Consider the following 144,179-nt stretch of genomic DNA (forward strand, 5'->3'; position numbering starts at 1 on the left):
AATTAAAATCAAAAAGAATGGATCGTAATTTAATTTTGAGCGGTGATGTCAGACTTTTGCCTAACCAATTGGGGAAACGCATCAAAGGCACGAGGTTTAAACTCCCAATTAGCGCTCAGCTCCGCCTGTCAGCAAGACGTTTCCCATCAGACATTTCGCTCCCGCAGCCCGTGGGGAGCAACTGCAGCGACTTGCTCCAGTGTCTGTGTCCGTCTTGATACCGCGGGACTTCAAAGTCTCAAGCAGCCGAGCCGCAGCCAGCCACGGGTGCAAGTGGGACAAAAAGTCTAACCATAATGCAGTGCGCTCAGCAAGACGAGCGTCATAATTGCGCAGGTCTTAGCAAGACGGCGACAGGTCGAACGAGCCTATTGTGCTGAAGTCAAACCGAGCATCAGAATGGGGAAGAAAGGGGGTTTAAGTGACTTTGAACATGGCATGGTTGATGGTGCACGGCAGGATGGATCCATACTTTCATGTTGTTTTCGCCAAATTCTGACCAACCATCTGACTTTCGCAACTGAAATCGAGACTCATCAGACCAGACATGATTTTTCTTCAATAATCTTTTGTCCAATTTTGGTGATCCTGTGTGAATTTTAGCCTCAGTTTCAGTGGCGGCTCGCCCATAGAGGGCGATAGGGCGCCGCCCTCCTTGAGCCATATCAGCAAAAAACGAAAATATAATAACGAATAATAATGATGTTTTTTTTTTTTTTTGTATTAATAATCATAATTTATGATTTCAATACAGTTTTTACCTGCATCTAAGTCTGAATATCATTGTACAATCAGCGTCTGTGCTCTGTACCGTCACTCTGGGGCGATGTCGGGCTGGTTGAAAATCGCCCCCAGCGCTCTCATAGACATCAATGTAAAACTTTTTTTTTTTCAAACTGCAAGCCTCGCAATGCAATCTCTATGGGTTCCGGGGGTGCTCGCCCTAACGTGTTGTCGTCATACGTACAGTAAACAATAAACCAATTACAGTGACTGATACAGTCACATGTCCAGTATGCAGCCCAGAGCGGTCATATTCAAGACCAACACAACTTTATATCAACTCAGGCTAGGCTGGCAAGCTACTTACTTGATCGGACTCGGACTAGGTCTTTCCCAGACAAAATGTAACCATCAAGCAAGTATCTACCAAGATGGATTGGGGGATCTTATAAACGCGGATTTTCACGGGGCTCGTTTGAACGGCTAACGAGGCTAGCAGGATGCTAATGCGCTAACGCTCTGTCCTGCTGCCGCTGCATGATGATATGGACTGTATACTGGCTTTTTATCCATCCTGATGGCAGCACAGAGACCGCATGGATAACTTTGGGTGTCACCCCTATGCATCATCTCTCAGAAAAGGTAAAACAAACATTAAACATCAATCTGCATATACGAGCCAGCGCCGTTCAACAGCTGATCGGCTATTGAACGGCGATCAGCTGTTGATCGTCGTTTAGCTGACAGCTGCTTTCACCGTCCGACATAAACCCGCCTACCAAGTGCTGTAGACAGTAGTAACCCAAACCAATGTGATGATTAGCACTGTTAATGTTGCACATGCTATGCCAGCATCCATTTTTGTCTCCTAACTTTTAAAGGAAGCCTATCTGAGGAGCACACTGGTAGATGACAAGTTATCTGTGATGGCCACAGCCGGATAATTAAATCATTTTAGAGCTAAAATAATTTTATTCAAGAAATTAACTAACTTAATTTCCAAAAATACTGTACAGTGCAATGCTTTTCTAATGTTGCCAGAGTGGTTATGCCAGATGAACAGGAAAAACAAACAGTTAAATGCAATATGACATTGTCATATGCTATCTGATTTAGGTTAATTTTGGGTCATATTTCCCATCATGGCAACAATTGCCCCCCCTGAGATTATTGTCAGCAGGGCTGCCTTTACCTGCCACTAGGCCCCGGGGCTGAGAGGTTTCGTAGGCCCCCCCGGGCGGCGGTCTTACAATACAGATGCGTTAAAGCCACGTTTGTCTACACCACAATATCTCTATTGATGAAATACAAATACTCTTAAGGTAACATGTACTCAGGCCCCCAGGATGCTCCCTTCTCCGAGCAGCCAGCATGGACTAGTGGCCAACCCATTAGTACTGCATGCTGTGAATGGGAGCTCATTTTCATGAAAGCCCTTTAGGCAGATTTTCCCGTCCACACCAATACAAGCGGCGAACAAGATTGTGTCGCCGCAAAATTTTTCTGGATATCAATCATAGGCTCAAACTTATCTTTAGACCATATACTATTACAACTGAAGTGTTTTCATTTCAAAACGCCACATCAAGCGTTTTATTAGCCCAACGGCTTTTAACGGCTTTCAGTTTGTTTTCGAGGGAGGAGGAGCATGGTGCCAGGGCTCTCATGAAAGCAATATGGCAGCTTCCTTGTTGCTTCTCTGCGCCAATGAGAAGCTTTCATAGGAATGAATGGGCGCCATTTTTCAATACGGTGTCCATTTCTTTATATGTCCATGCATGTACTTAAACCCCTTCCTGGTCTAATGACTTTTAATAACCAGACACACATGCTTGGTTACAGTGTTTTTTCAAGTTATTGAGGAGACCACGGTGGGGACCCAGGACCTTCTAGGGGGGTCCGGGGGCATGCCCCCCCGGAAGAAAAAATGTAACCTTTTAAAGTAAAATGCATCAATCTGGTGCACTTTGAGAAGAAAACTAAGGCTAAATCAACTGTGTCCTATGTGAGCTATTTTCTGGAATCATTTGGAGACACAGAAATACCAAAAAGCAGAAACAAAAATATACAGGTTTAAAAAAATCCAGTCATTCAGCATTCCATTTTTTTTAAATAATCCCTTATCCTAAAGCTACTTCTCTCTTTGAATTCTTTGTTTTGTTTTTAATGGCTCAACTCAATATAGGCCCTTGATCTGCGTTGCCCCGAACAATGTTAATTAAACAAAAATGTACTGGTGAATGATAGGCCCCTTGATCTTCATAGGCCAAAAATAATGTGATTTTTTTTTCCTTTTTCTTTACTGGTTCATGATAGGCCCCTGATCTCCGTTAGCCCCCCCCCTACGAAGATTAGGGGCCTATCATGAGCCAGTCAATAATTTATTGTTTTAAATGACAATGTTCGTGGCCTTCTTAGATCAGGGGCCTATATTGACACAGTAAAAAAAAAAAAAAAAAAAAAAACATTTTTTTTTTTTTTTTTTTTTGGAGAGGCCCCCTGATCTTCGTAGGCCCTGGGGCTTCAGCCCAGGTAAGCCCGTGCATAAAGGCGGCCCTGATTGTCAGGAGCCGCCACTGCTCAGTTTCCTGTTCGTAGCTGCCGGGAGTGGCACCCGGTGGGGTCTTCTGCTGCTGTAGCCCACCTGCTTCAAAGTTGGACGTGATGTGCATTCAGAGATGCTATTCTGCATTCCTTTGTTGTAACGAGTGGTTATTTGAGTTACTGTTGCCTTTCTATCATCTCAAACCAGTCTGCCCATTCTCCAAGGCATTTTAGTCCACACAACTGCCTCTTTCACACCTCTGTAAACCCTAGAGATGGTTGTGCGTGAAAATCCCAGTGGATCAGCAGTTTCTGAAATACTCAGACCAGCCCTTCTGGCACCATCAACATTGCCATGTTTAAAGTCACTTAAAACCCCTCTCTTCCCCATTCTGTTGCTAGGTTTTAATTTAAACAAGTTGTCCTGTCCAGGTCTACATGCCTAAATGCATTGAGTTTCTGCCATGTGATTGGCTGATTAGTTATTTGTGTTCCCATTTGAACCAACCAAGCAAATTCTTGGCTTACAAGAAATATGGCTTCAAAGAAACATGTGAAGGGGACAGGGACCAGTGTGTGGATTTCCTGGTGTTCTGGTACAGTGCTGCTGCTGCTGCTGCTGCTGCCTTTGGCACTAACCACCTTTAACATACTGTGACGAGGTTGCTGGGGACTGATATTCATCTAAAATGCTTGTGTTTGATACGCCTCATAACTCAAATCCTGAACTGAAATGTTCTTTTATGTAGGCCTATGATGGCTATATTATGTGTTGTCATGGTAACTCTCCTCACAGCTACACCAGTGCTGCCTTGCCTCATCTGTCGGTAAAACCTTGTTGCCTTAACGATAATTGTGAACTGTCCCCAGACTAATCAAAATGCCTGTTACTGGCCATTAATGCAAGATAAAATTATTCCCCAGTCATATCATCACTGTGTGTTGAGCAACACACTCTTAAGACAGGCATTTCATCCACTATAGAGAATCACAACCATTGAAGTGCTTAGGTTGTTCAATATCCCGGAGACTTCATTTTGATGTTCTCTCACCCTCACTGCCTTCCGGTTCTATCTCTATCATTAAACTGAGCTCAGCTTTAGATGCGCGATTCTCCTGCCAAGGCTTTAATGAGGACCCAATACTCATCCCAGAATCCAATTATCCGAATTAGTTTTGATCTAGTCCAATTTCACACATTCATTTTATGGCCCATAAAGGCCTGGCTATGGGCTACATCTGAGATCTTTAAACCACTGGGGCATCTCAACACCTCACCCTGAACTTTCAAAGTTAGCTCCTGCTGTTTGGTAGGACAGGACCAGGAGATGTGGGGCGAAGACTGAATCTTGTGTTTACAAAATGCAACCGACAAATCCTACTAAGCATGCCTTTAAGTCTTTAGTTAAATAAACACTTTGCATAGCTTTTGAAGGGGAAACACAAAGTATGATTTTTCAGAAGTAGGCCTACTGGATTATGTCGTGTTATGCATCATCAAATAAAGGGGAACTCATTGTACCATTCAGATACATTAACAGGCCTCTTTTGTGCCTCCAGGTGATGTCACGAGTCTGGTATGGATGGCGACTGAAGACCAAACGTTTGAAAAATAAAAAAATAGGTAGAAGTGATCTTTATGCATTAGCTGCTACTAGAATAACACACTGTAATCTCCAACCTTCTCATGGAATTAAAAAACATTATCTCTGGTTTCGCTCCATTGATTGTGAATCAGACCATTATATATACACATACATCAGATGTTGAAATGATCACAAACCCCTGACCTAAGAAAGTGATGCTTAGAACTTATGCAGTTTAAACTATGTACAAGCCATAGTGAGTCTGATTGATTAAAAAAGTATAATACAGCATCTCAGAATACAGTAAATATACTACATCTACGTGTCTCTCACACAAAACACACAAGAAAACTAAACACACAGTACAATGGAAAGCTCTTTATTTCAACATAAACAAAGCCTCCAGCGCCCGAGACAGCAGCAAAAACAGTCCAGCATCTTTCCAGCTCGGCGCCACTTTGACACAAACTACTGATGAGAAAAAAAACACATTGCGTCACACAAATAAAAACATTCTCTTACAAAGAGCTGGGACTTTGTGAGAGAGAGAGAAGCGTGTCCTGCCCCCGGTCTCGCTCTCTCCTCTGCTGCTGATAGCTAAGAGGTGTGAGTCATGTGACACAGGCTAAAGCAGTTCCTTCCTTGCTCCACAGCTGTCAATCACTGTTGTTCCCTCAGCCAACAACACAGCCTGCAGTCTCTGTGGCCTGGGTTGGGAGGGAGGGGGTGTAGGGGGTGGGGCAGGATGTCGTCGGGGAAGGCAGCGCGGGATTGGTTGCTCGCCTTAAACTGCGTGAGATTTGATTGAGGGAAGGAAGGGAGGAGGTGTCATTTTTTGAGTGCCACAATCGCAACAAAAAAAAAAATCACAAATAAATACACATGGTTTAGGTTTAGGTCAAAATAGAATAGTTGAAATGGGTCCTACAGTTACAGTTCATCAAGATTATACTACTGGGCTGAACTTTGTCTGATGACAAAGGGCAACAGTTCAACTCACAGCTGTGAAAACAGGAATACTAGAAATGTTTGCCCGGTGTGTTTGTGAGTGTACCAGTGTATGACTAACATGCAGCTACGCTTCTGTAGGCTTTGTTGTGTGTGTGTGCGTGCTTGCATGTGTCTGTGCATGTGTGTTCAACCTTTAAATCTGTGTGTGTGTGTGTGTGTGTGTGCGTGCATGTGCAAATCCTGTGTGAGGTTACCTTTTCTGACAGTTAGCAAACCATGGCATGCAAACATATTTCTGTTTGTGTGTGTGTGCTTGGTGTGTGTGTGTTTAGTGTGTGCGCGTGTGTGTGTGTGTGTGCTTGATGTATGTGTGTGTGTGTGTGTGTGCATGCGCTCGTCGTGCGTGTGCATGTGTGCGCTTGGTGTGTGTGTGTTAGTTAGTGTCTATCTAAAGGCCCTGCCGTGCCGGGGGTACGGCAACATGATTGCGTCCACGCTACCTTCGCTGTCCGAGCTGCTTTCAGAGTCACTGCTGCCGGAGTAAACTGCGAGTCCCGGTAAGACGCCGACGCACACGGCCGCTGACGGCAGGTGTAGCACGCCTGGGCCGGAGCTCAGGGGGGCAGAGGGGCTCTTCACCATCAGGCCGGGGACAGTCTGCAGCTCTTTAGATTCCCCTGCTCCATCCTCCTGTTCTGAACAGTACAACATACAATCAGATACAAAAATCCCTGTGGTGGGCGCTGAGACAGCAATTCTGGAGAACGCTTGTTGTCAAAATCACTTTTAGTTAAAATCAATGAATATCTCTTCAGGAACTGCTAACTATCCGTACAGTGCGTGCTGAAAACACACACACACACACACACACACACACACACACACACACACACACACACGTTTGCTAGCTATGGTGCCCCCCCTTTGTTTACATACCTTATGTTTACAGGCCCATTAACAGAGCCTAGGATTTGCATTAATACCAGATTACTTTCAGCGTGCACAAAGTACAGGCAGATCGTGAGGAGACATTCACTGCTTTTAACAACAAGAATTCTCCAGGATCGCTGTTTCCACCTTCAAACCGGTTTGATGAGAATTTGGAATAAATTGCCTAAAACACCTTGGATGGTTTGCAAGGCAAACTTAGCAAAACAAATTAGCGGTAAGAAGAATGAACCAGCCATTGGTGCCAGAGCCAGTACAATTAGAACAAGGCAATCTTAGCTCTGCACCTTAGAAAGACGCACAATCAGTGTATGTTATCTATGTACAAGCAGAGAGCAGTAATGGCTTTGTGTTTTTCTGCTCTGACAGTTAATCATTTCACAATTCCAGAAACTGTCAAGGAGATGCACAACTTCATTACTGTCCACTTCAGACATATAGTCCTTAGACTGCAGCCCACCTGTGTGTCTGTCTCTGTGTCCTGCTGTCGCCGTGATTTCCACTTTCTGTTTCTTGCTGCCGTCTGAAGACTGGGAGGAGCTGGGGAAGAGAACAAAAGACACTTTGAAGAGGCTCTGATGAAAATGTTCATGTCAACACCAATGACCTGTGAGTGGGGTCATTCGCAGCGACAAAGCAACAGAGAACTACTACCCACCTGCAGTTCCCCTCAGCTCCAGTGTTTAAGAATATTTCAGCTCTATTGTGATTACTATTGTAAATTCAGGGTTTGCATAGCTTGCTAATCTTTATTGAACTATGAGATCATATGTAGTATCAATGTGCAACATTTTTTAAATCGGTTCATCCTAGCCTGAGAAAAGGCAGAAAGAGTGTGTTATGGTCTCACTGTCTAACCCTACATTTTACTAGTGTGACATCACAGTAGTAAAAATGTAGGGTTAGGATTAACAGGACAGCTGGGCCAAGGGAAGACTGAGGGAAGAAAAATCGTATTCATTATATTATAATAGCAATTTTATAATGATAGAACACCGGTTCCATATGGGTGAAGTATTCCTTTAAGGCTCTTAGCAGGTGATACTGGGATATGGCCAGAGGTTTCAAGAATTCCTATCTACCTGGATGCAGTCAACCTTATGTTTATCACAGTGCAACTACTGGTTTTTAAATGACTGTTGTAAGCAACTTGAAGCAAAGGTTAACATATTTCTATCTTGAGTTGGAGAAGATTAAAAAAAACAACACTTAAATTTGTCGGATGGACAAAAACACAACTTCAAATCAATGCTAATGTTGCCTGGGTGGCCAATAGGAAATGTCTTGCTAAAAAGTTTGCTAAATCAACTTTATAAGTCAATGTTTATTATGGTGCCCCAAACCCCCCCCCCCCTCCAAAAATAAAAGTGTATGTAGGTTTTAAGGATGCTTATCTGTGTGTACCTGCGTCTCTTGACAGCTCCAGCTAATAAATGGGCCTGAGACAGGTGGCTGGTCCTTTGCTCTGCCACTGGGTGTTTAGGTGTCACCTTCTTTTCGGGCTCTTTGCGGCTTTCGGTGGACGCTTTCTTCACTACAGCGCTGTGCAAGGACAGAGTTAAGGTGAATAACCCATAATGGAACGTTTCAGAGGGAGCAAAGAGTGGTGCTTAGTGGAGCAGGATGAAAAGAAAAACAAGACCCATTCAGCTGCAGTCAGTTCAACAGGTTACACTCTGTCCTCCCTTCACTGTGCCTGAAAGAAGTGACAAAAAAAGAGCCAAAAAAAGCACTTAGGCAGGGAGAGGTGACACAGATATAGAGCCTAAAAGAAGAGCAGGAGACGGACAGAGCTCAGGAGACATTGAATTTGGGTCAAGGAGCAGAGACAAAGGATTGAAGACAGAGTATACAAAAAGAGAAGGAACATACAATGTTAGACAGAAGGGACTGATGGACATGAATTAGCAGACACACGGTGGGGCTTTAGAATGATGTGAGCTAAAGATGAGCAGGCCTGATTTTTCACTGTATTTACTAAGGTCTGCACCTGTGTGTGTGTGTGTGTGTGTGTGTGTGTGTGTGTGTGTGTGTGTGTGTGTGTGTGTGTGTGTGTGAGCGAGCGAGCGATAGAGCAATTTGTGTTCACAGAAACTGCTTTAAATCGTCACCGTAGTTACCAGCCTATGATACAGTTTCCACGACAACCCATTCTCCTTTTCATCTGCAGACAAACCTGTCTGTCAGAAATATGTCTGTCCACAAAGACAAAGAGAGAGTGGCAGACAGGAACAAATGATAAGCACAGAGAGCGGCAACCGACAAGCAAAACTATGGGAAACATTTTCAAATGTGCACTGTGGACAAGAAAGACCTGCATATGGTGTAGCATTTACACTGTGATGTAAGGATCCGTACCGCATACCTCATAAATGAGGCGCTCTGTCCAAAATACATACCTCTGTCCCAATTGATTGTCAAATCAATAATATACGGACAAAACATTTCATTTAATTGAGGACAATTTCAAATATGAACTGTAAGACAAGCCTGATTAGTTCTCGCTAAAAAATAGACAAAATGATCTCCCTACCTAGCGTGCGTGTATAGATGTGTCCATAATGTATGCACGATGCATTCCCAGCGGGAGCTTGACTACGGCGGAGCTATGCCTGCTTCTGCCAACACACATAAAGCTGCTTAGCATAAATGCACCAAGAGACTCCACATTAGCGGCAAGCATGTCCTTCAACGCTTGAAAACACCACAGAGAGCATAAAATTACCTGAAAACAACTTCACTGCTGCTTGGCTGCTGAACTGGTGAGTGAGAGGCCCTATGTGATATACTGTATGTAGAGCGCTGCATGTAGCACACACACTCATCACTGTGGACACTTAGGTTGCGTTCCGAATCGCATACTCTTTCTTTTTTCTATTCTACATACTACATCCGACAATAAAAATAATCTAGTTAGGATGCAGTAGGCATACTATTGGGACATACTTTACTCTCTTATTTCATCATAACATTGCGCCTTGATCTTGCCTCTTGCTTTTATATCCGTCGCATCCCCGTTTGTTTTCATATGGAGGCTTCACGTGCGCACTGGATTGTGGGTCAGAATCGCCCAAATAGGATGCAGTTTTCAACACTAACAATCTTGGCCGCATGAAGTAGGACATCCGGGTACTTCTAACCATCCTAAATATGGCCACAAGAATCGGGACATCCTAAATCTTTTTTCTACATACTATATAGTAGAAAGTATGCGATTCGGAACGCAACCTTAGTTTAGGCAGGCAGTGTGCAGGACACCTGGCCACCAGGACATTTAACAAGAATATACACTGTGACAGCTTCAATATCCACCGCACACCGAGCTGATACTTTTACTAACATTACACATTAAACTTCCAAGCCGGCAGGAAATCCAACGATGAATGTTTTGGGTTATTTGTAGGATCCTGGAGATTAGCTGGTTGTACAGGGTCTGAACAAACCCCTAACGTTTGCCTGCTCTTGTCCGTTTCATTGTTACCAACATAATGAGTAACTTGATGTCTCTAGTTATTTGCCATTTTACAGACAGACTTGGATGAGAAAAAAAATAATAGAAACAACTAATAGTTGTTTAAATTACAAAAATGTAAAAACAAGTATTTAAAGAGAGAGACATGGCATCTAGTTAAAACATTACACAGTAGGTCAGTGCAGCCTATCTGCTCTTTCATTTATAAATAATGTCTCATATCAGCCCCAGTGGTATTAGAAAAGCTCAAACTGTGTGGTGGTCTGAAGCTCTGTCCTGAGGGGTATACTACGAAACAAACTCAACAGAACCCGGCTCTCTTTTTTTGATCTGGTTCAACATAACACAAACCCTCGCTCAGAGCTAACCGGTATCACGAAGGAAGTTATCAACCTCTTATGTTGAACGAGGGTTTCGGCTTCAGGCTCTGTGCGCGTCCCCATGAAAGGGGGCGTTTGACCCGTCATTTGACTCTGCTTCCCCACAGACTGGACTGATCTTGTGCCGCTAACTTTACACAAACGGACTGATTGCGAGCAGCTGAGTAAAACAAGTGTGTCGCCAACTTCATTCAAGAGGAAGAGTTTGTCAGTCTGAATTATTACAGCAGAAATCAGAGAGCCGAAAAAAATTCTTACTGCAAATAAGGAGAGTGGAATGCTGCCAGCATGGAAATTATTTATTTATCTTGCCGATCGTTCTCGCGGTGCGTAACGTGACATTATAAAACAATGAAACGTTGAACTCGGATTTAAACACTATACCATTTAGCCTAATATATATAGGCTACTTTGCTATATTTATAGCACTACGCCTATAGTCCCACACTTAAGAATGTAATTTAAGTCTGACACTGTCCCCAAATGAATAGCCTATGGAAAATCACTTTAGTTTTGTAAAATTGTATTCATCATAGTGAATACAATTTTGATTTAGACTATTAGCCTTTTATTTGAATCTTACAAATACCAATAGGCCTACATTAAAAAAACCTGTAGTCTGTATTTTTCGGACAAATATTAATCTACTGTGAGAAGCTTAACCTGCGAGTCTGCAGCGATGTCCGAACTGTGACAGCTGTCATCTGTCACGTCCCAACTGTAATCGCTACTGATGAAAAGAAAGAAGCCTACAGTGAAATAATGTTGCAAACTGTGATTTTATAGAACGCTTTATTAAGAGCCAGTGTGTGTAGATCGCCAGGTAAAACCATTTGAGGTGAGAGCATAGAGTAGCGCTGCATACAGTAGGTCTAGGCTATTTAACATGTTCTGCATCAATAACTATGCATGTGGCAAAAAGCCCCAGCGATGTGACAGTTCACTCTGCTGTAAGCCTTATGTCACGACTTCGTTTCGTTCATTAACTTACTGATCAATAAGTTTACTGATTTAACGAGTTTCCTCAGTGAGAATGTATCGCTCAGACAATATAGTCAGGTCCGCGGGATTTCCAAATGTGTAGTTTCCTTAAAAGGGCAGCGCTCTAAGAGCCGAATTTAAGCTCAAACTCTGAAACAAAAACTGCTCTGAGCAGGTTAGCCGTGCAGCCTCTGTTACCACGGTGATCTAGCCAGGTAGAAAGAGAGCCACCTTTCGTGATACTGAAAACTCTGGCTTTAGACTCAACAGACCTCGCTCAGCCCTTAATCTCGCTTCGTAGTATACCCCTCTGCTGTGTGTGATTCTGTTGCAAAATGTACAAACACTCTCCCTAAACAGCCATCTAAATGTCTGTCCGGCTTATGGCATGTGTTATGAAAATGTACGACTTCCATCAACCTCCATCGGAAATAAAGTATTAACTACATCAACACAGGCAAAGCCGATACCTTCCACCCTCACATGTACAGTAGCCTGTAAGTAGTGCCACAATACAAGAGCTAATATCAATAATATTGTTTGGTAAACTCAAGTGTGAAAGACTGTGGATGTTTGAGTGGGCAGTGAGTATTTGTTTTCAACACAGCGGACAGGCTGGAAGGCGTGTTTTGTAAATCAAATGAGCTCTTTGGTTGTCATGCTCTGCAGGCGGTTTGACTTTTGACTTTTTAGTTTGAATTAATATTTGTTTTGATCTAATGTGTCGGCATGTATCTGAGGGAAAAACATTGCTTCCTGTCACTCAGTTGCGATTTTTTTCTCGCAAATATAAGTTCAGCATTAACATGAACTGCTACTATGTTTTCATTTTGAACTGAATTAAAATATTGTACATGTCCTGGAAATGGAAATGAACAGTATATACAAACAGTATTCAGTTTTCCTGTGGGATAAATGAGCCCCTCCAATACTTATTTCATAAACAGAGAAATAAACAAGACAAATGAAGTGAGATTGCTGTGGCTTTGAATACGGCTCGCTTAACACAACAGACAACTGATTAACATATTTGGGAAAACATAAACAGTGTGATACTGGCTGATTACAATGTGTTCTTTAATAAATTAAAGATGCGATAAAAGGATATTCTGTATTCCAACAGTTCCTGCTTCTCCTCATCCCTTCGCTGCTTCTCCACCAGACACTGTTGCCGGGAGACCTCGTCCAGGAAGCTGGACTCATCCTCGTCCAATCCTCTCACCATGTTCCCTGTCACCATGGAAACAAACATGCTCTCAACACATGGCAGTGTGGACTGATCTTTTTTCAAAAACAAACCTTAACAGTCTATTTCAAATCCACATGACCTTCACGTAAAAAGAAAGGCATCTGTAGCCTTAACAGATTTAGAACATGTCCAATACTGACATTCTCAAATGTTATATTAAATATAGGTCCATGAAGGCTCACATTGAATGAGTACAGCTTATCTTTTATCAGATCTATAAAATAACCAATGAGGTTATGTATATGTCACTAAGTATGATTATTAATGGTAATATGACGATTGTAAAGCAAAGTAAACCTTGATTTAGTACCATTCAGAAACACAGGATTTTCCAGTCTGCCTGCCGTAAATTCATTTGTCTAAGTTCCAGAGATATCGGACCCGGTCAAAGGCATTAAAAATAATAACCATATCAGAATAGCATTGTTTTCCGCGGATGGTCTCGTTCGCCGTTAGGTCATTTGTGATAACCTGTGATAACATTTGAAAGTTCCTCGTAGAGGGTTTAAAAATGAGTTTTCCTCTAAATACCCATAGGAGTCCTGATGACAGATATAAGAAAGAGAGACAAAGACGCACTGAATTTGAACTGCTCTTCATAATCCTCTTGTTTCTTGTCTTGCACCTCCTTCAGTCGTTCAAAGAGGGAACGTGAGTCATGCTCCTCCTCTGGGGCCTCTGAGGAGTACACAAAGAAAACACACATGTAGATCATCTACATGCATGCAGCGCTGATGTACTGTGTGTGTTGGTGCGTTTTGGATCCATGTGTGTGTAGGTGGATGTGTGATCCTCTCACCCTCGGGGTCTTCGGGTTTCCTGACTTTCTCCCATTCCTCCTGTCTCTTCTTCCTCTTCTCATCGAGCTCACTTTCTGACACAAACTTCCTGCTGAGGTCCACGCCTGTTGCCCCTCCCGCTGCCATTACAACTCACCTACGCACAAAAACACACAGACACACCTTTCATTTATGAGTATCACCACAAACATTTGTTTTTAATAGACACTGACTGGACTTGTTTCCAATTGTTTTCCTCCGGGGAGCCACATTGAGAGTCTAGGTGTTTTTCCTCCATGAAGCCCAGCATGCGGATCAATTACGCTAATCAATTAATCCAATCAAGTGAATCTATATAAAGTACTATGAAGTTGCTATCAAGTAGCAATAACATGCTGCTATTTTCATCAATGCAACATTTATTTGCCTTTATGACACATTTATGGGGCCCCAAGTAAGGAATGAATGTGTCTGTTTGTATGCAATGTTCAACAGATCAAAACACGTCTGTGAAATGAACGAAAATATGTTTCATTCTGAGAATATCACACAACCAAATAATCTCCTTGGAATGATAGGACTATATGCACTTTTTGTTTTGTAGACTGAACTATAGATTTAATTCCATAGGCTAGTTTATGTTGGTGTTATGGCAGAGGCAGACTGTTAGGTTGTTGTTTGTCACTTTTTTTTAAATGTTGTAGTTTCGTCACTTGGCGTTTGACACTCTGCTGCAGCGACTTCATCGAGAACACAACAATAACGCCTAGATAACCACAGTGTGAGAAGGTTTAAATTGATTTTAAAATATCAATCCCTTTGTTGAAAAGCTGAACTCAACCTGAGGGGCGACCTGTGGGGCTTTGTCTCCCTCTTGTGGCCATCCTAAATCATTACATACAGTTACATTTGTAGCCTTTTCTTCAACGAACACAGCTCAAGAAAACCGTAATGATACAAGAACAGATATGCACAATAATGTGACAAACGAGTTAAACACGAATTTTAGATTGATACACCAGCTAGAGCCTTTTGTTTTTATCGGCCCTGCTGACCGCTGTCTGAGGCGACGATAACAGCGTTAGCCGCTATAGGCTAGCCTTATAAGCCAGGGAACGCTTTCAGAAAACTGAACAATTAACCAAAGCAACAAAAATATTTGCATTAAAACAGCCAGTACCATTGGCTTTTAAATGTGGTCGTTTAGACGGTCGAGCAGTGAAGCTGTGCACACGCAGATGCCTCCAAGTGCCCTGCAGCCCCCGGCTAGCGTTAGCTTCGGTAGCATTGAAGCGAGCTTTTGTCCCCGCTGTCAGAGAGTGAACAGCGTGTCATGTTGGGAAAAACTACACTAACAGATGCACAACAAAGCGCAGTCAGTTTTAGATTATTGCTGTTTAATTTCATGTTGAATAGTGTGTCTGTCACTGAAACTTACCAAGCTCAGCTAGTCGATATGAGTCCTGCTCCAAATCAATGACGTTTTGTGTCACTGTCAAAATATCCCGACAGGAATCTGAATGTGCGATTTCAGTTCTGACCTGCGACTATCTTCCTGTCCCAATCCAACCAAATGAACTGTTTCTAATTAATTGAGGCTGTTGCAACAATTTAACAATAACGCTTAAATTATTTTTATAAAGAAAAGCGCGTGGGCAGCGAGAGGGTAATTGGGCAACGATGTGATGGGAATAACGATTACATTATTTTGTTTATAAAATAGGCCTAAATAAGATACAAAATACGAGTCATTGTATTTGTCATGTTTAAAAAATAAAGGTGAAAATATCAGGTCGTTCTCTTAAAGAGTTTCTGAGGGAATCTCAAGATCCAGAATAAGTGCTCTCCCTTGATTGGATATAGGCCTTCGGTAGGCCTGTGGCAAAGCTAGTAGGGTCCTTTCATTTATTCTCCAATAGGCTATCTAACACAACAATATTACTTGTATTGCAGTTTGTTTTTATGCCAGAAAAAATACTGATTATTGATTGTTGCAGTTGAAACATTTGGCTATTTCACTGATGCTGTTGACACGGTGCGCGGCCTCGGCCCTTGAACCAAATTGTTCAAACCCAAGAGGAGCATCATCTAGTCTGTACCAGCAGCAGGTGTTATGCCGAGTTCTCACTACCAAGAAGCGCACGCTCTTCGCGGGAGCGCGCATAGTGAGACTTTCGGACATCTTACGTAATAGTGCTGGGTTCACACCCCAACCACTGGTAGGCCTACTTTTCGTGAGGACACTGTGAGACCTTGTGTGCGCTCTAGCAACTTTTACAAGCGACAAAAGGTGAGCTATGCTTTAAGAGATGGTTTTCAAACAGTAGCCTAGCTTTGTGTTTTGGTTTTTACAAAGAAGACTTCAGGGATTCAGACTAGTTGGTGTGGGACGTGTGTTCTCTCCAGCTTTTGTATTGAGCCATCCGGTGTTTTGTCTGAAATGGGGCCCCAGCTGGGGCTATACACACACACACGCACGCACGCACACACACACACACACACACACACACACACACACACACACACACAGGGGCGCAACTACCCACTTTCTGGGGGGTATGCAGACACTAAGCACTTAGCAGGCGCCCCCCTTCAGAATTACAGACTTCCATTTTAAGTGCAGGTGATCGGCTCAACCATGTCATGTCTGCCTGCACTGATTTTCCCAAAGGACACAGTGAAGAACAGGTTGGTCAGCAAAAATTGGGCATGTAGGTTTTTGTGGCCGCACTAGTGACAGGCATGGAAACTCATAAGCCATGAAAAAGGTGACATGTCCGAAAACAAACCCCTGTAGGGGGATCTGGGGGTTACCCCCCAGATTTTTTGTGATTTGAACATGTAAAATAAGCAATTTGGTGTACTATGGTGAAGAGAATTAAAGACAAAGAAAACTTTTATTTCAATTCAAATGAATAGTAAAATGAGCCAAACAAGTTTGTCAGCCAACCTTCTTGACTTTACCCATACAACGTGTGAAGGTATTTACTAAGAAAAACGGTTAAATGGGAAAAGCCAGCTTGTTGATAAAACTTTTTTTCAAGTGAGAGAGATAGAAAAGGCATTAGATAGAAAATTACTTTGAGCCTCAAATCTATCGCACCAAATCCCTTACAATAAACTATTAAGATTGTGGCAAACAGGATTTTCATTATCATTGCTACACAACCATTAGTCTCGCGAAGCCAGACCAAACTACAGCAAGTAGTATGGTCTGGAAGCACACCGTTTAGAGCCGTCTATTGGGGGGGAAACTGGGCTGGCCTGTTTTTATTTCTTTAAACCAATCACAATCATCTAGGGCGGGGCTAACCCCGGGAAACAGCAGCGGTGTCGATGCAAAATAGTGCCGGGGGGGAACTTATTCTGATGAAACATCTTCACGTCCAGAGGCTGTCAGAGAAATGGATGGCTAAATCTAACCCGCAACGCCACAAAAAAACTATTAAAGACAAAAGGAATATACATAGTGTGTTGCTTTCTAACCAGCATGTCAAGACACCATACACTTTAGCCCCCGAGGAGCTCACGGGATAACTTAACCGGAATTAACTAGCCACGTAGTCACGCAGTAACATTATCATCGGCGGCCCGTTGTCCTGTAAATCACCAAAGAAAGGGAACGGCGGATCTTAATCAAGCTGGTTATAAGGTCCGCAGGCTGCGCAGCGTCCCGGACCGCCGATATTATTATCCCAAAGTATCGCCACACTTTATTTCTGTCTACAGTAATGTGACTTCTCACACCCTGTGTGTGTGTGTGTGTGTGTGTGTGTGTGTGAGAGAGAGAGAGAGAGAGAGAGAGAGAGAGAGAGAGAGAGAGAGAGCGCTGCACAGAAGCACACAGGTTGACCGTGAGCGAATTGTTTCCTAGTTTGGGGGGGAGCTCAATACGGGAACGCCAGCAACAGGAAATGGAGGCAAAGCGTTGTTAGCCGATGCCAGAGCCAATAGACGCTGGCGGAAACGGTTCAGCCAGACTACACAACCATCAATCAAACACATACAGTATATCTCTCTGTCTCTCTCTGTCTCTCTCTGTTTGTCTCTCTCACACACACACACACACACACACAACTCAGTCGTGTGCTGGAACGGTGCAAAATATGATAATAGTGGGAAACAGGTGAGTGTGTTGTTTGGGCGCTGACCTGCTATACACTACCATTCAAAAACTGGGAAAACTACAATATTCAAAAACTTGAGGTGACACTTAAATCTGCAGTGACAATCCGCGTGTCGCGGCCGATAATCAGTGTGCATTAATCAATACAATCGGCCATATAAAACAAAGGTTGGCAAACTCTGTGTACGGTGTATTATTCATTCAACCACTTTGAAAAGCTTTTTTTAATCCACGCAATCTTTCTACTTATCAATCTTCAATCCTGTTCTGTTTTATGCCCCGCGAGGGCTTTCTTTACTGCCTATCCATCTGCAGGTCCCTGTCATCAGATGACAACACGATTCAAATGAAAGCTCTCGCGCTCCAGCGCGTGCTCGAGGGGGCGCGAGCACTATAGTGTGGGGAGGAGGAGGTGAAGGAGCGGGGGGCGCCTATCAGTGACGTGACTCTGTTATTGATCATATCCTTACACAAACGCTGTTAAATACAGAAAAATGCCCGACTCTAAATAATTTTCCCCCGATCGCTTTGGCGCCCCTATGCGCCGCATATACTGCATACCCACTTTTTGCGTGACACACACACACACACACACACACGCACACACACACACACAGTCTGACACATTAATATTATACCACTTTGAAGCCAATTTCAAATCTTGGGGTTTTATTGGGGCTCACTGACAATTTAAACTTAGGGCACCCAAAAGCTTAGCAGCGGCCCTGAGTGTTACCTTCTGTTGAATTTAATTCGTTTAGAGCGCAGGCTCGGTCCTTACACCAAATGAGTCAAACCCAGGAGCATCATGATTCAGTCCAGCAACAGGGGTTATGCTGAGTTCTGACTGCCAAGAAGCGCATCTTAACTATGCTGGGTTTATAAACACACACACACACACACACACACACACACACACACCCCACCCACTTGTAGTTGTGGAAACTTGGAGACACTGAGCCTGCACGGCTGCACCCTCGAAAAACAACTTTTCTAAGCGACAAAAAGGTGAGGACTATGCTTTAAGAGATGTTTTTTAAACAGTAGGCTATGTGTTTCGGTCTTACAAAGAAGACTTCAGGCATCCAGACTAAACGGTTGGTGTGGGATGTGTATATTAACTGAGCATTTGTATAGTTGAGCCACCTAGTGTTTATTCTCAAATGGGGCTCCATCTGGGGGAAGATAAGATTCCGTGTGGCGCTGTATGGAGGACAATGCATGCCATTGTAATAATTGGATGGATGTAGGCCTATGAATTGATACAATAATAAAATATTAAAATAATAAATAAAGAAATGCTGGAAAAAAATACATAAATAAATAAATAAATGAAATAATAAAATAACCCTGCTCTCTCTACCTACTGCTTGTATGACCTGACTGTGTAACACCATGTAGATTGCACTGTATATTCAGTAATGTTCCGTAAACATTTAGACATTTATGATTACAACATATACAGTATTTTCAGCATGGATGAATCTGATGATTTTTCCTATAAACATTCTAAAAATAGTGAGAAATGCCATCTCAATGAGCCAGGGCCAAAAGTGACTCATTCAAATAACTAAGTTAGACTTAGAAGTGCCTCAAATGTTTACAGTACATTAAATAATGACATGAACACTGACTATCTACAACTCATTAGATTTATAACACTCCACTGGAATGCCATGTTAGCTATCTAGCTTTGTTGCAAACTATTGATTAGAGACAGTACTCTATCTGAAAAGTCAGAATGTTTGCCCGTGTGTAATCTGTGTCTGTTTATTCTTCCTTTTCATACAGGTGAAGCAAAGTACACAACCCCAAGAGGCAGGGCTGATAAGAGCTGAGCCACACGTTTAAAGAAAGTCAACCAGCTAGCAGTTCAGTCTGGGCCACCATGTTTTTTTCAATCATCCTGCTATGCGTCTGTGTGGTCGTCCTCATCCTACAATTTACACCCCGGAGGCCCAAGAACTTTCCACCGGGACCCACTATCCTGCCGTTATTGGGAACTATTTTGAACCTGAGCCTAGAAAACCCCTTAAAGGACTTTGAGAAGGTGAGAGAAAGCATACTGACAGTAACAGTTTCAAGAGTTGCTGTGCCACTTTTAGACTATAGGAATTAAACCTATTGGTTGTAAGTGTAGAATAAACCCACTATCCTTGCACTGCATTAAATGCAAGGTAAGGGTCTATCACACCGGCCCCACTACTTGTTTGCATGTGATTGCATAACATGCTGTTGTAGTCTGTACAGAGTTGACTTCGGCTGTGTCCAACTGCTACTTGATAACTTGCTAAGGCAATGTTTGGTGCATATTTGGGAGATGTCGATACAATATAAGTGAAAGGGGTTAGTTCTGTGGTGCTCAATGCATTTAAAGAGTGTCCTGAAACATGATCTTCAGACCCAAGTATTTGAGTAGAGGCATCGCTTCCAATTATTTAATTCATTAATTTAATAATAATAATTTAATTTTTTAATCCTTCAAGCACTTAAGAACACACTGTTTGTTAGTGTATTTCAATCATTACTATATGCTTGATACATTGATTATTATTTTCAAATCTGTATTATTGACGGATGCCTCTGCTCTGGCATGTCTGTTTTTGACATGCTGCAAGCCAAATTTCCCTTTTGAGACAATGAACATTGCGCAGAAACAAAGCGGGCAAATGTTTTTTTTGTGTGTGATTTCAGTCAATTTAAAGAATAATATCTACCTCATGTTGTCTGATATATTTATGGAGTTCAAACTCTGAAACTGATCATGTTCTCTCCCAGCTGAGGAAGACTTATGGAAATGTCTACAGTTTGTACATCGGTCTCACACCAGCAGTAATCATCAATGGGGTGAAGGCCATAAAGGAGGCTATGGTGACCAAGTCCACTGATTTTGCAGGTCGACCCCAAGACCTGTTTGTCAATCAAACCACCCAGAAGAAAGGTAAGTTGGACCTGATCTGTCATAGGGCAGAGAATGCATGACCAAACTTATTTTATTAAAGTAACAAATCAGAGATCTTGTGTTTCTTTCTAAGCATACACTGAATGCAGAGATAACTGCATATCTTGATGAAAAGTATGGAGAGTGCAGTTTAGCTTTTTATTGCCATCATTATCTCACTGTTCAAGGCCATATGCTAATGCAGCTGGGAAATGGGTTAAAGTGAAACCTTGTGTATACATGAAGGACACCTTTTGCCTATGTCTTTATAAAGCGCTTCTCTTGACTGTTCATTGATAAAACAAATTGTACCCACAACGGTGTGGTGTTCTCTTTTGATATTGTGTGAAGATAAGTAATCTAGGTAATAGCATATATTAAGAACAATTTGGTATCGTGACTTGAATTTTATTATCAATTTCCCCAGTTTATCAAAAAACACAAAATACATTACAAATTAAAAACAACACACAACTCAAAAGGAGGGGAAATAAGAAAGGCAAGGGTTAACGTCCATGTATGAGCACTTTTGTACCAAGAACCATCTGAAGTAGGATGTGCTCCATGCTCCACACATGTATTACAAACAAACACCTACTTCACGTGAAACAATTTGACTGATTATTACTGTAAGGAGTTGCCCATGAGGTCAGATTTAGGTAAAGGGATAATAAAACAGGGATATTAAGAGGGACCTTAACTTTTATTTGCACTGTCTTGTACCCGGATACGATTTTCACACCTGATATTTTCAGCGCACATACAGTACGGACAGGTGATCGTGAAGAGATATTTACATATTTTGACAAAAAGCCTTGTCCAGAATCTCTGCCCTGCCTGCTCTGATTGGCGCTGTATCTAACTGCCTCTTTGAATCTCGTTGCCAGGGAGATTCAGGGGAATCTGGGGGTGTGCTTATCACAGATGTGGCAAGTGCTAAGTTAGGTTGATACTGAAGGGGCGGGGCCCTTATGACGTCATAAAATGAGAGCAATCAGAAAGGGGTTATTGAACAAAGGTTTTCAGAAAGGTGGAGGGTGTCTCTAGACACACAGGGGAGTGGATCAATATAAATGTTAAAAAACCATGACAGGGTAGAAAGTCTAAGAGCTCTGGAACAGAACACCAATATCACATTGGACAGTGATTCTTTGCTCATACTAAATGCTCTTTGTGTCACTACACCTGCTGTAGGAGTGATCCTGATGGATTATGGCACTAGTTGGAGGGAGCATCGTCGCTTTGCTCTGACGACCTTAAGGAACTTTGGTCTGGGGAAGAATTCCATGGAAGACAGGATTCATGGAGAGATCCAATACATCAGTAACACACTGGAAGAGAGCATTGGTATGTCCTCTGTTGGTCCACACAATCCTTAAGTAGACGTCAGGGCTAACTTTCATGAAGTTTGGAGGCCTGAAATGTGTTTCATTGCCACTGTTAGTATAATGTTATTTTATATTCTTGTTCAGTGCTGTGTTGTTCTTTGTTTGTTTTATGTTTTTTTACAGGCAACACCATAAGTCCCCAACATATGTTTCATAATGCGTCCTCCAACATCATCTGCCAGGTTCTGTTTGGCAAACGATACGACTATGGTGATGAGTTCATTACAAAGATTGTTAACTGCTTCACTGAGAATGCCAAGTTAGCCAATGGACCATGGGCTATGGTGAGTCATGTTTGTAAAGTAACAACTCTGAGACTGGCACTTTGTGCTTAGAGTTAAATGTAAACTGTAGCACGCTGACTTGCTAATGTTAGCATGATACAATGTTTACCTAGTACACAATCTTAATTTAGCGTTCTAGAATGAACGGCCGAATTGGATCTGCCTTTTCAACAATTGGTGTTTCTATTTGCTAATCAGAAAGTGCATCACCCTTAAATATTACTGTGGAAATTTTAAATAGGCTGACTGAAAACGGAGCTTTTGGTATGGCATGCAAGTAAGAAAAACACGCTTGAAATGCTTGTCGTCTTGACAGGGGGCTTAATTGTTGACAAGGCAACTTAGCTATTCTACAACATAACTACACCAAGCAGAGGAATCAATATAATCCGCACAAACATATGAAGCAGCTTTTGTTTTTGCTTTTGTAATTTCCAGTTCCGTTTTTCTCGATGTCATTTGTTTAACGGGTATTTTTTATATTTGTTGTTATGGTAATAAATGACAAATTAACATGTTGACCTGTTGGAGATGCTGGATGGAAATACAATTTCAATTGTGACCTGATGATGGTGCTAGGCAGAGGAAAGGTAAAGGGATAACCAAAGTGATAATAATTAAACTTCAACTAAAACTTGAAATTGGCAATTCTTGAAAGACTTCTTTCTTGGGCTTGATAAAACGTCCCCACTTGGCCACACAAACATTTAAGTGCCATTTCCTAACTAAAAGTGTTTGGAGAGTGTTACTAGAATTATTTACCCAAGTGTTTGAATAAAAGGATTTGAGTCAGGCTTCTTCAAAAGCAGGTGAAGTTTACTTGTTTCAGCATACAAGGGAATCAATCAATGCATCATAAATTATTACATTGTTAAGCATACATGGATTGAGACAAAGATTGAACAGAAATAGCAGAGGTTATATGGTCCAAAAAATTGTGTAGGTGTATACACTCGGTTTGTGTGTCCAGCCCTTGTTTTGCTGGCGAAAGCAGAAATGTTTTTAATGAGAGAGATATTCCCAGAAAATCATCTCAGCACAGGTGTTATTCTTCTGATAACAGAATATGGGAGTCATTTCTCCCTTGGGGCTGAGTGATACAATTGGACTGATTCGAGTGCAAGAAGTCCTTGAACATGTGCTGTGTGTTTCACATCTTGATGTGTGACGAGGACTTCTTAAGAAAAACATGTTTACCACAGTGTTTGTACAACAGAGTTCAATGTGAGGTGAATAGAATGATAGCATTAATATGTTATACAATCATAGAGAAATAGATTTTGTTAACAGTTACTTTGTATGTCTAACCTCTTTCTTGTTCACAGTAGAATTTGATGATTTACTTCTTTCCCTTTTTTCTTTTTACAGATGTATGACACTTTCCCAATGATTCGTGGCTTGCCCCTGCCCTTCACCAAGGCCTTTAAGAATGCTGAGGTATGTTATTTGTAATATGGAGATTTTACCTGAACTGTATGCACATCAATGGTACAATGGATTTTTTCCGTTGAAATTCAAAGATTTTGTCTCCACACTTTATCACTGGATAGAAAATTAAGATGAAATCAATACAAATAAGGATTGTTTAATTTGTTTTTTCAGATATGTGTGAGTCTTGCCAATGGTTTGCTGGATGAGCACAAGCAGACTAGAGTCCCTGGAGAACCACGAGACTTTGTCGACTGTTATCTGGACGAACTTGATAAGGTGCATGCATGTGTGTGTGGGTTGTTAAAAGAGACAGTTTACGTCTGCGGTAGTGAGCAGAAGGTTTCATGCCCTATAGAGTGTATTTGAAGGCATCAATACAGTATGGTATAACAAGTATAATAACATTCATTACTTGTTTGTCTTAACACAATCATCTTTTATTGTAGAGAAGTGCTGAGGAGGATTCTTCATTTTCAGAGAAACAACTGATTATCTTCGCTTTAGATCTTCACTTTGCTGGGACTGACACTACCTCCAATACTCTGCTTACTGGTTTCCTCTACCTTATGACCCACCCACACATACAAGGTATGCCTGCCCTGCACATTTAAATACGGGTTATTACTTTTCTGCCAGTGGCTCTATAGTTTTTTACTTAACTTACTCATTTCTAGGGTTCAACAGTTCCACCTCGTCCTTAAAGAGCACACCTATTATGCTTTTTAGTCTTTTCTGACCTATAAATGTTGTTATAATGTTTTATAGTCATTTTAAACTAAAGTGTCAAATAATGACACACATGCATTTAGACGTATTCCTTGCCTACTGTGTAGGATGGCTGTGCACAGCGCTCAAAGAGAGTTCTGTTTAGGCTCTAAACAGAACGTCTTCGCAGAGACTAAATTCAGCAATGTCAGTGTGAGAAATAAAAAGAGATTTTTGGACACTGCACCATGAAAACAGTTTGTAGTAGTCACAAAATAAAAATCTGAACCCGAAAAAATAGCATAACATGGGAAAAAGTGGAAAAAGCAAAGATTCATATGCAAAATTAAGAACTATACATTAACTGAACACCATTCACCAAGTCCTTGTGTAGCCTGTCCATTCAATTGATTATCATTTGTAAACATCTGCCTTCCATCTGCAATTAATCAAAAAGGACCCAGTGATCTGGCAGCTTTCTTTTACTCCATTAACACAGAGTTTACAATTCTCAATACTTGTGATTAAGAAAATCAAAAATCAAAGAACAAAAGTAAATGTAACTCCATACCTGTATCCCTGCATAGAGCTTTACCTTTCATCCACTACCAGTCACGTTGTTACCTGTGTCATCGTCCTGTCATTTGCTTATTGCGATTGTGGAACGCAATTTATGATCCCCTTTCTCTGTCGTGTGTCTTTCAGAGCGTTGTCAGCAGGAGATAGACAAAGTGTTGGGAGGAAAGCCTCTGGCCAGTTTTGAAGACAGGCACGACATGCCTTACATGCAGGTATGATGACCTGAATGGCTCAAGGTAGCAGATTCAATACAGCATCTGGAGAGAGAATCTATTAACTTCAGTGCCCTTGCTGCTTATATTGAAGGCCCTCTAGCATAGGCACCTCAGATTAGTCAGATCATAGTGTTTTTTTTCATAGGCATAATTTTATTGGACTGTTTTATTTTTAGTGGTGGGCCGTTATCGGCGTTAACGTGCTGCGTTAACGCAAAACTCTTATCGGCGATAAAAAAAATATCGCCGTTAATCTCTTATTCCACCTCCTGTTCGGCTCAGGGGAGATGGTTCCCTCCAGGGCCGATGGCTGTTCGCCGTCAGGGTGAACCCCCTTCCGTGTGTTCTCTGGTCGGGTAATAATAGCCGGGGGCCGTTGTTGACACTTGAGGAGCCTTTATTGCAGGAGCGAAGCTTCTCTCACACACCCGCCGCTCTCTCTCTCCATCACTTGCTCACGACACACACCACCTGGCTGCAGGATCGCTAATGTAACACTCAGCGCCAAACCCCCTTCACAAATCTGTCTATTCAATGTTTACTTATGAATGTATCCATGTACGTAACTCTGACATGTACATAACTTAATTTATTGTTAATAATATGGTCTGTTTATAAATTCGGCATATGATTAAAGCATCTAAACGCCCGTAATCATGTTAAACGTTTACTGTTTTACTGTTTACAGTTATTAATGCCACTCGCTCCCGCAGATACACAGCAGAGGGAGGTCTTATATTCAGCCATTGCTAAAGGGAGTGCTGTATTATGGAACGGCCGCTGTGGTACGAAATTCCAGTCTCAACAATGTTTCCTACACGAAATTATAACTCTAGCGTCTACAGCCCGTTGTTTTCATGTAGTGTAACTTGTGTAATGTGTTACATTATTCAGCTGTTGCCGTGATGTCGGCTAACGCTGATGCTAATGATAACTAGCTCTCCGTCGCACAATAGACTGTAGGTTGGTGTTGCAGCCAGCTGTTAGGTGAAGCGCTGTCCCACAGGTAAAAGCCATGGACCTATAAAGCCTGTCCAATATTCACTCTAGTTCAGCTTCTTGAAAAGTTTATAAGGACTTTATTATTTATGTAAAAATTATATTTAATGTTTCACTTGAAGCACAAAAGTAATGGCTTTATTTTCTGTTATAGCCTATAGCCTACCCAACAAATTAGTTTTTTCGTTTTTTTTAAGCACAAAAAACAGTGCAATGTTGTGATTTTTAGCCTTATATCTGATTAAATTGTTAGAATATTATTTGTTTGCAATAATTAGACACTCGTTCTGATGACGAAATGAAAGCCACCTGGCTTGAGAAACACGTTCTCAAAGACTTACTTTGAGTCATTATTTAGGAGCACACACATATTATGAATGAATTCAAATGAGCCATTTTAATCTAGATTAATCTAGATTAATTCCAAAATTAATCTAGATTAATCTAGATTAAAAAAATTAATCTATGCCCACCTCTATTTATTTTATTTATTTATTTTGTGGCTAAGCTTTCAGATGCATGAATAGTTTTTCTTCTGCCCCAAGTCAGATAAAGCATAAAACATGTTAAGAAAAAGCTTTAATTGTCAAGTATGTGTGGACATACAAGAGTGTAGACTCTTTCGTTGCTAGTTGTCTAGTCAGGCATACTGGATATCGACAACTAGCATAGCGCTCACGCTACGTATATAATAAATAAATGAAAACAGGCCAGCCCAGTTTCCCCCCTATACTCAAAACGATATAGCTTGGTTCCAGACCATACTACTAGCTGTAGTTTGGTCTGGCTGTGCAAGACTACTAGGTGTCTAACTCTCTCTTCCTCCAGGCTGTTCTCCATGAAGTGCAGAGAGTAGCAAACACTGTTCCCCTCAGCGTCTTCCATAGTACGACTAAAGACACAGAGCTCATGGGATATTCCATTCCAAAGGTAAGACCTACCTGGTGGCAGGAAAGAAACCTCCCAGTATTGCTTTAGGTGAATAGGGCAGTTTGAACCAATGACTTTATGGCAAATTCTAACTTATATTTTATTGCAATTTGCTTGATTTCCCTGATTGTTCGTAATGTGGCTCTCACTGATTTTACAGAGAGTTTACCATACTGTTTGTACTCGCTTAAAGCCCCTGTAAACCCAAATCCACAAAATCCCTGTAATTGTTTGTAATTTTCGGAGATAGTTGCATGATAGTAAGCATCTGAAAAGGCATATTTATCAATCTGAATTAAAGATTTTGTCATTTAAGTTTGATAAACTTTACATAAATGTGGTTTAGATGAGGCTGGATAATGCACTGGTAGCAATTTCGATTAATTTTCTCCCCAGGGCACAATGATCATCCCTAGCTTGACCTCAGTGCTGAAAGAAGAAGGACAATGGAAATTCCCTAACGAATTCAACCCGGAAAACTTCCTCAACAACCAGGGAGAGTTTTTCAAACCAGAGGCCTTCATGCCTTTTTCTGCAGGTATGAGAGCTTGAAAAAGAAAGTGTGGGCCGGAATTTTTTGAAACGCTCAGGTTTTAGTGTGTGGTTTCGCATGTTTGCGTGTGGACAAAAGGCCAGGTATATCAAGATGCTGATTAGACAGCATGATTATTGCACAGGTGTGCCTTAGGTTGGTCACAATAAAAGTGGGTATCAGGCTGGGCCGTCGTTAATCTACTGAGCCCTCTTAACGGGTATCACCATTCTCTAACCTCTTCCTATTGTTGCTAATAGGCAACTGCTTGATAGGCACAGGTTTTGTTGGAGATGACATTCACATACTGATTTTACTATGCTGTTTTACTGGCATTTAGCTATATGCCATACTGACAGTGCATATACAGAGGCATCACATATTATTACAATATCATGGAAAAGCTATTTTTTTATGGAATTTAATTCAAAAAGTGGAAGTTGATAAGCTCTAAACTATAATTTGCTAAATGAAACAAATAAGGGTCCTGAAATATATCACTTTATGTCTTATACATCTAGAATACAGTGGGCTTTTTATCTACTGAGTATTCCATTAAGTATAGTCGTTTATTCTATTTATGTTCTTCTATGTCCAAGGGACGAAGCCCTCTATTGGCCGTAGTAATTGGGATGGGAGCAAAGGAGGTCGTTAGGTAACATTTCATTGCATCAGACCTGCAGCGGCATGCACAGATAGGGCAGATTTAATCAAACTGTTATAGATGACGTTAAGGTATTTTTTTATAATTTTTTTTTAATCTCTCAGGGGCTCGTATGTGTCTCGGAGAGAGTCTGGCTCGTATGGAGCTCTTCCTCATCACAGTGACTCTGCTGAGGAAGTTTAAGTTCATCTGGCCTGAGGATGCAGGAGAGCCGGACTACACTCCTGTCTATGGGGTCACTCTGACTCCCAGACCTTATCGCATCAAGGTCCAACACAGGGAAACGCTGTAAGGCTATACCGCCCATATCGGTCGTGGACTTTTACTAAAGGCTCCTGCTCTTTCCTACGAGTAGTAGTCACAAAAAAACAGTACTTGCCGCATGCCCTAGGTTGTTGTCTGTGTGTTCTGGGTTTGCCTTTTATCTAATATTGCGTACTTTCCAATAACTAGGGGTTTTTGTCCATGAGTGCCTGAAATTCCTCTCAAATCAGAGATGACGCTGGCCTATGCGGCAGCCATTTTCAGGATCAAAACATACAGTCTTTTCTTGCGACACTGTGCCTGCTGTGGCAATGGACCTATTGACTGAGTTTCTTTTAAATGTGCTATTTAAGTTAACTTTGACTGACTTGACTTGACTTGATTTGAAAAGGCTTCAGTGTCAGTAAACTGTAAACCTTCCTAACCGACAGCGTCGCAAAAAAAAAGACTTGAAGTTTTGACCCTGAACATGGTCAGCACTTGTGACTACTATGACAGATATGGGCGGTATAGCTCTGAGACTCTGCTGTGTAACGCAAGCTGAGTCTTAGCTAAATCTCCATACACACAACAACGCAAAAAAAGAATTGAAAACACTGACGTAATCATGGCAGGCCAGTAAGTGGCGATAATGTGTCACATCAAACACCATAGAAGAACATCGTGAGCATGCACATTGATCGCCATTTGAGCGAGGGTGGCCCATGCTCAGAAGATGTTAACAACAACTTACATGTGCAAATTGAATTTATAATACCAACATTTCCCCCAAACCTCTGGTTTCCCTGTCCCAAATAATTGAGAAATAAGAGGTTTTCAAAAATCTGTGCTTGGGCTGGAATTTTTTGAAACACTCAGGTTTTAGTGTATGGTTTCGGATGTTTGCGTGTGGACAAAAGGCAAACAGACACTGTAAAACTGAAAAATATTTGCTTACGAAAATACCAGTGTACTTGTGGGCATGGTTCCCCGTGTTTCCTGTTTTATTTTGGTATGTCTGTCTTGTTCCTCCCCATGTCCTGTCAAGTTTCCCTCCTGTTTGATTACTGCTCCCTCCCCTAATGTGTTACACCCAGGGCCGGCGGTAGCCACATTTTTTATTTATTTATTTTTTTAGTTGGAAGTCCAGACCCACTATCGGACGGACCTGTTCATTCGCTGTCCAAGAAAATGTCAAATAGAATTCAGACAATTAATTAATACTAAAGAATATACCATTACCATGCATTGCTTCTAATTGTATTATTGGGTGGGCAGGACAGCCTGCCTCCAAGTTACCCACCCCCTTATAGTGGTCACTGGTCAGCAGAGCCGGCCCGAGGCATAAACAAAATGAGCGGTTGCTTAGGGTGCCAAGGGACGAAGCCCTCTTTGGCCGTAGTAATTGGGATGGGAGCAAAGGAGGTCGTTAGGTAACATTTCAGGGAGACAAAGTCTACATAAAGAGGAGGTCAACAGAACATCAGCAATAGATTGTTTAATGTCAACCCAAACTTTAGCCCCAGGACAAACAATGTATTTTGTTATTTCCATTCCATGCTCTATGTTGATTCTATTATATGTTTTTGATATGTATACTTAATGCATACTTATATAATCAAATTACACTTTTTAATAAATATACTAACTGCATACCTGTATGACCAAATAACACTATTTGGTATGTATGTATACTTACTGCTACATCCTTCTGTGACATATTGATACGCTTCGCTATTCATTTATACGGAACTCATATGATAGGAAGACCATTCTGGGCATTTTGTCAAGGTTTTGTTATGCTGTGTAACATTCATTGTATTGGTATTGGGGTATGAGTTTAAAAACTAAACTGCAATATTAACTAAATGTAGCAGTCTTGCTTGTTGATGAGTTTAAAAAAATAAACAGCAATATTCCGATATAGCCGTAGTCCCGTTGTGTCTCTTTCTTTTGTGGTTAAAGACTATCAATTAACCCCAAATGATAACAGAAATTAAAATAAATCAAATTATATAATGTAATGACTTTGACAGGTCTCATCAGCCACCTGAGTAGAATCTTCGCTTCTCTGTAACTGCGTCAATTAAAAGCCATTCAAACTTTGTTGTTTTGCAGCATTAAAGTGATAAGCTGCGGTGTGGAAGTTTGTTTTGTGTCTGTCTGTAGTCTATCTGCGTCTCAGAAGCAGCAGGACTATACCGAATATTTCTCTTCAAGTTCAAAACAGGCATTTATACATTTTACATAGTTACAAATTTAGAACATGAGATGTTGTCTAAAAGAGTCATTGGTTTCATACTTCACATTTTTGAATTATTTGATCTTTGGGAGGTTCACAACTGAAATGGCACACATTTGTAATGAAGAACGATTCTTCTTAATGAATCTGTCTGGGTCAGTGGGGTGTAAAGGGTCATTATAGATGTGCTTTATGCCAGAATCGTACATTGCATTTACATTATAGAAAAATAATGGATTTAGGATGGGATCAACACACTTATCACATCACAAAAGGACTGAGGATGGAAGCATATCAGTGACATTGTGTCAGTGATTACAGTAATCTAACATAATGGTTGTTGCAGATTCCCAGGTCAGCGTGGTTTAAAAAGTGCTTTACCTGACGCAATATCTCTGTAGGTCACATGACTATGTAAAGGTTGTGTGTTTATAAGGCTAAAATAAAGGCAGAGCCTGCTGGGAAAAGGAGCTTCTAGGTTCACCATATTCACAGCTTCAACATGTTTGCATCCGTGGTTCTTCTCGTGGTGGCTGTTTTGCTCCTCCTGCTCCTCTCTCAGACCAAAAGAGCCAGGAATTTCCCTCCTGGCCCCAGACCCATCCCCATCTTTGGAAGCTTGCTGCAACTCAGTCTGGAGAACCCACTTGCAGCTCTGGCGAGGGTAATCTTGAATACTGTTAACAAGAGAACCTATACTTGTTTATTATATTTACAGGTCCTTCTCATATAATTAGCATATTGTGATAAAGTTGATTATTTTCCATAATGTAATGATAATAATTGAACTTTCATATATTTTAGATTCATTGCACACCAACTGAAATATTTCAGGTCTTTTGTTGTTTTAATACTGATGATTTTGGCATACAGCTCATGAAAACCCCAAATTCCTATCTCAAAAAATTAGCATATCATGAAAAGGTACTCTAAACGAGCTCTTAACCTAATCATCTGAATCAACTAATTAACTCTAAACACCTGCAAAAGATTCCTGAGGCTTTTAAAAACTCCCAGCCTGGTTCATTACTCAAAACCGCAATCATGGGTAAGACTGCCGACCTGACTGCTGTCCAGAAGGCCATCATTGACACCCTCAAGCAAGAGGGTAAGACACAGAAAGAAATTTCTGAGCGAATAGGCTGTTCCCAGAGTGCTGTATCAAGGCACCTCAGTGGGAAGTCTATGGGAAGGAAAAAGTGTGGCAGAAAACGCTGCACAACCAGAAGAGGTGACCGGACCCTGAGGAGGATTGTGGAGAAGGGCCGATTCCAGACCTTGGGGGACCTGCGGAAGCAGTGGACTGAGTCTGGAGTAGAAACATCCAGAGCCACCGTGCACAGGCGTGTGCAGGAAATGGGCTACAGGTGCCGCATTCCGCAGGTCAAGCCACTTTTGAACCAGAAACAGCGGCAGAAGCGCCTGACCTGGGCTACAGAGAAGCAGCACTGGACTGTTGCTCAGTGGTCCAAAGTACTTTTTTCGGATGAAAGTAAATTTTGCATGTCATTCGGAAATCAAGGTGCCAGAGTCTGGAGGAAGACTGGGGAGAAGGAAATGCCAAAATGCCTGAAGTCCAGTGTCAAGTACCCACAGTCAGTGATGGTCTGGGGTGCCATGTCAGCTGCTGGTGTTGGTCCACTGTGTTTTATCAAAGGCAGGGTCAATGCAGCTAGCTATCAGGAGATTTTGAAGTACTTCATGCTTCCATCTGCTGAAAAGCTTTATGGAGATGAAGATTTAATTTTTCAACAAGACCTGGCACCTGCTCACAGTGCCAAAACCACTGGTAAATGGTTACTGACCATGGTATTACTGTGCTCAATTGGCCTGCCAACTCTCCTGACCTGAACCCCATAGAGAATCTGTGGGATATTGTGAAGAGGAAGTTGAGAGACACCAGACCCAACACTGTGGATGAGCTTAAGGCCGCTATCGAAGCATCCTGGGCCTCCATAACACCTCAGCAGTGCCACAGGCTGATTGCCTCCATGCCACGCCGCATTGAAGCAGTAATTTCTGCGAAAGGATTCCCGACCAAGTATTGAGTGCATAACTGAACATAATTATTTGAAGGTTGACTTTTTTGTATTAAAAACACTTTTCTTTTATTGGTCAGATGAAATATGCTAATTTTTTGAGATAGGAATTTGGGGTTTTCATGAGCTGTATGCCAAAATCATCAGTATTAAAACAACAAAAGACCTGAAATATTTCAGTTGGTGTGCAATGAATCTAAAATATATGAAAGTTCAATTATTATCATTACATTATGGAAAATAATCAACTTTATCACAATATGCTAATTATATGAGAAGGACCTGTATATACTACAACTATGTACTGATGCATTACTTAAGACTTTCATCTAAATGGCAAAATAAAAAACGTCTATCAGTCTTTTAATTTAAAAATTTGTGTGTGTGCTGTGTGTTCATACTGCATGAGTCTGAATTTGTAGGAATTATAAACTAGACAGCTATTTCTGTTATGTATGGCTAGATATGGGAAATTGGAATCCTGGATGTTTTTTTAACACAGTTATATTCATTAGCCTTTGTTTATAAGGAAAGGGGAAGTCTGGGGTCCCCTGCTAGAGCTGCTGCCTCCACAACCTGCCCTGGATGTTGTGGAGTGGTTGACAATGAGATGAGAGGATGACAGATGCCTTTATTTAAAAGAAGCAGGAAAAGTACAATGACGCAGTTGTCCTGACGGCCATGCACGTCTCGTGAGCTGAGCTTTCCCCCCAGAATGACCCGGGACATTCTTTTAGAGTGACTTGTTCTGTCATCACACGCTCAATTGTTTAACATTTACAATCAAACAGTATAGAAGTGTGCTTAAATAAACTCGCTAATTCTTTCTACTGCTACTGCCAATAATAATTAGTTAATAATTGACTCATTGCAGTGATGATGATGATGAATGCATTGAATGAAGGTCAATCACCTATGTCCCAGTAATTATAATGTACCTTGTCTCTCTTCCCAGCTGGCCAAACGCTATGGTAACGTCTACAGCATTTACATTGGCCCCAGGCCCGCGATCGTACTCAATGGACTGGTGGCCTTGAAGGAAGCCCTGGTCGACAAAGCGAGTGACTTCTCTGGCAGACCACAAGACCTATTGATCAACCATGCTGTGCAAATTAAAGGTACAACACAAGTCTTGGCTTTTTGTCTATGCAAAAGGATTTTTCCATTCCACTGTTTATGTCATGTACCATTGCTGATGGATATAGCTTCCCCCCTCACCCTGTGCCATTTTGTATTAATGTCAATGGTGAGTTGTTGCCCTGATGTAACCAGAGACCATACGCAGTATTGTAAGTTATATTTGGTTATGTAACCCAAGAGTCTGGGTCCCATTCTCATGTAGCCTCAGCCGGCCCCCATTTATCCCACTGGATCACCAAGCGAACACATGCAACAGTTTTGGTAATTAGGGTTATCACAATGAACTGCTTATCATGCTTTTAACAATGTCTGCACAACGTGAAACAACAGCATATTTCATCCCCCTTTTCTCAGCATGCTGTATTTATAGTGTGAACAGTCACAGTAAGGCTTTAGAACATTTAGTTCGTTTTTCGGGGTCTTATTTATACACTGACATGTTACACGTTTGGTCCACTATACTTTTATCAGCAAGCTTGCCATCTCATACCAATATAAGCCCATTCACGAGCGCACACACACACACACACACACACACACACACACACACACACACACACACACACACACACACACACACACACACACACACACACACACACACACACAAACACACACACACACACACACAACCAGCAAGCTGTGTTCACAAAACAGCTGATTTCCCAACATAGAAAAAACAGAAGTACTACTTCTGTTTTTTCTATGTTTTAATGACATTATACAGGCATAATATTATATGTTTTTTTTTTCAATCAAGTTTAAAAAGTAAGTATGGCACCATCTGGTGGTGTACTACCTAGTTGCTTTCCACCATTGGGTAGTAGTATTGATAATTACACACTGCTGAACACATTTATTATCATCAGAATTAAATGTACTTTTCTACATACTAGCATTTAAGCCATCAGTTTATTGTATATATTGATGATGGTGGCAGCTGCTCAAGCAGTTGTAAATAATAATATGGACATAGACACTGCACTAGAAAAGCTCTAATTCCACCTTTTTGCATGTAGCTCCTAGAGTTATTCTATCAGATTTTAACCCTGGCTGGACGGAGCACCGGCGCTTTGGTCTGATGACCCTGAGAAACTTTGGTATGGGGAAACAGTCCATGGAGAAGATCATTCTGGGACAGATACGTAGCATCATGAAGCCATTGGAGCAAAGTGTCGGTATGTATAAAAACTGATATTAAAGCTGGGGTATGTGATTTCTATGTCATGGATATTCACTTTGCTGGGTCTGACACGACTGCCAACACCCTGCTCGCTGCCTTCCTATACCTGATGAATTATCCAGACATACAGGGTATGTTACATGAAATTTAATTTGTGGTTCCCGATCAATGAACTAGTGACTTTGATGATCCCAGAGTTTTCATATGGTGCCACTAAAAGCAGTTTGAGAGATTCCCACTTTTATTTGAATCAATTGATGTGATTCAGTCCACCAAGTTGCACTCAGAATGAGAAAAACCTTGTATTGTGTTACCTATCTGTCCCCCTCTTTGTCCCCCTTGGTCCATGTGGACATTCTCTCCGTATTCCTCAGAGCGCTGTCAGCAGGAAATAGACAAGGTTCTTAATGGTAAAGATCAGGCCAGTTTTGAGGACAGATACCAGATGCCCAATGTGCAGGTATTGGGATCATTAGATCCTATTCATATCATTGATGACACATCCATTTGGTGTCTGATATTTTAAATTTTAAAAGGCTGAGGAGTCAAATCTCAGTTATTCCATACAACCGAAAATATTAACTGTACTGCTGGCTGTCATTCATGAGATCCAGAGGATGGCTAACACAGTTCCTCTTGCTGTTTTCCACTGCACCACTAAAGACAGAGTTTATACCTTGGGATACTCCATACCCAGGGCGAATACTTAAAACAGGGGTGCCCACTGTTTTTCAGCTTGTGAGCTACTTTGAAAATTACCAAGTCAAAGTGAGCTACCACCTACTATTAGTGGTCAAAAGTCACGGTTCTGTTCTGTACAGTACGGTTCTCAGTTAAGAGGAAAAATGTCTGCAGAATTGCAGCCTAAAGATATTTTCCAGTATAGAAAAGAAAAAACTGCTGCATACAACCAAAGTCTCCAATAAATAAAATACTTCTTAAATAAAAGTGAAAGTTCTGCACCGCAAACCAAACAAGCCTGAACATATTTATTTAAACATATTGAAAATGAATGTACAATATAAGTTGGTGTACCTTGCATAATTGCTTGAACCTAGGGATGCACCGATCCACTATTTTTAGTTCCGATCCGATATCTGGGTTTTGGATATCGGTCGATACCGATACTGTCCGATACAATATCATAATTGTTATAAATTTTTTTGTTGGTGGTGATTTTATGTATTAGACTAGGAAGGCTTAAGCAATTCTAATTTAAAAGAGCAAGAAATATACACAAATGCATATAGGTTTATCTTAAAGGCAGAATTATAGTCATACAAAAAAAATCCTTCTCAATGATCACTTCTGTCCCACTAGAATATGTGGTGGTCTGTTTGTCTGAACAGTCTTCCTCTCTCTGGCTGTATTTTACATAGTAGAATTTGTCACAGTGCAGCAGCCTCTCCACTTCCTTGACTTGGATTAGCTTTGGTTAGCTCACTGGCTAACAAACTGATATGTACTGTATGTCAAAATAGAAAGTGGTGTCCTCTCTCCCTCCACCGAACGTCGGCGCATGCTGGCACGACTCGTTCGCTCTTTCATAGTTAAAATTTTAAAAAAAAATAAAAAATGAAATAATTTTTTATTTTTATTTTTTCAAGAATGCCACACTACCCTCGGTCGATCGCGATCGACCTAGTGGGCACCCCTGACTTAAAATGTACTCAAGGTGAGAGACTGCAGGCCGAAACAGAATTTTTTTATCAAGCACTGGTCGATTTTGAGATTTTTGTCTATTTTACTTCCATAACATGTCTTCTTTCATACTATAAATAAAAGCTCCAAAATGTACATAAAGGTGTTTATTATACTATACATAATCTGTATGCGTCATTCGGCCTATATTTCTCCTATACAACCATCTTTAATGGCCATTATCTCAACATAAGTTTTAATCATTCATAGATATAGATAATTCTGGAGCTTATTAAAGAAGGATTTGGTCGTAAGTTGTTAATAGTCTAATTTATGATATGTTTTACAGATATGCACATTTACACATAATAAGTTACTTAATGCCACATTTGTATATTAATTCAAACATTTCTGAAGAAATTGTAATATACTTGTTTTTATTGAAGCCATCAACTGGCAAAGTTCCATAATGATATACATAAGATGAACATGTTACCCTATTTACCTGCAGTGTCTTATCTCTCTGTTCATAAATATTTTAAAACTTTGTTAAAAAATATATCTTTTTAACTGTCTAGAGTAGGGGAGAACGGGGTAATGTGAGACACTTTTTACTCCCCTCTAAGGGAGCTAAAATGATTTATCAGTCCCATTTACACATTTCCCTTTAATTCAGGATGTTTCCTAGAAAAGGGCATTAGCAGAATTTATTCATGACAAAGGGCAGTGAAAATATGATTGTTTAAAAAAAAGTTGTCTTGTGTCTCAGTTTACCCCAGCTGTGGGGTAAACTGAGACCAGAGAAATCAAGGGGGTAAACTGATCCACTTACTTTTTCCACTCTGAAACTACCATAACAAAACATGTTGTAACAGTTAGAATCCTGACAGCAAGATTGAAAACCAAATATTCCAAAACTAATGTCGGACTAGTAACAGAATCATGGGGTTTGGTCAATTAAGAAAAACATTTTCTAAACACTTGAAAGTAACCCTGATCAAATACACCATATCATTCATATTCAATAATTAACATTCAAATGACAGATAGAACCAGTTAGATTAAAACACAGTCTGGGTTTCAGAACACAGGACCCTTAAGGCCAGGACACACCAGTCCGACTACCCGAAAATGGTGACTGCCGATTCAGGGAGCCCCAGTCTTCCCGTCGCGGCCGAAAAAGTGCAAAGAACACACCAAACCGACTGTTGCCTTTCCGTACACTCTGCGCTTGCACGGGACGTAATGTCTCCATAACATCAGGCGGCGCTAATCTGTATTGTGGCCCGAAAAAGCCGGAAATGATGGGACGGCTCACTAGACCATAAACATAGATAGAAATACGTATTTATATTTATGGACCATAAAGAGCACCATTTTTAGCAAAGAGTGTCGAGCATGGTGTCGAGCAGTCAACAAGGGTTGATGCATGTGAGTACTCGCTGAACGAAACAAACAAACACATAAAAACGATGGCTAACTGTTGTTAGCTCTTTGTGCTACCCGCCTCACTTCCGGGCTTCACTGATTCGCTAGCCCTCCACAAATCAAATTGCTCAAACTGAAAGACTGTCCGCCGCCGATTGAACATTGAACATGTTCAATCGGCTCAAAAGAAGCCCGACGACATCAACTACGACCGATTTCACGGCACACACCAAACAGATTCGTGTCTCCGTCCCCTCGAAACTCTATGACGGCGATTATCGGGCCGGTGTGTCCTGGCCTTGAGAGCCAGCTAGTGTCTGGGGGTCAGAGCAAAGAACAATTAGAACCAGCTAGAACAGCCTGGGACTCAGAACACTGGACTAGACCCAGCTGTCATTTTCCATCTTTTGAGTCTTTGATTAATATTTTGCTGCAGTTGTTTTATTGGGATCATTCATTGTATAAAGACATATTACTTAGAGGCTATTGATGTTAAAGGTCACTCTCCTGTCCCCCACATACATACGTGCCAAACCATGCCCTTGCTGACACCCCTTCAACCATCAACCCCCACCTCCAGCCTACATTGTCTTTTATCTTATTCAAGCTAGTCTCCTTGCTACCTCAAATATAATGGATTCATTAAAAGAGGGCACAGACACTGTCTCACTTTACCCCACAGCATTTGTCTCACTTTACCCCACTATCACACTTTGAGAAAAAACTACCTCTCTCAGCAAATCAGGCTAATCTTCAGTTATCATCATCACATGGTTTCATATGTTGGTAGTTCATCAACATGTATGATAGAAGTTTTTCTACCTGAATCAATTTGCTTTGGCACAACAATCGATTAAGTTGACAGCAAGAAAATTTACTTTTACATGCAAAAAATAAATTTTTGTGAAAAAAATATGCTTACAACATCACCATGAGGTCCTCTCTTACATGGCCAAGGGGAAATGAGAGGGGCTTGAAAACATACAGTCATATGAAAAAGTTTGGGAACCCCTCTCAGCCGGCATTATAATTGACTCTGCTTTCACACAAAAAAGATAAAAGTGGTATGTCTTTAATTTACCAGAAACAGCTAAGTACTGGGATGTTTTCCAAACAAAGATTTTTTGAAAAGCAGTATTTAGTTTTATGAAATTAAATAAAATGTGAAAAACTGGCTGTGCAAAAATATGGAACCCTTGTGGTCTTGCTGATTTTAATGCATGTAACAGCATGTAAAACTGAGGACTTTAAACACAAAATTGGTTGGATTATGTTGTTAAGCCTTGAACCTCATATAAAGGTCTGTTTAATCATGATAAAAGGTATTTTAGGTGCCTAAATGCAAGTTCCACTTCTCTTTTACTCTCTGCAGAAGTGAGACAGAATGCGATCATCAAAACAGCTCCCAAAAGATCTTAAAAACAAAGATTATTCATTGTCATGGTTTAGGGGAAGGCTACAAGAAGCTTTCCCAAAGGTTTCAATTGTCAATTTCTACTGTAAGGAACGTTGTCAGGGAATGGAAGGACACAGGCACAGTTGCAGTTAAACCCAGGTCTAGCAGACCAAGAAAAGTACAAGAGCGGCATATGCGGCGGATTGTGAGAATGGTTGCACACAACCCAAAGATCACCTCCAAAGACCTGCAAGAACATCTGGCTGCAGATTGTGTATCTGTACATGGTTCTACAATTCAGTGCAATTTGCACCAAAACATCTGTATGGCCGGGTGATGAGAAGGAAGCCCTTTCTGCGCCCACGCCACAGATACAGTTGCATGGAGTATGCAAAAGCTCATTTAGACAAGCCAGCTTCATATTGGAAGAAAATGCTTTGGACTGATGAGACAAAAATTAAGTTATTTGGTCTTTATAAAAAGCAGATGTTTTGGTGCAAATTGCGCTGAATTGTTGAACGATGTACAGATACATAATCTGCAGCCAGATGTTCTTGCAGGTCTTTAAAGGTGATCTGTGGGTTGTGTGCAACCATTCTCACAATCCTCCACCTATGCCGCTCCTGTTTTTTTCTTGGTCTGCCATGCCTGGGTTTAACTGCCACTATGCCTGTGTCCTTCCATTTCCTGACAACGTTCCCTACAGTCGTAATTGACAATTGAAACCTTTGGGAAAGCTTCTTGTAGCCTTCCCCTAAACCATGACAATGAACAATCTTTGTTTTTCAGATCTTTTGGGAGCTGTTTTGATGATCCCATTCTGTCTCACTTCAGCAGAGAGTCAAAGAGAAGTGCAACTTGCATTTAGGCACCTAAAATAAATTTTCTCATGATTAAACAGACATTTCTATGAGGTTCAAGGCTTAACAACATAATCCAACCAACTTTGTGTTTAAAGTCATCAGTTTTACATGCTGTTACAGGCATTAAAATCAACAAAACCACAAGGGTTCCTATATTTTTGCACAGCCAGTTTTTCACATTTTATTTTATTTCATACCACCAAATACTGTTTTTCAAAAAATCTTTGTTTGGAAAACATCCCAGTACTTAGCTGTTCCTGGTAAATTAAAGACATACCACTTTTATATTTTTTTTGTGAAAGCAGAGTCAATTATAATGCCGGCTGAGAGGGGTTCCCAAACTTTTTCATATGACTGTATATCTCACATGACCAAAAATGTGATCCATTACCTAGATTCAGGGGGTGTCTCACATTACCCGATGGTTCACATTCCCCCGTTCTCCCCTATACAGTTTGACAGGACAGTCTCCATGGCAACAGTCATTGTTTTTATAGCAAGTATCTGCCGTTATGTACAGTTGTATCTCAGTTCAATATTCATATTGTGTAAAAAAACAGAGCATATCCCGCCTGATCTAAACCGAATTTCTGTCAAGTTTATCAAACTTATATGAAAATATCTTTCATTTGGATTGATGAATATGCCTGACTCTTTTCAGGCGCTTACTGTCATGCAACTAACTCCCCAAATTACATTGTCAGGTGGATTTTGTGGATTTGGATTTACAGGGGATATGATAACTTTTTTTTGATTTTTTTCAGGGAACAATCATCATCCCAAACCTGTCCTCGGTGCTGAATGAGGAAGGGCAGTGGAAATCACCCCATGAGTTCAACCCCAAAAACTTCCTCAATGACCAGGGAGAGTTTGTGAAGCAAGAAGCCTTCCTGCCTTTCTCATTAAGTGAGTGAAAAGATGTTTACATTCATAGACAGACCAAAAGACTGATTGGGAGCTAGTATCGAAGAATTCAAGGTTATGTGTGGCCTTTTAACCCACAGGTCCTCGTATGTGTCTCGGAGAGAGTCTGGCTCGTATGGAGCTCTTCCTCACCACGGTGACTCTGCTGAGGAAGTTTAGGTTCATCTGGCCTGAGGATGCAGGAGAGCTGCTGGACTACACTCCTGTTTACGGGATCACCCAAACCCCCAAACCTTACTGCATGAAGGTCCAACTCAGAAAAACTGTTCCAGGGCAGATGTTATCCTAATACTAGAATTGGCTTACTGAAAAATTGCAAAACTTGTTTGATATGCACAATGGATTAAATGACTATGTAATTGAAGATGGTTAAATGTCTGGGGAGTGTTCATTTCTCTAATAAATTTGAGAGGAATCGTTTGATACACCTTGTGTAAAAGTAGAGATGTTGACCTGATGGTGACAGTAAAGGAAAGGCCACAAAGTCATCAACATTCCCAGGATTGAATCTAAAATGTTGTGAAAATTTAAGCAGTTGTCTTGATGACTTGTTCTAAATTACACAACCCAAATATATACAGTATAGTATACTTCAAATCAGCCTCACCTGAGCTGCCACAATGGTGCTCACATGTCACTGCAGTGCTTCTCAAATGGTGGGGCGCGCCCCCCTGGGGGGGGCGCCGTGAGTTGTCAGGGGGGGCTAGCAAGCGTGATGTGTGCTCGTGTATGGTCATATCCGCGCGAAAGGCCGCGATTTGCAGTAAATAAACGTCCACATGTGTCTCCAAGTGTCCAAAGAAATCAAGCAAGTAGACTAATAATAACATTAATGAATTATATCACATCACAGAAGTGCTATAATAATAAAAAAACACCACCTTAACTATGTTTACAATTAAAACATTTTTTGAATGAAATGCAAACCTCAGTGAATCATTTGCTCTTGTTTCTCTGTCCTGAGATTCACACAGACTGAGTAGTCTTGTTTAATTGTTACAAATTGAGCTAATAAACTGAACTTACATTTTTTTTTGCTGTAGAAGTTATCCCAGCTAATTTTTGTTATCTAATTTGATAATAAGGTGATTGTATGCAGAATGCTCATGCCAGAAACTCACACAGTGGTTTTGTACAGATAAATAAATAAATATCAACAGGTTCTCAATAGTATTTCAATTTAGGGGGGGGGGGGGGGCGCGAAAAAATTTCTGTCCCCTAGGGGGGGGCATGACAGAAAATAATTGAGAACCACTGTGTCACTGCATCAATAGAATAAAAAAAAGTCACACTATTATGACAAGGAAAGAAGCCAATCTACTGCATAATGAGATTTTTACTGACGCTGAGAAGTTTATTTTATCGATAATACTTTTTCAAATGAAATGTACAGCATGTTCACTTCATAATTTATTAATTAATATTATCATTAAGACATTTATGATAATTCTGTAAAATAATATTTTTTTACCTGGCCCACAGGTATACTGAACCATGCACTGTTCAGTTTCACCGGTAGCCTTTTGCGGGTTGGACAGTGGAGCATTATTGAAGCTTTTGTGTTGATGCATTATTGTTTTACTGGGCGTTCTCTTGATTGTCAGCTGGGGGCCGAGGTATGGGGGGTCGACTTGAATGTGTGTGTGTGTGTGTGTGTGTGTGTGTGTGTGTGTGTGTGTGTGTGTGTGTGTGTGTGTGTGTGTGTGTGTGTGTGTGTGTGTGTGTGTGTGTGTGCTGACGTGGACCTTCTGTGGTGACATTCAGTTGGATGAACGGTGTTGCAGGGAGGACAGAGAGACCAGACCAAAAGAGAAAAAGGATCCGAAAGAGCAGCAAAGATAGAGTAAAGGAGGATATATTAGGTTGTAAAGTCAAAAAACAAGTTGAAATCAGAGTCAAGGTGAGATCGTGTTGACACAGAGACATTTGGACGGACTGAAATGGAATCAAAGAGACTAAGACAAACTTGGGATTATCAGTAACGCAACGTCAGAAGTGGAGTTTCTTAAACATGGACTAGTCTGGGAGTAGACACCAACAATACGCACACACACACACACACACACACACACACACACACACACACACACTTACAAATTTGGTTTCCTGTGAGGGTTCTTGGCAGTGGACAGGTGTCAGTATGCAGGAGTCTCCAGGTGCCATGGGTGTGGATGGCAACTACGCCAGCAATGTTCCAGCCTTTCTCACCAAGTTGTGGACCCTGGTGGAAGATCCAGATACCAACCACCTCATCTGCTGGAGCGCTGTGAGTCAGTCCTCAGGACACACTATATATGATACTGTAGAAACTCTGTGAGAGATGCAACTGGCCGTAACATGACATTGACAGCTGTATAATTTCAGTTAACCGAAAAAAGAAAAGACAAAAAGAACAACCATTACAGAGTACAATTTAAGTACTAGCCAACGGTATATCCTCTAAAAAATCACCATCTTCCCCAGAGAATACACTTTTTCCTTAATTTTCACTATTGTAGGCTTACTGCTGTGTAGGGACAGCCCAACATGATACAATTATGAAAGTATTAAGATGAATTGCCTTAGTGAATACATACTGAACTAGCAGTTTCAGCTGTCAGACAGGAATTTGAGCTAGCTCCCTAGGCTTACTCTGCTGGCACTGGTGTTTGTTTAGTTCGCTAAAAAGCCGCATTTCCTGCCATTTAGCCTAGCTAAAGAATACTTGTTTAGCCTTGCTTACAAAACTGCTACTGTCACACCTAGCTTGCTAGCAAACTCACTTGTTTAGCATGTTAACTCCGAAGTGCCACGTTCCCAAACAGGGGAAAAACACTACTTGTCCGCCATAACAGCTATATGCAGCTTACAGTAGGCTATTTACCTAAAGTAAAGTAAAATGGCCCCCTGTAGTATATATGACATTGTGAAAAAGTAGGCTAACTGATGCATTCATGCGCATTGATGTAGGCTAGCAGCTAAGGTGGAGCTAGTTTTTATTCCGATTACACAATTTGGTAGTTTATTCCATTGGTTGCCAAACTAGGGGGGAAGGCCCCCATTCAGGGGCAAAACAAATTAGAGGGAATTGTGAGATGAATAATGGGTTAGAGAATAAGAAAAATAATGTTCTGCTACGAGTCTTTATTATTCTCCAGTTTGTTTTTGTGAAGTATTGGATAATGGGCTTGGAACATTTGTTTAAAAGAAAACATCTGAGAGGTTTGGATAGAAAATGTTTATCTTTTTGTTTGTTTGTAATGGCTTCAAATTCATAGATCCTCAATTGAAGTAAGGATATGTGTCCTCTTCCTAAGTAGTAGCGTACTTCATTTGGCGTAAAAGGGTTAGGGTATGGATGAGCGATAAAACATTTCTTATTCTGTGAAAAAAATAGAGGCATTCAATCACTAGGCTATGTAATCCTTATACAGGAAGATAAATAAAGTATTAAATGAATTCTAACAGCATAGATGATATAAAATGGATCATATGTGGCAGTACACATCTCTCTTTGTCCAAGGGAAAGAGTTCTGCAGGATGTATGTGTGATACAAAGGCTTCTGTTCTTATTCGTATGGGGACAACACAGAGCCAGGTGCTGCCTGGCTGTCCCATGACATCTAGTTAGAGTGTGCAGCATCAGCTGTTGCTTTGTCAGACTATTAGTAGGCATCACTCCATGCGTGGTAACTGTAACGTCTTATTAGAATCAGCACTAATTTCACATCTGCTTTGTAAATGGGTTTTGCTAACTCTCGGATTAAATTATTTTGAACACTAAATGTAAACAATACTGTTTTTCAGTGTAAGACAGAATTACTGTTGTTGCCAAATAAGACTGTAACGTTGGGACAGAGAGCATGACTCATCACTCACAGAAGGGGGGGAGAAAGTTTGTTTGATTGGCTGACCAAGCTGAATTTGTCTGTTCTTGAAAAGATACAGCACTCAGGGGTAAATACATTACCTCCTTACAAAACTCCTTTCATCATTAAAGGTGGAGTCAGCGATTCTGGAGAACGCTTGTTCTCAAATCAATTCTGGTCAAAATCAATGGATATCTCCTCAGAATCCGCAACCTGTCCGTACTATGTGTGTGCTGAAAAAAAGACAGTGTTTGTTAATACACAGCCTATGCTTTGTAAACAGGCATATTGCTTGCTACGGTGGCCCCCTGTGTTTACCTTTTGTTAAAATACCAGTTTACCAAGCCTACGCTGTGTATTACACTAGGTTTATTCAGCGCACACACAGTATGGACAGGTAGATAGTGAAGAGATATTCACTTCTTTTGAAAAAAGTGATTTTGACAATAACCGTTCTCCAGAATGGCCGACTCCACCTTTAAGGTTGTGTTATTTCAAGTAAAATATCCATTAGTAACAGGTGGTGAGTTGTGTTTCTGTCAGGGATGTAAAACACTATCACTGATGATCTCTGAGTTTGTTAAGTTACATGTACCTGGCAGTTGGAAAGGCATAGGCTATAAATGAAATTAAACAATCATTGATTTTCTTCTCAGTTCTAATAACCTATTAGAGTTTACAACTGACATGGCTACATATGTGCTCAAAACTGACCACAAACTGACTTCAACATTTCGTACAATTTTTTTTGGCCTTGGTTCAAAAGTCTCAGTTCAAAACATTTCCTTTTAGTATACATACACTTTAGTATCCCAACTATAACTAAATTAACTAGTTGGCTGTTCTACAGGACTTTAAACACAAGTCTTTGCTGAAAGTGGAGTACCATACACATTGTAGTACAAAATGTTTTTATCTAAAAAATGCATCATCCCAGTGGGGCCACACTTGTAAGCTGGAACTTATTCTTTACAAAGCGGGTTCAAATAGACACTAGGTTTTCACACAGTTTTCCTGTGACCGTTTTTAACTTCAATACAACATGAAACGTTGGTCTTTTTAATTTTAAACAATTAATTAACACTGATTCCCTCGTGGTTATGCCTGATTTTCTGATCAGTATTCAAGAAAACACAATTCCTTATACAAAGAAGTTCCGGCATCTCAAAGTTTGTCACACTGACCAATAGTGATCAAAAAGAAGTAATAAGTAAACAGACAGGTCAAACTGATAGTAAATCTAGCATTGAATAATTAGATTCACATCTCTGGATTGCATTGCAGGGCTCTGTTTGATCTGATCTGTCTTGTCTGTAGATATTACCTCTTTTCATGCTGAGTGGGATATGACCAGAGACGTCAACTCCTCAATCCTCACTTTTCTCTCTTTCAGACTGGCACAAGTTTTCATGTGTTTGACCAGGGACGCTTTGCCAAGGAAGTTCTGCCAAAGTACTTTAAACACAATAATATGGCCAGCTTCGTTCGACAGCTCAACATGTGTGAGTATTCACTCTCTACTCTACTCTCAGTCAAAGTGTGTGCTTTTACTTTGTGAGTGTTGGCTCTGATATTTGTGTGTTTAGATGGCTTCCGTAAGGTGGTGAACATTGAGCAAAGCGGCCTGGTGAAACCCGAGAGAGACGATACAGAGTTCCAACATCTTTACTTCCTCCAGGGGCACGAACACATGTTGGAACACATCAAGAGGAAGGTATAGAGACACACACACACACACACACACACACACACACACACACACACACACACAATGCCTTCAGCATGCCTTTACCAAATTTATACTTAACTAGATTATTTTGAACATCTGTAAATCATCAACCCTTTTAGGATGAAGAGGCTTTCATCAAAGACAGGGTTCAGTGACATAACAGTGAGGCACAAGCCTTAGCCGATTTTCAATATAAAGCCCAAAATCAATTAATACTGCATATGAAACCCTCTATCCTTACACCCTCAGAGCAACAGACATGCTATAATCTCTGAGGATGTACGTACTGTCACTGGCCCAGCTGAGATCATTGCAGTGGCAGGGGTTAACTGAAAACATCACTGACATTAGCAGCACTGATGTCAGCAGTCTAAACACTACACTACAAAGTAAAACTGATTTGTATTGAGCAGCTGTTAACAACACAGAACAGACTGGACTCTCTTAAAACTGTACTTAATATTGCTAATTGTTTACGTTTTGTAGGTGATCATCACTACTTTAATACCATAGATGATAGGCCTACTCATATTTTCAACGTATTACTGTATTTATAAGATTTTTTTGACAGATTTCTTGTTGCTAAAAAAATTTAAATCTATAAAGTTGTATCCTTTTCTCATTATGTGCCACCTCTGCTTAGGCCAACCTCTGCCTGGAGCCTGCATTTGTTTGTAAGGCACAACGGGTCTTTGAACCTTGATTTGATTTAGTTTATTTCAGACATCCACATACAAAACAAAAGCTAGCAAACCTAATGCTAATGTCAGCATGCTAACATGCTAATAATGACAATGCTGGCATGCTGATAGTAAGCATTTTCACCATCCTAATTCAGCATACTTCAGCCACAAATGTCAAACCTAAAGTTGCCATTAGAGGAAAAGGTCTTAGGATCACCACCAGAGTCATGATTCGTCCTCTGGGAACCGTGAATGTCTATACAAAATGGTGGCAATCCACCCAATTGTTATTGAAACCATAGTGGACGGACTGACACTGCCATAAAGAAACAGCTGTGTCTGCTAACAAACACAGCAGAGCGATTGTGTGGTTGTATGTTGTGTATTTGAGTAAGATGCCGAATGAGGTTGTACTCTGTGTTCAGGTTTCCATAGTGAAGAGTGAGGAGACCAAAGTTCGTCAGGAGGACCTCAGTAAACTGCTGTATGAAGTCCAGCTCCTCAGGACACAACAGGACAACATGGAGTGTCAGATGCAGGACATGAAACAGTGAGTAGAGAGGTTTGTGTGTTTGTGTCATGGCCCCACAATCCCTCAGCCCTCCTAACAGAGCCCATCCCCTTACCTTAGGCGTACCTGCTGTTGTGTCAGTGACACTGGCAGGGTAATGGTTTAATGTACACATTGTTTGAACATCGGTTACATGTTCTCTCAGTAACATCTCCCATGGAAATCAGAATTATACTGGTTAATTAGAGAAAATAAGGTCTTCAACTGCTCCATCAGCCATCTGAACATGACTGCAATAGTTATTTGTAGTTCCTAGGTGTGAAACAAAATTGGATTAGCAGCCGGGCCAGGTATAGATCTTAAGGAACCCCCAAAAGACCTAAATTACATTTGTGTCAATTGCAAGGGCCTGCATTATTTGGTTATCCTTAGGCCTTGTCTCGTTGAGGGGCCTAAAGTCAAATTTTAAGACCTGAATTATTTTTGTTAATATTATGCTTGTGTTGAATTCAATTGCTCCCCTGAGGCCAGACAGAATTTATGATTCCCATAGGTGAAAGGTGCTTATTTTCACCTGTAGTTCCTGGTAGGTTGATAGCTGATCATCTGGCATGACACTGCATTGGTCAGTCAAATACATGCAATTGTACATTCCTGTAAGATTTGAAACAGTTTTTCTGCTTTTAATCTTATTATTGTCATGGAAAAAGATACAATTATGTCAGCCATGCTAACCGTCCAATAGCATTATGAGACCTGTGTGCAGTGTTTTGGTGTTTGATAATGGTCACACATCCTGGATCTTGTATTAGTTTCTCACAGGCACCTTGTGTAGGGGCTGTATGTCTGTCTGAACACCGGATCAAAGGGAACTTGTATACTAATGCATGGCATTGGTGGACACAATTTGGACAGATGCAAATCTATTTATGATGCTTTAAAACTTTATATGCACATTTAAGGGGGAGGATGTAAGAACGCAACTAAACTGTCTGTTATTCCTCTTGCTAGTTTGGTAAAAAGCGGATGAACATTACTTTTTCTCTAGAGGCTATTGTTGCTGAAAATAGCTGCTGTGGGTCCATTGTGTGGTTGAGCTGCTTTGTGCTCAGTATTGTTTGCTAATGAGAGGAGAGAATGTTCACCTGCTCACCTGACCCTGACACACACACACACACACACACACACACACCACATTGTTAGAAAGGATGACTAGATGTACGCGCAATGCTCTCAGAAAATAGTTTTTGTGATTTTCGTTATAAATGGCGACATTCTATTGTGTATAATGTACTGATTTGTATTGAGCAGCTGTTAACAACACAGAACAGACTGGACTCTCTTAAAACTGTACTTAATATTGCTCATTGTTTATGCTTTGTAGGTAATCATCACTACTTTAATACCATAGATGATAGGCCTTCACATATAATTTCAACGTATTACTGTATTTACAAGATTTATTTTCTTTAAGCAGGCTAGAAAAGGTTTGCCAGAGCCCAATACAAGACACCAATGCCTGTCTTGCCTGAAATGAAAAATACAGAGAATCGGCTCAGTCTGGGATAAGCTGCCACTCCTCAACTGTCAGCTTGCTCTGCAGAAGCAGAGAAGCAGTCATGGGGCTTTCACTCTCAAGTCTGCCTTTCTGTTGCCCAGCACAAAGCAGTATATATACATCCTAAAAAGTGGAGCTCGTCAGATCATCCTAAAATACATAGACATGTCCCTTACTATACCCAAGCCTAGGACACCATAGACCTCTGATGATACTCTTGTGTACTGGGGAATTAGCCTGGTGGTACAATTAGCAGCTGTGACCTCTGCACCTACCGGTACTGTGTTGCCATTACACAGTGGAAAAAACAGAAGAACTGTCCAAAGTGAAAATGTACACCACATTGGGATGGACTGTATTTAGGTGGCAAGAAAACCAAATAGTGACAGTATATTAACACACAGTCTTTTCCTCAAACAGTTCTGCCTCTGCATAGTGTCTGACAGATACAATAAAGCTCTGCTGGTACAGACTGACTGTGACGACCAAAGCCTGGGCAGGAAGAGTAAAATCAAACACTCTCTTGTTATGAACCCATCCGTAGCGAAACTGTGATCTTCTTTTACAGAGGACATGTGGATTAGGTTTATATATCAAAGAACATTGGTCAGGAAAACGGCAGAATGGGCACAGTGTACAGTGTAAGGTTAGATGCTGATACCTGAATGAAAAATATTACATTTAATGTGTGTGTGTGTGTGTGTGTGTGTGTGTGTGTGTGTGTGTGTGTGTGTGTGTGTGTGTGTGCACGACTTTGCTGTGAACAATGAGTCGCATCTTTTAACTTTAAAGACTTTGTACTGTAGTAGCAGCCTTATAGTCAGAGGTGTGGTGTGGCGTTAAAAGAGATCTCGGCTGAAATTACACCTCAAGGGTCTTGAGGAGTACCATTAAACATGAACAAGTTGTATACAACTGTATGGGTCCTGAGGGAGGTGTGTGTGTGAAGTCAAATAAATGTCCTCAAGTGATGTGACTTGAGTCTGAAGACCACAGGTCGACCCTTATCTCTGCTTGAGGCTCGAGCCCAGATGAACTGTTACTAGCATAACGCAACCCAATCTCAGATCAAACTTTTCTGCGGTCCAGTTGCATCGTGGGTAACAGGGGCGTCACTAGGTTTTAAGGACAGGGGGGGCTTAGCCCCAAGGAGATGCACAGAATGTGAGCGAACGTTTAATTTCACCAGAGCTGGCCCAAGCCTTCAGGGGGCCCTAAGCGAAATATGATTAGGGGGCCCCTCTCCAATTGTAGCGCTGCTGAAACTATAGATCTTTCTAAAATATCATTCACACACCCAGTGTTTTCTGCTAGTGCCTCCACTGTGCAGCTGTGCAAAAATAATAGCCAGCTGAGATCCTTACCCTCCTAGGGGGGTCCGGGGGTTTGCCCCCCCGGGAGATTTTTTTAACTTTTTTAGAGTGAAATGCATGAATCCGGTGCACTTTGAGAGGAAAATTAAGAGGCTAAATCTGAGGAATTTTGTGTGAACAAATCATTTGGAGACACTGGGTCAGATGAATTAGAAGCTATTGAAGAAGGACACATGGATTTTCCATAAAATATTAATATAAAATAAAATATTATGCAGGGTCCTCTGGGATGGGCTTGGAGCTCTTTTTCTTTTACGGAACATATTTCTCTGTAATATAATGAATGCATTTAAATGCAGTGAGAGGAACGAAGCATAAGAACTCTTGTCCAGCTATCTTTTTTTCCACAGATGAGGCTGAAGGCTATAGACTATACACAGTGCATGGGCAACTGAGGCAGCCCCATTTCCAATTGTTTTTAAATAAACTCAATACACACTGTGCATGGATGTGAACGTGACATGATCAGATAATTTCGGATTACCTCCCAGATGAACTGATTACATTTTTAGGCTATTAAATATCTAGACCAAATTTTTTCATCCCTTATTTTGTATGATAACTTACATTTGCATAATATGATGTTAATATCAAACACACAAACTAAATATATATATATATATATATATATATATATATATATATATATATATATATATATATATATATATATATATATATATATATATATATATATATATATATATATATTTTGGAGGGGGCCCCCCTGGCAGCATTAACAACAACAACAAAAGAAACAAATCCACAGCTCCGCTCCCGGTACACACACTGCAGGTACCCAGGTACCGAGTGCAACCTAGGTTGCAGGGAAAACGTGGACTGGATTTTAGTGTAGGCTCTATATGAACAAGTGGAATGGACTGGATAACGACACACTGACTCTGACTCTCTACCGCTTCCACTATGAAGTGAAGGGAAACTAAGATTCATGATCACATTTAAGTTAATAATAGCTGGCTGAAGCCCCCCTAAAATAGGCCTAATGACGCCACTGGTGGGTAATGCACTTGTCAGAAATGACAAGGAAGAAGAATGTATGGACTTATAAAAAAGACTTCTCCGGTTCCACTGCATAGAAATGTATACTGAATTGTCAAACTTTGAAAAACTGTGCTTGCTCCTTGCAGGCAGAATGAAGTGCTGTGGAGAGAGGTGGTGTCACTGAGACAGAACCACACACAGCAACAGAAAGTCATGAACAAGGTCAGTCTATGTGTGTAAGTGTGCATATGACATGAACAATAAATCCTGTCTTCTGAGAAAATCTACATTTCCTTAGTTTTACCACTTGTTCTGTTAAAGGTGGAGTCAGCGATTGAGAAGAACGCTTGTGGTTAAAATCACTTTTTGTCAAAATCTCCTGACGAACAGCTACCTTTTTGTACTGTGTGTGCGGTGAAAAAATATCCAGTGTTAATACACATCCTAGGCTCTGTAAATAGGTATTTAAACAAAGGGGGCCCACTGTTGGTAGCAACACAGTATGTACAGGTGGTGGATAGTTAGGAGATATTCACTGATTTGACAAAAAAAAAGTGGTTTCGTCAACAAGCATTCTCCAGAATGACTGCACCTTTAACTCTTCACCACTACTACCATTACTACAGGCCTCATTACTGCAACCAGCCAGATAACTACAATCATGTAATCCTGAGTATAATTCCCCTCTCAGTAATCCGTAATGGGAGTTGCTAGTTTGGATTAAGCGTCCTTGGATATTGGTTGCTCATTAGGTTTGCTGTGTTACATTCTTATCACATACGAACGATCAATATTGTTCTCATGCACTAAGCCCTTCGGCTATGCTTAGTGGCCTGTTACATCATGAGTCAATGGTCTTAATTGAACAATTATGCCATTCAGGGAGTCAGCTCTCAGAGGGATCCCAGAAGTGCTGGAAAGCAGCTAAGTGTATTTACCCAAGTGTTGCACTTTGAAATCTATTGCAATATTGAACTATTGTTCTTTTGAACTCACTGTGTCTATTTGACAGTTATAGTCACTTCGATTTGACATAGCCTACTGTACAAAACATAGATCGGATGACCCTATAAAATAATCATGCATTTGTATACATTAAAGGCCCTGCATGGCCACATGGTTGTTTTGAATTATGTAGCTGATTAGACCGAGTTACGTTGGAGTTGAGCCAGGTTGTTTGTGCTGGATTTATGTGAGCTCAGCATGTATTGACAATAATAATAAAATTGTAACTTTACTTATCTTGCAACAACACTAGGAGGGAGGAAGAGTTATCTTAATGTAGAAGATAAAAACCGGTGCACCAATTAATATCTTGTGCAAGGACGATAAAAAGCAAAATACTGTTAATAATTTAACATATGAAAGGGGCCAATTTGCACGTGTACTTCTACTTTTGATACTTTAAGTATCACATTATGCTTGTAATACTTATCTGCATTAATTAAGTTATTTTTTATGTCAGCGTGCTATTGCAACTTAGGCAAATGATCTGAACATTTCTACATGTGAAATGTACTGAATCGATTTTCTAGTTCTACCTTATTGTTCAATGTGTGTTACCTACAGTAGGCTATATGTGATAGAAACCAAAAAGGTTCAATGTGTGTCAGGCTTTACTCTACGTATATCACCAGATCACAAGCACATTCTGATGAGTTGACACAGGTTGGGCAAATGGTCATAAAACTTGTGACAATGTGAAAATCTTGCTTTTACATTTAGAGAATGGAAATACTCGGTCAGAATGTGTGTGTGTGTGTGTGTGTGTGTGTGTGTGTGTGTGTGTGTGTGTGTGTGTGTTAGTGAGCAGGATGCTGATTCATGCTGTGCTTTTTCTCCCTTTGCCAGCTGATTCAGTTTCTGTTCAGCCAGATGCAGTCCAACACACCCAGCACCGTGGGCCTAAAGAGAAAGCTGTGAGTACACACACACACACACACACACACACACACACACACACACACACACACACACACACACACACACACACACACACACACACACACACACACACACACACACAGAGGAGCAATCAACAAAAGCGAGACAAACAGGGCCGCAGTGGGGCAGAGGGAAGGGCTGGCTCAGCTGACAAACTGAACAATCTAACTCAACAAGCGCTGTGAATGGAAACAAGTGCTGAATCAGTCAGTCGGACACACACACACACACACACACGCACACGCACGCGCACGCACGCACGCACACACACACACACACACACACACACACACACACACACACACACACACACACTGTGAAGGCAGGGCAAAGTGCATGACCCTGCTACAGCCTGTGTGTGTGTGTAAAATGCTGGCTCAGCTTTGCTGTGTGAACAAGGCCGACATGAGAAAGGAAAGGCACGCTGCAACACAAAAGTGCTATAGGATCGTATATTTGAAGGCCAGCGAGATACCTGGCAAGGATGCATTTTCACCCCATGTTGAAATGCTTGTGGTGTACGACCTCATTGCATTCATACTCTCTCTGAATGTTAACCATCTGTGTTTGGCATCAGCATACTCCCATGACTCCCCCATGCCCTCACTCTTCCCCTCCTATAAGGTCTCATCAACATCAACGGCATCTTTAATGACAAAAAGTGCTCCAGAAATCATGATGGGATTGTATTGTTAACATGTTGTTTTCTTGAATAATACAGTATGCCTTTGTACAATATTCTTGATTTAACCCTGAAGCCATCAGTAGGAGAAGATGATGTTTCTCAAATGTTGCCATGCATTTGATAAATAGTGATATACAGCAGCATAGTGAAGTAGTGCTGTACAGTACAGTTGTATTTATATGGACGTATTTTTACCATTGAAAAACAGAAGGAGTGCTAAAAGTAAAATGAACAGATGTCAGCCCAATAACGCTTCAATTTGGAACAGCCTCAAGTCATCCATTAGTTCTGTAGTTCTGTTATGATGGTGCCCTTGTGTCCTTTACCGAGATTTGATTAAAGTGAAATCAAATGATCCATCCAGGCCCCTGATGTTAGACGATGGTTCTCCCAGCCCTCCTGCCTCCAAGTTCAGCCATAGTCACCCAATGGAGCCCATGCATGAGCCCTTCTACATCCAATCGGTGAGCAAAGTGAAAATGATGCACCTTATTTATTGATCACTGGGCTTTTCGACTCCTGCGGTCCAGGAAGCATGTATTTAATCAGTTAAATTATTTTCTATCTTATGTCTATCTTTGCTGTACAATGAATCAGCACTAATAACTGTAGAGTTATTAGTGCTGATTTGGTGCAACCTTTCTCCCTTACACATTAAGCAAACTGCTGTGCTGCTGACCTTCCACATTCAGCACAAATGGAGCTGGCAGCCACACGCAGTAAACAACTTTAAAGTTACTGGCTGGCCTTCCTAAGTGCTTGGCCCTGTTGGGATTTTAAATTTATTTGCGAAGCCCATTGATTTAGCACCCATCACTCTTAATACAGAAGTAATCCCTTTCTTCAGCGGTTTAGGACATTTATGTCATATATTGAATCTGAATTTAGAGTGTACTTAAACATGGCATATCCACTCCATCAAAGTGAATATTATCACATAAATCTCCCTTTAACCTACTGCCATCAGTCCAGCTGTTATATTCTATCCCCACTAGGGGGTAGCAGTGCCAGGCTGCAGATTTGATTTATGAAACCTTGGTTTGAGGTGAATTGATGTTTTTTTGGCATAAAGATTAGTCACAGCAGGGACCGATGATGCCCTAGAAAGGCTGAGAACAGTTACTACAGTAGCAGTGAGGTTGACAAAGACTGGCCGGCCAGTATGTTTTTGTTAGTTATTTATAGTTTCATGGGCATTAAGATTACAGTGTATCTTTGTTTTGCTTTATGTCTGTTAACTATTTAGTACATTTTAAATTGTGATTTAAAAGTATACCACACTAAATATATACATTCCAGTGAAATCTAAAGCTGAGCAATAACTGCTTCTCTACCAAGCTGGTCAAACTTGTTTAGCTGTTTTTTTTCTTCCTTCATTAAAACAGTTAACTACCAGCTTCTGCCACATTAAGTAATGCTGGAGTGGATACCAACAACAAGATGTTGGTTTATTAAAATATATCATGTTTTTAAATTACAGAGAGAGCTAGAGGGGGGAAATGTAGAAAAAGTGTCTCTGAGAGTGCAGTAAGTGCAGTTGGTTGGTTTTAAAGCACATTCATCACAGAGCCAGAGTGCAGTCATTGCTGCCTGGGCAACACTACAAAACCAATGTGTTTATGTGTTGTAGGGCTGTATAGGCCTTCTGTAAATCTGTAATGTAACATTGACAACAACTCATTCCAAATGCGCAATAGACCAAAGAGGGAAATGTTAGAAAAAGAGTTTGAAAAACAGGAGAAGACAGCCAAGAGCAAACGTACATCACAGTCCTCTCCTCTTCCTCCTCAGCCATCCAGTGATACTGCTTCTTGCTCTACTAGTGGGCTGACAGGAGGACCAATCATATCAGATGTTACTGACATGTCTCAGGCCAGCATGGCACTCCAGATGCAGCCCGACGACACCAGGTGAGTGACGCTATATAACTTTACTATTTCCCATTATAAAGATGAACTGAACTGACCCTGTTTCAATGCATTTCTTGTGCTACTGGAAGTTTGCGCTATGTTTGACCCATCACATCTGACTCTACACCAACAGGGAAAAGTGCATGATGCTGATCAAAGAGGAGCCTGTGAGTCCAGGAGTGAGAGCAGGAGGGAAGGGAGGCAGTGTAGGGGGAGCAGAGGCTGTGGCCTCCTCCTGTGAGGTGTGTTCCTCTGAGCCTCCTGTCCTCCCTGTAGCAATGGTCCAGTCTGTCCTGGAGGGCAGGGGCCCTGTGGAGAGGAGGAGTAAGAGACCTGCCCTGGACAGGTATGGTGCTCACATAGGATACAAGTTATTTCTCAATTATTTTTGTTTAGAATTTTCACCCAATAAACATTAAAGCTCACATATTATGCACTTTGCTGTCAATTTTATATGGTTTAAGTAGTCCCTAATACTTATTATTTTAGTTGTTTGCTGAAAAACCCGTTCAGATCATTTATTGTAGCAAGCCTCTATACCCTGATTGTCCTCTGGTCTCAGGATGACCTACAGTATCTCACAAAAGTGAGTACACCCCTCACATTTCTTCACATTTTTCTTTATATCTTTCCATGGGACAACACTGAATAAATGACACTTTGATACAATGTAAAGTAGTCAGTGTACAGCTTGTATAACAGTGTAGATTTACTGTCCCCTCAAAATAACTCGACACACAGCCATTAATGTCTAAACTGCTGGCAACAAAAGTGAGTACACCCCTTAGAAAAAATTTACAAATTGGCCCCAAAGTGTAAATATTTTGTGTGGCCACCATTATTTTCCAGCACTGCCTTAACCCTCTTGGGCATGTAGTTCACCAGAGCTTCACAGGTTGCAACTGGAACCCTCTTCCACCCATTTATGACAGCATCACAAAGCTGGTGGATATTAAAGACCTTGCGCTCCTCCACCTTCCGTTTGAGGATGTCCCAAAGATGCTCAATAGGGTTTAGGTCTGGAGACAGGCTTGGCCAGGCCATAACCTTTACCCTCAGCTTTTTTAGCAAGCCACTGGTCGTCTTGGAGGTGTGTTTGGGGTCGTTATCATGTTGCAATACCACCCTGCGGCCCAGTTTACGAAGGTTGAGTGCACGTGGTCAGCGTCGTACACAGAGGTTGGCTTTGGAAAATAGACGTATGAGTGCTGCCAGCATTGCTGAAGGGCTTGAAGGGGTGGGGGGTCAACCTGTCAGTGCTCAGACCATACGCCGCACTCTGCATCAAACTGGTCTGCATGGCTGTCATCCCAGAAGGAAGCCTATTCTAAAGATGATGCACAAGAAACCCCACAAAAAGTTTGCTGAAGACAAACAGACTACGGACATGGATTACTGCAACCATGTCCTGTGGTCTGATGAGACCAAAATACATTTATTTGGTTCAGATGGTGTTAAGAGTGTGGAGCGGCAACCAGGTGAGGAGTACAAAGACAAGTGTGTCTTGCCTAGAGTCAAGCATGGTGGTTGGAGTGTCATGGTCTGGGGCTGCATGAGTGCTGCCAGCACTGGAGATCTACAGTTCATTGAATTCTAACATGTACTGTGACATACTGAAGCAGAGCATGATCCTCTCCCTTCATAAACTGGGCCGCTGGGCAGTACTGCAACATGATAACGACCCCAAACACACCTCCGAACGACCACTGGCTTGCTAAAGAAACTGAGGGTAAAGGTTATGGACTGGCCAAGCATGTCTCCAGTCTTAAACCCTATTGAGCATCTTTGGGGCATCCTAAAACGGGAGATGGAGGAGCGCAAGGACTCTAATATCCACCAGCTCCTTGATGTCGTCATGAATGGGTAGAAGAGGGTTCCAGTTGCAACCTGTGAAGCTCTAGTGAACTACATGCCCAAGAGGGTTAAGGCAGTGCTAGGAAATAATGATGGCAAAACAAAATATTGACACTTTGGGCCCAATTTGGACATTTTTTCTTAGGGGTGTACTCACTTTTGTTGCCAGCAGTTTAGACATTAATGGCTGTGTGTCGAGTTATTTTGAGGGGACAGTAAATTTACACTGTTATACAAGCTGTACACTGACTACTTGACATTGTATCAAAGTGTCATTTATTCAGTGTTGTCGCATGGAAAGATATAATGAAATATTTGAAGAAATATGAGGGGTGTACTCACTTTTGTGAGATACTGTATATTTGTGCGATCTGGCTGGCCCCTCCCACCTCTCTGCCGGGCTTTCTTTATATGTCCATGGGGCTCTCCCACCGTCACTGCCGTGCTCTCGCGATACTAGAGATACACTGCGTGACTGCGAACACAGTGTTTACCCGGCCGGAGCTAAGCCATACTTTGAGAACAGTTTGACATGACCTGACATGATTAAAACCATTGAAAACAGTAGCTTCAAAGTTTGATTTCTACAGGAATATCTTCCCATCCTTTGTCATGTTAAAAACGAGTCATTTTCAGACTGCTGTGGGGAATATAAACAGCGTGTTATGAGCAAAACTTGGTGCTACAACCGAAGCTACATGGGCGCTAACGCTAAAAAAAAGACTCAGACGATAAAATAAACTAAAAATACCACACAAATCAGTGAAAAAAATATCTTCAAAGTTGACTTCCACACTATTAAGTTCCAATCCTTTGTCCTGTTAAAAACGAGGCATTTCCAGACTGGTGTGGGTAATAGAATTATGTTTTTATGAGCAAAAGCTGAATGCTTGTCCCAAAGCTTGTCTATTTTTATTTTACAAAAGAGGGCAATCAGAATCATTAATAGAGCAGAATATCTTGAACCAACCAATACATTATTTATAAACTCAAACGCACAAAAATTTAGAGACTTAGTGGAGTTCAAAACAATGCAAATAATGTATAAAGTCAAAAACAGGATAGTTCCAGACTGTATCCAGAAGTTGTTTCAGATTAGACAGAGCAAGTATGAACTAAGGGGAATGTGCATGTTTACCAAGATAAATATAAGAACAAATGTAAAACAAAGATGTATATCGGTACAAGGAGTAAACATGTGGAATGTCTTGGATGAAGAAATTAAAACGTGTGACACGGTACAAAGATTTAAAAAAATACTGAAAAAGAAGATGCTTAACAAATATAAAAGTGAGGCATGAATGGCACTGTGAATATGTATTGTGGATGTATTTTGTCTTGTGTCATAACTTTACATGTAATATGTTTAACATATACAGGAATTAATTATAGCAATAATATTTACAATAACTATCAAACAAATTATTAAAACAAATATATATATATATATATATATATATATATATATATATATATATATATATATATATTTTTTTTTATATATATATATATATATATATATATATATATATATAATAATTAAATAAGATCCTGAGGGACCAACGAAAAAAGAATAAATAAACATAATGTAAAAAGGGTAGGCGCAATAAGCTAAGGCTTCAGCCTACACCTTTTCAATCAATACTATTTATAAGAAATTAATATATAAATTACGATGACAACTTTGTGTTATTTTGTGTGTTTTTTATTATTATTTTTTTTAAACTTATGTAAGTAATGTTGTGAATATGTTTTGATCGAAATAAACTGAAACTAACTAAAAGCTAAATAGCTATACACCAGTCAGGCAAAAACACCAATAAAAACATTTCTTTCAGTTTCACTGTTTGAAAAAACCCACAAGTAACTTCCTATCCGTTGTGTTATTAAAAACGAGGCAGACTGCTGTGGTTAAGATAAATTAGTGGAATATGAGCAAAAGCATTCTGTGTTGGTGTATGTAACATTCAGGCTGTAGGCTACTATGGGCATCTTGTCGCTTAGCGGGGAAAGCAACATGGCTGTCACTCGTAAAATTTTCCATCGGATCTCGGGGCCGTGGACCAATAAGAAATGGGGGGGTGGGGTTATCATAGACTACTGCTAATGTGGGGGGGAAGCATGGACATATAAAGAAAATATGGGGATGTGGCTGTGCAGTTTATGACGTCATAAACCGCGAGAATTCTGAACGGAGTATATTGGGGGGAGGGGTGGGGGTTTCAGAAAGGGGGAGAGTGAGAAAAGGAGAGATTGTTATATTTTTTAATATTTTGGCAGTCTCTAGGCACACCGTGGACCCATGGATATGTTGGAACACATTTAAAAAGTGCATTTAGCATAATATGTGACCTTTAAAGTCGACCAAGACCTCTTCCCAGGGGCAGGGCTTATCCGCTAATTGCCCATAACTAGTTGACCATTGTCCAATTATCATACATTGTAGGGGATATATGGATAACATGTCTAGTAGCATGTCTCTTAAAGCATTTCGAGCCCAACCAATAGGGGGCGCCACAAATGCCAAAACCATTAACCTAAAAAATGCAATGTTTGTAAGGTCACGCCCCTCGCACCGAAAGTCAGATTAGCTTTACATTGTTAAAACATATCAAGCTCAATGTGCTCTACAAAATAAAACCCTTGGACCATAGATGTCTGTCGTCATGGATTTTTATCTAATTTGCATAAACTGAAGTACAGTCATGTTACATCTACTTTATGAATTCAACCTATCATCACCGAATTTGGTATACAGCCTTAGGGACTGAAATACATATGTCATTTAATGTTGAGCAAGATCAGTCAAAAAATATGGCCGCCATTGACCAAAACCTGCTTAGCGGGGTTTAGCTGCTGATTTGCCATAACTGTTTGAGCAACTGTCCAATCTTCACAAAACAGAGTAATTATCTTCTGAACTTTTGTGGCAATAGTGTTACCTATGCATTTGGAGCCCGGCCACATATGCATATAGGGGGAGCCACATATGCAAGGCTAGCGTTTGGCAACATACGGTAGGCACATTACAAATTTTCCCCCAAAAATGTTGTGTGTGTGCAGAGTGGAGGCTTCAGATGCAGTGGAGAACGTGGACATGAGCCTAGAGGAGCTTCAGCAGCTGCTGCTCAGGAGCCATCAGCAGAGTACTGTGGAAGCTGCAGCCAGCGCTGCAATGGATGTCAGTAAATCTGTACATACACAAACATACCGACAGACAACTTGTTTGAATGTGCATAGATTCAGATATGTCTTGAGATTTAAAATTGTATCCATCCCTCCTTATACAGCACACAGTGGCCAAATAAACTTTATACTGTACTTCATGATGAATATTTGCTTTCTCTCTCTTTCCCCCCTCTGCAGCCTTTCAGTTTAAGCCTGCCTTTGACCGAGTGGAACTTCACAGAGATGGAGTCCAACCTCAAATCAGTAAGTCATGCAGTGTGACTGTATTTCGATAACACATAGGGCTAAACAAAGAATGGAGGAAGATGATGTTATAATCAGAAAAGGTAATCCACTGCTCCATTAATCGTCCTGGCAGCTTATCTGCTTAACAACTGTGTTATCATCCCAAGGAGGTATAAATAATGCACCTTTACTTATTGTAAATTGATATTAACTTGATATTGTTGTAATACTCCTCTATTATAGAGTGCTGTTAGTCTTTGCTTATTCAAAGGTCTTCCTGAAGGCTGTCCTCTCCAGAGTGTTTGTCTAGACAGTGTACACTTATGTACACTTGCAAAGGTAGCTGTATTTAACGTTATACTGCCACAAGAAGACTAAAGTAAAATGTCTTAATTTTAAATGTTCTTTAAAACTGTGTTAATTATTTTTGGTCACTAGGGGACACAGGGAAATCCAGTATACACAACATTGGTGTCCACTTATAAAGTTGATATTGTGAGGCATGTTTGATCCATTGATTACATGTGGGTAACTACTGTATATTAACAACGGGTTTCCTGCCAAACTGGAATAATGAGTGTACACGTAGAACGCTAAACAGTCAGCTCTAAATTGTCCAATATGACTCTTAGATTCGGGATACGGTACTATACAATCCTCCTCTTCCCAGTATGTACCTTGAAAGTCACAGGGTCCGCCGCTTAACCTGCACGATGGCAAAGTAATCAATAATAGCGTTGTCAGTGTCATTTTCTGACCACCTTGTATTTAATAGACATGATTGTGGGGCTGTTTAATCTGTCTCGAAACATTGTGGACCTTGGATAGTCTTTAATGTGGCTCACCTTGTGAAAAAGCTCTTCCACCAACAGCATCTGTCACAGGAAGAGCACAAACAGCCTAAAAGCCTACAGTAACTCTCCAGTTGCATTCTAAAGATTGCATTTAACAGCTGAAGTGGAGAATAAAGCGATGAAGGATTTAAAAACTGTATCAACCCCATTGCATATATGTTGGCCTGATAAGCCTCATGAAAAAGTCTCCCTGAATGCCTAACACCATTAAAGCTAGGGTTGAGAGTTTGCTAGAAAACAGCCGTTGGAATCACAACGGCTGTTTTCCCAACGCTCTACCTGCTGTAGCTCCTCCCTCCGAACGACAGCTATGCGCGTTCATGTTGCTCCTAATCTGGCGCTTCATCATTTTGTGTCAAAAATGGTTCAACGCGCCCAACGCACCTACGCAGCTAGTGTCCCTGCGTAGCTGTACGCTTATTTTTTAAAGTGGTAGCACTGGTGCTAGCAAGCAAAAAAATTCAGTTGCACAAAAATAAATTTGGTAGCACACAAAGTATGATCGAAAACCTGCATGACCCTAACCCTTGCATTTAGCTCTAATTACCTTTGAGCATGTCATCTTGGTTTTATCTGAGATTCTCAATGAATATGATATCCTAGTGTGCAGTAATAATTGTAGAAAAATGAATAGGGGTGCACTGATAGCAATTTAGACAAAAGAGTCTAACCTCCCAATGGCACTTTTTTTTGCTGATTCAGAATTATTTACCCCCATAGAACTATAAAAATAATATCTATATCTATATAATTTTTATATAAACATATCATTATTATATTAGGCTAATAATAACAAAACAAATTAGAACATTTCATTCTTTTAATGAAAACCAAACTTTAAAACATTGAACATATAGCCTATTAAATAAATTAGTAAACATATTTATACAATTTAGGCCAAGTTAAATAGGTTGTGTCAAACTTTGTTTAAAAAGACTACTGTTGACTGCTCTCTGCAGCTGAAGGAGTTACTTTTCAAGCTAGAGCACTGCAGGGCTGTGAAGCGCTAACTTCCTGTTCTTACCTGCTTCAAAATAAAAGTCAACTCGTATTTGGTTAGTAACAGACTTTTATTCTGTAGGCGCACAGGAAATATTCTGTTTGCACACGCGCTAACTTGACTGCGTTAATGTAAAGAGAGCCGTCTCCTTCCTGTTTTAACCGTTGGTGAAGTTAGACGCTATAATCGCCGCACAAGCACAGATCCCGAGCACACATCTTTCACCAGCCAAAGTGGAGGGTAGACTTAATAACTTACTCGCCTAAGACTACATTCACCCGCATTTGGCGAGTGTTAATGTAGAGCCCTCTAAGCAGTGTTGTGCATCGCTCCTCTGTGTCTCAAAGAGACAGCATCTGCTCATTAGCACTGGTGTGACTGGACTTGTATTCATCATCGCACGTGATCAATTTCAGTAGCAAATTAGATCAAAACTGTCGCACTGTACAGCCCTGACCCCCGGGAGATTTTTTAAAGTTTTTAAAGTGAAATGCATGAAATGCATCTGGTGCACTTTGAGAGGGAAATTAAGGAGACACTGAAATTAAAAATGGAGACACTGTGTCAGATGAATTAGAAGCTATTGGAGAAGGACACATAGATTTTCCATAATAATATTAATTTAAAATAAAATATTATGCAGGGTCCTCTGGGATGGGCTTGTTGCTCTTTTTCTTTTATGGAACACATTTCTCTGTAATATAATGAGTGCATTTAAATTATTTAAAAATTAAAAGGACCATATTACATTATATTTTTTAAATGTGCCAGGGGCCAATCAATCAGTTTTTGACGCGGGCCGCAGTTGGCCCGCGGGCCGTAGTTTGGACACCCCTGTTGTAAACAATCTTTCTTCCTGGCTATTCATTATTAAAACTTAATATTCAAATGACCGCCGTAATTAAATGTTCATGACTTTATCACCTTCTAAAGGGCCATTAAATCTGAATGGTAATAAGTATTTGAAAAAGCTAAATGAACATTGATTCAGTAGTTTTACATGTTTTACTTTGTAATTGAGAGTAAGCCTGAGGAAGTGCAGAGCTAAAATGACAAAGCAAGTGTCAGCCAGAGACATTTTTCACAACTTAGAATACCACAATATCATACCATTGCCTTTTGAATGGCAATATCCTGGTCATGTGATGTGGAATTATTGATTTGTACAACTATTTAACTGCCTGCTTTTTATGTAAGTCTTAAAATTCTCCAAATGGGTTTATCAATTTATTTGTCATAGTGCAAACATATCTAACCCGGGAACATTCTGTGAAAAGCTACAGTGTATTAGAGCCTTTCTTTCACATAGTCGGTTGAGCTCATTCTGCTGTCATAGCTGAGATAATGACTAGAACTCTTGAAAGAAAATGCTTTCTCATTCATCATCCAAAGCTGTGGCTATCCTTCTAAAAAGCAGAATTCTTGATGCTTAGTGTAATATGTCAGGAGAGCTTACATCTCCTTAGCCTTTGTTCAGGTTTTGTTAGTGCAGCAGACAGTCAATCAGTACTACTCCAATTAGAGAGTGCTGCAGATTTTTCCACTTCCAGTCGCAGTCTGTATGTAACCCATTCACCCCATGCTCTGCTCATTTATCATAAGTTTGGCGTCATTAACCCAAAGGCATTCTGTAACCAGCGTTAGCTGCCGCTGCACTACTTTTTTATTTATTTTTTGCTAATGAGGGAAACTCTGATGTGGGAGGCAGTGCAATATTGGTGCTTTCACTTAAAATATTTTCAGCACAATTGCATCTTTCTCCTTCCCTCAGCTTAGCCTGGCTCTGCCCGCCCACCTACTTCCACCCAAATTTCATTTTCCCTTCAGTAGTCAGTCTGGGGATGGGGTGTATTAGTGGGATTTTGCTCGAACAAATTTCTGAGTGTCCAATCGACGAACAGAGGAAGTGGCTGAGAACGATGACGTCGAAGTCGCGCTCCAGTTTCAGTTTCCAGTGCATCTGCTCGGGAAAGTATGGACGCCTACAACCTTTCTCATCCAAATAACTAAACGTTAGGCTCTACCAAGTTACCGTTGCCAGGTACCGGTAGATCCATAGACTACAATATGTAGTGAAGTCGGAAATTTCCGAGTTCTCTGAACGCACCGTCAGAAGCCGGCTCACGACCAAACGTTATGCAATTGGTTGGCTAATCCAGAGTGGCACTGAGCAGATCCAATAGTTTTAAACTTCAACAGACACCCGCCTCCAAGTGAGTGAACGTTTGCCAATTACAGCAGTTCCAGACCTTCTGTACAAATGAAATTTAAAGCAGCTCAGAGTAACATTTAAATATCTTTTAAACAGCCTCATGTTTCCCCTGATAATCATAAATTACCTTTAACAGCAAACGAGACCATCAGTGCAAAGAAAGATGTTTTTATAGTTTTTATTACTGCTTTTGGTCAGGTGGCACACTCAGTCCGATTTTCGGTTCGCTCGTGCAGGCTCTATGGTCACATATTTGTATTGGTCGCAGAGTTCAGTGTGGCGCAGCAACGCAATTTGAGAAGCCTATCCCTCCAGGTGAGGGAAGGGGAGCGGGAGCCTTGTTTGAGACAGTTATTTGTCGTCATATTGACTGATAACAGGGCTGAACCATCAAATAAAAAAAAGAGAATGAAATGAAGAAAAGCAAAAAGGGAGAGTGATATAGGCTACGGGCGGGACGAGGGCGTTGCCAAGCAACGTGTATACAATTTCACGGGAGCGAACTAGACTGAGCGGTTGGTAGAGCTGCTCGATTATGGCAAAAATGATAATCACGATTATTTTGATTGATATTGTAATCACGGTTAATAAAGACGATTATTCATTGTAGGGATGCACCAAAATGAAAATTCAGCCAATTCTTTCAACATTACATAAACAAAACTCCCAATTGTGCTCCTCAAACATAGCCTACAACTAAAAAGCCACACAAAATAAATAATCAGTAAAACCTTCGAATCTAAGAGTAAAATTAATATTTTACTAGGGATGTGATTGTGAACCATTCATTGATTTGTACTTCGACTTATAAGAGGAGGTAGGCTATGAATCTACAAAAAGATCGACTTATTGCCTTCTTTTTTTTGCAGTGCACGTTGAGTTGCTGTAAAAAAAAACTACACCACAGCTGACACCGTAATGTTCAGACTTCAGAATTTGCATCAGAGCGCTGATCATAAAAATTAGACACTTTATTTAAACGAAGTCTATGCTTAGGTGCTGGTTGTAACTTTTCGTCTGTAGACTGAAACTAACGGAGGGGGTGCGTCTCACTGTATATTTGCTCTTGTCGCGCAGATAGTTTGCCGACATGGCACAATATATTCAGGCTCGAGAAATGCAATCAGAAAGCGGAAGCCTTTCCCCTCAACAACGTTAACGTGCAGGAATCCCCGACTATCATTTTACCCGTAAAGCCACAGAGCTTTTCTGCGCGGCGGCTCACACCGGCAAGTTCTCACAGTGAATGACACCGTTACCCACCGCCATCACAATGGTTGCGTTCCGAATCGCATACTTTCTACTATATAGTATGTAGAAAAAAGATTTAGGATGTCCCGATTCTTGTGGCCAGATTTAGGATGGTTAGAAGTACCCGGATGTCCTACTTCATGCGGCCAAGATTGTTAGTGTTGAAAAGTGCATCCTATTTGGGCGATTCTGACCCACAATCCAGTGCGCACGTGAAGTGACGTAACATCGACGAAGCCTCCATATGAAAACAAACGGGGATGCGACGGATATAAAAGCAAGAGGCAAGATCAAGGCGCAATGTTTTGATGAAATAAGAGATAAAAGTATGTCCCAATAGTATGCCTACTGCATCCTAACTAGATTCTTTTTATCGTCAGATGTAGTATGTAGAATAGAAAAAAGAAAGAGTATGCGATTCGGAACGCAACCAGTGTCTCACTCACACCATGTTTCACCGAGTGAAACGCTGCTTCAATCGTGCAAGGCTTTTGTGTTTCGGTGTAACATCCTGGACGAGCGTTTTAACTTTATGCTAAATAAACAATTGCACTGGAATCGCTGAAAGCGACAGTGTTCGGGCGGGGGCGGGGCGGAGCGCAGGTGGAGACAGAAGGGTGCGCTGCATTTACTACACATGACCCAGCGTGCCGCACAATAACCGTTTTATTACGATTATCTTGTTTTCATAATCGAGGGAAGCCAAAATTGTAACCGAAATCTAAATTCAATTAATCGCCCAGCCCTAGCGGTTGGTACTAACACAAAGTTTGCTTTGCTTCACCATCATCAGAAAACCATTATTCATCTGAAATAGTAATTATTTACATCAACAACACAAACACATTACCTCATCATGATCCATACTAACTGCCGTCTCTCGTTCATTCGCTTTGTGAGGACACGTAATCATTCAGCTCCGTGAGAGAGAGTAGTTAGGTGACACTGCTGCATCAACTCATTGCAGTCAGGTGTGTGTGGCACTGACTGGCATTAGTTGATGCAGTGTCACTAACCACTCTCACGGAGCCGAAAAGAGTCCGTGCCCTCACACTTTCAACACACGGACATGCACTATATTGCGCCCTTCCCAGTTGACACTCGCACGCCTGGCACAAGTTAGAAAACAGCTTTGCGACAGCGGGCGTCGTTAAAATACTACCGCTTTTGTCCAAAGGGGCCGCCAATGGACCATGTTACTCGTAGTGACTTTAAGTACGATGGTCTGGTAGCACCAGGCTACCCTCAGCTGACTGTAAAGACTAAATCTGAAGTCAACAAACTACCCTTTACTTGGCTAAGGCTTTGTCTTGTTAGGTCTGTTGCTCAGTCACAAGCAATCTTATCTTTCTCTTAAGGTGCGAACACACCAAACGCGTTGGGTGCGGTGGCCAAAGCGCCCAACGCACCTGATCTGGCGCTTGGTCATTTTGTGTCAAAAAATGGTTCAACGCGCCCAACGCTACGCAGCTAGTCTCCCCCGATATATTTATTCCCCTAATCAACCATGGCTGCGATCAGACCCGACCCGACACAACAGCGTTCATGTCCACACAAAAACAACAACAACACGGCCAACAATTGTGCCAAAAGACAAATAAACAGCAACTGAACGGAACAAAACAGCATTGCAGATTCACGCCACTCCGAAATGAACACAAACAGCAAGGCAGCACCATACCAAACACATTTACAGCAGCATTGTGCATAGGGCAGTAGAAAATAAAGGCAAGTAGCCTACATTACCCTACCTGGCTGTGACGGGACCGTGGCTGGCGTAGATATAGGCATAAACACCGGTGCTTCGCTGTACTCGTTGTGAAAGTTCCCCGGACTTAGCCGTTATGTTTGGGTTCATTATGGAGGTGGTGGCCGCACACAACCGGGTGAGTTAACTAACGCTATCCGACCGGTGCTAACTTGGTTTATTGGCTAAAGCACAGCCGCTATATTCACTGAATTAACCAGGAAGCCCATTCTCCTGGCTCACTTTCCCCACGTCTTCTAACCCAACCCCGAGCGGCTTCATATCACCAGCCAGCCGCATTTCCTACTCGGTGTTTCTCAGCCTCTGTGTTGTCCTCCCACCCATGCTCCCACCGTGCCGATGTCCGTGACGTCGGGTCAAGCTCACCGCTGATTGGCCAACGCGGCTAAACGTCACGCGTTGGAGCGTTAAAAGTTCAATTGTTTTAACTTGCGCGATGGTGCGGTGACGCTTTGGTAACGCGGCTACCGCGCCCAAAGCGCCGCTTTACCGCAGCCAACGCATCATCTCAAATGGGATTTCCGCATTGTAGTTTACGCCTGTCTTCTTCTCAATTGGAAACTTTTTCTTGTTTTTATTATTTTTCAGTTTCCTGTACTTGGCAATTTAAATATTATATAGCCTACACTGGTAAATCTAAGTTTCTGTCTATGTACTTGTCTGTAACTGATTGTTGTTATGTTGTATTGTCTCAAACAGGTCGCTCTTGAGAACGAGACCCTGTGTCTCAGTGAGATTACCTGTATAGATTAAATCAAAATGAACTATCTTTTATTCTCGCAGATGAATCACAATATTCCTCATTATCTTACATAGACCTTTCCCTCATGTTCCCTTCTTGTGCCTCCTTTCTCACTCTTTCTTCTGCTGTGTCTCTCCACCCTCGTCTTCCTCTGTGTTGCCTGATTGGGCTATACACTTCCTTCAGAGACAGCAGACACTGCATAACAGATGAGCACAGCAAGAGCTGTTGACAGATTTAATGCAAGAGGAAGTGGTAGGGAGAAAGGAGAGAGACATTGAAACAATATGTGGTAACGCTTTATATTAAGGTTCTTGTTATAAGCCTTAGTTAATAGGTAATAAGGACCTTATAAGATGCTTATTAACATCAGTTTGTGTTAATAAGACTATATTTAAGTGTTAATAATAACACAATAAACATGTTTACTGTGTGATTATAAGACGTTTATAAGCACTTATGAGAAACTTCTTAACTATTTATTGATTGCTTAATAGCATTAATGAAAGTCTCATGAGTTTCTGATAGCTGTTAATAAAAGCGTTACAAACCCATGTATTGAGTCTTACTAACTTACCTATTATGTCATAGTTAAACCTTTACTAAGGATTGTTTGTTGCTTTATGAAGGTGAACACACCTTTATTATTTGTTTATTAGCAGTTAACTATGTTCTAAGAACGATGCTTATTAAGGTTAATAAGTCCTTTATTAAACAGGTAATAATGCATTTCTATGCTCTAACAACAATGCTTATTAAGGTTAATAAGTCCTTTATTAAACAGGTAATAATGCATTTTGAAGGTACCTGATCTAAAGCGAGAACAATGCTTATTAAGGCCAATAAGTCCTTTATTAAACAGGTAATAATGCATTTTGAAGGTACCTGATCTAAAGCGAGAACAATGCTTATTAAGGCCAATAAGTCCTTTATTAAACAGGTAATAATGCATTTTGAAGGTACTAGATCTAAAGCGAGAACAATGCTTATTAAGGCCAATAAGTCCTTTATTAAACAGGTAATAATGCATTTTGAAGGTACCTGATCTAAAGCGAGAACAATGTTTATTAAGGTTAATAAGTCCTTTATTAAACAGGTAATAATGCATTTTGAAGGTACCTGATCTAAAGCGAGAACAATGCTTATTAAGGTTAATAAATCCTTTAACATACACTTTTTAACAGTTAATAAGTACTATATCTTGTCAAGGTGGATACAATGTGAATTAAAAAAAACTACATGTAAATACAAAGTTACAGAGGTGAAGCACAAAAACTTACTTTTAAAGAAAAAAAAAACACTTAACAACTGTGCAATTGTAAACATGTTTGTTTGTTTCCCAGAACTTTCATGAACAACATTTTACTAAATGTAAAAAAATAAATACCTTTGTAAAATAAAAATGCTGCCTTACATCAATTCAAGTGTCCAATGATAAAGACTATTAATTTAAAATATTAAATGAATAAGAACAACAAAACGAGTAGAGCAAAAAAAACTTCCATCAAACAATAATAAAAAAAAAAACTCTGTTGTAGGTAAAACAATATAAAACGACGTAGGGTTGTATGAGTTGCTTCTGCATATTGAATCTGTAACCTTATGGAGATGGCAATCCTCACTAGAGGAATTTGGGCGAGACGTTGCTGTATCAGAAGTCAGCATTATACTGTTGCAGATAGGACAAGCAGAAAACCACATACAACTATATAGATGCTAACCCAGTGGTTCTCAAACTTGTTTTGTCATTCCCCACTTTGGAGGTGGGAATATTTTCAAGTCCCACCGTTCCCCGATTGTGTCAACAAAATAGTAAGAAAATTGGTCAGTCTTAAAAGTTTAAAATGTATTGAAATAAAATCAAGTAATACAATTCAAAAACATCCTGGCATTCTAATTTATACCTGGCCAGCTCATGTTTATATTTCTGTAGACCCAGTTTGGCAGTTAGGACAATTTGGGCAGCATCTGGGTCAGCACAGAAATAACCATTCAGCATTACTTTGCCCCTTCCTGACAAGCTAGCATGACACAACTGTTAATAGATACGTTTGGTTGCAGTTTTTATGATAGTGTAAGCTAAACGTTAGCTCAAAAAAGAAGCTCACCAAAGCTTCTGAAATAAAGTAATGTAAGCTAGGCAAACAACTAGCAAGCTAGAACCAGCTAACGTTACTATAGCATTACATTCTTAAACTTACCAGAAGAGTCATCCTCGAGTTCGGACATCACCCTCTTATTTTTCAGAGACCTGGTTTGGGGTGCTGACCGTGCTGACGACTCCGACATGTTCTCCTTACTTTCGTGAAACACTTTGTCAAGCATGGCCGTCAAGCTAGCGTCAAGCCATCAGCGACTTGCATACACGGAACTTCCGGTTTTACAACTACCTTCAAAATAAAAGCCCTTTGAGGATCTGATTTGAGGCACAAAACTGATCATACGAGTCATATTCATCATAGATTGTGAAAAATATACTACGTTCTCGGGGCATCTCATTTTAACACTCACTCAACATGTGTGCGCACACATAGAGGTGAAAGAATCACTTCAGAGCAAAAACAAATATATTATGCACTCATTATGCTAGATGCCAAAAGACAACATTTTGGAAAGAGGGATGAAAATCAGTGACTTTAGCCAACTAAGATATGGCGCTGCAAACCAAACTCAGAAAACTCATTTTTGAAGGTACTTCAACAAGAAAAACATTAAAGCTAATCAAATACCTTCACCGCTCTAACATTGTATTTACATGTCGTTTTTCTAATTCTCATTGTATCCTCCTTGACAAGATATAGTACTTATTAACTGTTATTAAGTGTTTAATAAAGGACTTATTAACCTTAATAAGCATTGTTCATAGAGCATAGTTAACTGTTATTAATTGATTAATAAAGATGTGTTTACCTTCATAAAGCAACAAACAATCCTTAGTAAAGGTTTAACAATGACATAATAGGCAAGTTAGTAAGACTCAATAAATAGGTTTGTAACGCTTTTATTAACAGCTATCAGAAACTCATTAGACTTTTATTAATGATATTAAGCAATCAATTAATAGTTAAGAAGTGTCTTATAAGTGCTTATAAAAGTCTTATAATCACACTGTCAACATGTTTATTATGTTATTATTAACACTTATATATAGTCTTATTAACACAAATTAATGTTAATAAGCATCTAATAAGGTCCTTATTACCTATTTACTAAGGCTTATAACAAGAACCTTAATATAAAGCGTTACCCAATATGTTAATGTGCTGTAAGCCATCCGGTCTCACAGGCTCGAACCTTCCCCGGCTACAAAGACCCATGACCTCAAACAGATCACCTCCTATATTAGTAACAAAGCAAAGCAACAAGTGCTTTATTTATATAGCACAATTCAGACACAAGGCCATTCAAAGTGCTTTACAGGGGCATAAAATACATCAAGATTAGACATTATAAATTGCATTTTAGAGATAGTAAAAACAAAGAAAATACATCAAGATTCAAGATTAGATAGCGATCTAGACAACGGTGTAAAATTGCTGCAATTAAAAATATGTGACTGACAATATAGTTATTTTATATTTAGCCTATTTAACTTAATTACTCTTTCATAGTTTCAAACTAATTCAAACGTATGAGGTAATCTGTATTCACAAAACCAAATGGAATGTCTTTTGAGGCAATCTCGGCCTACATTAGACATCATGTAGGCCAATCACATCCGGAAGTCTCTTTCACCCAATTCTATCCCATTATTGTAGTCTAGATAAGTACAATAATGTTCTTTTTTTCAATGTGTGTGTGTTATCCCCCCTCCCAGTACATGTTCCAGAACCAGGAAGCAGAGGCTTTTTCTGCTACCGGCTGTGAAGAACAGTGATGGGTCTCTGCTGTGGACTGTACTTTCTAAAGTGGAAGGTAACAATCGCGTGACTTATTCTGTTATGACACTTCTCCATCACATGGCTCAAGCTCTACTCTCCTGTACTCGCCTTTTTTGGTTTTCCACTATGTAAAAGTAACTGGTAGGCCTACTTCCCTTTTTGGTAGACCAATCACATCCGGAAGTCTCTTTCATTGATTATACAGTTTCTCTGTCCTACTCCAAGGTCCCAATAAAAGCAGGTACCAGGTACTAAACGGTTAGAGATAGTTGCTTCTTCAATGAAGTTACGTTTGGAGGGGATCACTTTACAATTTGTATGGAGTGGGGGGGATGAAGCGTTGTATTAAAGAATTACTCCCCCAGTGGAACCATGAAGGTGTATTGAACTCTATGCTCCTATGTAGTATAAATGTGCAAACATTTTAGAAATCGGTTCATCTTAGCCTGAGAAAAGGCAAAAAGAGTATTTTTATGGTCTTGGCGACATAGGGAATGACGCGTTTCGTGTCCCATGTCGCTATGTAAAATGTGGGGTGTGGAATATCAGGACAGCTGGGCCAAGTGAAGAGTGAGTCAAGACAAACCTCTTTCCTTATATTATAATAGCCATTTCATAATGATAGAACGCCGGTTCCGTATGGGGGAAGTATTCCTTTAAGACAGGCATGAATAAATTCGGCCTATCCTCAAAATTTAATTAAATATTAATTTGAGTAAGATGGACACTGTTCCCTCATTGATCTTTACAGTTGATTATACAGTTTCTCTTGTGTATTTCTGTACAAGAGCTACTGATCATTCAGGTAACTGTATTTTGTCCCTGTGTGTAAATATGTGCATTCTGTGTGTGTGTGCCCAGACAGTGCCTCTGTCATATCCTCTTGTTTCTCTCCTCAGGCCACAGAAGACGCTGCTCCCCTCAATATTCCACTCTGTGTGAGCTGGATCCCACGGCCCCGCCAGGCTGTTTCTTACACGTGGCTTCTTTTTATCCCCCCTTTACATTCACTTACATTCAAAACGCAGCAATGAAAAGGCCTTAACGCTGACTGCCAGTGGACCTGTGAGCTACCAGCTCTCTGCGCATGTCCACTGCCTGCACGAGGAAAGACGCGGGTCGAAGTTTTTCATAGTAACCCGATCAAACAAGTCTGGTATGACATAATTATATCTAGACTCCAATATTAAACCAGCTGGATGCAGACAGTGCATTCTTGGCTCCAGCACTTTAGTCTTTGTTTAAGAGGGAGTTCCTGCTTGTGGAAGTGACTTTTTCTTCCTACCGTATAAAGAATCTATCATGGTTAAATGAACATTTTTATTATTTTATCCTTATTGCAAATATACTGTATTTGTATCTAAAGGGCAATGTAGCATACTGTATATTACAAGTTATGCGATGAATTTTTTTCCTTTCAGTCTGTGTAAGGGTGAAGAAAATTAAAGGGCTCCTCATATACTTGCATTTCAGATGAGAAAATGTGCTGAGATAGATCAGTGGTGAGTTAGCCTTCAAGTGATATGAAAGGTTTGTATAACAAAACTAGGGATTCAAGCCACTCTAAAATCCGTTGAGAAACCTTTCGTTTTTTTAAGCACATCTTGATAGGAGGTTGTTCACACTTAAGCACCCATCTAATGTATCTTTGCACAGGCCTGACATGTAGCCAGAGATTTTGAGTTACTTCTCTTCTGTCCATTTGAATGTGAAGTTTAAAGGAAATATTAAAGGTAGACTTCTCATTTGACAAAACCATGAACACCACTGCATTTTTGCACAGTCTTTATCACTAGTTATAGATACTTATGAGAACAGGTCATTTACTTTCTGTTTGTAGATCACCAATACCTTGTTGCTCTACACATGCATGTGTAAAGGAGATACTTTGGGCCTCAATTTCCCAAAACTGGAAAAGCAAAATGTAGCCTACTCTTGGAGACATGAGGTCTCTGAATGTTGCTACAATTTCATATGGAAACAAAGGCCACACGCTGACTTAAGACTTGGGTATGCATAAACAGTCAAGACATTGGGATGCTCTTTCCATACTTTGTATTAAAAAAGAAAAGAAAAAAGAAGAAAAAAAAAATAGAATGGTGTAATCAACTGTCCAGGAGCCTTTCATTATGCTTGACTGCGTTTCATTAAATGTAATGGTGGGGTGGTTACTTGAGAATGTAATCTATTATAGAACCATGAATACCAGCTTGAAAAGTGCATTTTAATTCTCTGGATTACAAATGAAACAAAAAAACATTAATAACTCAAACTAATTATGCCATTCGATGTAAAATATTATCCTGAGCACTGGTTGCGGGCAACAGTTTAAAGGTTAAACTTAGTGCTTTATTCTTCTGGGAAACTTTCCTGGAGTTGAGTTGAATCGTGCAATACTGTACAGAACTGTGAGAACTCACAAAATTGCAATACATGGATGACCATAGGAATGTAGGAAACAGCAACTGTGAGTGGTGGACTGGAACGCACAGTAGTAAGATGCACTGTAGAAGGACAATGTCTAAAAGCCGTGGTAGGACAAAAGACATAACTTGTAACAGTTTTAGGGAGACACACCAACTACAAGTTAGACTATGGTTAGGCTACAATTTATGTTATGGCGAGCTGCTGCTACAAAGGCTTGAAATCAAGGCAGAGATTAGCATTAGCTTTTTGGAGAGGGCTATGCGTAGTTTCTAATTATGTACTTTGAAATCTATTATGTGGGCCTACTACTATTTATTATGACTCCAATTGCTAGGCCTACAACTTTCTCATTATCAACATTATACTGAAATAATAACACTGTAACTTTGTATTTAGATCTGGTACAGTATGAGTCTGCACAGTGCACACATGATTAAAACTGAAGTTGTTATGTTTGCATTGTGAAAGAAAAAAGTTATATATATATATATATATATATATATATATATATATATATATGCTAAGAAAGTGTAGCTTGAATAACAAAACAAATATGTTCGTACTATCTAGATTGACCTTGAGTTTGCAAAATCAAAATGCTAACTGCCACCTGCGGGTTTTTGTAACAGACTGTCCTTCTCAGTGCATGCTTTGGGGAGCAAGGAGAAAAAGCAAAGCAAGCTGTGGTGTATAAGAAGTGAAATTGCACTAAAAATCACAGTTGTATGATATTTGAGAGTATACAGTACACTTTAGATATAGCATTTATTCTTGTTCCACATGATTATGAGTGTTAATGATTTTTTTCAATGAGTGATAATTACATACATTCAGTTGCTGTTGTGTTCTTACTTTATTGTTTTCCATTTTAATCAATTGCACTGGAAATGAATGGATGTGTTCGAATGACATTTATGCTTGTCAGGATTGCAGATAGATAAGGGAGTATTTTTGTTAACTGAGTGAAACGATCTCTGCTGTAACAAAGCCTGGCCTACCAAAAGCACTTCTGCACTATGAACGGACAACAATACACCAGCTCTATACACAAAACAAATATGAATAAAAACATGGACAGCAAATCCCTCTCCTCAGTAAGAACACACAGGCGGTCCTCAGTGCTTAAATGCTTTTGAAAGTTGGCCACAACCTTCTGAATATGTGAATTGTTTTAAATGGTTTTTTGCAAAGACTAAAGTGTATTGTTACAGAGAGTATAAAAAAAACTTAACATGTATTCCACAAGTGTATGAACTATTTAAGTTGTTCAAACAAATAAAAGTGAATGAAAGCACACCAAGAGATATTTTATTGCTTCATTTGAATCAGTACTTGTATTGTTGTTGCATGTCCTTAGCTAAACCATCTTCCCCAATAGCGATCGTCGAGTTTAGTAACTGCAACTGGACTCATCTGGGGCCTATTGCATAAAAGTGGAATAAAGACATCCAGGATGATTGATAAAGCCAGCCTTGACAAAGTCTAGCCTGGGCACTTTGGATTAGTCAGTTGCATAAATGCCAATCCAGGATGTAAAGGGGCTGCTTTGTCAAGCCAGGTGTAAGTAATTCTGTTAAGTGCCAGCCCACAGCTTTCAGAAGTAGACCCAAAGATCGAATACAGATTTACTGATGGAAAAATGGAAAAGACGGCCCATTTTCCCACAATGCCTTGCTAGTTTAAACCGTAAGTGAGGGGGCAGTTCATTTCATACAGGAGATGTATTCTCTGCCAACTAATCTTGATGTCCCTGCATTGTTTTATGATAAAATAGTTGACAGTGAGCAGTCTGCAGGTGCATTTAAAAAATAGAATATCAAGGAAAGTCCATTAAAAAAGTTAAACTTTCATTACACAAAGTGAAATATGTCAGGCCTTCTTTTTGGATGATTGATTGATCATGGTATAAAAAAATCCAGTATCTCAAAATATTAGAATATTGCATACAACCAATCAGAAATGTCGACCTTCTGAAAAGTATGTTTATTCTAGATTAATTTCACTTAATGTGTAATGAATCTAGAACATATTTAAATTTCACTTTTTGAATTAAATTACAAAAAAAACTTTCATTGATATTTAATTTTGTTTTAGATACACCTCGATATAGTGATGAGTACAAAGTGAATTTATTTGACCCACATTTGCAACGTCATCTACCATCGATAATCAATTGTATAAATATAGCCCGCAATATGAACAGACTATCACATAAATTATTATAATTTATATAATTTCATCTTAATGTAATTATAATTAAGTTAATTATAAATGGTTCAGGTTAAATAATAAAAAAGAAGAACTATTTAACTAAATGACAATGCAGTCTTTTATGTGGTACTTTATAACAGGTTATTGAAACTTAAGCATTACACAGAAGATCATGGAATAACTGTTTAACACCTTCAGATCGGAGTGACAGCTGACTGAGCCAGTCAGGCAACAGAATAAGTTTATCCTTTACGTTTAGCCTGGTCGGGACCAGGCTAAACGTAAAGGATAAATCTCCAGGGTAACTTATGTCCCTCCGCTTTTATGCAACCAGATCATGGCTAACGCAAGCCAGGATAACCGAAAAATCCTAGGTTAATCCCTTATCCTAGTTTTATGCAATAGGCCCCAGGTCTTTGTGTTATCAAGTTTATGTTTAAAGGGGACATATTATGAAAAAACAAACATTGCCGGTGTTTGGGCACACTTTGTAGGTTATTGGGGTCCCTACCAGCACACACAAGCTTATAAAAGACAACTATGTCAGTTTCTTCTGGGATACTTATTTCGAAAAAGAGGGGATTTGACGGTTTGTTCCAAAAAACACCGACTGATTACGAAATTGGTCGGTTTTCATTAACATAAATACTCCCACGGGAAAGCTCACCAGAAACTCGGTAGTTGATTGGCAAATCAAGACGCCCCGTTTGTAACCACACACAGCTGAGCCTCCACTGCTAATGCAACAACAGAGGAGATGCAAGCTGCAGTGTGAGCTCATCCTCAAGCTACCATCACACCCCAGCCTCGAAGCACACTAGGGGCCTATCCGAAAACTTTTTTTTGCATAGGAAATTTCCTTTCCTATCGAGATGAACCGGAAGTACTCGGCGGATAGATGATCCGAATTCTCCAAATGCTTAGGAAAGGCATAGGAAAGGAGCCTCGATTAATCCTTTAACCCTCCTTTAGCATATAGGTTACTCCTGACCAACCTAAAGGAAAGGAGATAGTGGTATCCCATAATCCTTTACGGCGGCAAGATTTAAAGCAACAGGCCACCGCCGGAGTTTACCGACTCTACACGAATACGAACGAGAGGTAAAACAGAAGAGGAGAAGAGAGGAAGATTTAACTCGGCTAAAACAAAATACCCCCCCCGCCCCCCCACACACACACACACAGGCTAAAGATAATAAATAACTCATAAAAGACCAACATCATAATAGTTATTTTCGTAGCACATCATTTACACCATAAGAAAAGAAAATAAAAACTTCACATTTAATGAAGTTACTGGGGGCAGTTCATTTCAACATCAACACAAGTGTAGCCTCTTTTTATTCCACATGTGAATTGGGATATATGGGAGTGATTCTCACTCTGTTGGCGACAACCTGATTAAAATCAATATGAAAAGAACGCATGGATCAAACGAGCGCTTGTTGTGGTCAATTTTCGGAGACTCACGTCAGCAATACTCGCCGTCGCGCAATGACGTCGGTTAGGAAAAGTGGAGTCGAATTCATTTGAAACAGCGCTGTCCTTTCCTATGTTCGATAGGAAGCACCTTTCATCTCTCCTTAACCCCGATGACGTTTAGGGGTTAAGGTATAGGAAAGGAGGTTTATAGGTTAGGAGATTAGACTTTTCGGATAGGCCCTAGGGCTGAATGGATTTACTTCATTTTTTGTTAGGCTATGCCCAGCAAAGGTTGGCAATCTGTTAGTGTGATCTGCCGTTATACTGGAGTGTGGAGGAGATTGTGCCTGGAAGACAGAGAGACACCATCTCTCCTCTGGAAATGTAAGTAGTCCTATTTAAAAACAAATCTGTCCGTTTATGAGTTCAATGTGTGTAATGTGCTTTAATGTATCCCTCCTATAATAACCAACGCCGACTGAAACGAGAGAATGTCTCTGGGTTAAGTAGTTAGCCTTAGCGTCCGTTAGCTTTTATGCTAACGGTTAGATCTGTGAGTCTGTCCGTGACAGCCCCTGTGTGAAAAACAGACGGTGAAACTTTATGGTGTGTTGGAAACTGAAGAGTATTTGTTTGTTGTTGACAGTGTGTAGTTATGCAAGCAGTCGTGGTACATGCAGCAGTATGCCTATTACATCTCCAGTGTCATGTAGCCTACACTATAATAGACAGGAATACTGCAAGTTGCCTCTGCTGCTGTTTGTTTCCTGTCCATTATATTTCAAAAAGCACACAATATCACTCAGAACTCGTTGCTTCTTGAGCAAGGGCTATACTGAATCTATTAGTAGCCTATCTTATTTAATAATGGAAGAAAAAAATATTTTCATTAGTTTGTAGCTTTGCCATAACTACAGATGTATGATGTATGTAGGCTACATGATGTAACATTGAATGTGCCATGTTTTACAGCTATCTGGGTGACCTGACGGAGCGTTGACCCACAAGGACCGTCACACTATCTGTTCCATCAGAGGACTGTTCACTGGGTGGGACAGGTGGTCTCCTTCAGGGCCCACCAGCAACAACTGGACAGTTACATACAAGTTATGGCTTTGCTTCTGTTTGAATTATGTACACTTTATATTTCCATTTCACTGGCTATGAATAAACTGCTTTATTTTTAAGGATGGTTTTGTTCTTTTTAAAATGTAATGATACTGTTTCAAAGAAAAAATCTTCAGGGAGATAAAGGGTTGAATTAAAAAACTTATAAGTCAATGCATGTAGATCGGTCAGAAAACTACTCCAACATCCTGACTATGAAAATGTGAGTTTCAAGTAATCCTTTACCACACGAAGCAAACAGTGACAGTTAGCAACACAATACATGTTTTAACAGTAAAACTTTATTATAAATGAGTGATCACAATACAAATGATACATTATCTACTAGATATTGAAAGGGTGTCAGATAATTTGCAGCTCTGACTGTAATTTTTTCTATACTTTTTTTTTTTACAAAAGATAATGCCTTTCCAGTGAATCTTGACACGATACATTCCTTTCCTGCCTCGTTACTGTACATTTACATGTTACCTCAGCATGGCTTCACAACCAAAGCTTTTTCACTCCACTGGGTTGTAGATCATTCCCCAGTTTAACCTGTAGAGACATACATAAAATGTTGTATGTTACAAGTTTAGAGAGTTTATGCATAAATACTTAGCTCATATTCTGTTACTGACTGTGACATATTTAAACTGTATTTACCCGAGGATAATGTCAGGGAAACCAGAAATCTTGACGCAATTTTCACAGTTTTCAGCTCAGACTCCTGGCTGACAAGGTTCAGTTGTAAAGCTTTCGGTTTAGAAGTGGTAAGTGTGCTGACATTTGCTGTAGAAATGAAGCTAAACATGGTAACATCGATCTCTATGCTGCATTGGCCAAAGGTAAACAAAACTGACAGCTGGGCGTGTGCCATGCCCATATAGGTAGGTATAGAGTAAATGAGCAGGGCGGTGCATGCACGCCCATGTAGATCTGACCAGTCAGAGCAGACTAGGATTTTTGCGAAGGGGGGTAAGATGTCAAAACCAACCTTTCGAGATAGAGGCAAAAGAAGGCTGGAAAAGGCGATGAAGAAATGGGAAATGGTAGAAAACTAATGGGTTTTTTGAAAAATAAACCATGAAAACCTCTCCTAGTAGACCTTGGAAATACACCTTTAAAACCGAGATTTAGCATAATATGTCCCCTTTTTTATTTTTTTAACCTTTATTTATACAGGTAAATCCCATTGAGACCGGAGACTCTTTTTCAAGGGAGACCTGTTCCCATTCCCACGTTACCATTCACACACACATTCATACACCGATAGCAGGCTTACTATCGACATTCACACGAGGCAAGGTGGGTGAAGTGTCTTGCCCAAGGACACAACAACCATGACACAAGTGGCAGGGCAAGAATCGAACCTCCAACCCTTTGATCATCAGCCGACCCGCTCTACCACCTGAGCCACAGTCGCCTTTAATGTGTGGGGTTACGAGTTAAGCTAGAAAAAGACCCCATTCACTAGGAGCTGGTCTAGGACTATAGTCCAGGAGGCTACTAATAACTTAAAAGTTGTTATTTTCCGTCCTGCTGTATTGGAGTGTTTCAACCAACTGACAGATCTCAGCCATCAAAATTGACTCACTAAAAAAGAGAAGTCTGCTTTTGTCTATCTCTGTCTGAAGATATTGTTACGATGAGGCAGGCAGGCAGGAAAACAGGACCCAAATGCAAGACGTAAAACTAAAAGATATTTATTGTCCAAAAACTTAACAAAAAAGGCCAACAGGCGAACATCCAGGAGAAACAGGAAAACATAAAACAAGCACGGGACAGACTCACCAACAGGAAACAATGCTCGGACAGGGAACAAAGAAACACTGGGGGTTATATACACACACAAGACAGGGTAGACAACGAGAGACAGGTGAAACACATTAGGGGCGGGAACAGCAATCAAACAGGAGGGAAACTTGACAGGACATGGGGAGGAACAAGACAGACATACCAAAATAAAACAGGAAACACAGGGGATCACCAAAACAAGACACAACAAAGACAGACCATGACAGTACCCCCCCCCTAAAAGGTCGACTTCCAGGCGACCATAAAAGAAAAAGTCAAACCCAAACAGGGTGGGTGGAGGGGAGCCAGGAGGAGGGAACAAAAAAAAACATGGCCTGGGGCAGAGCACAGGGGTGACTGGCTGGACAGGGAACTGGAGTGGGGCAGAATGGAGGGGTTTCAGGCGGCCGACCTGGGGGGTAAGCAGGGACACGGTAGGGAGCTTCAGGCGGACGGCCTGGACGGTGAGGGCTCAGTCCCTCTGGAGGCCTGCAGCGACGAAGACGAGGAACCCCTTCTGGAGGACAGCAAGGGCGGAACCACTCAGGAGGCCGGTGGCGACGAAGATGAAGGCGAGGGAACCCTTCTGGAGGCCGGCGGCGAGGGCGACATCCCCCTTCTGGAGGCCGGCGGCGAGGGCGACATCCCCCTTCTGGAGGCCGGCGAGGCAGAGGGCGGTCCCCCTCGAGCAGGGATAGGGGGCAGGACCCCTCGGGCAGGGATAGGGGGCTGGGCCCCTCGGGCGTTAACAGGGGGCTGGGCCCCTCGGGCGTTAACAGGGGGCTGGGCCCCTCGGGCGTTAACAGGGGGCTGGGCCCCTCGGGCGGCAACAGGGGGCTGGGCCCCTCGGGCGGCAACAGGGGGCTGGGCCCCTCGGGCGGCAACAGGGGGCTGGGCCCCTCGGGCGGCAACAGGGGGCTGGGCCCCTCGGGCGGCAACAGGGGGCTGGGCCCCTCGGGCGGCAACAGGGGGCTGGGCCCCTCGGGCGGCAACAGGGGGCTGGGCCCCTCGGGCGGCAACAGGGGGCTGGGCCCCTCGGGAGGCAACAGGGGGCTGGGCCCTTCGGGAGGCAACACGGGACTGGACCCCTCGGGAGGCAACACGGAGCTAGGCCCTTCGGGAGGCAACACGGAGCTGGGCCCCTCGGGCGGCAACAGGAGGCTGGGCCCCTCGGGCGGCAACACGGAGCTGGGCCCCTCGGACAGGAACGGAGGAGGAGGCCCCTCGGACAGGAACGGAGGAGGAGGCCCCTCGGACAGGAACGGAGGAGGAGGCCCCTCGGGCAGGCGAAGAAGACGGAACAGAGGAGGAGGCCCCTCGGACAGGAACGGAGGAGGAGGCCCCTCGGACAGGAACGGAGGAGGAGGCCCCTCGGGCAGGCGAAGAAGACGGAACAGAGGAGGAGGCCCCTCGGACAGGAACGGAGGAGGAGGCCCCTCGGACAGGAACGGAGGACGATCCCCCTCGGGCAGGAGCGGAGGGCGGACCCCTTCAGGAAGGCGAAGGAAGCAGGCCTGACTGCTACCATGCTGGGGCTGGTAGTTAGCCTGCTGGGGTCGGTAGCTAGCAGGCTGGTTGCAGGGACCCGGGGCCTGAAGCTTGTTACTGGAAGCCAGAGCCTGGGCCTTGTTACTGGAAGCCAGGGCCTGGGGCCTGTTACTGGAAGCCAGGGCCTGGGGCCTGTTACTGGAAGCCAGGGCCTGGGGCCTGTTACTGGAAGCCAGGGCCTGGGGCTTGCTGCTGGAGGCCGGGGCCTGGGGCTTGCTGCTGGAGACCGGGGCCTGGGGCTTGCTGCTGGAGACCGGGGCCTGGGGCTTGCTGCTGGAGACCGGGGCCTGGAGCTTGTTGCTGGAGGCCGAGGGCAACTCGGGAGCTGGAGAGCATCCGCAGAATGGATGGCAATCCAAACTTACCACCCCCACTCTGATAGTCCTTAAAGCCGGAGACGGCTGGTAGCTGGGATTCGGGGGCTGAGGCTTGAAGCTGAACACCGGAGGCAGTGGCTGGAGGCTGGAGCGTGGAGGCTTAGGACGGTTGCAAAAATCTGGTGGCAGTGGCGTGTAGCTCTCAGGCCAAAAAACTGTGGGGTTGAGAAGCTCGACTGCCCACTCGGGTAAGGCGCCCTCCAACTCGGGCTTAGCAGCGACAGCCTTGTAAATACCCGCCAACACATACCCCTGCTCCCTCCTACTGGGAATGTTCCCCCAGCCGTCCATGGCACTGATAATAAAAGATAGCATGTCCTCCAGCTCATGGCAAAAAAAAGCGTCTGCTGGGTCCAATCTAGGTGCGAGCATTCTGTTACGATGAGGCAGGCAGGCAGGCAGGAAAACAGGACCCAAATGCAAGACGTAAAACTAAAATATATTTATTGTCCAAAAACTTAACAAAAAAGGCCAACAGGCGAACATCCAGGAGAAACAGGAAAACATAGAACAAGCACGGGACAGACTCACCAACAGGAAACAATGCTCGCACAGGGAACAAAGAAACACTGGGGGTTATATACACACACAAGACAGGGTAGACAACGAGAGACAGGTGAAACACATTAGGGGCGGGAACAGCAATCAAACAGGAGGGAAACTTGACAGGACATGGGGAGGAACAAGACAGACATACCAAAATAAAACAGGAAACACAGGGGATCACCAAAACAAGACACAACAAAGACAGACCATGACAGATATAAGTATTCCAAAAATGACTGTTAATGGAAAGTCTTCCCCTGTCACCATCACTACATTTGACAGCTGAGCATCGGGAACCAGTTCCAAATGATTCAAATTCCAGTAACACTGGTAGCATTCAGAACTATCTTTAAGTGATACCAAATCATTAGATCACCTGCCTTTATACCATGATAAATAGAAAAAGGTTGTAACATGGTTATGTTTCCTTGCGCGATACACACAAACGGAGACACACACACACACACACACACAGACAGACAAACGGAGAGACGCACACCCACACCCACACAGAAACTGAGACTGCTGTCGCCTCACAGCTATCGGATAAATGGCAGATTATAAAACACGCATTGAAAAAGGGGGGCTCTGGACTTCCGGTGACGCAATGAGAGCAGTGGCTGTGTAGCTGACTCGCTCGTCGAGAAAGCCTCTGAAAACCAGCCATATATACAGAAAAAATAGAGGCAGACGCAAATTTAAGAGCTCTAACCACTAATTTAACAAAATGAGTCAACAAAAAACAAGCGAACGTGGAGTTAAGAGTAAGAGCGACAAACAAAGACAGACGGAAAAACCGCTCCACCAACCCACCCAAGATGGCGGTGACTCGGATCGAGAAGGATCGCTAATTCTCTCCGAGCTCCGTACGCTGAGAAAGGAACACAAAGAAGCCTCCGAAGATACCAAACAGAGGTTATCGAGAGTGGAAGAAAATATGAAGCTCGAGGGGAATTCAAAAGAAATGGAGAAGAGAATAAGCTCAACTGAAGACAGAGGAATGCGCCATGAGCGAGCCGTGCGGTACCTGTTACACAGAGAGGCTAAGCTGACAGAGAAATGACTGGACTTGGAAAATCGTGCGAGGTGCAAAAATCTGCGGATCTACGGAGTTGCGGAAGGAAAAGAAAAGAACGACACGATAAGGTTCGTGACTGAGTTCCTAGCAGACTCACTGAAACTACCAGAAGACATAAATATCCGCATAGAGAGAGCACATAGGTCCCTGGCAAGCTCCGCCGCGATCTATCATAGTCAGATTCTTGGACTACTACACAAAAGATGTGGTGTTGCAGCAAGCTTGGAAACAAGGGCAGATAACATATGCAGGAGACAGAGTCTATTTTGGCCAAGACTACTCTCCAGAAATACAGAGACTGCGCAAGGAGGTGCGGCACGTGATCAAACGACTGCGGGAGAAAAACATCAAAGCCAAGTATCCCTTCCCAGCGCAGATCAAGATCTTTCTGGACGGCGGAGTTAAGGCTTTCAGGACACTGACCGAAGCAGCGCCTACTTTGGAAAAGATGGGGATCGCCGTCAGAGCCGATGTCAGAGAAAAGCTCAACAAGGAGCTGCTAGAAGAACGGTGGTCAACTATTAACAAAGAAGCCAGCAAGGGGCAGCACGGACTAACAGAAGAGGATCTGTGCGCTTTCCTCAGCACCACAAGAGAGGGACTGTAGTCAGGTGTAAAACAACTAAAGGTTTGAATGATAACAGAAAGTTTGTCACTACTGATTTGACAAGTAATTATTCTATAATATATGGGGTGATGGTTTAAAGGAGCTAAGTTATGCCACGTATTACAATACATATTGAGGCTGGTTTTGTAATTTATTTATTTTTATTTGAAGATTATATCTACCAGAGTTTTCTCCCTGAGTAGAGGGTTATAATTGTCAATCACTTTTTGTAACTGTTAGTAGTCCCTGAGGGGACTTAGAGCAACACTATAGTTGCATCCACAAAGTGTGGGCTCACCCAGGAGAGAGCTAGTCACATCTCTTCGCCTTCACACAAGGAGCTGACACTCAATTTGGTACAGGGGGCTCAGCTGGGTTACTTAGGTTGGAAGTATTCTTTTTTCGTTTGTAAAGTTCAAATGTTTTTTCAAGTGTTTTTGCAAATGTTTTCTTATATAGTAATCAATATCACAGCAACGCATACCTTCTTTTTTCTTCTGAGATGTAACATGTAACAATGTTAATTGTTGGGCGAGACTTCAACTGCGTACTAGATGGGAAGATCGATAGGCTGCCGATGGAACGCAACCAGTCAAAAAAAATCAAGAATACTGATTAACATGATAGAAGAGCTGGGTTTGGTAGACCCTTGGAGAAATAGAAATCCAAAGGGCAAGGACTTTAGTTTTTTCTCAAATGTCCACGGGAGCTATTCACGTATAGACATGTGCTTTGTCCCTAAACAATGTATGTATCAAGTAGTAGATTGCAAGATAGACTCAATAACAATCAGTGATCACGCACCTATAATCCTTACCCTAAATTTAGGAATAGAAAAATGCTTTAAATACTGGAGAGCAAATATCTCCTTGCTGAATGACCTTGCAGTGACTAAGGAAATTAAAGAGTGTATAAACGAGTACTTTAATATTAATGATAACGGAGATGTTTCACAGTCTGTCCTATGGGATAGTGCTAAAGCCACAATAAGGGGAAAAATTATAGAAATATCCAGTAGAATTAAAAAGAACAGGCTAAAAGAACAAGTAGATCTGGAAAGTAAAATAAAAATATTAGAACTACAACATAAAAATAATAATAAAAACCATGATCTTTTGGCGGAACTAAAACAAAAAAGACACAAATTAGAGAAGCTCTTGACATATAAAGCGGAGGGGGCCCTACGATTTTCAAAACAAAAATATTATGAGAATGGAAAAAGAGCCAGTCGCCTCCTTGCATTCCAGTTACGTAAAGAGCAGGCAAGTCGAGTCGTTTCTAAAGCTTTTCACCCAGCTATAAACAAGACAGTTACACGGCCAAGCGAAATAGCAGCAGCCTTGGCAGCCTTTTATGAAAATCTATATGACTCCCCTGAAATTACAGAAAAGGAAGACAAGATAAAACATTTTTTCTCTAAGTTAGATCTACCCACCCTCTCCAAAGAAGAAGCAGAAAGTATGTCATCACATATAACAGAACAGGAAATAAAGGAAGTTATTCTAAAATTAAAGAACAATAAGTCCCCAGGGACTGATGGGATCCCGTGAGAATTTTATAAATGTTTTAAGGAAGAGCTCACCCCGACTCTTGCAAAAGTATTTAACTATGCCCTATTGGAAGGAGACCCCCCTAAGTCATGGGCAGAAGCCATAATCTCTGTCATTCATAAAGAAGGGAAGGACCCTACTAAATGTGAAGGATATAGGCCGATAAGTCTTCTGTGTAACGATCAAAAGATACTTAGTGCTATTCTAACAAAAAGAATCCAAAAAGTTATAACAACACTGATACACCCGGACCAGATGGGGTTCATACTAGGTAGACAGGGATCCAACAACATCAGACGTGTCCTTAATATCATGTCACATGCTAAAACAGAACAACAGCCATCCATGTTTCTCAGTCTAGATGCGCAAGAAGCCTTTGACAGGGTGGATTGGGTTTATCTAAATCATACATTAAATAAGATGGGATTTCACACTAAGTTTATCGACTGGGTCAAAGTGTTATACTGTATTTGGATCGAAAATCAAGAGTGAGAGGGTGAATGGATGTTGTTCTCAGTTTTTCAAGATCAAAAGGGGAGTTAGGCAAGGTGACAGTCTTAGGGGCACTTTACACGACAACACGAAACGGTGCAAACGCGGAAAAATTCCCGCGGTTGCACTATATCATTTACAGGAAAACAGCAAACGCAGGCATTAAACCGCAGGTTTTTGAGATCACCTCCCAGGGAGGATTTTTTGGAAAACTTAACGGTTTTGGTTTCCTGTAAACACCGAAACCATTTCCCCTGATAACGCTGACGTCACGGCTCCACCCTCACACATGCGTAGTCTATAACATTTGCTGTCAAAATACCCACAACACAAGCGAGTTATAAAGTTAGAAGACAACATGAACGGTGTCTCCACGGCACCATCACTGTGATCAGCGGAGAGTGTCGTGCAGCGCTAAAATATAGGCTAACACTCGCCAATTTAGTCCAAGCGATTACCGCAGTAAGTTATTGAGACCACCCGCCACTTTGGCTGGGGAAAGATTTGTGCTCTGCCTGTTTTTCTAGCTAAATAAACATGTGTCACTTCTATATGCCAGGGACACGGCTCTCTCTACATTAAAAACACTATCAGCGTGCAGCGGTTAAGCTAGCGGCTACTGTTCAACAAAAGGAGCATTAAGGCTACGGCTTCAAAGTAAAAGCATTTCACAGGCTAAACATTAATAGCATTTCACTGGACACACGTGAGTTGACTTTTATTTTGAAGTACGCCTAACAGGAAGGTATCCGCTCACGAAGCCCCTTCACTATCAGCAAGTCTTCTGTTTTTACGAGTTCAATGCGGTGAAATAAGAGGACAGAAAGCTTGTCTTTTACAATATTTGTAACCCCAAGCTTACACCAACCGCTTTATGAACGTTAGTGGCATTAATTTTCGGTTACAGTAAGGTTTTATGCATCAAATTGTACCGGAAGAGCTATCTACTAGGGCCTAGGCTGTGTCACCGCTGACTATTGGCTTGGCACTGCTGTTACAGCGATTTCGGCCCGTTTCCTCTGAAAACTTGTGTACGGGTGAAGATGTCAGATAAATTGTGTCTGAACGGGGTTTTTTTTTAAACCAAAAACTGGAAAACTGTCACGTTTTCACAGTGTAAAGTGCCCCTTAGCCCCTTGCTCTTTGATATTTGTTTAGAGCCACTAGCTGAAACTATAAGGCAGGATAATCGTATAACGGGTGTAAAGGACGGTAGAGGTGTGGAACATAAAATCTCAATATTTGCAGATGACGTCATGTTGTATTTGAGCCATCCTGTCTCCTCAGTTCCCCGTCTGATTCAGGTTCTGGGCGAATATGGACTAATATCAGGCTACAAAGTAAATTTCTCAAAATCAGAAGCAATGATACTTTCGGGTACTTGGCCATCACAATTAGAAAAGACTGTCAAATTTCATTAATCGAGGGAGGGGTTTAGATACTTAGGCGTTGTGATCACTCCCTCCACCTCAAAAATGTATGAGGCCAATTATGGAAAGCTAATAAGGGAGATAAAGGCAGATGTCCTTAAGTGGGAAATTCTCCCCCTATCACTAGTTGGGAGAATTGAAACGGTGCGAATGAATATCCTGCCAAGACTGCTTTTTCTATTTAACTCTTTGCCTGTGAAAGTGCCCATGGCAGCATTTGGTAATCTGGATAAATTGATATCAAGATTTGTTTGGCAAAACAAAAAAGCCAGAGTCAGACTCAAAACATTGCTATTACCAAAACAAAAAGGGGGCCTGAACTTACCCAACATTAAATACTACTACTGGGCAGCACAGCTGAGGACCCTAACAGCATGGATAACAAATGATATAGAAACGGGTTGGGTGGGTATAGAACAGAAGTCGTGCCCAAGTATGCCCCTTGCAGCACTGCCGTTCATGAGCCCAGCTAGTTGGAAGAAATTTAAAATAGACAACGAATGGATAAAATTCACAGTGAAAACTTGGATGGTTATTAGAAAACAATTAAGCATCTTGAACTCTTTGTCAAAGGCATTAAAAATAGCAGTTATGCCGGAGTTTCCACCCCGAAAGATAGATAAAGGCTTTCGAATGTGGGCAGAGAAAGGGTTAATCACAGTGGATCAACTTTTTGTTGGGGAAACTTTGAAATCTTATGAAAACTTACGTAAAGAATTCTGTCTGTCAGGGATGGATTTTTTTAGATTCCTTCAAGTGCGACATTTTCTGCAGACACATGCTGATTGGGAGCTGATACGTAAACCACCGTCTAATTGGGAAAGGATGTTCATGTTAACAATGAAAGGAACAATTAAAAAGAACCTGATATCCCACTTTTACAGGCGGCTTCAAGATAATGTAATTGGAAACACTTGGGAAACGAAACAAAAATGGGAATTAGAATTAGAAATGAATATTTGTATCACAGATGAGATGTGGGAAAATTTGCTCCTTAATGGTCATAAATTAACCAGTAGTCCTACCTGGAGGGAATTTGAGTGGAAAACTAAAATAAGATTTTTTAAGACCCCACGTATGTTAGCGAGATACAGCAACACCTCAGATCTATGCTGGAGAGAATGCGGCAAGATTGGAGATCATACTCACATTTTCTGGGATTGCCCCAAACTTGATCAGTACTGGAGAGGTATTCAATTTGAGATCAAACTAATTATGGGGATAGACCTGCCACTAGAGCCAGACATTTTTAGGTAACACTTTACAATAAGGTACACAAAAAAAGAGTAGTTACCCTTTTAAAAAGGTTAGTTACCCTTTTGAAAAGAGTAGTTACCCTTTTCAAAAAGAGTAGTTACACTTTTGAAAAGAGTAGTTACACTTTTGAAAAGAGTAGTTACCCTTTTGAAAAGAGTAGTTACCCTTTTCAAAAAGAGTAGTTACACTTTTCAAAAAGAGTAGTTACCCTTTTTGAAAAGAGTAGTTACACTTTTGAAAAGAGTAGTTACCCTTTTGAAAAGAGTAGTTACCCTTTTCAAAAAGAGTAGTTACACTTTTCAAAAAGAGTAGTTACCCTTTTTGAAAAGAGTAGTTACCCTTTTCAAAAAGAGTAGTTACACTTTTGAAAAGAGTAGTTACCCTTTTGAAAAGAGTAGTTACCCTTTTCGAAAAGAGTAGTTACCCTTTTCGAAAAGAGTAGTTACCCTTTTTGAAAAGAGTAGTTACCCTTTTCAAAAAGAGTAGTTACACTTTTGAAAAGAGTAGTTACCCTTTTGAAAAGAGTAGTTACACTTTTCAAAAAGAGTAGTTACCCTTTTCGAAAAGAGTAGTTACCCTTTTTGAAAAGAGTAGTTACCCTTTTCAAAAAGAGTAGTTACACTTTTGAAAAGAGTAGTTACCCTTTTGAAAAGAGTAGTTACCCTTTTCGAAAAGAGTAGTTACCCTTTTTGAAAAGAGTAGTTACTCTTTTCAAAAAGAGTAGTTACACTTTTGAAAAGAGTAGTTACCCTTTTGAAAAGAGTAGTTACCCTTTTCAAAAAGAGTAGTTACCCTTTTGAAAAGAGTAGTTACCCTTTTGAAAAGAGTAGTTACCCTTTTCAAAAAGAGTAGTTACCCTTTTTGAAAAGAGTAGTTACCCTTTTAAAAAGGTTAGTTACCCTTTTGAAAAGGTTAGTTACCCTTTTGAAAAAGAGTAGTTACCCTTTTGAAAAAGAGTAGTTACCCTTTTGAAAAGGTTAGTTACCCTTTTGAAAAGGTACGTTTTTGAATTTTCTCCATCCACTTAGAATGGGGCTGTGGAGTCATTTTTGGAAAATAACATTTCAGATCCACATACATATTTTCATATATTTTCATATTTTCGGGGTCCTGGGGCCCATTCCAGAGGAGGTAATTTCAAACTCCTTGATCAGTACTGGAGAGGTATTCAATTTGAGATCAAACTAATTATGGGGATAGACCTGCCACTAGAGCCAGACATTTTTAGGTAACACTTTACAATAAGGTACACAAAAAAAGAGTAGTTACCCTTTTAAAAAGGTTAGTTACCCTTTTGAAAAGAGTAGTTACCCTTTTCAAAAAGAGTAGTTACACTTTTGAAAAGAGTAGTTACACTTTTGAAAAGAGTAGTTACCCTTAAAAAGGGTAACTACTCTTTTTGAAAAGTGTAACTACTCTTTTTGAAAAGGGTAACTACTCTTTTCAAAAGGGTAACTACTCTTTTTGAAAAGGGTAACTACTCTTTTCAAAAGTGTAACTACTCTTTTTGAAAAGGGTAACTACTCTTTTCAAAAAGGGTAACTACTCTTTTCGAAAAGGGTAACTACTCTTTTCAAAAGGGTAACTACTCTTTTCAAAAGTGTAACTACTCTTTTTGAAAAGGGTAACTACTCTTTTCAAAAAGGGTAACTACTCTTTTTGAAAAGTGTAACTACTCTTTTTGAAAAGGGTAACTACTCTTTTCAAAAGGGTAACTACTCTTTTCAAAAGTGTAACTACTCTTTTCAAAAGTGTAACTACTCTTTTTGAAAAGGGTAACTACTCTTTTCAAAAAGGGTAACTACTCTTTTCAAAAAGGGTAACTACTCTTTTTGAAAAGTGTAACTACTCTTTTTGAAAAGGGTAACTACTCTTTTCAAAAGGGTAACTAACCTTTTTAAAAGGGTAACTACTCTTTTTTTGTGTACCTTATTGTAAAGTGTTACCCATTTTTATATTGGGAAAGACTCCAGGAAACACAACAAGCAAAAATCAGGCTTATCTAATCTGGGTGTTGCTGTTGATCGCTAAAAAGATGATAACTGTGTTATGGAGGAATGTTAAACCACCAACTGTCCAACAATGGAGGGTAAGAGTAAAAAATGTATATCTGATGGAGAGTATTACAGCCAAACTCCAACTCAGGACTGATGCTTTTACTGCTAAATGGGAACCTGTAATACTACAGCTACAGAGACTGTTTGAGGACACAAACTCTCCATAACAGAGAGGAAGTCTCTCCCAACGAGCACGAGATGTGGTAAAAATATGTTGAAACATGGGTGACTGAATATGGACTTAAATTAAAGTAATTGGGTACCTGCTGTATGTGTATTATGATTTTAATTTGAAGGTCAATGCGGAGCGAACAAGTGCTATGTGATTGTTGTATACTTGTATTTTGTATGATTGCTGTATATTTGTTCTTTGTACGATTGCATATTGAAATAAATGTGAAGTAGCAAAAAAAAAGAAAAGGGGGGGCTCACTGTCAATAACAATGCTGGACAACGTCTCAATTTGCGGGACGTGTGAAAAGTAATGGAAATGTGTGACTGTTCCGCACAAAGCGGGACATCTGGTCACCCTAACGTCACATGATTTCTCCTCTTTATTTCAATCAGCATCTGAGCACTTGTCAGAAATGAGAAAACAATTTGCAGCTTATTTCAAAGAGGATTATCGCTCTTTTGCGTGGGTTCGAGATCCCTTTGTGTGCACATCAAATGAGCTGTCGATTGATATGCAGGAGCAGCTTATTGAGCTGAAGAGTGACAGTAGGCTGAAGGAACTTTTTACCTCCTGCCCTCTCTCGTCATTCTGGGCAGCATTGATGCAGGAATACCCTCAACTTGGTGACATAGCCATGAAGATTCTCCTCCCTTTCGCGTCGACATATCTGTGTGAGGCAGGATTCTCAAAAATGACTGCACTCAAAACAAAATACCGCAATCGTGCACAAATCGAGGATGATTTGAGGCTATGTTTATCAAACATTGCGCCAAGAATTGAGGATCTTTGCAAGGCAAAGCAGGCTCAGATCTCACATTAAAATTGCCTACCTGCAAGCTTCTGTCCAAAATGCAGATGATTACTATTCCAGGGGTTGAAGTGGGACGGTGTGGTAGATTTCAGTAGTCTGTAATATCAAGGGTTGCTGACTGTGTAAAGTCTAAAGGTTAGGGTCACTGAGGGAGGATGAGAAGCACCCCCTAGAAGGACGAGTATATGTCTAATTGTAGATATGATACACTTGATACCCCCCACACATGTTAATATAAGACACTGTTCTGTAACTAATCGAGTAGTGCCATTGCGGCCTCAGGCTGCTTCGATGCTCCATGAAATCCTCTGTAAATGTCCTGATGAATCTCCTGAAATAAACCTGAAACACACAATGATGATTGTCCAGTCTCACCCTTTGTCCTTGGTCGCGACGGGGAATTCGGCTACCACATATTGGCGTCACGATAACGGATATAACAGGAACACAATGTAATCTACCTGTACTTGGACGGAAATCATCTGATGAGAGGAAATGCAGAACGAAGTGGGAATCCCAGATGAACGCTCAAGTTGAAAGGTTCATGTCTGTTCCAGTACCTAAAAATAACTGAGAACTGCTACGGGAGATGAGGTGTAAACGGCTGATGTGCTCTGTGCCAAGTTCAAGGTCACGGCGTGAGCGTCCGGGCTGGGGGACTAAACACAGAGGCTCCGTTATGGCCAGGTATCCAGTAGTTCCACTGTTATATGAAAGAACCGTGTGCTTGTTTTATTGACTAAGACTTTGGGAAAAAGGCTGGACTGGATTCAAGCTTGTTACGTCGCTCTGTGCTTTATGTACGCTAAAGAAAATGAGGAAAAAGATTGGAGACCAATGTCTGTCATCAAGAAAGCTGACTGCTCGGGGTACTGCCCCCGCGCTGTCGCAAGTGCATTCCGTGGTCATGGCTGATAACGGAGATGGCCACATGCATACCACCCGCATGCCAGCTTGGACTTTCCTGGGCCGCTGGCCACCAAATTCCACGTCTGGCGGAGTCTGCCAAATATCAAATGGAGGAGTCATCCTCTGTGCCAAAGTTGGATGGACTACATTTCCCATGCAAGCTGACCATGGCTAAAAATATCTGAATTTGAGACTCTTGAGATTCGGCTGCAGAGGGCTCTCGCACCCTATTCTCATTTTATCTTCGTTCAGTGTTTAAGCAGTTGCATTGTTGGTCCCATTCATATGTAGTTTGCTGCAGTAATGTGTTACACCTATGCATTGTCTCCTACATTACTCATAAAGAGTGTTTCTGTGTTTTCTTGGAGGTTTCTGTTAGGCCATTCATATATGTTTGGTTACATCTTGTTTTTGGTAGAAGAAGTTTCTTCTAAATGGAGGAATGTGGTAGATTTCAGTAGTCTGTAATATCAAGGGTTGCTGACTGTGTAAAGTCTAAAGGTTAGGGTCACTGAGGGAGGATGAGAAGCACCCCCTAGAAGGACGAGTATATGTCTAATTGTAGATATGATACACTTGATACCCCCCACACATGTTAATATAAGACACTGTTCTGTAACTAATCGAGTAGTGCCATTGCGGCCTCAGGCTGCTTCGATGCTCCATGAAATCCTCTGTAAATGTCCTGATGAATCTCCTGAAATAAACCTTTTGAAACACAATGACGAAGTCCAGCCTGTTCGAGTCTTTGTCAAGCAACGGGGGATTCGGCTACCACAACGGCTCCTCAGATAAATTAATATATAAATAGTAGTGCTGTCAAACGATTAAAATATTTAATCGCGATTAATCACATAAATGTCATAGTTAAGTCGCAATTAATCACACATTTGTATCTATTCTAAATGTTTCTATTTAGGCTACTATTTTCTTCTCTTCTAAGGAGATTTTTCTTTCAAAGGTTTTTTTATTAAATCTCAAAGTAGCAAAGCAACTGCAGTACAATGGATTACAACTCCCCCCCCCCGAACATACCCCACCCATATCCCACCCTCACACCCAATCACAAACAATCCTGCATTAAGAAATTAGTACAAAAATTAATACCTAATGTTAAAAATAGCAGAAACGAAACAGAAACACACACTTCAAGAAACAAAAACAAACGACCAATATGAAACAAAAAACAAATAAATAAATAAAATTGAATCAAACAAAAGAGGGGAGGGGGTAGCTACTATTGTGGTCGGTTTCTTAAAATAGTCTAGGAAGGGGCGCCATATTTTATGAAATTTAGTCTCAGATCCCTGGGTAGTGCAACAAATTTTCTCCAGATTCATACATGACATAATGTCTCTAATCCAATGTGAGTGGGAAGGAGGAGCAGGATCTTTCCATTTAAGTAAGATAGCCCTACGAGCAAGTAAAGAGGTGAAGGCCAGTACCTTTAGCTTCACTTTAGGCAAGCCTGAATTGGGAGCAATGCCAAAAATTGCAGTGAAAGGGTTCGGCTCAATTTGATGCTGAAGTACTTCAGAAATTGTTTGAAAAACTGATGTCCAGAACTCAGTCAAGGTGGGACACAACCAGTACATGTGAAAGAGTGATGCCGGTGCGCTCTTGCAGCTATCACAAGTCGGGTCTACATCGGGGAACATGCGAGCTAATTTAGTTTTAGATATGTGGATACGATGTACTACTTTAAATTGCACAAGAGCATGTCGGGCGCACATGGAGATAGAGTGTATCCGATCCAGGACTGAATCCCACATGTGATCTGTGAAGGCAGAACCTAGGTCCTGCTCCCACAGGGTTCTTATAGCTGCTAAAGAGGGGCTATGCAACTTTGAAATAAGGTTGAAAAACACAGAAATTGAGCCTTTTAATGTGGGGTTTACAGAAAGAAACAAATCGACATGATTGGCTGGCGGTTTATAAGGGAATTGGGGAATTAACTTCTGCGTAAAATGCCTGATTTGCAGAAATCGGAAAAAATTAGTGTTTTCGATAACAAAATGTTTTGTCAATTGAGAAAAACTAGCAAATAGATCATTAATAAATAAATCACAGATGCATTTTAAGCCTTTTTTATGCCAGATCTTGAATGCACCATCCACCGTCGAGGGAGTAAACAAATGATTAGCTGCAATTGGGCTGAAAAGTGAAAAATTCTGAATTCCAATATTCTTCCTAAATTGGGTCCAAATTCGAAGGGAGTGCTTAATCAAGGGACTACTGTTGGGAATAGCCAAAGAGAGTGGAAGTGCGGCGCTTAAGAGGGCAGATGGAGACAATGGGCTAATAGCGCTGGACTCCATTGTTACCCAGACTGGGGCTGAGTCGTCAAGGTGAAAATGCACCCAATACATTAAAGAACGGATATTAGCAGCCCAGTAATAGTATTGGAAATTAGGGAGGGCCATTCCACCTGTTTGTTTGGGTCTTTGAGAAAAGCTTTCCGTAACCGAGGGTGTTTACCATTCCAAATATAATTTATCATTAAAGAGTCAACGGCCTGAAAAAAGGATTTGGGGAGACATTGGAATAGATATATGAACTTTGGGAGTAATGTAATTTTAATTGAATTTATTCTACCTATGAGAGAGAAAGCCAGAGGAGACCACTTCGATAATATTTGCTTCGCCTGATCCAATAATTTGAGGAAGTTCGATTTAAATAGGTTTTTAAAATTTCTGGTAAAATATACCCCAAGGTAACTCAGCTGATCTGTCACCACTTTGAGTGGGAGAGCTGTATAATCAAGTTTAAGAGCTTCTTTATTAATCGGAAAGAGTTCGCTCTTACTCAGGTTAAGTTTATAGCCAGACAACTGACTGAAGACCTCCAACACAGAAAGTGCCTCCGGTAAAGAGGTGGCTGGCTTGGCGACAAACAAAAGTAAGTCATCGGCGTATAATGATACCTTATGTTCAATTCCTCCTCTCCATATCCCCTGAATCTGTTTGTTACCGCAAATGGCAATCGCAAGTGGTTCGATTGCAATAGCAAAAAGGAGCGGGCTCAAAGGACAACCCTGCCGGGTCCCACGGTGCAGATCAAAACTACTTGAGTAACGGCTGTTTGTTAATACTGAGGCAGAAGGGCATGCATATAATAATTTAACCCAAGAAGTGAAAAAAGGACCCAAACCGAATTTTTCAAGGGTGAAAAACAAATAATTCCATTCTACTCTATCAAATGCTTTTTCAGCATCCATAGAAGCGAGGCATTCTGATTCAATATTTCTGGGGGAATATAAAATGTTCATTAGTATATTGTAAAATGATTGACGTCCCTTTATAAACCCAGTTTGGTCGGGGAATATGATAGAGGGGAGAACATCCTCCAATCTGTGGGCGAGAATTTTAGCAAGTATCTTCACATCTGTATATAGTGAAATTGGTCGGTATGATGCACATTCTAGAGCAGGGGTGGCAAACCCGCGGCTCGCGAGCCGCATGCGGCTCTTTGCCCAGCTTCGTGCGGCTCTTCAGTTCATATCAAATTATGTGATTATAATTTTTTTTTTTTTTATACTTTCTTTTTGTGTGGGCCTATGTGTGTGCATGTTCGCAAACGTTTCATGCGGCTCTTACGTTCGTTTTACATGTTGTCTATTATTTCATTTTATTAATGTGTAGGCCCTATGTGTATGCCTGTTCGCAAATGTTTAATTGAGGACGCAACATAACGTTCGCAAACGTTTGGTGCGGACGCAACATAAAACTGCCCGCTCAGCTTGGAGGGAGGTTTTCCGTGAGTAAACTATTTGTGTCAAGTTCGCTCCGAAACAGAGTGGGAGAGTTCATATTTTTTGTTGAACGTTATGCCAAGCCATTCTGCCTTATATGCCAGGTGTCATTTGCGCATTTCAAGGCTTCAAATCTTCAGCGCCACTTCAGCTCTCTCCATGCTAAAAGTAAGTCCCACTAAGCAACATGCATAGTAAGAGAAAAACGCTATTTTAAATTGTTATATTTTTGTTTGTGGACTTGGTTGAACTGAGAGTTTGTGTGTGAGGCAGTGCACACAATGTTTATTGTTAAAAATGACTGGCCTGTCGTCTTAGTACTGTAGGAGTCCAGTTCTGTCATTATCACAGGGGCGGCCTTAACGATCTGGGGGCCCGTTTCAAGTCCTAGTGTGGGGCCCCGTTTTTTTTTTTTTTTTTAAATAAATAATGCTTGTGCATGCATGTGCAAGCTCCCCGCGAAAATAAAAACGCCCCCCTCCCCCCCCCCCTGAAATCTTACTGGCCACCCCAGTGCCCCCCCCCCCCCCCCCAGTTCAAATGTTATTTTTCATTTTCATTTTATTTTTTTAATTACATTTTTTTCCTGATATGTATCCTAGATCAGAGATGATATGTATTTTTTTTTCTTTCTTAACTTTTTTTGATAGGTAGTTGCCAAGTTCATCACACAAACACTCCAATCCACTGATATGAGATCAGTTTGCAATTTTCAATTACTAAATTAATGGTAGGACTGTGGCCACTAGAACTGGTCTCTGGTCAGCAAAGGTCTTGAAAACAGCATAAGTGTGCTTGTGACATGCCACCCATGCATGTGTATAGGCACGTGTCCCAGCAGATTTTTGAAATCTGAATAAAAAAATTTAAGTTTGTAGTTAGCGAGTGTAACATGTTCTTAGCAAGGGCAGACTTTCATAAATAAAGGTTTATTTTTTTAGCAAGATATTTGGTCAAAAGCTAGTGGTCATCCGTCCCTCTGTCCAGTTGTTAGGCATCTGGCTGCTAGCAAGTTATGTTGTCTTGCTAATTTTACTATTCATCTGAGCTGAAATAAATATTGACTTTTTCCTTTATTATCTTCGCGAGAATGCACCAGAATGCTTAGATTACATGTTAAAAACATTTGCCTGATTGCATAGATGTTATTGCTGTGATAATTTCCTTCTGAGTAATAGGTGCCTCAAGGCTATGTCTCAGGTCTTGAGAAAGGGAAGGCATGTTTAGGTTACTGAAAAAGGTTTCCATCACCGTTGCGTCAACTGTACAATCAGAACTATACAAATTTGAATAGAATGTTTTGAACTTTTCGTTTATCAATTTCTGATCTGATGTTGTACATCCACTGTCTGTCCATATTCCAGGGATGAATCCGCGCAGTTGATTGGCCAGGAGTTTACCAATCTTGTCACCATGCTCGTAAAAAGTACTTCTGCTCAGTGTTGGGAACGTTACTTTAAAAAAGTAATTAGTTATAGTTACTCACTACTTGTTCCAAAAAGTAACTGAGTTAGTAACTGAATTACTTTATAATAGAAGTAACTAGTTACCAGGGAAAGTAACTATTTGCGTTAGCCTACTGTAAAAAAAAAAAAAAAAAGTTGCTATATGTCAACAAATTTGTATTTTTCTGAGCAGGAGCAGTTTTCACAAGTCAGTTGAAATGAGTAGAACAGACAGGTAGGCCTACTTGTAGGCTACATAACCTTCAATATTTATTGCACATCAACAGACAGCAAGAGGTTTATCCTGCACTTCAAGTATTTTATTCTCAACAAAAGTAGCCTATAGTAGAGGAAACTGCTGAATGTACCGTGCTGATCTGCTATCACTGGATTCACTTCAGGGGTGTCGGCTTAAACACCACTTAAGGCCAAAAACGTCAGACTATGAAGCATGAGACGATGAGAGGAGGAGTAAGGATTTATCCTATGTTTATTTCCTTCTTTAACATGCACAGCAGCATACAGATCCCAGGAAAAGAACAATAGCAATATTTGGCTCGTGATGACACGCTAAACAGCTGTTGCAACCGGCGAATCGCAGCTGTTTAATAACGTGCACAAATTATAATTTATAGAGATCGGGAAACTCCATGCACTTACTCACAAGGGCGATGCAAAAAACTCAGGGAGAGCACGTTTCAACCGTGGATTGATAGGTGGTTACTGCGGCAACGCGCATGTTCACACAACAGAGACAGAGAAAGAAAAAGAAACTTCACTAAACAGGCGCTCCGGCTGACTGACGTGACGGCGCTAACTGACAGTTATAATGTCATCCACACTGAATAAAACACAACTTAAAACACACCGGTCTCCTCACTAGCAGTTTGTGTAGTATGGAGCCAGGGGTGCGTTTGGATTACACAGTTTATTCAATCAATTCATAGTAACGCACCGCATTTAACGTTCAGTAACGATAACGGCGTTGTAACGACGGATAAAGTAATTAGTTAGATTACCCCGTTACTGAAAAAATAACGGCGTTACCTAACGCCGTTATTTTAAACGGCGTTATTCCCAACACTGCTTCTGCTCCTAAGCAACTGGTCTGCAACCTGACGAGAGGAAAGAAGGTTGAATTCTGTCTGAAGTTTTAAACGTTCTTTGTAAAGTTCAGATGAAGGTGAATTAGCATATTGTCTGTCTATGTTCAGAATCTGATCAGCAATTTCAGTTAGTTTCTGTTTTGTACAATAATTTTTGTATGCTGCAAATGATATAATTTCACCTCTCAAATAGGCTTTCAGGGCTTCCCAAATTGTTGCATTGGACACATGGTGTTTTATTTATACTCAAAAAAGTTTTAATATGTGTAGAGATGTGTGAAAGAAAACTCTCATCTGTGAGCAACAATGGATCCAGTCTCCACTGCCTTCTTGTATACTCAACGTCAGGGAAAGCCAGTTGAAGGAGCAGAGGAGCGTGATCTGAGATCACAATACTTTCATAACTGCATGACTTTAGGTCTGACATCAATGAATTATCAACAAAAAAATAATCAATTCGGGTGTAAGTATGGTGGACATGTGAAAAGAATGAATATTCTCTTCCTGTGGGGTATAAAAACCTGTATGGATCAGAGAGGCTATAATCAGCAAGAAATGATTTGATATAACCTGCAGATCTGCTAAGAGTGGCAGGTTTGGGGGAAGAGCGATCTAAGACTGGATCTAGATAACGATTAAAATCCCCACCAAGAATAAGAGAATGGGAATTGAGATCAGGGAGTTGAGAAAAAAATCTCTTAAAGCTCACATATTATGCTATTTTCTGTCGATGTTATATGGTCTAAGGGGTCCCTAATACGTTTTTTTTTGTTGTTAGCTGAATTTTTTTTTCAGATCATTTATTGTAGCAAGCCTCTGTACCCTGATTGTCCTCTGGTCTCAAGATGACCTATATTTGTGCGATCTGGCTGGCCCCTCCCACCTCTCTGCCGGGCTTTCTTTATATGGTCATGGGGCTCTCCCACCGTCTCTGCCGTGCTCTCGCGATACTAGAGAGACACTACGTGAGTCGTGACTGCGAGTGTTTACTAGGAGGCTCCGGGCCGGAGCTAAGCTAAGAGAACAGTTTGACATGACCTGACATGATTAAAACCAGTGAAAACAGTAGCTTCAAAGTTTGATTTCTAAAAACGAGTCATTTTCAGACTGCTGTGGGGAGTATAAACAGTGTGTTATGAGCAAAACTTGATGCTACAACAGAAGCTACATGGGCGCTAACGCTAAAAATAAGACTCAGACGATAAAATAAACTAAAAGTACCACACACATCAGTGAAAAAAATATATTCAAAATTGACTTCCACACTATTAAGTTACAATCCTTTGTCCTGGTAAAAACGAGGCATTTCCAGACTGGTGTGGGTAATAGAATTATGTTTTTATGAGCAAAAGCTGAATGCTTGTCCCAAAGCTAAATAGCTATACACCAGTCAGGCAACAATACCAATAAAAACATTTATTTCAGTTTCACTGTTTGCAAAAACCCACAAGTAGCTTCCTATCCGTTGTGTTATTAAAAACTAGTCATTTTCAGACTGCTGTGGGGAGTATAAACAGCGTGTTATGAGCAAAACTTGGTGCTACAACAGAAGCTACATGGGCGCTAACGCTAAAAATAAGACTCAGACGATAAAATAAACTAAAAGTACCACACACATCAGTGAAAAAAATATATTCAAAATTGACTTCCACACTATTAAGTTACAATCCTTTGTCCCGGTAAAAACGAGGCATTTCCAGACTGGTGTGGGTAATAGAATTATGTTTTTATGAGCAGAAGCTGAATGCTTGTCCCAAAGCTAAATAGCTACACACCTGTCAGGCAAAAATACCAATAAAAACATTCATTTCAGTTTCACTGTTTGCAAAAACCCACAAGTAGCTTCATATCCGTTGTGTTATTAAAAACGAGGCATTTTCAGACTGCTGTGGGGAGTATAAACAGAGTGTTATGAGCAAAACTTGGTGCTACAACAGAAGCTACATGGGCGCTAACGCTAAAAATAAGACTCAGACGATAAAATAAACTTAAAGTACCACACAAATCAGTGAAAAAAATATATTCAAAATTGACTTCCACACTATTAAGTTACAATCCTTTGTCCTGGTCAAAACGAGGCATTTCCAGACTGGTGTGGGTAATAGAATTATGTTTTTATGAGCAAAAGCTGAATGCAAAGCTAAATAGCTATACACCAGTCAGGCAAAAATACCAATAAAAACATTTCTTTCAGTTTCACTGTTTGCAAAAACCCACAAGTAGCTTCCTATCCGTTGTGTTATTAAAAACGAGGCATAGACTGCTGTGGTTAAGATAAATTAGTGGAGTATGAGCAAAAGCATTCTGTGTTGGTGTATGTAACTTCAGGCTGTAGGCTATGGGCATCTTGTCGCTTAGCGGGGAAAGCAACATGGCTGTCGCTCGAAAAAAAATTCAGAGGATCTCATGGGATCTCGGGCACGGGATCTCGGGGCCGTGGACCAATAAGAAATGGGGGGTGGGGTTATCATAGACTACTGCACAGTGGAAATTTCTGGTTACTAATGTGGGGGGGATGCATCGGAAGCATGGACATATAAAGAAAATATGGGGATGTGACTGTGCAGTTTATGACGTCATAAACCGCGAGAATTCTGACTGGAGTATTCACCTTATTTTGGAACGCCCCGTTTTCCACTTCCGATTCTAGCGAGTTTATCATGCGACTTCCGGTTCAGCGCTGCAGAGCCGCGAAAGAATGTAAACAGCGGCAAACAATGAAGCACAATTGAATCGTAGGGAAGAAATATTTGTTTACAGAAAGGTTCTAAACGTAAAAGTAGTACGTTTAGTAAGTTAAGTACTAAGCCATTTGTAATTTAGTAGTTTGTTTTCGATAAACTAGCTTACATCGCTAACATCTACACACACCGTGGTCGCATCCTCTTATTACGAAGTGGCAGTCAGACGCCCGCAACGAGGATGACATGAGAAAGTGGCTAGATTACTATGGTCATATTTAGCTGTCCCTTGGAGAAGATGGAGCCATGGTGAAAAAATGTCAAGAGCACTGAGTCAGTACCTTCAGAGGGGTAAAGCGGTACTAGGCTACTCCAAGTAAAGCAGCTTCAATTGAGGAAGGTAAGACAATATGATGTTTTTTTGTTTTAAACCTACAATGATTGTCAATCATACAAGGGCATATTTCTCTATTCTAAAGTGTAATCTCAAATTATATCATCTGATAATCTTTCCCAATATACAATTATGTGATTAAATTAAGTTCAAATGATCAGTTTTCTATGTTTTGTCTAACCAGAAAATAGAAATAACATGAAAAATATCGACTCATGTGAAGTAGCATAATAAATGTTTGCAGCTACTTTAGTTAAAATAGCCTCTGACAACACTAAAACTTTGCGATTACTTATACAATCAATACCATTTATATTTAAACCTAATCAAATTTAACTTGCTAACATGCTTTTTCGTGTATCACAGCACAACGAGAATGAGAATCGGCAGAGGAAGAAAGTATGTACATAAATGGATTTGAGGTAAGTGTGTAAATCTTCTCTACATAAAAACAAAATATATCCCATTTGAAATGACTCCATACACAAAGACATTATGGCATTGGCAATACACCATGTATGTTTAGTAGTTGCTCGCTCCGTTTAAGTGGAACACTGTGCAAGCAACTATTAAATGAGATGTACTGCCATCTCTGTGCATGGAGTCGTGTTTTACATTTATACAGTTTAATGCAACTCTTTTCCACAAAATTATTTGGAATGAAATAAGATTGACTAAATCTTACATAATCAACACATTTTAATATCAGTTCTGAGACTTATTCAGGATAATCTGTGATATTCAGTCTATTTCTATGTCACAGAAAGTACAAGTCTAATAATAACACTTTGATTCAAAGTAAGTTGTTTATTATAATATTCAGATGTCTGCCATCATTAATCAGAAATATTTAGTACTGCTGTAGGCCTACATGTATATTGATTCAACCACTCGATTGCTGCTTGACAAAAATATATTTTTTCTTTCTTCTTTTTGCACAGTGGTCAGCAGAGGAGCCATGGCTGTCGGGAAGCCCTGATGGAGTGATGAACACTGAGTACTGTTCCAAGTGTCCAGCCTTGGGGAAATCCTCTGGCGTCTCAGGAAGACCACTTCAGTAATAAGATCTCAGATGTGAACATGGGGGGCATTAAAATCACAATCACATGGGCCGCATGACTATTACATGAAGTGGTGGACAGTAAATAAGTTAAATTATTGAGTTCCAACTTTTTGAATGTCTGTACTATACTTGAGTATCTGCTTTTTTGGAAACTTATGACTTTCACTTCACTATTTTTCTAAGACATACATTTGACTTTTGAGACCACTACATTTCTAAGAGGCTAACAAAGTAAAACTTACTTTCAGTCTAAGAAAAGCTTTGAACTCAGCTGTGGATTGAGAGACAGCGAGATCCTCCCATGAGGCAGTTCTCCCTTTACTCACTGCCAATAAGGGCAGGGACACATTTCCTGGGAAAACCCACTGGTCCGTGTTTGTTGTTACGACAGTCACTCTTCTTTCAGGTGATTGTGCAAAATGTTGTACATTAAAATGTGTAAAGAAGTTGCTGTGTGGATTTTAGATTTTTTTTTAATTGCAATTGGCCAGACGCTCTGTCCCTCACATAAGGACACCAATTACAGTTCAGCGGGTACTGTAATCGGTTGCCTTACGTGAGGAACAGAGTGTCTGGCCTCAGCTGGTTTTCACAAAGTATAAGGAGAGTGTTATCAATACTTAGAAAAACAATTAAACTGAAAGAAGCAGAGCAGTGGCGTCTTAACATGACGGGAGGAGAGTTTACCAACAAGACATATTTTCAATTTCCAGTTGGTGTAACCCTATCCCAGCAGCAATATTGCTGGGTGTAGCTAATGATGCAAATTTCTGTACAGAAATTGTGCCAAGTCTAAAGGCTTTCTATTTTAAATATATGCTGCCTCGTATTGCAAATGAAATTCAGGCAGGCAGGTTGTCACTATATGAAATACAAGCAGCTTTGTAAAAACTAGATCTAAACCAGCTGTTCATTTCTCCCATCTCGCCCTAATGTTAAACATTCTGTTAATGTAGTTAAAATGTATTTCAAAGAAGAAAAAGTTTCCGGTAGTATGTTAACAATTGTTTGTTTTCACAAAAGCTGATTCCAAAATTGCTTAATTAATATAATACATTTGAGGAATTAAAACAAAATATTTATTTGTTGAATGCTGTTGAAATAAGTATGTGTTTTTAATAAACTTTGTGGCACTTTACTGTACATTTTGCACGTGTCTTTTGTAATAAGTACAAATTTAAAATGTTACTGTACATTTTGCATATGTCTTGTAATAAGTAAACCAATTGACATTTAACTGTACATTTCTTGGGGGAGACATGAACTGTAACTATGGTCACAAAGGGTCCAGTCCTCCCACTGGGTCACAGCATCTCAGTGAGTTTGGCACATCCACATCCATGGCTCGGTGCTGGGTGTTGCATTGTCACCTAGTAAAATAGAAAATTGTATTTCATTAATGCAGCCTACAAACAAAATAATAATTTCCCCACTGTAAACAACTCTTAGATAACGTGCATTTACTATTTCCATAATCCACAATGATTGCAAATATCTGATCTGTAGGCTACTCAGCCTGATTGTGGTCATCATAGGCCTATTCGGCCCAATCTACATTAGTAGGTAGCCTATATTATTATCTGGTTTAACTGTTAAATAAGTAAAATATGTATGTTTACATAGAATTGAATGCAGAATTAATTAGGTAACACACGTTACATGATACATAATTTTCGTTCCGCCATATAGTTTTTGTTGTTAGTAGGCTACAAATTGTTCACAAACTTTTTAATCAAACCAGTAAACAGAGGAGGCTGATGATAGTTTGACATACCTGGATAGCACCCGGAGTGGTTTCTTCAACGTAGCTTCATAGCCAAGTCACTTCTCCGGGTAGGGATGCTATTCAGTTGTTTTTTTTATACATAAAGTGGACGGAACAAGCAACGGGGCTCCGCAGGTATGCTATACTAAGATCAAGCTAACCGGAAGTTCGATGACAGGATCAACAACAATGGCGTCTTCCATGGTTACGTTCCAAAATAAGGTGAATATTGGGGGGGAGGGGTGGGGGTTTCAGAAAGGGGGAGAGTGAGAAAAGGAGAGATTGTTATTTTTTTTTATATTTTGGCAGTCTCTAGGCACACCGTGGCCCCATGGATATGTTAGAACACATTTAAAAAGTGCATTTAGCATAATATGTGACCTTTAAAGAATTCTACATCATTGACGTTAGGCGCGTAGACGTTGGCCAAGATGACTGACTTATTGTAAAGTTTGCCTGAAACAATAATAAAACGTCCATTTTTATCTGATATAATGTTTGAGGACTCAAAAGGAATATTATTATCAATAAGGATAGCTGTGCCCCTAGCCTTACCCCTGAAATTAGAATGAAAAAATTATCCACGCCAGCATTTACTTAATCGCCCATGGTCAGAGTCATGTAAGTGGGTTTCTTGAAGGAAAACTATTCCAGCCCTGAGCCGTTTTAGGTGGATTAAGACCTTACCCCTTTTCACTTTAGCCCCTTGACATTCCAACTAATTAAATTAAGATTGCCCTTCATCTAGCTCAGTTATAGTGAGAATAAAAAGAGTTACTCCGATAAGAAAAAGAGTAGCAAAATACAGAGGGAAAGAAAAACACACACAAAAAAAGAAAAAGACAAATAACTGAAAACACAGAAGGTGATAACTTATCAGCTAAACTCCCAGTTAACACCACCCCATCCCACCCAGAACCCACCCCATATATTGCTCTAAACAGCAAACCCCAGGAGACCCTTACTAGTCTCACAACAGACATTCCCAGCCTTAACTTACTGACTTGTGCTAGCTTCCCACATAAGTCTTGTGCAATTAACCCCATAACAGCAAGCAGGCCCGGAGTGGCTAATCGGGAGAACCGGGAGCATTCCCGGTGGGCCGCTCTGGTTTTTGGGCTGCGAGGGCCGGCCCAGTCATGGCACTGGGTTAAAATATCATTATACCTATTGGTGCATTAAAAATCATATTATTAGTCCGCAGTTAAGTTACTGCTAATGGAAACTGACCATTTCATACAGCTTCAGTTTCACATTAAAAGCATCTAACTGGCGTAATGTGAGATGACTTTTATTTTGAAGCAGAAACAGGAACTATGGCCTCCTAGCCCTGCTGCGTGTCTCTCACTAGCAGCATGTCTTTCATGTCGGACTACGCGGTGAAAGAAGATAACTTGTAATTCTGCACTCATACCAAAGGCTTCATAAAAGTTAGTGCCAGCCCCCAGTCATTTATTTTCAATGTAGGCCTATGCTCGGGACAATGGCGACTGGAGCGTCGGCTGCACTGGGATGAGCCCGAATCCGAACATTTATTCCGATGAGCACGGATAATGAGATCGATCCGAATATTTTTACTTCCCGAATCATTCGGGAAACAACTATTTATTTATTTTGCCTATCATGCACTAAATTGACGCAGCGCGTTCTGCCTTAACTTGAGTCGCACCTATCAGCTGTACATCTCCGCTGCCGTGGCTTAGAAGAGAAAGACCGGCTGCATTTATGCATGGCCCCGTGAGCCGCGGTCTCTCTCCATTCCGCTGGAAGTTTCTGACCCCAACTCACCTTCAGTCCCTCCTGACTTTAATTTATTTCAAATCTCTGAACGTGAACCGCGTCTCTCTAATGGCAACGGGCCGTGTAATTCATTTAATAAAATCGATCTTTAAATATTTGATCTGCAAAGACTCCGCCTGTTTAGTTCATACAATCTGTTTATAACTAAGAGATTTGCTCAAACAAAGTTTAGTTTTTGTGCGTTGATCACTTACATCACTAGATTATAAAACGCTGTTTCCTAGTCCAAAGTAATTATTCATTGAACTAAGTTAGAAATTAAAAAACATAGGGAGAGAGATAGCGCGACAGAGATAGGTCTATAGAGAGACAGGGAGAGAGAGGGAGAGAGAAGAGGGAAATAAACGGGAAAAATAAATCTTATCTAGATCGATGGATCATACAACTATAGTTAAAAATAAAAAGAGTGCGCAAGTTTATGATTTACTGTGATGTAATAGGCCTACTGTTTCAGACTCTGAATGTTAGATGTCCCCCAGTCAAACGTGTAGGGGCTCAGACAGTTCATAACTTATAATGAGAGAGAGAAACAGATGAGAAGTAGCTTACAGTATGAGGAAAATATATCTCATTATTAATAATATGCCAATATTAAATCAATTTGAGGCTCTGAAGGGACAATAATTGTTGGTGAAAAAATATTCAGACATAAGCCCAGCCCACTTCCGGTGTCATATCCTAATACAGATACAGATAATTGTGTTTGTTGAACAGATACAGATAATGACGTCTCCGCACACTCCTACTGCACATAGTAGCACCATGGCAGCCACCTATAGGCTAGGCTACACAGGAGCATTTGAGTCCACACAGTCTAAAAACACAGAATTACAAGGGTGCAGAGAACAGTGCACTTTTGCAGACGTACATATTAAGGTTGTTATTACATTATATTAATAATGTTGGTCGTGAACTAAAATGGGCCGGTCTGAGGCATGAAACTCCAGGGCTGAAAATGAGTCCCACTCCGGCTCTGACAGCAAGTAACACTATGAACAATCCTGCAAACTGTCGAAATGACAACACACTAAACAAACAAACCGTGCTCACCCAACAAATTCGAAATACAAAAAAAAAGAACAAAGCGTGAGTTAGGCAAGCTGTCCAAATGGCAAAAAAAATAAAGAACAGACACGCTTATCTAGCCGTTTTTAAATAGAGATACAAAATAAGAGAGAAAAAAAAAAGTAAGTGAGCTAGACAATACATCAAAATGACAAGCAACAAAAATATCACGTTCACCCAGCCAATTTACTCATTTTTAAAAAAGGGGGAAAAAAATGCATGTGGTACCCTCAGTCTGAAAGTTTGGCTGGTGATATGAAAAGAGCATTTGTCCAAATTGTATACTCACGGCAGGCAATCGTATTCGAAATAAAAAATAAAAAAAAAGGCGAGTGAGCTAGACAATACGTCAAAATGTCAAAATAACAAGCAACAAAAAATATCACGTTCACCCAGCCAATTTACTCATTTTAAAAAAGGGAGAAAAAAATGCGTGTAGTAACGTCAGTCCGAGAGTTTGGCTGGGGATATGAAAAAAGCATTTGTCCAAATTGTATACTCACGGCAGGCAATCATATTCACTACGGATTCACACCCAATGTAGATATGTAGTTAGATGCTTCAGAGACAGATCTCAGCCACTTTCTCTCACCGCTCTGGAGAGTGATACGTAGCCTTGCAGGATGTAGAAGAGAGGGACGGAGACCACGCTGATAAAGCTCAGCCAGAACCCCCCTGTATTCAGCCCGCTGCTTTGCGACCTCCGCGCTGTAGTCCTCGTAGAACCGTAGCTTGTGGCCGTGATATTCCATCTCGCCCCGTTTACGTGCCTCTCTCATGATTAGGTCTTTAATCTGGTATCGGTGAAGGCGTATGATAACGGGCCGCGATCTCTCGCCCGGGCCAGGTTTGGGTGCCAGAGTGCGGTGAGCTCTGTCCAGTTCCGGGGGGAGGTAGAATTTTATCACCAAAAACCTCGAAGAGGAGCTCGGAGAAAAAGGCGGTGGGGCGCGCACCCTCAAGCGACTCCGGCAAGCCCACAATGCGAACGTTCTGTCTCCTGCTTCTCGCCTCCAAATCTGATAGTTTAGCTCTCAGCAACTTGTTATCTTCCTGCAGTGAGGAGTACGTAGCCTCAACTTGCTCCAGGCGTCCGCAAACAGCTTCCGCATTATCCTCGAGATCAGTTATACGTTTCCCCTGGCCTGAGACCACGACCTGGATGTTGTCCAGCTTTGTGTCCATGCTGGCAAACGATGATCTAAACTCAACGGCAATAGATTTAATATCAGCAGCTATCTCAGCGGTTATGGCTGCTCTATTCCGCTCGAGCAGGTCCGGAATGGAAGCCACTGGGTTAGCACCAACGTCAATGCTAACCACGCTGTCCGGTGACATATCTGTCTCTGCCGAATCTTTTTTTGCTCGTCTCCTACCTCTAGGCATTTCTCCGAAACAGTAGCAGTGTTACCGGCAACACAAGCACAAAAAAAAAAAACTATGAAAATAGGGTTTAATCAGTTAGGTCTGAAATATTCAGTGGGAGCTATGAGCTGTCGCACCTACCCCATGCTCTGTAACCCGGAAGTCCCGTCCTCTTAGTTCATCTTCTTACCTCAAGCTTTGTTTCAATATCCTCTTCACTGGCATAAAACAGCTTCACTGCAGTTTTTTTCTTTCAAAGTTTGATACAGGACACGTGCGTTTGGAATGTCCTCTCCATTTCTGCCGGCTCTGTCAGCGGACCTCTTAATTGCTCCGCCAACACCATCTGGTGCCCCCTTGCCATGCCCTGCCTCAAAGTAATTCCAGCTAATGCTGTGAAAGCCCTGCTTAGTATGTGGCTCATGTGAAAGAAGGTAAAAGTTTCCTTTTTGCCTATATTGCGTAGCTGGCCCATCGCTAAAGAAGTTAAGCTTCTGAATTTCTGGGTATGTTTCTTTGAGCATCAACAGCACTGGACTGGATCCAGGTGGGCCCAAATTGCTGTTGGGTCAGGACGCCCACTTGGCGAAATGAAGCAGAACGCCAGTGGTGAATTATCTGCAGCAGTGTAAAGTACCTGTTATATAGTAATAGCACACTTAATGTACATTCAGAGAGAACCATTGAAAGCATTGTTAAGAAATCTTATGTTTATATAGTACCAGTATAACATACCCCTGTATGGAGAGTTGCCTGTTTTCACTAAAGTCGATGTGCAGCATGCATTCATTCACCTTGAGGGTCTCTCTTATTTTCCTATATTGAGAGTACTGCCATCTTATGTTGAAAAGATGTTGTCGAAATCTGCTGAGCCTCTCCTGGAACTGGTTCACCAGGTCAGTCTCTCTTGTAACCAGCTCCTTTTTAACTGTGATGACGGATGATTTCTCCTCTCTCGTGTCCTTTTCTGTCATCCAATTGGGACACCGTTATCTCGTCTTCCCCTGCTGACTTAAGGGGTTGGCAAGTTTGCAGACAACATATCCTGCACTCACTGTAAGCACATGCTTTACTCTTTGGATCACAGATCATTGAATCGGCCATGTCATCTATGTTTTTGTACTCAGTAAACCTCGGCTGTGCAGTGCATTGGCCATTTGCTGAGTGTTTTCATGGCTTTTGCAAAGGCATGTGTTGCAGCATCCGTCGGGTTAACAACCCGAAATGGCCTAAGCCGGCAGAAAGTGCAGTAAGCAATATGACCATGCAGCTCCAACAAAAATCTCCCGTGTAGATTTTTTTAATGTGTCTGTCAATATTCGCTTCTGCATTTTTTTCTGTCTTGTGACGGTTTGTTTGGTGCCTGGTGTCATCTGGCTCACATCATCACGGAGGAAAAATGCCCTCACTTTCTTCTTAATCACCTTAGCTGCACAGCTTTCCGTTCTCCTTACAGTTGCACAGAGATCCACGCCGAGTGCTGCTGATCTTTTTTTGGAATAGCCAATCCTTCTTTGTACATACTTCTGGAGTTTATATTTGTTATTATATTTCCAGAAGTCAACCTAGCATTGACTTGTTTTTCTCTCTCAGATTTTGTCTTTCTATATTTTTGTCTGAGGTTCTCTATTAGGGTTGTGTGAAAGAGGAGGGATAGTTTAAGCGGTGAGGGTTTTCGAATGAGGACATAAGCCTGTTGTGTCTCTCTTCAGCCTTTGGTACCTCTTTTTGTATTTGTCTGCGCTTTTCTTTTGCGAGTTTCTCTTTCAACTTTTCGAATTCTCTTGTCATTCTCTTTTGTCTTCTTCACCCTAATCCTCTGTCCTTGAAGATATAAATTGATGTTGGAATTTAATGGCAATCACTGTGTTGATACTTATACTTAACAACAATTTGTGCATTTAAATAGATTTCCATAGTATACCTCCAACACTAACCAACTATACAACAACACTAACCTTGAGGGCCCTGGCTCTGCACTTTCAGGATTTGCTATATTGTCTGGGGTTGGGGGAGGAGTGAACAAATCTATCACAATGAAGGCTTTTGCCCTGTATGGTCTCTGTGTCTCCCTCCATTTCTTCCTTAAGGCTGTTACATACTCCGCGAGAAGAAAGAACAAAGTTCTCGGTGACAGAGCTGCGAGAAGATAATTTTTCCTCTCCCATCGCCCTAACACTACTGACATCTGTATTCCACTCTTTCTCTTCTCCTGTCATGCTCCTCCACTTATCCTCTCTCCTCCTCCGTCATTGCGAGTCAGACGCCCTTTCGATATCACCTCCATTTCTTCCCCTCAATTCGTTCTGCACCTTAGTTCGCTCTCTCTAATCTCCTCCTCCTTTCACAGCACTGGCTTCATTATAAATTCATTTTGCTCCCACTTCTTCGCAAAAAACCAGCTGGGGCCTCTACGAATAGTCTTTTTTGCATAGGAAATTTCCTTTCCTATCGAGATGACCCGGAAGTGCTCGGCGGATAGGTGATTCGAATTTTCAAAATGCTTAGGAAAGGCATAGGAAAGGAGCCTCGACTCATCCTTTAACCCTCCTTTAGCATAGGTTACTCCGGACCAACCTATGCGAAAGGAAAGGAGATAGTGGTATCCCATAATCCTTCATGGCGGCAATATTTAAAGCAACAAGCCACCGACGGAGTTTACCGGCTCTACATGAATACGAACGAGAGGTAAAACAGAAGAGAGGAAGATTTAACTCTGCTAAAACAAAATCCCCCCCCCCCATAAAGATAATAAAGAACTCATAAAAGACCAACATCATAGTCATTTTCGTAGCACATAATTTACACCATAAGAAAATAAAATGCCAACTTCACATTTAATGAAGATTACTAGGGGCAGTTAATTTCAACATCAACATAAGTGTAGCCTCCTCTTTTTTTCACGTGTGAATTGGGCTTCAAGTGGCCTTAAATATTCCCCTTGGCCAAGTCCAATCTAAGTGATTCTCGCTCTGTTGGCGACAACCTGATTAAAATCAATATGAAAAGAACGCACGGATCAAGCGAGTGCTTGTTGTAGTCCATTTTTGGAAAATAGTGTAGTTTCACGCTAGTGACTCACGTCAGCAATACTCGCCGTCGCGCAATGACGTTGGTTAGGAAAAGTGGAGTCAAATTCATTTGAAACAGTGCTGTCCTTTCCTATGTTCGATAAGAAGCACCTTTCATCTTTCCTTAACCCCGATGACGTTTAGGGGTTAAGGTATAGGAAAGGAGGCTTATAGGTTAGGAGATTGGACTATTCGTACAGGCCCCAGCTCTCCTCCAGTTCATTCTGTTCTTCTTCTCTTCACCTCCCCCTGCTCCTCCGTGCTGCTGCTGCATTATTCAGAGTGAGTGCCTTTTGGCTTGCGTTTGTCCAGTACCTCTCTTCTCATTGCGCTCCGTGGAGCATTGCTCTGGAGTTGAACCCCTCCCTGCACAAATTCCCTAACCGTACTAGATACACACACCGACATGCATCAAGTCGGACCATTGCACACACATGCACACTCTCTGTCAAACCCATGAATTCACACACATACATTCAGATTCCATACACGCTGGCATTTTCTTGGACAAACCAAGGAAAATGTAAAGAAGCTATTGTCACGTCGCACTTGCTGTCTTTTTGTCCTTCCTTTTTTCTTGACTCCCCAAATACCAGCCGGGGCTCCTCAGAGATCACTTAAGCAGCGGCTGCAGGCAGATACAGGGACAGACTACAACAGAACAAAACGTCTTTTATTCATAACTACCAGCAGCACAGAACTAAAGCACTTCAACCGCAGGCGCCACAGCCTTACAACACCAAGCTGGAACATGGTTCTGTAACGTTGGCCCCAGAAAAAAAATTAAGGAAAAAGAAGAAACATCTATGCATATTTAATCGCTTCAAAAGGTAGTGAGGACCGAATGGAAACACAAAGAGCTGCTCACGATTCACTGGAAGGTCCTAGCCCTTTAGTGATGTGTGAAAACTGTAAAGCAGGAGATGGAACAGATGTGTGAGCCAGGCCAGAAGAGATGAAAAATTAGCAAGTGTTTGTGTTCAGCATCTTCCACTTAAAGCTATAGTGTGTAACTGTTTCATATCAATTAATCAACTTTCTTTGAGTTGAAACAAAATTGATTAATAAGTTCCACAAAACTCTCTGTATTTGGCAGCGTTTCCAAACTGGTGTGTCGTCGTCTTGAAATTTCTCACACGTCTCACAGGTGTATGTTAGGGTGCTCTACAAAAAAAGGGGCCGGCCTTCGGGGCTGGTTGACGTGTTTTCACTTGTTTTTGCTAGGTTGTGATTTCTTTCAGATGAATTTACTGTGGGTTCATACGGCGCCATGTTCGTTTCCGCTGCTCTCTCCAGCAGAGGAGCAGAGTCAAACACTTCTCCAGTTGTCTCCCTTTAGCAAGAATGCGACACGGATGCCTCTGTTAACAAATTCCTTTGATCACACCTCCTGTGTATACATGGATCCTCTGTAACAAAAGGGCTACTCACATTTTTGCAGTCATAGCTGGACTAGCCTGTATACATGCATTTGTCATTTTTTCCATAGTTGTCCTTTTAGGATGAGTACAACTTTTATGCCATGTATCTATCATTAATCTTGTTTTCAACAGCCTCCTTTTAGAAAAAGGACTAGTCCATCTGTTTTAGAAACTACTTTTCCTGGTTCAAGCCAAACTCCCTAATTTACATCTCTTTAAACCACAGATAAACATGCACAGTCACCCTTAGAGAAGCTGAATAGTTATCTTGATTGCTCATTTCTTTTAGATTCACCTTTTCTAGGTCCAGCCGACTTGCCCATTTTACATCTCAAAAGCACAGACACCCATGTTTTTACATTTCTTAGCCTACTGGCCATTTCAGCCACAGTCGGATGTCAATGCCAGACGGTGAAACTGTACGGTGTGTTGGAAACTGAAGAGTATTTGTTTGTTGTTGACAGTGTGTAGTTATGCAAGCAGTCGTGGTACATGCAGCAGTAGGCCTATTACATCTCTAGTGTAATGTACACTATAACAGACAGGAATACTGTAATTTGCCTCTGCTGCTGTTTGTTTCCTGTCCATTATATTTCAAAAAGCACACAGTATCACTCAGAACTCGTTGCTTCTTGAGCAAGGGTTATACTGAATCTATTAGTAGCCTATCTTATTTCATAATGGAAGAAAAAATATATTTATTAGTTTGTAGCTTTGCCATAACTACAGATGTATGATGTATGCTATGTAGGCTACATGATGTAACATTGATTGTGCCATGTTTTACAGATGAGTGACCTGACGGAGCGTTGACCCACAAGGACCGTCACACTATCTGTTCCATCAGAGGACTGTTCACTGGATGGAACAGGTGGTCTTCTTCAGGGCCCACCAGCAACAACTGGACAGTTACATACAATATGGCTTTGCTTCTGTTTGAATTATGTACACTTTATATTTCCATTTCACTGGCTATGAATAAACTGCTTTATTTTTAACTATGGTTTTGGTCATTTTAAAATGTAATGATACTGTTTCAAAGAAAAAATCTTCAGAGAGATAAAGGGTTGAATTAAAAAACGTATAAGTCAATGCATGTAGATCGGTCTGAAAACTACTCCAACATCCTGACTATGAAAATGTGAGTTTCAAGTAATCCTTTACTACACGAAGCAAACAGTGACAGTAAGCAACACAATACATGTTTTAACAGTAAAACTTTATTATAAATGAGTGATCACAATACAAATGATACATTACCTACTAGATATTGAAAGGGTGTCAGATAATTTGCAGCTCTGACTGTAATTGTTTCTATATATTTTTTTTTTTACAAAAGATAATGTCTTTCCAGTGGATCTTGACATGATACATTCCTTTCCTGCCTCGTTACTGTACATTTACAGCATGGCTTCACAACCAAAGCTTTTTCACTCCACTGGGTTGTAGATCATTCCCCAGTTTAACCTGTAGAGACATACATACAATGTTGTATGTTACAAGTTTAGAGAGTTTATTCATAAATACTTAGCTCATATTCTGTTACTGACTGTGACATATTTAAACTGTATTTACCTGAGGATAATGTCAGGGAAACCAGAAATCTTGATGCAATTTTCACAGTTTTCAGCTCAGACTCCTGCCTGACCAGGTTCAGTTGTAAAGCTTTTGGTTTAGAAGTGATAAGTGTGCTGATATTTGCTGTAGAAATGAAGGTAAACATGGTACCATCGATCTCCATGCTGCATTGGCCAAAAGTAAACAAAACTGACAGCTGGGCGTGTGCCATGCCCATATAGGTAGGTATAGAGTAAATGAGCAGGGCGGTGCATGCACGCCCATGTAGATAGGAGGGGGGTAGATGTCAAAACCAAATTTTTTAGGGAGAGGCCAAAAAAGGCCTGAAAAGGCAATGAAGAAATGGGCATTGGTAGAAAACTAATGGGCTTTTTGTACAATAGACCATTAAAACCTTTTCTAGTAGACCTCGGAAATACACATTTAAACCCGAGTTTTTGCATAATATGTCCCCTTTAAAATATCACCAGCTTTTATTACATATGAACACCAAAGTAGTGTTGAATGCACAAAAAAATTACACTTGTAGGGTGTCATTTTCATAACTACTGGGTGTTGTTACGCGGGCTATCACTACTGTATTTCCTGACACAGTAGGTTACCTACATAATAAAGACATCAATGCAGAAATGTTGTATACAATGGCCTTTGTATTAAATCCATATTCACAATCAAATCAGACATAAATCAACGCACATCTCGTACAAAACAACAGTAGGGCACAATATATGTTAAATGGTTATCAATAAGTGAACATTGCCTATCAAATGGTCGATAATAAACCAAGTCAGAGAGACAAATGATGGAACACAAATCATCAACTTCCTCGATTATAAAACCATTAAGGTGGTCATCAAAAGATAATGTAGTAACTTCTGAAGTTAACAGAAACGCATTATCATCGTTGATAATAACATTGACAATCTTTCTGAAAACAGGCATTTCATGTTCAGTGTCAATACAAATGATCATTCCAATATGATATTCAGTTCCATAGTTTTTCACCCAAGATGTTGTGGACACAAGGGAAAGTACACTCAATGTCTGATTAGACCTCAACACATCACTGCCTTCGAAATGACTTGGTGGAACTTGTTTAATGGGACCAAACTGAAACCTTTTGAAATTAAAATTCTCCCAATGAAATGCCAATTGATTCTGATGCTTCTTAACTAACGATTTGGTAATATTTTTGAAATTTTTGACCGACCTTTTAAAGAAATTATGTTTCCCCTCAAAACGCATACACCACATGTGTATTAGGGGGCCTACTTTTCTAATACACCGGGGATAGTGAATCATTAGATGATGCTTAGGGATGAGCCTTTTATCTGAAAAAACTGATATGAAGAGTCTGTGATGGTCCGCAATGAGATGTTTTAAGTAATATGTCATACCATCAGTTATGATCGGTGAAAAGACAATGTTTAAAATTTGGATCAAAAGTAAGATTACATGCCAATACTTGTTGTCACTTTCAACCAGATCACCAAACATTAAGGGCGTATTGCGTATGAGGCACCATGACTGAATGGCATTTAGACCAAGGTCATTACTGCCATCATCAAGTTTGATTCCACTGGGTTTGTTTTTTCTCTCACTGTAGCCATAGTTAAAACTCTGAATTCTTTCTGAAAGATCCCTCACACGTAGAGTGGATTCCTTGATCAGGCACTGAAATAGAAGTTTGAGCTCATATTGTACGACCCCCTCAAGCAAATCATGCATGATATCCACGGCATAATTTTCTGAGCAATGAAAAAACCTTAGTGAATTTAGGGGGCAGGCTCTTTTAACACCAAATGAGTGGACAAGACCAGGATTTTGTGCTACCATACGGACATGTTCTGCATAGAGCTCTTTTGTGCGGAGAGTTACATCTGGGTCATCTTCACTGAATACGGATTGCAAATTAACTTTGTCAACTAAACAAAACCGGCAACAATAGGTTGCACTGAATGACTTAACCATTCCGAAAAGGCCATGTATAGCTAAATTATCTCCAGTAACCTGAATAACTGTCCCTTTTAATGGAGTATCTGAAAACGGCACATGAATTCCATCTGTTTCAAGAATGTTTAAGTCATCAATGAGTGGCTTTAGAACAGGACTAAATCCGTACTTCTTTAAATCCTCTGAATGAAAAAGTGAAACAAGATGAATATTCATCAAAACCGAGTTAAGCTTGGTTGGAAGATTTTTCAGAATGAAGTAAATACACCCGAGTTTGTGTATACCCTTTTTAGACCCAAGCGGATTGGCTGTTTCGAAGTCATCGTAGTAAAGTTGGATTTGGATGGCAGGTTGTTGTTGAGAGAATAATGCATGATTTTTAAAGAATGAACCATCATTAATATCTCTGAGAATTCCTTCCTTACGAAGTTTTACTTGCTGAAAACAACTACTAAGTTCCTGATTTGAAAACATTGACTCAAGAGTTCCTAAAATGGGTACATAAACAAACTTGTCATTCACCGGAACCTGACGGTAAAGACCAGTAGTTTTGTCTCTACGCACATCATAGCGTATCCCGAGAACATGTTGTACAGGCTCAACAATTTTCCATTTTTTTTCAAAATGCTTTTGCCTCTTTGTTTCAGTATTGAGAAGTGAAAATGGATTTTCTAGCTGATCAAGACATTCTGTGACTTTGCTGTGAACTTGTTCAGATACTTCACTCGAAACACATTCTAAAACAGCCTCCTTTGCTTGGATATGGACATCATTCACCAATTCTTCCATTGAAACAACTAAAGACTGGACAGTGCTTGGAACACCTGATGCCTGTACTTGTGCGATAATTGAACTACACATATCTACAAGTGGCCTGTGCTTAGGGTCGGAAGAGCACATAACAGGAACAGTTTCTACTGGCAGTGAACCAGTATCAAAAACACTAACACTCTCCAAACTATCAGCAGAACTAGAGGGTGCCGAATGATGTCTTAGTAAATGTTTCTTAAATCCAGAGTAAGTATTGAAAGCACACGAACAACCATGCTCTACACATCTCAAACGCAGCAAACGCCCTGGGTACAAAGCATGACAAAATTTCAAATGCTGAAAAAGAGCCGAACAATTACTATGTTGTACCTTGCAGATAAAACAAGTAAACATTTTCAGGCTTAAATGTTGTTAATTCTCACTCTGATTTCTTTGATCCTTGGACTTTCCTTTGCAGTTGCTGCATCAATGTCATACACTGTTGTCTGCAGGAATGTGTAGAAGTTGAACAGCGCCTCATCGTAGGACACAGCGAACACAAAGTGTGACTTAAAAAGTTTGTCGAAGGCGGCCACTGCTGTCTGCGCCAAACAGGGCGATGTAGAACTTCTGTATGCTTCTCCTACTTTCTCCAACGCAGAGGAGCAAAGGCTGGGTTGGTCCAACTTTCTCAAGGAAGGTCGCCATGCTTGTCCCCACCTGAGATAGATTGGAGAAATGGGGAGTGGGGAGCGGGGAGGGGGGGCAAATAACAGATAAACCCATTATTCATTAGATGGATATACAGTAACAACATCTAATGTCGTCACTCTTAATTTCCTAATAAGGCTTCATGTTGTGGATGTACTTAAATATGTACCGTTGTTAAGAATCAAAGCACTAAATCACATACCTTAATGAACTTCACCGCATGCTCGGCAGCTTCGGAGGCACTGATCTTTCCATGTTTTTTTCCTTTTGCCGTCGGAGGTAGAAGATGAATGAGCAGGAGGATGGCTGCCAAGTCACTGTCCCATCCTAGTGGGTTACAATAGTACACAAACTTTATGAGAATGCAGGTATGGACAATAGTATACAGTAATGCAAGAATGTATCCATGTCTATTGGATTAAGATGACATGAACTCCATGAGAATAAAGGCATGGACCACAGAATAATGCATGGGCCGTCCAATACTTTTCAATGAAGGGCCAAAAGTCAATTGAGGCAGAGGGCCAACAGCCAAAAGTCAATCAAGGTGGTGGACAGCCAAGGGACTAAACAGTCATGTTGCTGTGCATGGAATGTAATATGCCCATTGTACACCTTAGCCCCAATATAGTGTAATGTTAATTGTGTAGTGGGGAAAGGAAATGCAACAATCTATCAATAACGAAAGACATTCAGGAAAATAATAATTATCCTGTAAAATCAAGAATAAATTCATGTTTACCAACCATAGTCACTGGATTCCTCCACAGCAGACAGAAGGTCATCCAGATGAGTGCTAGGGCGAAGGTCTTTGCAGAGGGCAATTACTCTAGATTTGTAAAATGTTGGCCATCTTGCAGTGAACTTGCCAGAGATGTCCTCACCGAAGAGCATTGTGAAATCTTGGCCAATCTAAAATATACAAAATAATAGAAGAATGCATCATCAGAATTTGTTTTCACAAGAAAAACATAATGTGACACACTGTGATTGCATCCTAAGGAGCCAGAACATTTTTGTATCAAGGGGTATTGTTTAGGGGGGACACAACCCCTGTATTTATTTGTTTCACACCACATGCCTGAATTCAGGCATGGTGCCTGAAAACTTTAAGCCCTGAAAGTGCATAAAAGAACTAAATTACACTATTAATAGTCAAGCTATTTCTTACCAAGCCTGGTGTGTCCAAGAAGCGAGGGAATTCATCAAGGATAAGAGATGTCTGGTTTGGATCGTGGATAATTTTCTGTCTGTGCTTGAATGTTGCCCTCATTTTGTCCTTCACAATTGTCTTGTCTGACGAGTGTTTCATCGTCGACATTGCTTCTCTGCATTCACTACCTGATAGCTGTTGAGCTGGTGTGGCCTCACGGAAAGTCTTTGGGCTACTGTGATGAACAGGCTTGGGGCTTCTCTTTGAGTCACTTGCAAGGTTGCGCTGGACTGTCTTCAATCGATAGGCGAAGTATCCTTGCCCACTGTGAGAGTCGTAGAAATGTTCCTGACAACGAAATAGACAACATACACCAATCTCATATAGAAGAGGACCTCGTCTGGATCTCCAAGTTAGGCTTCTCTCTTGTGTTGTACACAATCAAAATTTGCATGAAATATGCATGTTACAGAGTACTTACATAGCCAGTTGGTGAGGAAGTGTCTTTTAGATTAGGAAATAGGGTGACTATTCCAAGGGCATAAGTAGTACGGGTATTGACAGGTGGAATCCTCCTAAATTAAGTGAGTTGTAGACATAATTTACAAAATTAAAAATACTAATTACTTAACCATGTTGACCATGGCACGACATCACAAGACAAACAAAAGTGCCATGACAGCAGAATTACTTACCCATGGCTTTCAATCATGTCTGCCACCAAGATGTTGACAAGCTTCTTTCTGGTAAGATCAGAGAGCGATTTGGTCCTTTCATACTCTTTGATCACATCCTGGCCACCAGGCTTTTGATGAAGGGCCACAAAAACCAACTGGGACAAAAAACATGTGTCAAAAAAAACACATTGGAAAAGTTTGGCTTAAGTACAATAACAACTTTAAAACTCACATCTTTTGCCACTTTACTGTCAGGTGGTCCATCAACCAGCTGCCTTCTTCGTGCTTTGGTACTCTCTAAAATTACAGTGGAGAATGAGCTTGCTGTAGAGCTTGAAGACTCAACTGATGAGCAGGAGATTGTAGAATCGAGTGGAGAGCATTGTTCCTCAACCGAGCAGATGGAGACCTCCGAGAGCTCATTCTCAGCTACGGAAACAGAGCGTACTTAAAGGCCTACTTCACCGGTTTGAATATGAAGGTGTATTGAATTCTGAGATCCTATGTAGTATAAATGTGCAAAAAAAATTGAAATTGGTTCATCCTAGCCTGAGAAAAGGCAGAAAGAGTGTTTTTTTTAACCCTATATTAATCTTACTGTGACATCACAGTAAGATAAATATAGGGTTAAAAAAAAAACCTTACTTTGTAAATATTACTGATTTCTCCTACTGTGACATCACAGTAATATTTACAAAGTATTTTTTTTTAACCCTATATTTATCTTACTGTGATGTCACAGTAAGATTAATATAGGGTTAAAAAAAAACTCTTTCTGCCTTTTCTCAGGCTAGGATGAACCAATTTAAAAAAAAATTGCACATTTATACTACATAGGATCTCAGAATTCAATACACCTTCATATTCAAACCGGTGAAGTAGGCCTTTAATCAAGTTCAGACAAATTATCCATTTTTCAAAAGCACCATTCCTAAGGATGCTAAATAGACCCACAGTACTAAATCTACCATGTTCCTCATAACGGTTTGAAAAGGAAAGGACCTTCTAATGGGGGTTAACTGTTTGTGGGTATATTCTCATAGAGGATTCCAACAGTTGTGGAGTATATCATTGCTTTTAATTGTAGAAAATAAACAAACCTTCAACTTATCTTTAGGCCTACTGTATGTATAATAGATTCTGATGTGCAGTGGATGCTGAACTAAACGCAGCAAAATATGTTCTTCTTTTACATACCAGAGTGCTCAGTAAACACTTTGAATGACACTGTAGAAGCTCTTAGTAGTTCATCGAATATATCAGCAGATACATCAACCCCCGCAGTCTTTCAGGTTCACATCAGTTCCATCTGGCAAACTGAACTTGGTGGAAACTGAAAGACAAAACATCTTATCAGGTCCTAAAACCACACATCTTTTCAGTTTCAAAACATCAATTAAACTAACACATTGAGGTTATTTGTCAGAATCATGAATGAAATTAAATATCTAGCTACCTGCTTTAAACGCAGAAATCAATTTGAAAATATTAAGTGAACAGGACTCAGAGGAGCTTACTTATGGCACATATAAACCCAAATAAAAATAGGAGAAGCCTTGTCTGTAGTGTAATTGTCTTAGATGGAGCTATAATAGACTCCATCACAACACACTTGCTGTTACAGCCCGTCACGTAGTAGCTAAGGCAGGACGGCAGTGTTGCCATGGCATTGACAAACAATTGCAAATCCCAACTACTGGCTCATACATTTATTTTAAGAAATTCAAAATATTGTATGATTTAAACCATAATAGGTTAAACTATCAACATAACTCGTGCATCTCTATCAATATAATTTCATTTCAACTTTCGAGAGATATTTCAGCATATCACGAACAGATCGCCAGCAGCCGCCCTGCCAGCAAGGTTCCCACAACAAAATTTGCATACCACAGTCTCCACAGGAGGGCACGAGCCGTTGCTGCCTGGCAGAAGTTTCAGTTCGATCTGACTAATATGAATATTGCAATAAACAAAACAATATTTCCCGCTCAAGAGTTAAACCAAATATGAATTAGTCCAACAAGGACTGAAAAAACAACAACAAGGGACTGTATATCTATCCCGTCCATTATTTTAAATGTCTCTACTTTGTCCGAAAAAAAATATATAGGCTATATAGAGAGAGGACTGTCTCCACGCTCTCAATATCTGAGAACACGCAACGGAAAAAAACTACCGGGCGGTCTTCAAGAAAAAAAGTCTTCGAGTGTCTTTGTATTGTATTTCGAATAAAAAAAATAGTACAGTGCTGGCCAGCAAAAAAATGTTTATAGAGCTCTATAAGTGTGAGGTGTTTTGCCTATAATTTTCAAGGAAGTTCAGAAGACGTGACGGCTCCTCACGCCCACTAGGCACTGGAAAACAGTCGGGAAACAGCGGCAGCTTCTTTCAGCAACGTGGATAAACTCGGCTGAGTTTCGTTCTTGCGGTCTTGTTAAGATTAACTTTGCCAACCGGCTTCCGGTTTACTATCAAAACAAACCGAGTACTTTGTGCGGCAAAGACTACACTTAAAATACTTATTTTACAAGTTAACTCCAAAATAAACACCGGAAGAATATCAGCGTGGCGACACATTGCTCATCTACATCCAAGAAAGCTTCCCGCTAAACAATCCCAAAGGAGGACGATAAATGAACCGTAAAACAGCAGTCGTAAAGCTACCGTAACTTAGAAGTGGTCGCAACACTTAGAGAAACGCACCATTCAGTGATAATACGAAAAAACATTAGCTGACAGAAAATACACCTGGGTTACACATACATCATCATCACGTAATTCTAAAAATACATGGCTAGTAGGCATATGCGGGACCATCAACGCTTAGATAGGTTGCTGTATCACTTACCTTCTTCAATAAATTTCAAGAAATCGTAGGTGTCATCAATTGTGGGAACTCGGACCCATTTGCGGACTCCCTTATAATCCGCTTGAACCAGCATTTCTTTGGAGAGAAGGACAATACCAACTTAGACAACATAATTACTTTGCCCCTGTCAGGTGCTTTTCTTTGAGAACACTTAGCCGCGTTTTCGCAGAAGCTAGCATTGCCTGGCAATCGAGGTTAACTTTCTCAGCAGTGAATTTAGCATACATAACACGCATACTCGATAATGGCTTCATCATACAAGTATTAATGAATAAAAATAATTTCATTTTGACGATAATGAACAGCACACATGGGTAAAATCATGTATACTTGTGTACAATCCTCTATTTCTGAGTCTATGATTTGGCTAGTCTACCGCATGGTCAACCGCATGGTCAACCGTCTTCGGTGGCGAGGTCTAATGTTAAATAATTCAATGCAAAATAGAGTTCTAAAACTCGAACACATAAGCAAGTAACTGATCACAAGAACAATGTACCCACATAAAACTGTACAATAGTGAAAAATCTACTTACTTTCTCAAAGTTATCTTCCAATGTCAGCTCCAGATATGAAAGAAAATGGCGGTTGCAAGGAGAATGATTTGTAGGCGTGGCTAGTATCTACGTCATGACCAAATTTAACGACGATGTAAACAACACCCAGATTTGACAACGTAATCTTCTCAAAAAAATTACAAGCAGTGTCATTTTGTCCCCCAGCGGTGTTAATACAACACCAACACTCTATATTTAACACCAACACCCACCATTTAACACCGACGTATTTGCTGTGTACCTGGCTGTGACGGGACCGTGGCTGGCATAGATATAGGCAGTGGTGTAGTGGTGCCTGGAGAAGTGGGTATACTATAAATTGTATTGCGCGCGCAGCCGCTTTTGCCGGTCCTACATTTCCCATAATTGCGCTGCCTCACAGACCCTCGCGAGTAGTGGTCCAACACAGGCCTAAATTAATGCATGAATATAAGATACATTCAAGATGAGGCAAAAATGATTAGAGATTAGTTTATTTTTAACAAACTGATTTAAAAAAAATAAAATAAAAAGCATTCACAAACCAACTTTAGGAAAGATTGCTCTGGGTGTACTGCAGCAAACTGATTTTTAAACATCATGTAAAAGAAATACTTAAGAGGTTAAGTACTGCTATGACAATAGCAGAGAGGGATAACAGGAAATAATATTTATCAGACTGTGGCAATGCAGCTTTGTTCATATTTCACCTTAAATAAAAAACACATCCTCTTCCACACATCAAAAATGCACAGTCCTAAAACTGAAAATGAAATAAATGATTTGGTTTCTATAGCTGAATACTATTTATAAACATCAGACATAGTACCTGTTAACAGATAAATCATCATAAATAACATAATTCAAAGAATCCAACAACATGTTCAAAACAATATAGACTACAAACAACAAATCCAAATTGAAGCATGCTAAACAATAAAATTCACATCAATAGTAACAATAGTATTCACATCTGTATGTATGTAGTGAACACACACACACACACACACACACACACACACACACACACACACACACACTGTAATAAACAAATATTTTCACATGTCAACTGTTATATAAGCTGCCAAACTAACAACCTAAACTTACCCAATTTTTTGTTTTTATATCCTAACCAGGGGTTCTTGGACATAAAATCTTCTTTTTGTTTGGCTGTCCACAGGTCTGGCCAGTCATTATTGGTTGCTACAAAAAACAACATGAGTGAATGAAATACAGGCTATAGATGTAACTATTTAATTACAATTAGCCTCCTGAATTCTGTTCAGTGACATATTTGCAGACAGACTCACGAAATTAATTGGAACGTACAGGTAGGCTAATGTTAGATGCCAAAACAATAGAAGCAATTGAGGGATGAATAGGCCTATTATATTGAAAACAGGCTGTCTTGTGGTGAGGGATGCATTTTCTTGGGCCAGGTACACTTAACATTTTAAGTTTTCATTGTCTTAATATATGTTATTAACATAATTTACAAGGTCCCTGCTGCTATTAAAGTGCTCACCGTGGTTGACGTCTTTATTTAAAGTTGTAGTCGAAGGAGCAGCGGTATCACTTTCTGCATCGACATCCTCTCCGACTCCGACTGGGCTGGGACTGTGAGACGGAGCAGGTGCGGGTGCTGGGCTGCTTGCTAACAGCAACGGCGATGTAGCAACGCATGCATTTTTATTCACAAAGCAGATTTTTGTCTGACTAGTTTGCTTCATATCTTATTTTATCATGCCTTCGCGTCATAGGAAACAAAATGTGCTCGGAAGCGCTTGGACCAGCATTTATCCGCCACGAGAAAAAACCGCCGGCTACTATCAAAAAATGTTTCGAGTAATCTAATTGGTCGAGAGAGCGTAGCTGGCAGAACGGCACAGCCATTAGGGGGGTGTTCACTGTCCTGACTCCTGACACACAGACACACGCAGTGGAAGTACACACTAACACATTGACAACAGTGGAAACGAATGGAGGCGGCCGTTAGAAGTGGATATGCAATGTCGCCTGAAAAATAAGTGGGTATACGCCGTATACCTGCGTATACCCTCCACTACACTACTGGATATAGGCATAAACACCGGTGCTTCGCTGTACTCGTTGTGAAAGTTCCCGGACTTAACCGTTATGTTTGGGTTCATAATATGGAGGTGGTGGCCGCACACAACCGGGGGAGTTAACTAATGCTATCCGACCGGTGCTAACTTGGTTTATCGGCTCACTGAATTAACCAGGAAGCCCATTCTCCTGGCTCACTTTCCCCACGTCTTCTAACCCAACCCCGAGCGGCTTCATATCACCAGCCAGCCGCAAATACATTTCCTACTCGGTGTTTCTCAGCCTGTGTTGTCCTCCCACCATGCCGATGTCCGTGACGTCGGGTCAAGCTCACCGCTGATTGGCCAACGCGGCTAAACGTCACGCGTTGGAACGTTAAAAGTTAAATTTTTTGAAGTCGCGCGGTGGTGTGGTGACGCTTTGGTAACACGGCACCTTTACGGTATAGACACCCTCCATGCCTTTTACTACAACCCATTCATTTGCATTGCTGCCTTGCCCCGTTTAAGGAAACCTGTTTTTTATTATGATACCAATTTTCTTTTTCTCCAGCAGGTTTTGACTCCTTTGAAACGTTTCCTTTCTTGTGGAAAATGCATTTGGCCAGGGTTGGCCCTCTTGTCTGGTTGTTTTGTTGACAGTGGGATGTTTGGTGTTTTGCACCCCAGAGAAAGTGGGGTTTTGTATTGTGCTCTATGGTTTTGTCCCAGAGAGTGAGAGCGCGCGAGAGTGAGAGATTTTGGAGTTTTCTTGTTGTTGTGGTTGTTAATGTTGGTTGTTCTGACAATGCAGTGTTCTGCCAACATCAGTCAGTTGGCTTGTTTTTTCTTTCCTTTTCTCTCTCTGTGTTTTGTGTGGCAACTCTGGCGTCTGCCTGACCATTAGACTCTTGGTCACTTTGTTGCCAGCATTTTTGAATGCTTGATTTTTCCTCCTGGCTCTGTGGATCCAACTTGTTGTTCTTTCCTCTTAAGAGATGAATCGTCCTTTATTATTGAAAAAGAGAGACCTCTGTTTCCCACGATCGTTGATTTTGTTTTGTGTTTTTTGTTGTTGTTTGGATTAACTCTGTGCACATGAGTATGTATTTCTGTTTATTCTGTTGCGCGCAGCGATCGGTTAAGCTTTACTTAAACTTGTTCTTGTTTTGCTTCTAACTGCATCATTTGCTTCCAAACTCTTGTAGGTGCTGCATACGAAGATTTCCCTGGAAATATGCTAACCTCATTCTATTCCCATACCTGTTTTCTTTTATGCTTCTTTTTACTGCTTCTCACCTTCTGTGTTTTTTCCTTAATACTAACACAACTAATTTTAACACAACTAACTTTGCAATTTGCATTGTTTTATTCGCTGCACATTATCAACATTTTGCTGCAACTTTGTTGATGTTTCACCTAGGGATGGGCATAATTAATCGATTAATCGATCATTGCTCGTTAAGAATATTGTCGATCACGTGAAATTGAGCAAGTTGTGGATGAGAATGTACATCTATCTATCTTCTATCTATCTATAAAGCAAGGAAGCATCACGTGACCTGAAGTGTGTCTGTAATTTTGTGGCTCGCATATCTCTCTGAGTTTGAGTCAGATCGGCATGAGCTTCCGGATATCGCTTGCGCACAGCACAAAGGTGTGCATGCTTCATTGTGAAGTTTTTAGAAGTACGAAGGTGTGCATCCTTCATCCTTCATTGTGAAGTTTTTAAAAGTACGTGCGCACACTGAAGGCCACAGAGCACCGTGAGCACGGAGCATGAAGTAATCTCCGAATAAACCCCGCCTCCCTCTGACGAGCGCCACACACACACACACACACACACACACACACACACACACACACACACACACACAGCAGACCGACACAGCCTACTTCCTCAACAACTCCTCACCTGCTGCGCATGTCCGCTTTAGTGGTAAAGACAGCACTGAACACTATTTTCACTGTAATAATACAGCACGGGCTCGGATGCTTCCACAAAATGTTTTATATCCGTAAAAAAGTTAAACCGAAAGACAGAGCGCGCGCCCACGTCCCACACACACAGCTGACTGCTATGACACGTTAATTCACAGCACGGTCTCGGATGCTTCCACTAAATGTTTTATATCCGTTTAAAATCTAAACTGAAAGCCCGCGCGCACGCACAAGTACACCCCCCCCCCCCCCCCCCGCGCACACAAGTCACCCCCCCATGCCGACGCCTGCGCATGCACACAAGTCCCCCCCACACAGCTGACTACTGACAAGTTAACTGACAGTTATCCAAACTCAGTCTTATCTTTCAAATACCTAACAGTAATGGTAATGGGGTTGACAATGTTGTCATGGCGTGCAGTATACTCCTTTTATACACAGTGCAGCCACTATACAGGCAACTGATTGTAAGTTCGAGTGCATTGTGCAGTATGGATGGCAGTTTGCATGGTACCATAATATCAGATTGTATATGTAACACCTGTACAGCTCCATTCTTCCTTAGGCTTCAACACTTAATTATCACATTTTGTGTTTCATTTTACTTAACAAAACACATGGAATTAGTTTGTGGTTATCTTTACACACTACACTAAGGAATGTTGCCCTACTATACTGTAGCCAACTTCTACAAAGTAGGCTAAGTTACTGATAATAACCTTCAACAGTGTAAACTTAACCATCACTGATAGCAGCCAAATGTACTGTCTAATATCTTTCTTTGTTTACCTCCTTCCTACGGGCACTGCACTAGTACCAACCTAGTCTCGCAAAGCCAGACTAAACTACAGCACGTAGTATGGTCTGGAAGCACTCTGTTTAGAGCCGTCTATTCGGGTGGGGAAACTGGGCTAGCCTGTTTGTATTTGTTTAAACCAATCACAATCATCTAGGGCGGGGCTAACCCCGGGAAGCAGCAGCGGTGTCCTGCAAAATAGTGCCGGGGGGGGGACTTATTTTGATGGAACGTCTTCACGTCCAGAGACTGTCAGAGAAATGGCTAAACCCGCAAACGCCACACAAAAACTATTAAAGACAAAAGGAATATACATAGTGTGTTGCTTTCTAACCAGCATGTCAAGACACCATACACTTTAGCCCCCGAGGAGCTCACGGGATAATTTAACCGGAGTTAACTAGCCACGTAGTGTTATCTCTGGTAACATTATCATCAGCGGTTGAGAGGACGGCTACGGCGGTCGAGTAGAATTTTTAGCATTCGAGAACTTATGTCACCACCTCCTATCGCTGTAGTCAGAGCCGTAGTCCGTCTGTTTACAGGCAGAACAGGGTTTTGACGTTGTGAGCGCTACACCAACTGCAGCAAGTAGCCGTAAGAGTTGCTAGGTGATAGTGGAAGCCGTTGGAATCTTTCCCCGTCCCTAATTCACCAAAGAAAGGGAACGGCGGATCTTAATCTAGCTGGTTATAAGGTCCGGTGCTCAATTCAAACCCCCACGCTTCATTTTCCAGAGTTTATGAGGGTATTTCTGCCCGGGGGTAGTTGTACAATGAAGTTGGACAGCTAGGCTAGGCTAATCTAGGCTGCGTCCCGGACCGCCGCCGCCAATATTATTATCCCGAAGTATCGCCACACTTTATTTCTGTCTACAGTAATGTGACTTCTCACACCCTGTGTGTGTGTGTGTGTGTGTGTGTGTGTGTGTGTGTGTGTGTGTGTGTGTGTGTGTGTGTGAGAGAGCGCTGCACATAAGCACACGGGTTGACTGTGAGCGAATTGTTTCCGAATTTGAGGGGGATCACAATAGGGGAAAGCCAGCAACCGGAAAAGGAGGGGGCTGCGTCAGGGCTGCGTAGCTTGCGTAGCGAATAGACGCTGGCGGAAGTGGTCATGCCAGACTAGTACCAACCAAACCAGGGAAATACGGAATCAAAATATGGGCAGCATGCGATGCCAGGTCCAGCTACGCTTGGAACATGCAAGTGTATACTGGAAAACCTGCTGGTGCGCAGTCGGAAAAGAATCAGGGCATGCGCGTTCTCCTTGAAATGACAGAAGGTCTCCAGGGGAAATCCATCACATGTGATAACTTCTTCACGTCACATGCCCTTGGCCTGGAGCTGCTCAGAAGAAAGATGTACATGGTGGGAACAGTGCGGAGGAATAAGCCTGAGCTTCCCCCTGCACTAGTGGCAAAAACCTCCAGGGCTCGGTTCTCATCCAGGTTCGCATTCACAGAGACACATGCTCTGGTGTCCTATCTTCCAAAAAAACAAAGAAATGTTCTCCTGATGAGCACGCTACATCGGGATGCTGCTGTGAGCAACCGAGAGGACAAAAAGCCAAAAATAATTGAAGACTACAACCACAACAAAGGCGGTGTCGATAACCTTGACAAGGTATTGCACATTTATTATTCATAATATTATATACATGTTAAGTATATTAAATATATTATATATGTAAAGGATAATGCATATTAAATGTAATGTGTATGTAGGAAAACAAACTTACATTTCTGAATATTTTGGAGGCTGTTCATGGAGGAGCTTGGGCGACAACTGGTGCTGCCTCACATCAAGCGACGCAAGGTCAGCATTAAGCTACATTTCTGTTGCTCTTCCTTCTGTAGTGGCCTCACACTTAGAACTATTTTTTTGCATTGTGATAAAAAATATTGTTATAATTAGGGGTGTAACGGTACACTAAAGTCACGGTTCGGTACGTACCTCGGTTTTGAAGTCACGGTACGGTACAGTACGGTACGGTTCATAGTTAAGGGAGAATGAACAGCTTTAGCTGTCAGTAACTAGCTGACAGTATGTAACATACAAATAAAATGCATAACAAATATAAAAATACTGCTGCAATTCTCCAATAAATAAAATACTTATTAAATACTAGTGTAGGTGCAGTAACTAAAATTGCAATGAAAAAATATACAGTAGGCTATTAATGGGCATTTTTGACTTTAAAAAAATAAAATATTGATGCAGCTCTCTTAACCCATTGATGACTATTGCAATCTAGGATGCATGTCGTTAATGCCTGAGGGTTTTCTGAAAAAATAGTACAAATTGTCAAGTCTACCAAAACCTTAATATCTAAGCCTGCGTAGCACATAGAAACATGAAATAAAATACATTTAAAAGTTAAGGTCCACAGGTTTTATTTAAACATGCTCCCTTAGCGCTTACAGACCAACACATTTTTCTAAAAATCGTCAAAATTAGATGGGGGAGAAAATAAATAAATAATATAAAATATTTAAAAAGAATGTGCTAAATGAGGTTATACTCCTGCTTCCTTTTAGCATGGATAGTAGTGACTGAGTGTGCAGTGGAGGGATAAAGATAGACAGATATAGGAAGGAGAAGATCGCTTTATTTTATCATTTAGTTCAGTTATCACTGGCACCATAAATCCGACTTCCCAGTAGGCTACAACTGGAACGCAGACTGACTCCTGCTGTCGGGAGCCGATCAGCTGGTCCAAACGGCTGTATACCACGGAGATGAAAACGAAACTGAAACTTAACTATCGCCTGGCTGGGCTGAATTTGAGTTGGAGCAGCAAAATATTAGCCTGGTGCTACCAGACCATCGTACTTGAAGGGAAAATGAAATTTGGCCGGAAGTAGGAGGGCGGGCGGAGCCAGGCTAGCAAAATATAGCCTAAATTCATAAATATTGTTAATAAATAGATGCAATGTGTTGTGTGATTTTCGTCAGTAGCCTATAGTAGACCTAGATGCTGCGCTCCGAACGCCACAAACTGTTCTGTAATACACTATCGCCCCGTATTTTTTTAATTATTATTTATTTATTTATTTGTTTTTAATTTTTTTGATTGGCGTGATTTTCGGCAAACCACACAACTTTTGGGTGGTCAAGTAGTCTTAAAAAATCAACAAAACCCACCTCACCAGTGACGGTGCACTCTATGTTGTGCACGCCATGAAAATTAGATAAAGTAACAATACTGCGTTACACAGCATCAGGCAGGAGATACAATGTGGCATCATTTTTACTTCACAGTAACGGTGATAGTAACACCTGGATGTTGCCTTCTAAAATGCGCATGCATGTTCGACGTGTTGCCGCATAGGCGATCGCAGTGAAACAATGCCCCTTCTGCCGACATTGTTCCAAACGTCTATCACTGTTTTCATAATTCACCTGGAATCTTAAATTATCTCTCAAACGGGATTTGAATAACAGGGGGACGCCTCCAAGCTCCGGTTTCCTGTTGACTTTCGTCATGCAGTTCGCTCTCTGTTCGATAGCACTGTATAACATCTTTATTTGCACTACTGATAGACTGTAAACGAGGGGGGAACGCTGCTACAACTGCTAGTAGGGATGCAAACGGAACACTAGAGCGGAGATCTGTTTATCTCTTGCTCTGACCGCAGCTGGGAGGGACTGCTGCGTGAAAACTTGGCCGCCTGTCAGTGCTCTGGGACGGGGGGAGTGGCCGCGGAGTCACCCGCTGCTCGTTTAGAAGTTAAGAGCGATACATGCTTTAGCGACAGGCAGGGTCTCCAAAAGTCACCAATAACACCAGAAGAAGCGGCTAGATTGGTCGCTGGTCGCTTTTTTTGAAAAAAGAGTCGCCAGAGGGGTCTGAAAAGTCGCTAAATATAGCGACAAAGTTGCTAAGTTAGCAAAACTGCCTGACCCTCATGCTCACCATGGAGATAAGAGACTCTCATTCGCTGGCTGCTACTGCGCACGTGCGAGCCGAGCCGGAGGCTAAATGGTCCGGGGGGAACTCCGACGACAAGTTTTAAGTTCCACACAGCAAAACAAGCCTGTACATTCGCCATATAACGCTATGTACGCCACAAACGGACCGCGGTCCACCTCTGTAACACCAAATACGTGCCTGTACCGTCACGGTACGGTACAAATACATGTACCGTTACACCCCTAGTTATAATTAAGTTTGATTTCACTTGACAGGTTCTTCCCCGCACACAAGCCGCTGCCAGATGCGTCATGGAGATCCAGCAGTTCTGCCACCCAGCTGCCTCCTCTCGCCCAGCTGCCCCCCGTCGTCCACCTCCTGGTCCATCACCCAAGAGGGGAAGGGGCAGGTTCTGCCCTCGCCTGACTGATACAAAAGTATCAGCAAGGTGCCAAAAATGCAATGCATTGGTCTGCAAAGATCACTCTATCACTACCTGCCTCGCATGTAACTGAGGGGCATATCCAGGCTGGCTTCATTGCTAAAAGTTTATTTTGAAAAGTTAAATGTGTTCTAATGTTGTGTTGTTATGTTTTTTATGTCATGTTATAAGTTGGAATAAAGTTAACAAAAAAGTTGAAACACAGAGGTTGGTGATTATTTATACTTTATGCTTAGCTGGGTGGGGTCAATATGACCCCAGAGGACAATGGGTGTTATTATTTGCTCCTATTAAAAAAATTCAAGTGATTCAAAAACTTTTTCTTTACTAAACATTGACATATACCACTCTCTGACAAGTCATATAGTCAAAATAAAATATAGTCGAAAAATGAATTGTCTGTTATTTTAATTCGAAAAAATGGTATACTTTTATGTAAACAAGGTCTGTTGGCCCTAAATTCCAAAAATAAGGGAGATATTTGTGGTAATGAGTTGGACTCAATTCAAACTTAAGGTGTAACACAAAATGTATTGATAATTTATACTTTAGGCTATAAAAAAAACAAAAACAGGGTGGGGTCAATATGACCCCAGAGGACAAAGGGTGTTATTATTTGCTCCTATTAAAAAATGTGGGTGATTCAAAAAAATGTTTTTTTACTAAACTTTGACATACGCCACTCCCTAATAAGTAATATACTCAAAATAATAATAGTTAAAAAAATTAAATAATAATTAGATTTTTTTAATCGAAAACATGGTATACTTTTATGTAAACAAGGCCTGTTGGCCCTAAATTCAAAAGCTAATTACAACTTTTACGGTAATGGGTTGGACTGAAGTCAGACTAAACATGTAACAAAGAATTTATTGATAATTTTTACTTTAGGCTAAAAAAAAACACCAAACCGTTTGGGGTCAATATGACTCCAGAGGACCATGGGTGTAAGTCAGTCGGGAGTACATTACGAGGGTTAACCCTTAGGTGCTCTTGGGGACGTTTTTGTCCTTTCGCACTTTTTTTACGCTCTTTTTTGTGTATAACTTTGGCTGTGCTTATGTTAACTGAAATATTTTTGTCCAGGGATTTTTTTTTCAATATATATTTTTCCCTTTATTTGGCATAGGGTTGAATTACAAGCAATTTTCCAGGTTGTCGGTCCTGCCCCCAACAGTGCAATAGAAAAAAAATTCAACCAAATTCAAATATGCTCCCTAAAACCATTTTTGTACTTTTTTATAATTTTTTAGAGTTGCAGGCCTAAACATAAGAAATATGAGAAATTCATGGAAAGTGTGGAGCCATATACTGTAGATACCTTAGGGTTGTGTCTGTGTGTGTGTGTGTGTGTGTGTGTGTGTGTGTTGTGAAATCACTGTGTATGTGCATGTGTGTGTGTCTATGTGCGCATGCATATGTGTGCAGCTATAAGGTGCAATTTGTGGGTTTTCAGGTGGCTGCAGGTTCACAGTACTTTGTTGACATCATCAAAGAAACTGGAATTAAAAGGGTCAAAAGCAATTACAAATGAATGAATATTTGATATGTATGTGAAGAGGTCAAGTGGGATAAAAGGTTTGTAAAAAAAAAGTAGAAAAAAATATTACTGTATAATGTTTTTAGGGCAGTTTATAGGGAGCGGACGTTTTTGTCCTCTAGGGCAGTGGTTCTCAACCGGTGGGGACACTCTACCGGGGGGGCGCGAGGGGGATGAAAAAAAAAAAAAAAATCTTTTTTTTTTTTTTTTTTTTTTTTTTTTCCTGATACGTAGCCTAGTTCAGAGATGATATGTATTTTTTTTCTTTCTTAACTTTTTTTGATAGGTAATTGCCAAGTTCATCACACAAACACTCCAATCCACTGATATGAGATCAGTTTGCAATTTTCAAGTACTGAATTAATGGTAGGACTGTGGCCACTAGAACTGGTCTCTGGTCAGCAAAGGTCTTGAAAACAGCATGAGTGTGCTTGTGACATGCGTGCCACCCATGCATGTGTATGGGCACGTGTCCCAGCAGATTTTTGAAATCTGAATAAAAAAATGTAAGTTTGTAGTTAGCAAGTGTAACATGTTCTTAGGGCAGAATTTCATAAATAAAGGTTTATTTTTTTAGCAAGATATTTGGTCAAAAGCTAGTTGTCATCAGTCCCTCTGTCCAGTTGTTAGGCATCTGGCTTTTAGCAAGTTATGTTGTCTTGCTAATTTTACTATTCATCTGAACTGAAATAAATATTGACTTTTTCCTTTATTATCTTCGCCAGAATGCACCAGAATGCTTAGATTACATGTTAAAAACACAAAACAATCTTCTGGGGGGGATGCCCCCAGACCCCCCTTCAGGGGTTTAGTTTTCTGACAAACATTACAATGGATACTAACATGATTTGGGCATTTGGGATTATAAATCATCTTTGAATTGGTTGTACAGCATATCACATGCTATTCATTCAGGGGTGCGATGGCCACCCCACTCTAGCTCTGTGGCCCACCTTGGCCACCCCCAGTCAAAATTTCCTGGAATCGCCAGTGAGACACACACAACTCCGCGTTCAGGCTGCACAGCACATTAATCGCAGGTAGCATTTTGAGCTAAATCTGGCCACTTTCCATATCCAAGACTCAATAGTTGAAACATTCTCTGAACTGGGTTGTCAGACAGCAGTGTTTCCCATTGATCATAGACTTTGTTTTGTGAAGCTTTTTCATAACAGGTATACCTATTGTAGAATGTATTCTGTGTATGTTCTATTTAGGCTACTATTTTCTTCTCTTCTAAGGAGATTTAAAAAAAAATTATTCCTCAGTGTCTCATTGATACAATCTCATAATTAGCTTTTAAAGTGCACCAGAATTTAACGTTAACATATAAGAAATTTCCGGACCCCAACCCTAAACCCAATGTTCAACTCAAAGGTGCGCCACTGGCCTAGACCTTGTGATAATAACAATAATAGATTATCTATCTATCTATCTATCTATCTATCTATCTATCTATCTATCTATCTATCTGTGTAGGGTGGTGTGTGTGTGTGTGGGGGGGGGGCGGGGGGGGGGGGTTGTCAGGGTCGGTGGGGGGGCCCAACTGCAATGACCCAGCTTTGGGGGGGCCCAGCTTGCAGAAGGTTGAGAACCCCTGCTCTAGGGTCATGAGAGGGAGTATTTATTTGCATCTGTGACTGCACTAATACTAAACATGTATCAAAAGGAGTTTTATTGCAAATCATTAACATATCCTAGAGTCTAATTATCCCACAAAAAAAAAAAATCCACTTTGCATCTATTGAATGAGAAATTTTTCAATTATTGTGTTTTTTTTAAATAAAAATGGCCCACGTCATCACATAAGCTTGCATGTAAAGGGTTAAAAGCAATTACAAATGAATTAATATTTGTTATGTATGTGAAGAGGTCAAGTGGGATAAAAGGTTTGTAAAAAGAAAAGTAGAAACAAATATTACTGTAGGGGAGAGTGGCCTAAGTTGTGCAACTTTTCACTCAAAGTGACTTTAAAGTAAGGCCTTGACAGTAAAGTCTCCAACTCAAATATGTACATATATTTCAGGGTGTTGTGCATCCCTGGCAATAAAAACTTTGGATCTGGAATAAACTGTTGAAGAAATATAGCTTTCGGAAAAAAAGTTGTCTTGATGCACAACTTGCCCCCGGTGTGGTGTAAGTTGTGCGGTTGGAGAGAATACCATGGGGTGAATTGTGCCATTGATATATATCTCATAAACTGTAATGCAAGACAAATCCATTAGACAATCACTTATTTAAGGTGTATTTAAAGTAAATAGTTGACAAAGATTGAAGGACTATTTTCTTAAACAAGGCCTAGCAGATCTAATGGTTTTACCTGCAAAGCTCACAATGACAAAGTCACCATCATCATCTTTCTGGCCATCTGAACTCTCATCAGTGGTGTCGTTAAGTGGAATTGAGATGTCACTCTCTTCTGAGCTACTGTTGACAATCACTTTCTTTTGGTGACCAGCGTATACAGCCATGCCACTGGCACAACTCTCAGAAATGTACTTTGCACTAGTTGCTCCGTGCTTGTGGAACCAACTGCCACCTGACAAATGTGATTCTCCTACATTTCTGCCTTTAAATCAAGGCTCAAAACCCATATGTACACCCTGGTGTTTCCTCCCCATTAACTATCTTACCTCTGCACTACTATCTGTGTTTATGTGGATGTATGGGCTTTATGACTTTTATTTTGGTTATTGTTATTTTACCTTCATTGTTTACCTACTGAATGCACTATGTACAGCACTTTGGACAGTGCAAACTGTCATAAATGTGCTTTTATAAATACATTTTACTTACTTACTTACAACTCACCCAGGCCCTTTGGCACAAATCACCCCAATCCCAGAAATTTGGATAATAAGCATGATGCAGCAATTTAGGGCTGACATCGTGCTAACTGTATAGACTCAAAATGTAGCATACCAAAGCACTAAAACATGTGTCAAATGTTTTCAAACTTGTCTATAATTGTTCAGACACAATAATCAAAAAACCTTGATCATGGAAATTTTACTTTGAAAGGCAAAACACAGTTTTTTGAGCTTAAATGTGCTTATATCTTATTCCTTGTGTCTATCTTCTTTACAGGATGAGTCAAATGGATGGCTCTTCTTAAATATGTGGTCACATTTCCAATTTCTTCCACGGTTTTCTAGAAACAAGGGGTGGCACAACTTCCAAAATGTACAACTTAGGCCACTCTCCCCTACAATGTTTTTATGGCAGTTTATAGGGAGAGGACGTTTTTTCCCTCTAGGGTAACCAAGGTGTAGTAAAAGTTAAGGTCACCCAAGGGTTAAGAAGACCGGTTTTAAATGGTAATGCTTGCAAAACTAAGACCCTCCCTATTTTGCTTTTCATTGCAGATGAAAAACCCCAGCAAAACAAACCCTGATCTGAAGGAAATGCTGAATTGGCTGTGGCCGTCCTCTTGCCCGGAGCAACCAGCTTCTATCTGCAAAACCCCGAGCCACAACTGAGGCCCTGTTGTCACAGCAACACGTAACGGTGCAAACGTGGAAAAATTTCCGCGGTTGCACTATATCATGTACATGAAAACAGCAAACTCAGGCATGAAACCGCAAGTTTTTGAGATCTACTCCCAGGGAGGATTTTTTGGAAAACACAACGGTTTGTGTTTCTTGTAAACACCGAAACCATTTTCCCTGATAACGCTGACGTCACGGCTCCACTTCACATATGCATAGTCTATAACATTTGCTGTCAAAATACCCACACGCGAGTTATAAAGTTAGAAGACAACATAACATGCACGGTGTCTCCGCGGCACCATCACTGTGATCAGCGGAGAGTGTCGTGCAGGGCTCAAATATAACACTCGCCAATTTAGTCTATAGTCTATTACACTCAACAAAAATATAACCGCAACACTTTTGTTTTTGCTCCCATTTTTCATGAGATGGACTTAAAGATCTAAAATTCATTCCAGATACACAATTGTACCATTTCTCTCAAACATTGTTCACAAATCTGTCTAAATGTGTGATAGTGAGCACTTCTGCTTTGCTGAGATAATCCATCCCACCTCACAGGTGTGCCACATCAAGATGCTGATCTGACATCATGATTAGTGCACAGGTGTGCCTTAGACTGTCCACAATAAAAGGCCACTCTGAAATGTGCATTTTTTTGCTTTATTCAGTATCTGGTGTGACCACCATTTGCCTCATGCAGTGCAACGCATCTTCTTCGCATAGAGTTCATCAGATTGTCAATTGTGGCCTGTGGAATGTTGGTCCACTCCTCATCAATGGCTGTGCGAAGTTGCTGGAGACGGCTTATGGTGGAGAAATGAACATTCAATGCACGAGCAACAGATCTGGTTGACATTCCTGCTGTCAGCATGCCAATTGCACGCTCCCTCAATGCTTGTGGCATCTGTGGCATTTTGCTGTGAGACAAAACTGCACATTTCAGGGTGGTCTTTTATTGTGGACAGTCTAAGGCATACCTGTGCACTAATCATGATGTCAGATCAGCATCTTGATGTGGCACACCTGTGAGGTGGGATGGATTATCTCAGCAAAGCAGAAGTGCTCACTATCACACATTTAGACAGATTTGTGAACAATGTTTGAGAGAAATGGTACAATTGTGTATCTGGAATGAATTTTAGATCGTTAAGTCCATCTCATGAAAAATGGGAGCAAAAACCAAAGTGTTGCATTTATATTTTTGTTGAGTGTTCAATAAGATAGAAAAAGTGAGGGGTACACATTTCAAGCCAACACCTTAAGCTTCAATTTAATGTAGGAATGACTATTGAAAGATGTTTAGGTGATAAGCAATTCTCACTAGAGTAAAAAGTGTGCCTACTTACCCCGTTCTCCCCTACAGTCAAGTGCCATCTACTTTATGGATTTCCAACCAATCATCACCAAATTGTATACACAGCATTAGGGGACTGACATATACATGTGTATGACCAAAACGTCTTTGCAACAGCGGCCCTTCACTGCTTATTTGCCCCAACTACAACCTTCATTCGGCCATAACTTGGGACTCGAGTTTGGAAAGCGCGCAGCGGCCGTTTGTAGAAGCGTTCGAGCCGGGCTGACGGGTGGGGCACCACCGATGCGGGGCTGGCGGTCGGCGCCGGGGGGGCCCGTACTTTAAAAATCTCTGCAGGATTTTCTTGTTTATTATACAGCTGTGCGAGTGAACAACCGGGAGATCTGAGCTATGGAGCTTCATGGAAGAAAAGGCATGTTTAGTGGTCGTGGTGGAAATTATGATGTTACTGGGGCATCTCAGTTGGAACTCTTCTGCATTTTTCATACAAAGTATCTTTTTATAGCTGTGCAGTTTGATTTGTGAGGATGCATGCTCGCTGCCAGTGAAACTGAGTTGCTGACGTCAAACATGATTTAAAAGATGGAAGATATTTTTAGATTATAGAATGGAAAAAGAAGAATACAGGTCAGCTGGTCATTTTTCGGAGTAACCTTTATTTCATATGTGAATCTATTTTGTTTGCTACCTTTCAAGGCCAAGAAGACCGAACACATAATTGAAAAATAACAATAGGTAGCAAATAACAAAAACGAATGAAATATCTCACAGAAACCCCTTTTTCTTTGTGCAAACCTTCTCCAAGCTGAGTGAAAGAGAGGCTACTGCCCTCGTAAGCAGTTAAGTGGACTTGTTTGGTGTTTATTCAATTGGAGCCTCAATCAGTTGCTTAAGCAAATAACCAAATGCACCATTCACAGAGAAAGTGGTCATGTTAAATTAGTGATTCCAAAAGCTTCCTGCAGTTGGGAGCAAAGTGGTTGTGGGTCAGCACTTTCTGACAGAGCTTCAAATTACAGAGCCAAAGCTTTTACTCTCACACCAACATTAAGTACACAAACAGCCGGTTAAAGTTAACGTTTTACATTTTACCATTAGTAACCTGAATATTTGAAACTTCCCTTTTATTAGTAAATTGTATACATTCAGATACTCCTTGTATTGTATTACTTGTACTCCTGTATTCCTCTGTCATCTCTTCGGCTTAAAACTTTAGATTTTCCAGAATGAGTGCTCTATCGACATGACTTCAAACCTTTTTTTTAGAGAAATGTGGCACCAAACATGTAAAAAAGTGAGGGAGTACGTCCTTATCGCTGCCTTAGCTTATCACACTGAGGATGCTATATAGCTAAGGGACTTTTGGGAGTTGGAAAACAATATTAATTGCAATTAAAACAAGGTATAGGTGTCCATCACAACCAATCAACTTGTGGCACTACATATTAAAGGTCACCTATTATCCAAAATGCACTTTCATGATTTTTCCAACAGTAATTTGTTTCCTCCGGTGTGTCTAGAGAGTATGAGAAAAAACAACCCTCTTTCTTTTTCTCCACCTCCACCTAACTAGCAGTTAGATTCAAACCGGCAGTTAAATTCAGGGCCAATCAGACGGACTGGGCTTTTTGGAAGACGGGGATTAAAAGAGACAGGCTCTAAAACTGAGCGTTTCCTACAGAGGCTGAAAGAGGATATTCGTCAACACTGTGACAAATATAAAGTTTTTTCCCCCCCGAACATTACACCATGAAAACATTTTTTAGTACAAACCCAAATTAAAGATCTCTTCAAAGATCACTTGAATCCAGCTGAAGAGCATACGTTCATTGTGGAACGAACATGCCGTCCAGAAAGCCAAATGCATTATCAGTCAGCCTGACCATGTCCTCGGTGAGGAATTCACACTATTGCCCTCCGGGCGGCGCTATCATTCAATCAGGGCAAGAACAGTGAGGTACTCGCACTCTTTTATTCCTGCAACCATCAGGTTACTGAATTATCA

At 40.8% G+C, this 144,179-nt stretch overlaps 4 protein-coding genes and 1 long non-coding RNA gene across 5 annotated transcripts; 4 read left to right on the forward strand and 1 right to left on the reverse strand.

The window, feature by feature from the left end:
* Nucleotides 1-5,216: 5,216 nt before the first annotated feature.
* psme3ip1 (proteasome activator subunit 3 interacting protein 1) lies at nt 5,217-15,100 on the reverse strand. Its single transcript, XM_080027484.1, has 8 exons — nt 15,052-15,100; nt 13,634-13,770; nt 13,414-13,512; nt 12,693-12,815; nt 8,157-8,295; nt 7,213-7,292; nt 6,305-6,499; nt 5,217-5,642 (listed from the first exon to the last, which is right to left on the reverse strand). Exons 2-8 carry the CDS (start codon nt 13,758-13,760, stop codon nt 5,638-5,640), a joined length of 768 nt encoding a protein of 255 aa, XP_079883610.1. The 5' UTR covers nt 13,761-13,770; nt 15,052-15,100; the 3' UTR covers nt 5,217-5,637.
* Nucleotides 15,101-19,627: 4,527 nt separating this feature from the next.
* Nucleotides 19,628-28,699, forward strand: LOC307250622 (cytochrome P450 2J2-like; the record flags this gene model as incomplete). Its single annotated transcript, XM_080027738.1, has 11 exons — nt 19,628-19,789; nt 20,518-20,680; nt 21,875-22,027; nt 22,192-22,352; nt 23,721-23,789; nt 23,955-24,059; nt 24,230-24,371; nt 25,194-25,279; nt 27,110-27,211; nt 27,608-27,749; nt 28,512-28,699. The coding sequence occupies 11 exons, from the start codon at nt 19,628-19,630 to the stop codon at nt 28,697-28,699; spliced, it is 1,473 nt and encodes a 490-aa protein (XP_079883864.1).
* Nucleotides 28,700-31,394: 2,695 nt separating this feature from the next.
* On the forward strand, nt 31,395-41,795 carry LOC307250623 (cytochrome P450 2D14-like; the record flags this gene model as incomplete). Its single annotated transcript, XM_080027739.1, has 8 exons — nt 31,395-31,556; nt 33,887-34,049; nt 35,091-35,216; nt 35,275-35,385; nt 35,629-35,714; nt 35,848-35,952; nt 41,347-41,488; nt 41,587-41,795. The coding sequence occupies 8 exons, from the start codon at nt 31,395-31,397 to the stop codon at nt 41,793-41,795; spliced, it is 1,104 nt and encodes a 367-aa protein (XP_079883865.1).
* A 1,851-nt stretch (nt 41,796-43,646) lies between these two features.
* Nucleotides 43,647-73,721, forward strand: hsf4 (heat shock transcription factor 4; the record flags this gene model as incomplete). The annotated part of the gene is made up of 12 exons (XM_080027468.1): nt 43,647-43,772; nt 46,748-46,856; nt 46,941-47,068; nt 48,192-48,316; nt 52,357-52,432; nt 54,062-54,129; nt 55,204-55,303; nt 56,631-56,749; nt 56,883-57,095; nt 61,667-61,784; nt 61,970-62,035; nt 73,662-73,721. 12 exons carry the CDS (start codon nt 43,647-43,649, stop codon nt 73,719-73,721), a joined length of 1,308 nt encoding a protein of 435 aa, XP_079883594.1.
* Nucleotides 73,722-104,515: 30,794 nt separating this feature from the next.
* LOC307250745 lies at nt 104,516-106,457 on the forward strand. Its single transcript, XR_013844880.1, has 3 exons — nt 104,516-104,909; nt 105,270-105,325; nt 105,845-106,457. It is a non-coding gene; the product is annotated as an uncharacterized lncRNA (long non-coding RNA).
* The last annotated feature ends 37,722 nt before the right edge of the window (nt 106,458-144,179 follow it).

Source organism: Ammodytes marinus, assembly GCF_949987685.1.
Source record: "Ammodytes marinus genome assembly, chromosome: 5".
Taxonomy (NCBI): Eukaryota; Metazoa; Chordata; class Actinopteri; order Uranoscopiformes; family Ammodytidae; genus Ammodytes; species Ammodytes marinus.

Excerpts from the sequence above, each read along its gene's own strand:
- psme3ip1 (XM_080027484.1), bottom strand. The coding sequence starts at position 13,760 with ATGGCAGCGGGAGGGGCAACAGGCGTGGACCTCAGCAGGAAGTTTGTG. Across the intron at positions 13,513-13,633 it reads GAAACCCGAAGACCCCGAGG|AGGCCCCAGAGGAGGAGCAT; the intron begins GTGAGAGGATCA and ends TGTACTCCTCAG. Across the intron at positions 7,293-8,156 it reads GGAGCTGTCAAGAGACGCAG|CTCCTCCCAGTCTTCAGACG; the intron begins GTACACACAGAT and ends TCTCTTCCCCAG.